The sequence below is a fragment of the Mustela erminea genome, chromosome 8 (genome assembly GCF_009829155.1).
Source record: "Mustela erminea isolate mMusErm1 chromosome 8, mMusErm1.Pri, whole genome shotgun sequence".
Lineage (NCBI taxonomy): Eukaryota > Metazoa > Chordata > Mammalia > Carnivora > Mustelidae > Mustela > Mustela erminea.
Window position 1 is genome coordinate 85,093,330 of NC_045621.1, and position 144,179 is coordinate 85,237,508.

Consider the following 144,179-nt stretch of genomic DNA (forward strand, 5'->3'; position numbering starts at 1 on the left):
AGGGGATTGAGCTACAGAGCATTACAGAACTTCCTCCCCACTAAGCCACTATTTTCAAAAGCAGGAGATGTAGCTGACCTACCTAATACACAGAAACAAACACAGAGTTAGACAAAATGAGGAGAAAGAGCAACATGTCTCAGATGGAAGAATAGAACAAAATCACTGTAGAGAAGCTAAATGAATTGGAGATAAGCATATACATGATAAAGGATTCAAAGTAATGGTCATAGGGATGCCTATTGGATTTGAGAAAAGAGTGATCTCAGTGAGAACTTCAGCAAAGAGATAGAAAATAGAAGAAAGAACCAATCAGATGTATAATTCAGTAACTGAAATTAAAAAAAAAATGCACTAAAGGGAATCAGCAGATTAGAAGATGCAGAGAGCACATCAGCAATCTGGAAGGCAGCAGAATGGAAAGCAACCAAGCTGAAAAGCAAAAAATGAGAATAGGTTAAGACAAGTGTGATAACATTCACATTATTGGGATACCAGAAGGAGAAGAGAGAGAAGGGGGCAGAAAATCTATTTGAAAAATTAACAGGAATTTCCTTAATCTGGGGAAGGAAACAGAAATCCAGATCTAGGAGTCCCAGGGAGCCCCCAGTAAGATGAACACAAAGAGGTCCACATTAAGACACACAATAATTAAAAGGACAAAAATTAATGATAGAGAATTTTTAAAATATCAAGAGAAAAAGAATATTTATGACAAGAGAAACCCTATAAGGCTATCAGCTGATTTTCAGCAGAAACTTTGCAGGCCAGAAGAGAGTGGGATGGTATATTCAAAGTTTTTTTTTTTTTTTTTAAAGATTTTATTTTATTTGACAGACAGAGATCACAAGTAGGCAGAGAGGCAGGCAGAGAGAGAGGAAGAAGCAGGCTCTCCGCTGAGCAGAGAGTCCGATGCGGGGCTCGATCCCAGCACCCTGGGATCATGACCTGAGCCGATGGCAGAGGCTTTAACCCACTGAGCCACCCAGGCACCCCAAGGTATATTCAAAGTTTTATGAGGAAAAAAAACTTAAAAGAATATCCACCAAGGTTATTATACAGAACTGAAGGAAAGATAAAGAATTTCCCTGACAAACAAATGTTAGAGGAGTTTATCATCACTAAACCAATCTTACAAGAAATGTTACAGGGAATTCTTTAAGTGAAAAGAAAAGGCCATAACTAGAAGAAAATTATGAAAGAAAACGATTATTATAAAAGCAAGCATATAAAGGTAATCACTTATAAAACCAGTATGCAAGTTTAAACAAAAAGGGAGACCCCCCAAAAAAATCAATTATATCTACAAAAATTAGCCAATGGACATACAAAATAAAAAGGTGTAAAATATGACATCATATACATAGATCTATACTCCCAACACTGGAACTCTTAAATATATAAATCAATTTATTAATAGAAATAAAGGGAGAAATTGACAGCAATAGAATGATAGAAGGGGCTTTAATATCCCTCTTACATCAATGGATCAATTATCCAGACAGAAAATATCAACAAGGAAATAGTGGCTTTGAATGAGGCATTGGACCACATGGACCTAACAGAGAACATTCTATCCAAAAAGAGTAAACTACACATTATTTTCAACTGTACATGAAACAGTCTCCAGGATAGATCACATGGTAGGCAACAAAACAGTCTCAATGAATTTAAGAAGATTAAAATCCTTTCAAGTATCTTTTCTGACCACGTGTTATGAAACTAGAAATTACAAGAAAAAAATCTGTAAAGAACACAAACACATGGAAGCTTAACAACCTGCTACTAAATAATGAGTGGGTTAACCCCAAAAAATCAAATATATTAAAAAACACATGAAGATGAAAGAAAATAAAATCACAATAGTACAATAACTTTACAATGCAGCAAAAGTAGTTATAAGAGGGAAGTTTATTTATAATGATACAGGCTTACCTCAAGAAACAAAAATTTCAAATGAATAACTTAACCTTACACCAAAGGGAGCTAGAAAAAAGAACCACCAAAACTAGTAGAAGCAAGGAAATAATAAAGATCAGAGCAGAAATAAATGAAATAGGGAAAAAAAAAGAGAAGATCTAGAGCTATTTCTTTGAAAATATAAACAAAATAAATAAACAAAATTGATAACCCTTTAGCCAAACTTGTCAGGAAAAAAAAAAAAAAAAAGCCCTCAAATACTCAAATTAAGGCAGGAAGAGAAATAACAACTGATATCACAGACATATATAAAGGATTATAGGGGCGCCTGGGTAGCTCAGTGGGGTAAGCCGCTGCCTTCAGCTCAGGTCATGATCTCGGGGTCCAGGATCGAGTCCTGAATCGAGTTCTCTGCTCAGTGGGGAGCCTGCTTCCCTCTCTCTCTCTCTGCCTGCCTCTCTGCCTACTTGTGATCTCTACATGTCAAATAAATAAATAAATAAAATCTTTTAAAAAACAAAGGATTATAAAAGAATATTATGAAAAATTATATGCCAACAAATGGGACAACCTAGAGGAAATGGATAAATTCCTAGAAACACAAAATCTCCCAAAACTGAATCAGGAGGAAATAGAAAATTTGAACAGATTGCTTGTAATGAAATTGAATCACAATTAATTATTTCCCAACAAACAAAAGTCCAGATCCAGATGTCTTCACAGTTGAATTCCACCGAACATTTAAAAAGTTAATACCTGTTCTCAAACTATTCTAAAAATAGAAGAGGAAGAAAAACTTCCAACTCTGTATGAGGCCATCATTACTCTAATACCTAAATCAGACAAAGACAGAATAAAAGAGAGAAAAAGAAAAACAAAACAGACCAATATTTCTGATGAACACAAATGCAAAAAAGATGCAAAAAATATTGTCAAAATGAATTCAACAATATTTAAAAAAAATATTCACCACAATGTTTATACTAAAAAAACAGTCATTGTCCTTCCACCAAATGGGATTGATTTCAGGGAGGCAATGGTTGTTCAATATTTGCAAATCAATAGGAAACATCATATTAACAATAAGAAATTATAAAACCATATGATCATTTCTATAGATGCAGAAAAAGCTTTTGATAAACTACAACATCTTTTTCATGGCAAAACTAAAAAGTGCTTAGAAGGAACATGCCTCAACACAATAAAGATCATATGAAAAACCTGCAGCTAGCGTCATATTCAAATGGTGAAAAGCTAAAAGATTTTCCTCTAAGATTTTGCCCACCCTAACCACTGTTGCCAACATAATACTAGAAGTTCTAGATGAAGCAATCAGATAAGAAAGAAAAGGCATCCAAATTATTAATGAAGAAGTACAGGGCACCTGGGTGGCTCCATTGTTAAGTGTCTGCCTTTGGATCAGGTCATGATCCCAGTGTCCTGGGATGGAGCCCCACATCTGGCTCCCTTCTCCTCAGAAAGCCTGCTTCTCCCTCTCCCACTTCCCCTGTGTTCCCTCTCTCACTTTCTCTCTCTGTCAAATAAATAAATAAAATCTTAAAAAAAAAAATGAAGAAGTACAACTATCATTATTTGCAGATGACATGATACTACACATAGAAAATCCTAAAGATTTAACCAAAAAACTATTATAATAAGTTTAGTAAAGTGGTAGGATAAAAAATTAATATATAGAAATCAGTTGTATTTCTATACACTAATAAATAGTTGAAAAAGAAATTAAGAAACCCATCTCATTTATAATCACACCAAAATTCCTTACTCCATACACAAATATAAACTCAAAAGGAATTAAAAACCTAAATGTGAAATCTGGAAATATAAAACTTTTAGAAGAAAACAGATAGTATTCTCTTTGACATTGGCATATTATGGCTAGGTCTTCTCAAGCAAGGAAAACAAAAGCAAAAATAAGCTAATGAGATTATACTAAAAACTTTTACATAGGAAAAAAAAATCATCAAAATGAAAAAGCTATCTAGTGAAATGGAGAAGATATTTGCAAATGATATATCTGATAAATGATAAATATTTAAATATATATAAGAAATTTCTAAAACTCAAGACAAAAAATTATCTGATTAAAAAATTATCAGAGGTTCTGAATAGACCCAAAGAGGACATACAGATGGCCAACAAATACATGAAAAGATGCTCAACATCATTAATCACCAAGAAAAATGCAAATCAAAACCACAATGAGATATCACCTCACACCAGTCAAAATGGCTAGTATCAAAAAGACAAGAAATAACAATTCTTAGGGAAAATATGGAGAAGAAGAAACACTCAGGCATTGTTGATAGGAATATAAGTTGGTGTGACTGCTCTGGACACAGTACAGAAGTTCTTGGAAAAAAAAAATAGAAATACCATATGAGGGGTGCCTGGGTGGCTCAGTGGGTTATGCCTCTGCCTTCGGCTCAGGTCATGATCTCAGGTTCCTGGGATGGAGCCCCATATCAGGCTCTCTGCTCAACGGGGAGTCTGTTTCCCCCTCTCTCTCTGCCTGCCTCTCTGCCTACTTGTGATCTCTCTGTCAAATAAATAAATAAAATCTTAAAAAAAAAAATAAAAGAAAGAAAGAAATATCATATGATCCAATAATTCCTCTATGGGATATTTACACAAAGAAAATGAGAAGATGGCGGAGAAGTAGCAGGCTGAGACTACTTCAGCTAGCCGGAGATCAGCTAGATAGCTTATCTAAAGATTGCAAACACCTGAAAATCCACCGGCAGATCGAAGAGAAGAAGAACAGCAATTCTGGAAACAGAAAAACAACCACTTTCTGAAAGGTAGGACCGGTGGAGAAGTGAATCCAAAGCGACGGGAAGATAGACCCCGGGAGAAGGGGCCGGCTCCCAGCAAGCGGCAGAGCAACGGCGCACAAAATCAGGACTTTTAAAAGTCTGTTCCGCTGAGGGACATCACTCCAGAGGCGAAACTGGAGCGAAGCCCACGCGGGGTCAGCGTGGCCTCAGGTCCCTCAGGGTCACAGAAGGATCGGGGGTGTCTGAGTGTCACAGAGCTTGCGGGTTTGGAACGGGAAAGCCGGCTACAGAGACAGAGCCGACAGTAAGCTCACAGTTCGGTGTAACCTTGAACCGGTCGCAGGCTCGGTGAGCTCGGAGCACGGCCGGAGGTCAGGCAGACGGGAGTAACTGGGCGCTGTTCTCTGAGGGTGCACTGAGGAGTGGGACCCCGGGCTCTCGGCTCCTCCAGGCCAGAGACCGGGAGGCCGCCATTTGTATTCCCATCGTCCAGAACTCTACGGAAAGCGCTCAGGGAACAAAAGCTCCTGAAAGCAAACCCAAGTGGATTAATCACCCAGGCCCCTGCTAAGGGCGGTGCAATTCTACCTGGGGCAAAGACACTTGAGAATCACTACAACAGGCCCCTCCCCCAGAAGATCAACAAGAAATCCAGCCGATACCAAGTTCACCTACCAAGGAATGCGGTTTCAATACCAAGGAGAGCAGCAGATTTCCAGAGGAGGATAAAGCAAAGCACGGAACTCATGGCTTTTTCCCTGTGATTTTTTTTAGTCTTGCAGTTAATTTAATTTTCTTTTTCATTTTTTGTTTTTTTTCTCGCCTTCTGGTAAAATTTTTTTTTAACTTTTACCTTTTTCTTTTTTAACGTTTTTTAACCAGTTTATCTAATATATATATTTTTTCTTTTTTATATTTTTCTTATTTGTTTTCCTTTTTTTAAATTCTTTTCTTTTTTTTTCTAATTTTTTTTCTTTTTTTTTCTTTCTTCCTTTTTGAACCTCTTTTTATCCCCTTTCTCCCCCCTCACGATTTGGGATCTTCTAATTTGGTTAAAGCATATTTTCCTGGGGTTGTTGCCACCCTTTTAGTATTTTACTTGCTCCTTCATATACTCTTATTTGGACAAAATGACAAGACGGAAAAATTCAACACAAAAAAAAGAACAAGAGGCAGTACCGAAGGCTAGGGACCTAATCAATACAGACATTGGTAATATGTCAGATCTAGAGTTCAGGATGACATTTCTCAAGGTTCTAGCCGGGCTCGAAAAAGGCATGGAAGATATTAGAGAAACCCTCTCGAGAGATATAAAAGCCCTTTCTGGAGAAATAAAAGAACTAAAATCTAACCAAGTTGAAATCAAAAAAGCTATTAATGAGGTGCAATCAAAAATGGAGGCTCTCACTGCTAGGATAATTGAGGCAGAAGAAAGAATTAGTGATATAGAAGACAAAATGACAGAGAATAAAGAAGCTGAGCAAAAGAGGGACAAACAGCTACTGGACCACGAGGGGAGAATTCGAGAGATAAGTGACACCATAAGACGAAACAACATTAGAATAATTGGGATTCCAGAAGAAGAAGAAAGAGAGAGGGGAGCAGAAGGTATACTGGAGAGAATTATTGGGGAGAATTTCCCCAGTATGGCAAAGGGAACGAGCATCAAAATTCAGGAGGTTCAGAGAACGCCCCTCAAAATCAATAAGAATAGGCCCACACCCCGTCACCTAATAGTAAAATTTACAAGTCTCAGTGACAAAGAGAAAATCCTGAAAGCAGCCCGGGAAAAGAAGTCTGTAACATACAATGGTAAAAATATTAGATTGGCAGCTGACTTATCCACAGAGACCTGGCAGGCCAGAAAGAGCTGGCATGATATTTTCAGAGCACTAAACGAGAAAAACATGCAGCCAAGAATACTATATCCAGCTAGGCTATCACTGAAAATAGAAGGAGAGATTAAAAGCCTCCAGGACAAACAAAAACTGAAAGAATTTGCAAACACCAAACCAGCTCTACAGGAAATATTGAAAGGGGTCCTCTAAGCAAAGAGAGAGCCTACAAGTGGTAGATCAGAAAGGAACAGAGACCATATACAGTAACAGTCACCTTACAGGTAATACAATGGCACTAAATTCATCTCTCTCAATAGTTACCTTGAATGTTAATGGGCTAAATGCCCCTGTCAAAAGACACAGGGTATCAGAATGGATAAAAAAACAAAACCCATCTATATGTTGCCTCCAAGAAACTCATTTTAAGCCCGAAGACACCTCCAGATTAAAGTGAGGGGGTGGAAAAGAATTTACCATGCTAATGGACATCAGAAGAAAGCAGGAGTGGCAATCCTTATATCAGATCAATTAGACTTTAAGCCAAAGACTATAATAAGAGATGAGGAAGGACACTATATCATACTCAAAGGGTCTGTCCAACAAGAAGATCTAACAATTTTAAATATCTATGCCCCCAACGTGGGAGCAGCCAACTATATAAACCAATTAATAACAAAATCAAAGAAACACATCAACAATAATACAATAATAGTAGGGGACTTTAACACTCCCCTCACTGAAATGGACAGATCATCCAAGCAAAAGATGAGCAAGGAAATAAAGGCCTTAAATGACACACTGGACCAGATGGACATCACAGATATATTCAGAACATTTCATCCCAAAGCAAGAGAATACACATTCTTCTCTAGTGCACATGGAACATTCTCCAGAATAGATCACATCCTCGGCCCTAATTCAGGACTCAACCAGTATCAAAAGATTGGGATCATTCCCTGCATATTTTCAGACCACAATGCTCTAAAGCTAGAACTCAACCACAAAAGGAAGTTTGAAAAGAACCCAAATACATGGAGACTAAACAGCATCTTTCTAAAGAATGAATGGGTCAACCGGGAAATTAAAGAAGAATTGAAAAAAATCATGGAAACAAATGATAATGAAAATACAATGGTTCAAAATCTGTGGGACACAACAAAGGCAGTCCTGAGAGGAAAATATATAGCGGTTCAAACCTTTCTCAAGAAACAAGAAAGGTCTCAGGTACACAACCTAACCCTACACCTAAAGGAGCTGGAGAAAGAACAAGAAAGAAACCCTAAGCCCAGCAGGAGAAATCATAAAGATCAGAGCAGAAATCAATGAAATAGAAACCAAAAAAACAATAGAACAAATCAACGAAACTAGGAGCTGGTTCTTTGAAAGAATTAATAAAATTGATAAACCCCTGGCCCGACTTATCAAAAAGAAAAGAGAAAGGACCCAAATAAATAAAATCATGAATGAAAGAGGAGAGATCACAACTAACACCAAAGATATACAAACTATTATAAGAACATACTATGAGCAACTCTATGCCAATAAATTTGACAATCTGGAAGAAATGGATGCATTCCTAGAAACATATAAACTACCACAACTGAACCAGGAAGAAATAGAAAGCCTGAACAGACCCATAACCAGTAAGGAGATTGAAACAGTCATTAAAAATCTCCAAACAAACAAAAGCCCAGGGCCAGACGGCTTCCCGGGGGAATTCTACCAAACATTTAAAGAAGAACTAATTCCTATTCTCCTGAAACTGTTCCAAAAAATAGCAATGGAAGGAAAACTTCCAAACTCATTTTATGAGGCCAGCATCACCTTGATCCCAAAACCAGACAAGGATCCCATCAAAAAAGAGAGCTATAGACCAATATCTTTGATGAATACAGATGCGAAAATACTCAACAAAATACTAGCCAATAGGATTCAATAGTACATTAAAAGGATTATTCACCACGACCAAGTGGGATTTATTCCAGGGCTGCAAGGTTGGTTCAACATCTGCAAATCAGTCAATGTAATACAACACATCAATGAAAGAAAGAACAAGAACCATATGATATTCTCAATAGATGCTGAAAAAGCATTTGACAAAGTACAGCATCCCTTCCTGATCAAAACTCTTCAAAGTGTAGGGATAGAGGGCACATACCTCAATATCATCAAAGCCATCTATGAAAAACCCACCGCAAATATCATTCTCAATGGAGAAAAACTGAAAGCTTTTCCGCTAAGGTCAGGAACATGGCAGGGATGTCCATTATCACCACTGCTATTCAACATAGTACTAGAGGTCCTAGCCTCAGCAATCAGACAACAAAAGGAAATTAAAGGCATCCAAATCAGCAAAGAAGAAGTCAAATTATCACTCTTCGCAGATGATATGATACTATATGTGGTAAACCCAAAAGACTCCACTCCCAAACTGCTAGAACTTATACAGGAATTCAGTAAAGTGTCAGGATATAAAATCAATGCACAGAAATCAGTTGCATTTCTCTACACCAACAGCAAGACAGAAGAAAGAGAAATTAAGGAGTCAATCTCATTTACAATTGCACCCAAAACCATAAGATACCTAGGAATAAACCTAACCAAAGAGGTACAGAATCTATACTCAGAAAACCATAAAGTACTCATGAAAGAAATTGAGGAAGACACAAAGAAATGGAAAAATGTTCCATGCTCCTGGATTGGAAGAATAAATATTGTGAAAATGTCTATGCTACCTAAAGCAATCTACACATTTAATGCAATTCCTATCAAAGTACTATCCATCTTTTTCAAAGAAATGGAACAAATAATTCTAAAATTTATATGGAACCAGAAAAGACCTCGAATAGCCAAAGGGATATTGAAAAAGAAAGCCAACGTTGGTGGCATCACAATTCCGGACTTCAAGCTCTATTACAAAGCTGTCATCATCAAGACAGCATGGTACTGGCACAAAAACAGACACATAGATCAATGGAACAGAATAGAGAGCCCAGAAATAGACCCTCAACTCTACAGTCAACTAATCTTCGACAAAGCAGGAAAGAATGTCCAATGGAAAAAAGACAGCCTCTTCAATAAATGGTGCTGGGAAAATTGGACAGCCACATGCAGAAAAATGAAATTGGACCATTTCCTTACACCACACACAAAAATAGACTCAAAATGGATGAAGGACCTCAATGTGCGAAAGGAATCCATCAAAATCCTTGAGGAGAACACAGGCAGCAACCTCTTCTACCTCAGCCGCAGCAACATCTTCCTAGGAACAACGCCAAAGGCAAGGGAAGCAAGGGCAAAAATGAACTATTGGGATTTCATCAAGATCAAAAGCTTTTGCACAGCAAAGGAAACAGTTAACAAAATCAAAAGACAACTGACAGAATGGGAGAAGATATTTGCAAACGACATATCAGATAAAGGACTAGTGTCCAGAATCTATAAAGAACTTAGCAAACTCAACACCCAAAGAACAAATAATCCAATCAAGAAATGGGCAGAGGACATGAACAGACATTTCTGCAAAGAAGACATCCAGATGGCCAACAGACACATGAAAAAGTGCTCCATATCACTCGGCATCAGGGAAATACAAATCAAAACCACAATGAGATATCACCTCACACCAGTCAGAATGGCTAAAATAAACAAGTCAGGAAATGACAGATGCTGGCGAGGATGCGGAGAAAGGGGAACCCTCCTACACTGTTGGTGGAATGCAAGCTGGTGCAGCCACTCTGGAAAACAGCATGGAGGTTCCTCAAAATGTTGAAAATAGAACTGCCCTATGACCCAGCAATTGCACTATTGGGTATTTACCCTAAGGATACAAACGTAGTGATCCAAAGGGGCACGTGCGCCCGAATGTTTATAGCAGCAATGTCCACAATAGCCAAACTATGGAAAGAACCTAGATGTCCATCAACAGATGAATGGATCAAGAAGATGTGGTATATATACACAATGGAATACTATGCAGCCATCAAAAGAAATGAAATCTTGCCATTTGCGACAACATGGATGGAACTAGAGCGTATCATGCTTAGCGAAATAAGTCAAGCAGAGAAAGACAACTATCATATGATCTCCCTGATATGAGGAAGTGGTGATGCAACTTGGGGGCTTAAGTGGGTAGGAGAAGAATAAATGAAACAAGATGGGATTGGGAGGGAGACAAACCATAAGTGACTCTTAATCTCACAAAACAAACTAAGGGTTGCTGGGGGGAGGGGGTTTGGGAGAAGGGGGTGGGATTATGGACATTGGGGAGGGTATGTGCTTTGGTGAGTGCTGTGAAGTGTGTAAACCTGGAGATTCACAGACCTGTACCCCTGGGGATAAAAATATATGTTTATAAAAAATAAAAAATTAAAAAAAAAAAGGAAATGAAAACATTTTTTTTTTAAAGATTTTATTTATTTATTTGACAGAGAGAGATCACAAGTAGATGGAGAGGCAGGTAGAGCGAGAGAGAGAGAGGGAAGCAGGCTCCTTGCTGAGCAGAGAGCCCGATGCGGGACTCGATCCCAGGACCCTGAGATCATGACCTGAGCCGAAGGCAGCGGCTTAACCCACTGAGCCACCCAGGCGCCCCATGAAAACATTTTTTTAAAAAGACATATTCTATCTTTATGGGAGGTGGTTTTTTTTTTTTTTTTAAACAATATCTAAGATATGGAAGCAACCCAAGTGTTCATGAATAGATGAATGGATAAAGAAAATGTGAGTTTGCCTCAGCTCAATTTATTGATTTGGTACAGTTAAAGAACTTTCCTACCTTGGGGAGTTTAGAACCCAGTGGAGAAGAGGGTCAAACAGGACAGTCCGATGCAGAGGGCTCCCTCTTACTTTTGCAGTCAAAATGTTGGCCTTCTCCTTAGCAAAACTGGAAAAAAAAAAAAAGGTTTCCAGAGTGCTGTCTTTCACAAGGCTCATTTACAGGCAGGTGTTCTAGATGTTACTTATACACCTTAGTTCTTTACCACCAAAAGAAGATGCCTCTCATCTCACCTGTCCACCTAATCTCACCTAGTTCTTTGTGTTTAGAACACCTTTTCTGTACATAACTGATGAAGATTAAGGTTTAGTACATATTAAGAGACCTAAGCTCAAATTTCATATTTAGCTTCAATTACATTAGCTATCACCTTTAACCACCTAGAAAAGTACAGAGAAAAAATCCATGTATCATAACGTGGTACCAACCCATCTTTTTAACCCTTGGCCATGCATTTCACAGATGTTTCTTGAATCCTCCTAGGTGGTAGGCACTGTCACCTGTGTGAACCCTTTAACCATAGGTGGTCCCTCAGTTCTCCCATGCTCACCCTTCAAACTTCTCTACTCTGAAATTTTGTTCTTGTTTCCCCCTTACCTGGAATGTCCTTTGCTCTGCTTCTGAAATACCACATTCCTGCACACTCTTCACAGCCCAGTTTAGGTTTCAGACTTTGAAAGCATCCTCTCACTATTTCAAGCCATCTTACTTTCTAATCTTTTATAGAAATAGTTTCCTCTAGGACTAACTTGATACTTTGCATGTCATGTTCAGTATTTCCAGTAATCTTTCATTACTATGGCTTTTCTCAAACTGGAATTCTGAAAATCGGGGGCTTTGTTTTATATTTGGTATCCTTGCATTTTCTGTCTCAAACACTACTGCTGGTATGCATTTAATAAAGCTCAGTGAGCCTTTTGCTTGACTGTCACTTTCTCATTCCCCATGTTCTCTTCTGGTAGTGCTCCATTTTGTATGGTGAAAGCCACTAGGACCTCCCAGAATTCTGTATTCAGGTACAGAGGGGCTGAATAAAGCTGATTGTCCTAGGTACACATTTCTGCCTCCATAGGTAGCCCCAATTGTGGTAGATTGAGAAAAATCGAACTGCAGGAATCACCATCGTGCCCTGGCATACAGCATTGGTAATTGCATCTCAGGAGATGACAGACTAACAAAATGAGAGAGGAAAACTTGAATGGAACATTTAGACCAGAAAAATAAAACCTATCTCAAGATTTTTCACATTTTGGGTTTCGTATTTCCCAAACACATGTGCCAAGTTCTGCCTACATTCCCACTGGCACTCCATTTCTTAAAAGTAGTTTTGTTAAAACACTTAGTGGGCTTCAATGAGAAATATAAGCATATAAAAATGCAGGGGTGTGAAAAGGTAGGCTGACTGTAGAAGAGGGGAACAGGGGCATAAAAACAGCCCTAACACAGTTGAGCTTCCACACCGCGTGTCACAATGAGAGACTCCCTTTCCCACTCTTTAGGGGTATGTAGCCATTTGAGAACACCCAAGACCGAATCATGACTATCAAAGACCCATGCTGCATCATCATATTGCTGGTGGCCAGGAGCCAGCGCTGTCATCACTTGGTTTTGTGCTGCTTAGGGCAGAAAATCTGATTGTTCAGCAACATGTAATCAGCTTAAAACAAATCTGGAAGATGTTACTCAAAGACGAGATGATATCCAGGCCCTGGAATTTTGTGCAGACAAAGAAAATGAAGGATTTGCCTTAAGATAAAAACTGTATCTGAAGCAAGAAATTTGAGGCCTTGGGACAAGATTCAAGTCAATAAGTTTAATAGTAAGGCTTTAAGAAACTGGGATCACAACCCAAACAAGCCGGGCAAGTCCTGCAGAGCAGTGAGAGAAGCCAGGCTCCAATTTCTAGAACTAAAATCCTCTCTGTCTTCTATGACTAGATACTACTTATATTCTTCAGAGAAGGTACACTCCCAAGAGAAGTGGAATTACATTTAAACACCAAGATGATAGAAGTCTTAAGAACTGAACTGAGTCATGGTTTAACTACTTATGTAGCCTATAAATTTGAATATATCATTCTGTCTCTACTAACCTTCCCCCCACCTTTTTATTGGAAAAAATAGGAATAGCAGTACTAGCTTTAGTAGTATTTGGGTACAAATCTCCTTTTCTTCCTTCCACATTCACTCCCCCACCACTCCTGGTGTGCTAATGTAGCAGAAGTGGGACTTAAACTATTATGTGTGGTTCAGAAGGAAACAGACTCTTAACACAAAAAGCTGCAGCAAATACATTATTAAAAGGTTACTCTGCAGAAATGTAAAGGCCTGCTCCAAGAAGGTTCACCCTAAGCCCTTTGTAGTCAATGCCCTGATCCTTTTTTCTCTACCTTCAGAGGCTATTGTATGGCATCCAGCCTTAATGACTACCAGGGGCAGAAGAATGGGAGTAATAGCAGGGTGAGCATGAGGGAGTCTTGAAAGGTGAGTGGAAACAGCTAATGCTTATTGAGTGCTTACTATTCACTACATACCATTTTAAGTACTACATATATTTTATTATTTTTTAATATTTTATTTATTTATTTGACAGAGATCATAAGTAGGCAGAGAGGCAGGCAGAGAGAGAGAGAGAAGAGGAAGCAAGCTCCCTGTGGAGCAGATAGCCCTATGTGCGGCTCGATCCCAGGACCCTGGGATCATGACCTGAGCTGAAGGCAGAGGCTTTAACCCACTGAGCCACCCAGGTGCCCCAAGTACTGCATATATTTTATTTAATCCTCATAACAAACCCTTGATAAAGGCACTCTTAATACCCATTTTTCAGATGAAGAAATTCAGGTAGGGGAGGTTAAGTAATTTGTCTATCACTTCACCTGGAGTAAGTGTCAAAACTGAAACTCCAAGGTCTGAACTGAGATCATTCTCTTTTCCACTAAAATCTACTGTGTAAGAGTGGAATTGTCCAGACAGAGAGAGAGGAAGGTTGTTTGGGATAGGAGTCACATGAGTAAAGGTGCAAACACATGAAATAAGATTGGTGCTGAGAGCTCTAGAAATTTTAGAAAGCATATAAGAGAGACTGTGGAGAAGTCAGTTATAGCCAAGTCCAGAAATGTTAGTATTTGCTGATTTACCGATAGATGGAGAAGCTTGTAATATTAACGGATGTGTTTCCCCCGGTATGGTTATCTCCTGGAATCAGTGACCTTTCCCTTGTCTGCTGGGCTATGAGGCATCAGTTGTGTTAAGAGAGGGTTGGTAAAGCAGAAGAGAAAATATCAGCTTTGTAAAGGTCTTTGGAATACCAGAGAATATCAGATTATTGTGTTTGTGAACAGTAAAGTATTATGTAATAATATTTTGACCAGAAAAGACTTGGACTGACTTCTAATATGTAAAAGAAGTTCTCCTCTGATTTAAAAAAAAAAAAAAAATTCTCCAGGGTGAGGAAGGGCAGAGAGGAAGGTAGGGATAATATAATTTGCACTAGGGTTAGAATGTCAGAGAAAGGTAAATATGCCTCAAAATTGAAACAGTCCAGGGAGCCAGCAAGATCCAGAATTCCCCATTACCCAGTATTGTAAAGGGGGCATTAGCGTAGAAATGGCTTCATGAAACATCTAGATAGAAAGACCTTGGCTGCAGCAAATTTACAGGAATGCCATAGAGGAAGCAGGTAAAGGTTGTCTATAAGCCAGAGAAAAGTTCAATATCTCTTGCTAGAGAGCTTGCCTGGAGAGGTCTCTGTTTGCAAACGAGGGGAAAAGAGCAACATACAGGTGCTGAGGAGCAGAGGTCACATTAGTGATCTAGGTCTCAAATGATGTCACTGTGGTTGTAGACAACCTGGACCAGCTTCCTTTTGCCCCATATGTCTCTTCACCATATCGTCTTAACACTAGGTATTCCTTTCTCAAGAACCAAGTTTAGAGGGGCCCCTGGGTGGCTTAGTTGGTCAAGCATGTGACTTGATTTCAGCTCAGGTCATGATCTCAGGGTCCTGGGACAGAGCCTGGTGTGGAGGTCCACACCAAGGATGGAGTCTTGAGATCCTCTCTCCCTCTGTTCTCTCCTCCCCTGCCCCCAAACACATGTGTACACACACTCTCACTCACTTGCTAATAAAATAAATAAAACCCTAAAAAGAAAAAAAAAATTAGTTTGGAGATGGGCAACTTTATTCCGTAAGAATTTAATTTGCAAGAAGACATCCAGATGGCCAACAGACACATGAGAAAGTGCTCCATATTACTCGGCATCAGGGAAATACAAATCAAAACCACAATGAGATATCACCTCACACCAGTCAGAATGGCTAAAATTAACAAGTCAGGAAATGACAGATGCTGGTGAGGATGCGGACAAAGGGGAACCCTCCTACACTGTTGGTGGGAATGCAAGCTGGTGCAACCACTCTGGAAAACAGCATGGAGGTTCCTCAAAATGTTGAAAATAGAACTACCCTAAGACCCAGCAATGTACTACTGGGTATTTACCCTAAAGATACAAACGTAGTGATCCGAAGGGGCACGTGCACCCGAATGTTTATAGCAGCAATGTCCATAATAGCCAAACTATGGAAAGAACCTAGATGTCCATCAACAGATGAATGGATAAAGAAGATGTGGTATATATACACAATGGAATACTATGCAGCCATCAAAAGAAATGAAATCTTGCCATTTGTGACGACGTGGATGGAACTAGAGGGTATCATGCTCAGCAAAATAAGTCGATCGGAGAAAGACAACTATCATATGATCTCCCTGATATGAGGAAGTGGAGATGCAACGTGGGGGGTTAAGGGGGTAGGAGAATAAATGAAACAAGGTGGGATTGGGAGGGAGACAAACCATAAGTGACTCTTAATCTCACAAAACAAATTGAGGGTTGATGGGGGGAGGGGGATTGGGAGAAGGGGGGTGGGGTTATGGACATTGGGGAGGGTATGTGCTATGGTGAGTGTTGTGAAGTGTGTAAACCTGGCGATTCACAGACCTGTACCCTGGAGATAAAATATATTATATGTTTATAAAAAATAAAAAAATTTTAAAAATATGAAAAAGGAAAAAAAAAGAATTTAATTTGCAAAATTAAATTCCTTATACACCTTAATTTGTGACTTGGCATTTGTGCCTATTATACACCGAAGTTTTACTTTTCATAGTTATAGATACATACATAATCTGTAATGTATAAACAAATGGAAGGAAGTAGAGACAGAGATGGATTTCAAAGAAAGAAATCAACTGGGGAAGGACAGATGAATTGAGAATTGAAGGAAGCAGTGAGCCAGATTGGAGTGGGGAGTGGGACCAACTCCAACTTAATGAAGAGGCATTTTTCATAGATGGACTAGGATGTCAATTTACATTTATTTAAATAATTTTAAACAAATGTGCTTATTTCTTTGTCACCGTCTCTGGGTAGGACATCTAAAGGACACTCTTTTCTTTCCATTTGTAGATGCCTCATCCCATGTATGAATTTGCTCCAATTATTCTACCTTTTTCTTGAACTGGTCCTGTCCATCCTACCCTTAGGATGACTTAAATATTTATATCCTCATTCCTCAACTGACCCCTAACAATTCAGGATGGGGCATTTTATTTTTATTTTTTCAAGATTTATTTATTTGAGACAGAGAGAAAGAGAGGAAGAGAGACCATGCATGTGTGAGAACTTGGACAGGAAGAGGGGGAAGGGGAAGAACAGGGGGAGAGGAAAAGAAGGTCAAGCAGACTCTGCACTGAGCATGGAGTCTGACCATGGCTTGATCTCATGACTGAGATCATGACCTTAGCTGAAATCAAGAGTCGGTCACTCAACTGACTGAGCAACCAGGTGCCCGGAGGATGAGCATTTTATTTTTGCACTTCTTCTAAATTCTTTGCAAAACTACCTCACCAAGTAATGTAAAAATTTGCTGCCATAATTCCATTTTATAACACTTCTCTGAAGTTTTCAATTGTATTGACTTCATTTAAGTTTTTCCAAACTTAAAAATATGAAGCCTGTATTTGGATTTTCTTCTAAATTGTAATAATGGTACCAAGGAATCCAGTTTAATTTGAAACATTTTAAACAACCATAACTTTGCGCAGCTCTAAACTTTATCTTACTTTTTCACGTTAATGCATACCAACATATCATAGCATTTTCCAATGATTTTTTTTTTTTAAGATTTTATCTATAGAGAGAGAGCATGAGCAAGGGAAGGGGGAGAGAGAGAATCTCAAGCAGACTCTGCTGAGCAGAGCCAGATCCTGAGCTCAATCTCAAAATTCTGACCTCAATCTCAAAATCCTCAGATCACAGCCCGAGCTAAAATCAAGAGTCAGACACTTAAGTGACTGAGCCACCCAGGCACACCACTTTCCCATGATCTTAAACACTTTTATATAGTCCTTAATTTCTCACCTCAAACATCATTTTTATTATATCCAAATATCTTTTAGGAGTATTTGAATAATTATTTCTTTTTTCTGTAGTATGTGCCCTGTTCTGACCTTGTTATGAAGGGCCTTTAAGCTACTTTCTAAACTCAATTTTCTCATCTCCAAATACAAATATTAAGAAAAATTATTTAGCTAATACTTGCATGGCACTTCCAGTGTGCTGGTTCTGTTCTAAGCACTTTGCAAATATTTGTTTGGTCCATCTTCATAAGATCTCGAGTAGATGGCTATTTCTCATATCCCTACTGTATGAAGAAACTATGGCACAAAGAGGTTAATTTGTCTGAGGACCCACAGCTACTAAATTGTGAACCAGGAGTTGAGTCTCTGACACTTGACCATTACACAATGCTGCCTCTCCATTTTAAAAAGTTTAGACTCTATCTGCATTTATACATTAAACAGAGTTTCTACTCTTAAGGCACTGACAATGTCAGTACTACTGTACTAACAGTTAAAGTGCTGACAATTTAGTACAGATGCTTACAATGAAATGATCAATAATTTTCACCTGCTTCAACTGACCATTGAGGATCTGTCTTCAAAGCATTGACCATATATGTGGCAGAGCTTGAGCCTTATTAAATGTGGATTATAATTATACACTAAAGACACTAATAGGTTTGCTAACCATGTTTGTCCACTGGAAACTTATCACTGGTCATATCAGCTCACAGGCACACATGTCTCAAAGGAGTCTGGCACTGAAGAAAACTAAGATATGAATTTGTCTTTGCCAACTGTTCCATCTTTCAATATCTCTCCCTTGCATCTACCCTTCGGACACCTCAGACAAGCACAAAGAATCACCTTAAACTTGTGCTTTAAGTGAAATTTGCCACTTAAAATAATAATTTACATTTGCATTGCACTCAACTACTCTCCAGTCCAGGCTTTCTGACACCTAAGGTGAATTTTTCTGGTTAAAACCAGCAGTTAGGAGGGTATGTGCTTTGGTGAGTGCTGTGAAGTGTGTAAACCTGGTGATTCACAGACCTGTACCCCTGGGGATAAAAATATATGTTTATAAAAAATTAAAAATTAAAAAAAATAATAATAAAATAAAATAAAATTAAAAAAAAAAAAAAACCAGCAGTTAGAGAGCAGAAGGTAAGAGCCTGGGATTACCTTAAGGAGTTTTGCATCTCTGTAGAGAGTGGCTTGGACTTTCCCAGTTAAGATTTTTCCACCCAAGTACTAAACTAGGCCTGACCCACTTAAGAAATGGGCAGAAGACATGAATAGACACTTTTCCAAAAAAGAGATCCAGATGGCTAATGGATCATAAAAAGATGCTCAACATCACTATCAGGGAAATACAAATCAAAACCTTGATGAGATACCATCTCACACCTGTCAGGATGGCTAAAACTAACAACGCAAGAAACAACAGGTGTTGGTGAGGATGCACAGAAGGGGAACCCGCTTGCACTTATTTGTGGGAATGCAAACTGGTGCAGCCACTCTGGCTAACAGTATGGAGGTTCCTCAAAATGTTAAAAATAGAACAACCCTGCAATCCAGCAATTACACTACTAGATTTTTACCCAAAGGATACAAAAGTACATATTCAAAGGGATATATGCACCCCAGTGTTGACAGTAGTCTTGTCAATAATAGCCAAACTATGGAGAAAATCCTAATCTCCACTGAGTGATGAATGGATTAAAAAATAGTACACAAAAAATAAGAAATTTTTTAAAAAGTACACACACACACACACACACACACACATTGGAATATTACTCAGCCATCAGCAAGAATGAAATCTTGCTATTTGCAACAAATGGATGAAGCCGGAGTGTATCATTATGCCATGTGAAATAAGTCAGAGAAAGACACCATACGATCTCACTCATATGTGGAATTTAAGAAAGAAAACAGATGAACGCAGGGGATGGGGAAAAGATAAAAAAGGAGAGAGGGAAACAAGCCTTAAGAAACTCTTAATGACAAAGAACAAACTGAGGGTTGTGGAAGGGAGGTGGACAAGGGAGGGGCTAGAGGGGTAATGGGTACTAAGGAGAACACTTGTGATGAGCACTGGGTGTTGTAAGTGATGAATCACTGAATTCTACTCCAGAAACCAAAACCGCACTGTACGTTAATGACCTAAAATTTTAAGTTAAATAAAAAAAAAGTTAAAATAAATAACATAACATCAGTTGTCAAAACAACAACAAAAAAAGACTCTTCCTATGCATTTTGTTTCTTTGTAAAGCCCTGGATAATAAATAATTACAATGGCTTACAAATTTAGGGGGCTGATATGTATTAGGCACAGTTTTGTAAACGTCACATTTTCTTTCTTAAAACAATCCTTGGAAGCAGGTGATACCAGTACTCTATTTTTGAGTTGTGAAATTGAGGCTGGGAAGTTAAATAATTTTCTCAAAATCCATATAACTGCTCAGGACTGAATGTGTATGCTTTCATGAAGCAAGTTTGGTTTTCTATTGCTTCACAGCAAATTTCCACACAACTTAGAGACTTAAAATAATCATTTTATTTTACTCACAAATCGATGGGTCTGGAACATGGGAAGGGCTTGGCAGGGCTCTTCCCTGATCCATGTGGCGTCATACGGAACAGCCCAGGCTAATGAGTCTGCTTTCAGGGTGGCGTCTTCCTTCATATATCCGTTGCCTCAGTGCTCCTTGCTGTTTCTCCTCCTCCAGAGCTTCCCAATGGAACTTGGGCTTCTCACCACACAGTGGGTTAAAGAGTCTCATTTCTTACGTTGAAGCTGACTTTTAAAAGCAAGTTTTCCCAGAGAAAAGGAGCAGAAACTAGCATTCCTCTTTAATGTAGGCTGGAAATTTTACCTTATCTTAATGGTCAAAGCAGTCCAAGGCTGCCTATATTTATAGAGGGGAAATGGGCCCCACCTTTCAATGGGAGGAGTGTCAAAGCATTTGCAGCTGTAGTCAATCAATAGTGCCTGCAGCCTCTTCAATCAATCAAGCATTTGCATTCAGGTGGTGGCTTAGGCTGGAGGCCTTTGAAGGCTCTTTTGCATGGGACAGCCCAGTTGGCTTCCCTGTGTGACTGCAAACTGATGTTGGCAACTGGCCGGGAGCGCGGATAAGGCTGTTGACTAGGGTGCCTACGCTATACACAATCTCACTGTGTAGATTCTCAAGCATGGTGGCTGGATTCTTAGAGTCCTAAGAGTTATCATTCCTGGAGGCAGAGCAGAAGTTGCAAAATTCTGCCTCAGTCTATTGGTCAGGAGATCATCAAGAGGCTCTGATTCCCAAGTAGAGTAGACTCCACCTCTTGGTATGAGGAACCAACTTCTATCAGTTGCAAGGTCTTTTCATAAGGTGCTTGCCTTCTATCAGAGTGCACACTTTTGTTTTTTATTTACCAGTTACATATTTCATGCAGTGAAAGTTATGGTTTAATGTATTCATGAAGGAATGCCACTGAGTAAGGGACCCTCAGCCCAGATAGACTGAACCATAGGAAATGTCTAACACTCAACCAGCTTTGACCAACAAAAATTGCAATTTTATGATTCAACTTAAAATTTTAGGTGTCTGTCAGCATTGAGATGTGTAGTAAAATAAAAACACTTTATATGAATATTTAGCAGAATCAGAAAGAAAGATTTGCTATCTTAACTTTTAGAGAAAAAAAAAAAAAAGGTCATTTTATGCTAGCTCAGAATTGCCAGACCAACATTTCTATCTTCTGCTTACTTATATCCCTTAGTCCAGATCCTTGAAGCCCTTCCTGGCATTGACTCTCTAAGTTTATGAGGCCAATGCTTATATTTGGTGAATACTTGTAAAGGCCTGCTCTCCAACCTTATCCCCATGGGAGTGAATAAGGTCAATTCACTGTGTCAATAGAAATGAAAGTGTTCTCCTTCATACCACATCTTCTACTTTTCTTTGTGACCTTCCCAGTGTTGCTCCCCACATGAAGGACCTGTCTTACAATTTACTTCTAACAGAAAACCTTTTCAATAATAGATTCCCCTGTGAAGCTCCCCACAGCTCTTAAAATGAGGGAAGGGAGCCAAACCTCCAAGCTCAAAGTCGACAACTTGCTGGTATATTTTAGGAAGGAATTATTATGTGTCAATAACTCTCTTATACTATGGTTTATATGGTATGAAACACTCAACAAATGTAAATTACTAACAGCGATATGATTATGACTATAATACTGTCTCCTTTGCCTTGCCACTACTTAGACAGTATAAATTGAAGCAACTATGTTTTCTATCTCTCACACCTCCAAAATTTTAAATATTTAATGATATATGGTTGAGACACCATAGTGTCTTCGGTCTCTAAGAGAGCAATTCTCCTATCTTCTCAGTGAGGTTCTAAATCTTAACGTTGGGAGTTTAGGGATTTTACTTGCTCTTTGAAACACAACAATCTGATAATAACACTCCTGACTCCAGAAGACCAGGGTAGACAAAACTTGAAGTGGGAATTGGAGCAAAAGATATTGTCTCTTTCAGTGTATCCTACAGCGTATTACAGGAGGGTGTGAACTCATGAAATGTAAGTAGAAAAGAATGGATGCTAACAACGGTTCTATCTCTAAGGAAGTCTGGGCTCTGCTTGGTGTTTGGGCTGAGATACAAAACAATTTCTCTATTTTCCCAAATAGTTCACCCCTCCTTAATTATAGCTCTCAGACGAATGTTTTGTTACCATCAGAAAGCAGGCAAAGCAGGAAGGAAATAATCAGGCATTTTCACTTAAAACATTGAATTTTAATACCGTTTTTCCTCTTGCTAACAGACCTTTCAATTTTACTTCTTACATGTTTTAAGTATGATCAATTTTACCTTTCAAGATATTATTCCTCATCCATAAAATTACACAAAAATTGCCATAAACAAGCTGACTGAAAAGGAACAATCGTTGTACATTAAAAAAAAATAACCTTCATGTTTATAGAAATAATAAAGCCCATGCAGTACTTCTTTTAAAGATCTTGCTCTAAACAAACTGAATTATTCATGCATAGAATTGTACAGCATTAGAACACCTGTTTTCAATCATGCATAATGTAAAATCACTCATTACCTCACAAGAGCCTCTACATCTCCAGCAATCAAATGGCATTGAAACAGCAAAACAGGTGCCTGGCAGGTGGATCCAAGCAGATGTTTTTGGCTTGCGTGCCTTTTCTTGTACAGGTGTGATGATCTTGTTTTCAACTGCATAATTGCTATTTAAATAGGTAATATTTGATTCTTATGTACTTTAATATTTATTTTTGCTTCTTCAATTCCTCCCTCTTTGCCATTGCCTGGGCTTGAGGTGGATTTGAAAGCTTTGGGGATCCTGTGAGGTGGAGAGATGCCAGCTGAAGTTGCCGCTCCACATGGTCTTTCACGGACTTACACGGCGATGGGACCTCCTGTTAGAAGTACGGTTTCTGGGTGAGCCCATGGAGTTTCAGCAGCCTGGCTAACTACTGAGCAGGAAAGAAAAAGTTACTTTCCCTTGTTAGGTATCATCCCAAAGTCATATTTAACCATTTCCACTATGCATTCCATGAATTTTAAAAGAAGTCAATGCAAATCTATGCGTGCAAATCAGAACGAGAACATCTCTCTTCAGCTGCCGATACACAATTTATTGAACTTCTACAAAGATAGCTCTGTGTGTATCTTCCTTGTGAGGCATCAAATGCATTTGCTTAAGCATGTTTTAGTAAAACATCTTTAAATCTCAGCTGGAAATGGGGTTTTCACTTTGTACTAGATTTATCCAATATAAATTCACTCAAGCAGAATAAGTAATGCAGCTTTCAACAGGGGAAGTTGCAGGCACCTTACTTCCCTGTTTGTTTAGTTCTTCCCTTAAAAACAAAAAAGATCAACAGATTTATCAGTGAAAGGTGCCGTATTGAAAGATGCAAAGACGGGCAACTTTATTTCTGAGGACAGGTGCAGCATGAATTTGTGTGGTGTTCAATCCACGCTGTCATTCTCTGAAAATTTTGTCCCTGTTTTTCATGTGTTTGCAAAGAGTTAGGTTGCCAGAGTGGAATTACAAGTCCCCTCTGCTCACATAGGTGGAGGTTTGAGCACACATCTATCTCAGAAACTAAAGTTACCGTCACGCCAGGCAAGTGAACACATGGACCATACCAAGGGCAAAATATATCTCTGACACATTACATTACACCACTGGTATTTTGGATAAGCTATGAAAAATATCCAAATATTTCTATGTAAAGAGAGCAACGTTTGCAGTTGTCCAAATATTGAATCAATCCCATTACAATTTCTAAGTATCTGGATACATGCGATCATTCATGAAGACCAAAAAGCCAGAGATGGTTACCTTTCCTTTTCCTTTTCCCCAGATAGTTTGGCTCTGTGTAGATGTGGCTATGATATTAGTTATCTATGTAATGCCCTTTCAAATAAAAATACGCTAAGATGGATGAAGAGATAAATAAGATTGTGGCTATTTTACCACCTGAAGTGTTAGAATTATTTCTACTAATTTAATGGATTTTTCAAAGTCATATCAGAAATTTAAACCACAGGCCTTACATTTTCACCTAAGAATTGGTATCTTGCTATATGAATGATCAATCATAACTTTCTTTTAAGCTTGATCTCCAGCATCAATAAAATGAAAATAAAATGTCTGTTGCAGCATATTATAAGCCTGTAGATCCAAGCCTTTCTTATCTATTACATTTATTCTACTTATATACAAGTCATTGATATGTTATTACTATAAATTATTTTAACACTTCCTCATGATTAAAATCTGATTCCAAGAACTAATCATCATCATAATCATTCACAATAACTATTAACACACCATTACCACCATTTATTGGAAGCCTACAGTGGGCCAAACATGATGATAAAAACTTTACGTGCATTATTTAAGTACTATGCTGTATTATACATACTATGTACACTATGTTATCTTTACAATTTTTATTATTTGAGTGTATTAAAAAATCCAACCTGCCAAAGTCAGAGAATATGAAATCCATTGTTAAATTTTGGTTTCAAGTTCTTTCTCAGTATAACTAATTTGGGCTTGTCAGGTAGAGTTCTGAATTTTAATAATACCGGAAGAGCTGGTTATAAATTTGATACAACACTCCATCATATCCAGTATGTGGCACTGACAGAATGAAGACAAACTAGTTCTAAAGAAGATATTTTCAAAACATTTCCAAAAGGTTTCTCAAATATAAATGTTATCCTAGATATGGACCTACTCTATTTTGAAGAGAGAGAGAGAGAGAGAGAGAGAGAGTGTGTGTGTGTGTGTGTGTATCTCACATACTTGCTGTTAGTAATCCATTTTTGTTTTTAAAAATACAATACATAATTAGGAATTGACTCTCTCTATGCAAGCGTGTGCTTTTCCTTGGACTAACTTGTACTTTTTAATACAAATACAAACAACATTCTATATCATCTATAATTAGGTAGCAATAGCAACTGAGAGAACACTAAATGAAGGCATTAATTACAATATAACTGAACAAAATATCTACAATGAAGACGTAGAAGGTAAGGATATTTTTAACTTGAAAAATACCAAAATTTATTTAGAGGTAAATTAGAATAGGTAGGAAAATAGAATAGATAAAACATGTCAAGGAAGCTCTCAGGAATGTGGAGCTTCAGTAAAATCGAAATTTGGGACAACAGGTCATCAAAAACCAAATAGCGGGGAGCTATTTTTTTTTTTTTTCAGAGGACTATTTATTAAAAAGGATGCAAGGTCAAGATACAGGAACAAGTGTGGAAAAGAAGACCAGAGGTACAGATGCCAAAATGTTAACAGTGATTATATCTCAGAAACTGGATTACGGGTAATGTTTATGTCCTTCTTTGGGTTTTTACTATTCAACAGAGTGTATACAGAAGGCTATAAAAGGGAAAAATGAAACAGAAAAAAATCAGTCCGACTTCTCTCCCTGGTGTCTTCAATGCCCCACCAACGAGGCAGAGCTGCCCATATGGACACACTGGCCCTTCAAAGGCGCCTTTGCCCTCTGACTTATCATGGGCTCCTCCCTGCCCACCTTCTGATGAGTCAAATGTGCCTAAGGGCTCTGGAGGGTTAAAGCCTCTGCTTTCGGCTCATTTCATAACCCCAGGCTCCTGGGATCGAGCCCCACATGGGGCTCTCTGCTCTGCGGAGAGCCTGCTTCCTCCTCTCTCTCCCTGCCTGCCTCTCTTGCCTCCTTTAACCTCTGTCTGTCAAATAAATAAATAAAATCTTAAAAAAACAAAAACAAACAACAACAACAAAAAAACACAAATAGTTACATGGTGACTTTAACAATAACTCATTACTGGTATTTTTTTTGAAACTTTTGAAGTGTCTCTTAAGTGCATTCCCTGAATTCGTCCTGACTTTTTCCACTAGACACAATTTTATCATGCTATCATTTACATTCTTCTACATGTGTAGAAGATGTGTAGAAGTGTCAGGGCCAGCTGACACTGAAATGAATTGGTGCAAGCATATGAGGTTGGATGCCTCACAGGAGGGGTGACCAAGTTATTACAGAATTCTGCCAAGTAGAAGGAAATGAAACCACACTGAAAAGCAAAGTAAAAAATTAAGAGTTCAGGGATGAAATATTTTACATTAGACATTAAATTGTATTTCCTGGAAACAGATAAACAAATTAAACGAATAAAACATTTAAAGAAATACTAATGAATTGTTTCCTTTCCAAAGAAATTTGGGCTCTGGAGTCTATTTGGAGATAGTAAGGATTGTGGTCAGTAGCTCCCACAAAATACCTAGTCTTTGAGGTAATTTCCATGCTCCACTAATCACTCTTTTCACCAGAGATTACAAAAATAACTTGTAGAATAACTGCCTGCTTGCTATGTTCCTTTCCTCCTAGCCTGCTTTAAAGAGTCTCAAGGACACCCTTTTTCCACTGAGGTAGAGACTAGCAGGAGAAAGAAATAACCAAGTACATACTAAGAAGGTGTCAAAAATGGACATCAACCTCATTTACTTAGAAGGAAACCAATGTCCAAAAGCAAGTCATAGCTAAGAAAACTAGATGAATTTATTTTTCTAGAAAATACTACACACAGAACATTGAGGAGAATAAGATAAAGAGACAAGGAGGGGCGCCTGGGTGGCTCAGTGGGTTAAAGCCTCTGCCTTCGGCTCAGGTCATGATCTTAGGGTCCTGGGATCGAGCCCCACGTCGGGCTCTCTGCTCAGCAGGGAGCTTGCTCCCTCCTCTCTCTGCCTGCCTCTCTGCCTACTTGTGATCTCTCTCTGTCAAATAAATAAATAAAATATTTAAAAAAAAAAGAAAAGAAAAGATAAAGAGACAAGGAAATATTCAAAGAAAACAATCTCAGTCAACTCAATCTCAATCTCAATCTCTTCAACTCACACACTACAAAGCTAAAATATTCCAGGATTTTGCATCAAAACAGTTTTGAGGATCCATCCACCAAGAGCCCCAGATCCAAAGAAGACCTTTATTAACAGTACAATCTTAATTTTAATAGAAGTGCTACCAAGCAAAATGTCCTTACCAATCTATTATAAAAGGCACAAAAAATTTAAAGAATAAAACTATTAAAGATAGGCGCGCCTGGGTGGCTCAGTGGGTTAAAGCCTCTGCCTTTGGCTCAGGTCATGATCTCAGGGTCCTGGGATCGAGCCCCGCATGGGGCTCTCTGCTCGACAGGGAAGACTGCTTCCTCCTATCTCTCTCTGCCTGCCTCTGCCTACTTGTGACCTCTGTCTGTCAAATAAATAAATCAAATCTTAAAAAAAAAACTATTAAAGATAGTTGTTTTTAGATATTAAAAATATTTTAAATTTTAAAAATATTAAAATATTTTATGGTTGAGTACATTTTGAAGAAGTTGAAGTTGCTGGTAGCCACTGGATCGATACATATATGACCTGGTTACCCAAGTGTCACAGGCCTCTGTCTGTCATAGAGAATCTCTTTATTTTGTGATAACTGCAGAACTGGGTCAGTTTTCTGGTTCTTCCCCTTGTAACTCTGTGTAGATGTCCTGAGCTTTCCAAAGTTGGGACACTTCTCCATGTATAAGGCTTTGAAGATAAGTGTCCACAGGGTCTCCTGTTTCATTCATTCTTTCATGCCACAGTTTGCATTTCCCATTATCTATTCTATGACTCAGTTTCCCCAAACCAGTGCAGTGTTCAGTGTTTCTCTCTCTTGGTCAATAATGAGTATTCATGAAGTTGTACTACTAGAACTGAGTAATTTTCCGTATGTGTGTAGTGCTATAGTTTTTTTTACTATATCCTACAGATATAAGGTCATGTGCTTCTCTACATTACCCATTTAAAAATGCTTTTTGGGTGCCTGGGTGGCTCAGTGGGTTAAGCTGCTGCCTTCGGCTCAGGTCATGATCTCGGGGTCCCGGGATCGGGTCCCACATCGGGCTCTCTGCTCAGCGGGGAGCCTGCTTCCTCCTCTCTCTCTCTGCCTGCCTCTCTGCCTACTTGTGATCTCTCTCTGTCAAATAAATAAATAAAATCTTAAAAAAAAATGCCTTTTGAACCACTGAAGAAGATCAACATTTTTCTTTACTTATTTTCATAAGAATTGTTTCTCAACATCTATTCTCTTGAAACCAGCCTTTAGAATCTTTATGTCCTGAGTAAATGAGTTTTCCAACTTTTGGAAGATGTTTGCTTTCTTCAAAGCTAGGGGACTTGCAAAAACCTGTTCATAAACTGAATTGAACTCCAGGTCACAGATTTTCAGCATCACCTAGAAAGCCAATGATTTGGAACAGCATATCATGTCAACTCAAATTATGGAGTAAAATGCACACTACAGTATTGAGCTATCTGGGTCCATTTCTTCAAGATTCCAATAACTGTCCAGTTTACCAGCTGTGTTGCTCTCCTCCCCTAGTCCCCATTTTTATCACACCTGGATATGAGGTCCCAATCAATTGTTTGAAAGAAACTTGATCATTCATAGTGGACCATTTGAGTGGCAGCAGGAATAGATTTTTACCAATCCATGAACAAGTGGTAAATGTTTGATAAGTTCAGTGTAATATGATCATATCTTCTATCATGCTCTTATTAGTAGACATTCTGTCTAAAACACTTTTATTTATTCTGAAGTAATGGCTAACTTTCAAATGAAAGAAAGAAAATTGACTAAGGTAATAAAAATAGTGTAATGAGATGATTCAAATGGTCTTGTAGGATTTTAAAGTTTCTCAGTTATCATTTTGAATATCAAGTCTTACTCTATTACATATGGGCAGACAGGAGGTTAAAGTAGCTTTATACTTGGTAGAATGCCATAGTTATATTTTTTGCTTTTAACATTTTGGAAAATGATTAAATTAATATATTGTGTTTTCTGTCTAAGGATTCTTTGTTGAAAGAAATTGTTCATGTTCTTACATAAAACATGTTTCTGTGTGCAATTCTCAGTCATTTTTACTATTGGCACATGTAAATTTTCGTTCATTTTGGACTGTGTAAGGAAGCATTCAATAAAATTAGTCAGCTGAATTAAATTTACAGGAAAAAGCTAAGATTTTCACTTAAAATCTTATTTCATGTTGTACTGAGTTAATTTTTCTTAATTCAAACCAAAATAAAATTTAAAAGCTTTATGAAGGCAATGAAGGAAATGTTATTTTGAAAAAAACTTTCTTTTTCCCTAAGTACTTTATAAAGTTTATTTAAAATCAATCATACATTATTTAGCCATTATTTATCATTTTAAAAATTGTTAATATATCTATAATATCTAATATCTTTAATACTACTCAAAAATATAAATAATTTGTGTTAATGTTATTCTTTATGAATAGTTATATAAGACAATAAGATGATTTTATTTCTTACAATAAAAGACATCAAAGTAACTGTATATGCAACTCAAACTATACAAGCATTAATTATTTATTAATTAATTATTAAATATTCCCATACTTAAGAATTTAAAGTTGTTCCATTGTGTTTTGGAGTAAAGCAAGAGAAAGATGAGTTTCTTCTTGGTAAAGTGAGAGTAGTAAAGGGTAAAAGGTAAAGGGTAGTGTTTAATACTAGTATAATCAATTTACTTAGTTAACTGCATAACTATGTACATTTTCCTGTGCGTGTAATGAACCAAAAGAAAATTCAGACTCAGAATAGCAGCTCTAGTGAGGTACTAGAGGTCAGATATTAAAATACTTTGTTTAGTAAGAGGTAATATAGTATCATATTCAACAGTCAAGGAAAACCTACTGAGTGCAATTGCTTTTGCCTCAATACTTCAGGAACTTGCGATATATCACTGGACAAAACGATTATCTCTGCCTTCCTGAGACTTAGAGTCTAGCAAGAAGAGACAGAAAATAAAAACCCAAACATAAGTAAGCAGATTACATGGCCTGTTAGAAGGTAGCCTGTGGTACAAAAGAGAAAAGCAGAGCAAGGTAGGGAGGAATGAAGCTACAAAGTGTGGGATGTACAGTACAATATCAAATGGGGTCCTCAGTGCAGGTCACCCCATTCAGCAGGAGATGTCTGAAAGAGGTCAAAGAAATTGACAAAGGATAAATCTAGAATGATTTTCCAGGAAGAAGAAACAGTTAGCGCCAAAGCCACTGGGGAGAAGCAGGAATGCCAGCACGCTAAAGCACAGTGAGTAGAGAAGAGGACGGCATGCGGTTACAGAGGTAACAGGAGTCAGATTTTTTTTAGGTCGGTGTCAGCAAATTTTACTGCACAGAGCCCAATAGTAAGTATTTTAGGCTTTGCAACCCACGTGGTCTTTGTTGCAACTGCTCAATCCTACCTTTAGAGTGCTAAATCAGTCACCAGCAAAGCATAAATGAATGTGAGCGGCTATAACCCAATTAACTTTATTTATAGAAACTGAAAGTTAAATTTCACATAATTTTCACATATTATATAGTATAAAAAATATTTTAATTGTTTAAAAATATAATACTAGGAGCACCTGGGTGACTCTGTTGGTTGGACAGCAGACTCTTGGTTCCAGCTCAGGTCATGATCATAGGGTCCTGGGATTGAGCTCTGCATCAGTCTCCATGATCAGTGGGAAGTCCACTTTAGGATTCTCTCTCTTCCTCTGCCCCTCCCCCACCTCTAAAATAATACATAAGTGTGTGTGTGTGTGTGTGTGTGTGTATCTGTGTGTGTGTCTGTGAGTGAGTGTGTGGGTGTGTGTGTGTAATTCTTACCTTGTAGGCTACTACCTATTACCCTGTGGGCAATTAAATTGTGGTGGGCAGGTCTGGCATACAGACCAGAGTCGCAAACACATAATGTAACATCTTTGGTCATTGTAAGGGCATTGGTTCTTACTGAGTAAAATGGGTGAAATCAAGCTTTAGTGTGGAATTTTCAGCAGAACAACAGCATGATAGGACTTAGAGCTTTCAAAGATTACTTGGGTGGCTGTGTTAAGACAAAGTAAGGGGCAAGGATAGAACTAGGGAGACTTGTCAGGAGGCCAATAGAAAATCCCAATCAAGAGATGATGGAGGCTGACACCAAGGCAGTAGTAGTGGAGGAAGGTGGAGACAGGTGGTCAGATTCTAGACCCATTTTGAAGGAAGAATCAGTAGCCATCCTAACTATTTATGTATAAGGAGTATAAACTAAAAAAGAGGCATGGAGGTTTCCTCCTGAGCAACTTGCAGAAAATATAAAGACATTAGGGTCACATTAAACTTGACCTAAACCCCCACTGCACCATTAATGTGATATCAGGAAAATTACTTAACTGTCTCATGAATTAGTTTTCTAAGATAAAAATGAGGACAATAGTACCTAACTTACAGAGCAAGTCAAAGTGTAAATACCATGTAATGGTAATACTGAACTATGTAGGCATGTGCTTCAACACTTGTCACAACGAATTCTCCTACCACCCAAAAAGGCAGGTCATTTCATGTTTATTGTGGACTACATAAGCACACACTGTGGTGCCAACTGTTTGTTACAGGGCTGTTTGAAATTCATTCCACCCAACTCCAAAAGACATGCTTTTAACCCTTTATGCTATTCTGCCTCCCTGGAAAAAAAAAATATATGTATATCATAATAATAGGCAAATAACTTATTTAACAGGCAGAAGCTATCTTAAAACCAGATATAGTAAGTAAGAAGCTAGGAAAGGGGAGCAAAAATAATAACTAAGCACAACACGGTATTTACATGGAATAAAAGGATTATAATAAGGGGTAAAGGAAAGAAATTAGGAAAGAGAAATTTTAGAGAAAATAGAAGTTCAAACTGGATCTTGTCTCACATAGAGACAAATTCTCCTCCACAGTAAAACCAGAAAATACAAACACATTAATTCACCCAATACATATTTTGCGATGTCCAGGATGATGGCTAAGGGAAGCCTTGGTGGCTCAGTCAGCTGAGCGTCTGCCTTCAGCTCGGGTCATGATCCCAATGTCCTAGGATTGAATCCCACATTGGGCTCCTTGCTTGGCGGGGAGCCTGCCTCTCCCTGTGCCTGCTATTCCTTCTGCTTGTGCTCTCTCTCTCTGACAAATAAATAAATAAAATTATAAAAAAAATACATAAAAGAATGATGGCTAAAACTTAGGCATGTAAGCAAACAAGCTAGATGTGGCATTTGCCCTCTTGTAGAACCCATCATTAGGGATTAACCAGGACTAATTTCAGTGGGGTGAAGACAACCTCAGTACACTTCTCCCAAAAATTCAGAATCATAGCCATGTAATTCAAGACTAACAGAGAAAGAGCACAGTTGATTAAAGTTGCAGCAGAAATTCTGTTTTCTACTTTCTTAAAAAAGTGTTCAAGAAAGGAAAGAAGGAAACACTAAATATTAAATTGATTGCATTCTTATTAGTCACTTATCAAACTGAAATGGCTCTCTGTAAAAGGTGCTTCTTTCTCCCAAATTGTTACAGCCATGGACATTAACCAACACTGAGGGGGTAAGGAGGCAGAGGAGAAAATAAACTAGCAAGCGCAGTTATGGTAAAGAAACCATTCTCTCAGAATACATGTATTGATGGAAACTGAATTTGCTTAAAAATCAAAAATATGAAGGGGTACTTGGGTGGCACAGTCGGTTAAGCCACCTCTCTGTTTTCGGCTCAGGTCATGATCTCAGGGTCCTGATCTCCATGTTCTGAGATCCAGCTGCATGAGGGGCTCCATGCTGAGTGCCTGGAGTCCACTTAAGACTCTCTTTCCATCTCCCTCTGTCCCTCCCCTCTCCGCATGTGCATGCTCTCGCTCTCTCTCTCTTAAAAAAAAAACAAAAAACAAAAAAAAAAACTTTAAAAAATAGTAAGAGAAAATATGAATATCAATTAGTATATGGCAAAAAAAGAAACCCTTGAAAACGATATGAAGGATGAAGAAATACACTTGTGAAAATTCTATATTTTGATTTATTTATAGTCAAAATATATTGATCTGTACGGGAACATTGACAAGAAAAAAGAAAATATCTTGAAGGAAAGAATACCCCATCAGACCCAGCTCTATAGTAGAAATATACCCAGTTTCGGCTAAATTCTTTGTTTTACCCTTGCAATTTCACATCCTGAGCCAGGCGTGTCTCCGGCTTTCAGTGGTGCTGTCATCCCTGTGCACCTAGGATTGCCTGCTGCCTAGTGACAGTACCTCCTTGATGAGCAGGCCGGGGCCAGTCCCAGGCAGCTCCCCTTTCAGCCTGACAGCTGCATATCCCAGGTGGTCTGACATTTGAGATGGAGGCTGTGGATAAGATTGAAGGTGTTTTAGGGGAGAAGTAGGCTGTGAATAACACCAAGACTTCATCCAGATGGAATCACTCATGAGACAACCTGAGATACTCTATTACTGTCCATATGTCTTCTAGGTCTCCAAAGGCCAGCCTCCATTGATTTATTAGAAACCCACTATTTATGTTTTTGGCTCATCTCACAACAGACTATGGTGAAGGATTTATCAGAGATGCTGCTGTTTCTAGTGGTTATTGGGATTTTATAAGTTCTTTTAAATAAAACAGCCTCCATAAATATCCTAGTAAACATCAGACAGTAAAGTAAATATTTGGGGGTGGGATTCAGTCGATTTCCTCTTAATATACAGCACCTTTTTACAAGTTTCCTTCTGAGTGCAGCCCCACGGTAAAACCTTTTACAGAGCATACCTATTTTAGGTAAATAAATAAATATGAGACTCCAAAGAAATCAGAATTACTAGACACTGCTAACAGTACTGCTTAACCACTACTTTCCCTTGCAGATAAACCTTGGAAGAATTATTTCATTGTTTTACCAGCACAAACAGCTGTTATTAGTGTATCTTATTTATAGATGGTTCTTTGAGGGACTATAGTAATACAGCAAAATATCAGTTATTTCATCACACTGGTGAATTTAATGAACCTGAAGGTGTGTGTTATTTTAGCACTTGCTATAGCTCCTGTGAAAACCCAGTGGTGCTAAAATCTGTAAACCTGTCATTGCTTAAGTAATAACCTTGTTAAAAGCATCTTCATTTAACTTACTTTAGCTCCTGCAGGATGTAGGCTTTATTTTATCAGTGCAGAGAGTAGGTGTTTCAAACCCAAACCACTTATTGTAAATATAATTAATTGTAGTTCATTAATTTATTCTCAGTGTTATTGCTTTTATTTTAATACTTAGGTTAAATTAAATATTGTCTGGAATCTCAGTACCCATTTTCAGTTTTTTGCAAACTCTTAGTTTATATCGAATTTCTGTAGATACAGAAGTAAATTTTAGTCTGCACTAACGAAAATGTTCATTTTAATCTCTAATACTTCTTTATGCAAGGCACAACACTCTCGTTCCCCTCCTATATCCACTGTAGATTTTTTAAAAGCGTGTTTTTGTTAATCTGCTTGGAATGGATTTGAGTTTATTCTTGCCTTTTAAAAATATGAAGAAAATTGGATATTGATGGTAGGTGTTCAGAATTATCAATCGATTTCTACATGAGCACATCTACAATTATTGAAATGCTGGCAATAAAAATGGGAACTCCCTCCTATTTAGAACTACTCACGGAAAGAGAGAGAGCAGGGAAAAGGGAGAGGGAGAATCAGAGACAGAGGCAGAGACAGAGAGAAGATGAAAGAGGATAAAAACTGTAATTTGTATGATTATAGCCTTAAGGCCAAAACAAACTTTCTATAATTACCTAGGACAGGCCAACAGCGAGGTGTATGATAAAAGCTATATGTTAGCAACCACTTTGAAATTCTTGGCTAATTGCAATAATGCAGTCAGTAAATACTGACACACATTACATAACCACATAGAGAAGAACATTATAAAAGGTATTGGTGGCCAACCACCGTTTTATTGTTGAGTGAAATTAGTTCAACAGCTACTAGCCTGATAGGTAGATGAAGATTCGTATCAAATTGTCTGGCCCCAAAAGGTATCAATAGAATTATAGGATAGAAATGGTATAGTAAGTTCGTGTGGCAATAAGTTGAACCTGTCAAAGTAGTTTTATTTATGAGTCTATTATTTTTTTTTTTTTTTTTTTTTTTTTTTTTTTTTTTTTTTTTTTTATTTTTTTTTATTTATTTTTTTTTTATTTCCAGCATAACAGTATTCATTATTTTTGCACCACACCCCGTGCTCCATGCAATCCGTGCCCTCTATAATACCCACCACCTGGTACCCCAACCTCCCACCCCCCGTCCCTTCAAAACCCTCAGATTGTTTTTCAGAGTCCATAGTCTCTCATGGTTCACCTCCCCTTCCAATTTCCCCCAACTCCCTTCTCCACTCTAAGTCCCCATGTCCTCCATGCTATTTGTTATGCTCCACAAATAAGTGAAACCATATGATAATTGACTCTCTCTGCTTGACTTATTTCACTCAGCATAATCTCTTCCAGTCCCGTCCATGTTGCTACAAAAGTTGGGTATTCATCCTTTCTGATGGAGGCATAATACTCTATCCCCAGGGGTACAGGTCTGTGAATCACCAGGTTTACACACTTCATAGCACTCACCAAAGCACATACCCTCCCCAATGTCCATAATCCCACCCCCTTCTCCCAAACCCCCTCCCCCCAGCAACCCTCAGTTTGTTTTGTGAGATTAAAAGTCACTTATGGTTTGTCTCCCTCCCAATCCCATCTTGTTTCCTTTATTCTTCTCCTACCCACTTAAGCCCCCATGTTGCATCACCACTTCCTCATATCAAGGAGATCATATGATAGTTGTCTTTCTCTGCTTGACTTATTTCGCTAAGCATGATACGCTCTAGTTCCATCCATGTTGTCGCAAATGGCAAGATTTCATTTCTTTTGATGGCTGCATAGTATTCCATTGTGTATATATACCACATCTTCTTGATCCATTCATCTGTTGATGGACATCTAGGTTCTTTCCATAGTTTGGCTATTGTGGACATTGCTGCTATAAACATTCGGGTGCACGTGCCCCTTTGGATCACTACGTTTGTATCCTTAGGGTAAATACCCAATAGTGCAATTGCTGGGTCATAGGGCAGTTCTATTTTCAACATTTTGAGGAACCTCCATGCTGTTTTCCAGAGTGGCTGCACCAGCTTGCATTCCCACCAACAGTGTAGGAGGGTTCCCCTTTCTCCGCATCCTCGCCAGCATCTGTCATTTCCTGACTTGTTTATTTTAGCCATTCTGACTGGTGTGAGGTGATATCTCATTGTGGTTTTGATTTGTATTTCCCTGATGCCGAGTGATATGGAGCACTTTTTCATGTGTCTGTTGGCCATCTGGATGTCTTCTTTGCAGAAATGTCTGTTCATGTCCTCTGCCCATTTCTTGATTGGATTATTTGTTCTTTGGGTGTTGAGTTTGCTAAGTTCTTTATAGATTCTGGACACTAGTCCTTTATCTGATATGTCATTTGCAAATATCTTCTCCCATTCTGTCAGTTGTCTTTTGATTTTGTTAACCGTTTCCTTTGCTGTGCAAAAGCTTTTGATCTTGATGAAATCCCAGTAGTTCATTTTTGCCCTTGCTTCCCTTGCCTTTTGCGTTGTTCCTAGGAAGATGTTGCTGCGGTTGAGGTCAAAGAGGTTGCTGCCTGTGTTCTCCTCAAGGATTTTGATGGATTCCTTTCGCACATTGAGGTCCTTCATCCATTTTGAGTCTATTTTTGTGTGTGGTGTAAGGAAATGGTCCAATTTCATTTTTCTGCATGTGGCTGTCCAATTTTCCCAGCACCATTTATTGAAGAGGCTGTCTTTTTGCCATTGGACATTCTTTCCTGCTTTGTCGAAGATTAGTTGACCATAGAGTTGAGGGTCTATTTCTGGGCTCTCTATTCTGTTCCATTGATCTATGTGTCTGTTTTTGTGCCAGTACCATGCTGTCTTGATGACGACAGCTTTGTAATAGAGCTTGAAGTCCGGAATTGTGATGCCACCAACGTTGGCTTTCTTTTTCAATATCCCTTTGGCTATTCGAGGTCTTTTCTGGTTCCATATAAATTTTAGCATTATTTGTTCCATTTCTTTGAAAAAGATGGATGGTACTTTGATAGGAATTGCATTAAATGTGTAGATTGCTTTAGGTAGCATAGACATTTTCACAATATTTATTCTTCCAATCCAGGAGCATGGAACATTTTTCCATTTCTTTGTGTCTTCCTCAATTTCTTTCATGAGTACTTTATAGTTTTCTGAGTATAGATTCTGTGTCTCTTTGGTTAGGTTTATTCCTAGGTCTCTTATGGTTTTGGGTGCAATTGTAAATGGGATTGACTCCTTAATTTCTCTTTCTTCTGTCTTGCTGTTGGTGTAGAGAAATGCAACTGATTTCTGTGCATTGATTTTATATCCTGACACTTTACTGAATTCCTGTATAAGTTCTAGCAGTTTTGGAGTGGAGTCTTTTGGGTTTTCCACATATAGTATCATATCATCTGCGAAGAGTGATAATTTGACTTCTTCTTTGCCGATTTGGATGCCTTTAATTTCCTTTTGTTGTCTGATTGCTGAGGCTAGGACCTCTAGTACTATGTTGAATAGCAGTGGTGATAATGGACATCCCTGCCGTGTTCCTGACCTTAGCGGAAAAGCTTTCAGTTTTTCTCCATTGAGAATGATATTTGCGGTGGGTTTTTCATAGATGGCTTTGATGATATTGAGGTATGTGCCCTCTATCCCTACACTTTGAAGAGTTTTGATCAGGAAGGGATGCTGTACTTTGTCAAATGCTTTTTCAGCATCTATTGAGAGTATCATATGGTTCTTGTTCTTTCTTTTATTGATGTGTTGTATCACATTGACTGATTTGCGGATGTTGAACCAACCTTGCAGCCCTGGAATAAATCCCACTTGGTCGTGGTGAATAATCTTTTTAATGTACTGTTGAATCCTATTGGCTAGTATTTTGTTGAGTATTTTCGCATCTGTGTTCATCAAGGATATCGGTCTATAGCTCTCTTTTTTGGTGGGATCCTTGTCTGGTTTTGGGATCAAGGTGATGCTGGCCTCATAAAATGAGTTTGGAAGTTTTCCTTCCATTTCTATTTTTTGGAACAGTTTCAGGAGAATAGGAATTAGTTCTTCTTTAAATGTTTGGTAGAATTCCCCCGGGAAGCCGTCTGGCCCTGGGCTTTTGTTTGTTTGGAGATTTTTAATGACTGTTTCAATCTCCTTACTGGTTATGGGTCTGTTCAGGCTTTCTATTTCTTCCTGGTTCAGTTGTGGTAGTTTATATGTTTCTAGGAATGCATCCATTTCTTCCAGATTGTCAAATTTTTTGGCGTAGAGTTGCTCATAGTATGTTCTTATAATAGTTTGTATTTCTTTGGTGTTAGTTGTGATCTCTCCTCTTTCATTCATGATTTTATTTATTTGGGTCCTTTCTCTTTTCTTTTTGATAAGTCGGGCCAGGGGTTTATCAATTTTATTAATTCTTTCAAAGAACCAGCTCCTAGTTTCGTTGATTTGTTCTATTGTTTTTTTGGTTTCTATTTCATTGATTTCTGCTCTGATCTTTATGATTTCTCTTCTCCTGCTGGGCTTAGGGTTTCTTTCTTGTTCTTTCTCTAGCTCCTTTAAGTGTAGGGTTAGGTTGTGTACCTGAGATCTTTCTTGTTTCTTGAGAAAGGCTTGTACCGCTATATATTTTCCTCTCAGGACTGCCTTTGTTGTGTCCCACAGATTTTGAACCGTTGTATTTTCATTATCATTTGTTTCCATGATTTTTTTCAATTCTTCTTTAATTTCCCGGTTGACCCATTCATTCTTTAGAAGGATGCTGTTTAGTCTCCATGTATTTGGGTTCTTTCCAAACTTCCTTTTGTGGTTGAGTTCTAGCTTTAGAGCATTGTGGTCTGAAAATATGCAGGGAATGATCCCAATCTTTTGATACCGGTTGAGTCCTGATTTAGGACCGAGGATGTGATCTATTCTGGAGAATGTTCCATGTGCACTAGAGAAGAATGTGTATTCTGTTGCTTTGGGATGAAATATTCTGAATATATCTGTGATGTCCATCTGGTCCAGTGTGTCGTTTAAGGCCTTTATTTCCTTGCTGATCTTTTGCTTGGATGATCTGTCCATTTCAGTGAGGGGAGTGTTAAAGTCCCCTACTATTATTGTATTATTGTTGATGTGTTTCTTTGATTTTGTTATTAATTGGTTTATATAGTTGGCTGCTCCCACGTTGGGGGCATAGATATTTAAAATTGTTAGATCTTCTTGTTGGACAGACCCTTTGAGTATGATATAGTGTCCATCCTCATCTCTTATTATAGTCTTTGGCTTAAAATCTAATTGATCTGATATAAGGATTGCCACTCCTGCTTTCTTCTGATGTCCATTAGCATGGTAAATTCTTTTCCACCCCCTCACTTTAAATCTGGAGGTGTCTTCGGGCTTAAAATGAGTTTCTTGGAGGCAACATATAGATGGGTTTTGTTTTTTTATCCATTCTGATACCCTGTGTCTTTTGACAGGGGCATTTAGCCCATTAACATTCAGGGTAACTATTGAGAGATATGAATTTAGTGCCATTGTATTGCCTGTAAGGTGACTGTTACTGTATATGGTCTCTGTTCCTTTCTGATCTACCACTTGTAGGCTCTCTCTTTGCTTAGAGGACCCCTTTCAATATTTCCTGTAGAGCTGGTTTGGTATTTGCAAATTCTTTCAGTTTTTGTTTGTCCTGGAAGCTTTTAATCTCTCCTTCCATTTTCAATGATAGCCTAGCTGGATATAGTATTCTTGGCTGCATGTTTTTCTCGTTTAGTGCTCTGAAAATATCATGCCAGCTCTTTCTGGCCTGCCAGGTCTCTGTGGATAAGTCAGCTGCCAATCTAATATTTTTACCATTGTATGTTACAGACTTCTTTTCCCGGGCTGCTTTCAGGATTTTCTCTTTGTCACTGAGACTTGTAAATTTTACTATTAGGTGACGGGGTGTGGGCCTATTCCTATTGATTTTGAGGGGCGTTCTCTGAACCTCCTGAATTTTGATGTTCGTTCCCTTTGCCATATTGGGGAAATTCTCCCCAATAATTCTCTCCAGTATACCTTCTGCTCCCCTCTCTCTTTCTTCTTCTTCTGGAATCCCAATTATTCTAATGTTGTTTCGTCTTATGGTGTCACTTATCTCTCGAATTCTCCCCTCGTGGTCCAGTAGCTGTTTGTCCCTCTTTTGCTCAGCTTCTTTATTCTCTGTCATTTGGTCTTCTATATCACTAATTCTTTCTTCTGCCTCATTTATCCTAGCAGTGAGAGCCTCCATTTTTGATTGCACTTCATTAATAGCTTTTTTTATTTCAACTTGGTTAGATTTTAGTTCTTTTATTTCTCCAGAAAGGGCTTTTATATCTCTCGAGAGGGTTTCTCTAATATCTTCCATGCCTTTTTCGAGCCCGGCTAGAACCTTGAGAATTGTCATTCTGAACTCTAGATCTGACATATTACCAATGTCTGTATTGATTAGGTCCCTAGCCTTCGGTACTGCCTCTTGTTCTTTTTTTTGTGTTGAATTTTTCCGTCTTGTCATTTTGTCCAGATAAGAGTATATGAAGGGGCAAGTAAAATACTAAAAGGGTGGCAACAACCCCAGGAAAAAATGCTTTAACCAAATTAGAAGAGATCCAAAATCGTGAGGGGGGAGAAAGGGGATAAAAAGAGGTTCAAAAAGGAAGAAAGAAAAAAAAAAAAAAAAAAGAAAGAAAAAAGAATAGAAAAGAATTAAAAAATAAAAAAAAAAAGGAAAACACCTAAGAAAAATGTAAAAAAGAAAAAATATATATATTAGATAAACTAGTAAAAAATCGTTAAAAAAGAAAAAGGTAACAGTTAAAAAAAAAAAAATTTTACCCGAAGGCGAGAAAAAAAAAAAAAAATGAAAAAGAAAAAAAATTAAATTAACTGCAAGACTAAAAAAAAATCACAGGGAAAAAGCCATGAGTTCCGTGCTTGGCTTTCTCTTCCTCCGAATTCTGCTGCTCTCCTTGGTATTGAAACCGCACTCCTTGGTAGGTGAACTTGGTCTCGGCTGGATTTCTTGTTGATCTTCTGGGGGAGGGGCCTGTTGTAGTGATTCTCAAGTGTCTTTGCCCCAGGCGGAATTACACCGCCCTTACCCGGGGCCGGGGTGAGTAATCCGCTCGGGTTTGCTTTCAGGAGCTTTTGTTCCCTGAGCGCTTTCCGTAGAGTTCCGGAGGACGGGAATACAAATGGCGGCCTCCTGGTCTCCGGCCCGGAGGAGCCGAGAGCCCAGGGCCGCACTCCTCAGTGCGCCCTCCGAGAACAGCGCCCAGTTACTCCCGTCTGCCTGACCTCCGGCCGCGTTCCGAGCTCTCCGAGCCTGCGACCAGTTCAAGGTAACACCGAGCTGTGAGCTTACTGTCGGCTCTGTCTCTGTAGCCGGCTTTCCCGTTCCAATACCCGCAAGCTCTGCGACACTCAGACACCCCTGCTCCTTTTGTGACCCTGCGGGACCTGAGGCCACGCTGAACCCGCGTGGGCTTCGCCCCGGTTTAGCCTCTGGAGCGATGTCCCTCAGCGGAACAGACTTTTAAAAGTCCTGATTTTGTGCACCGTTGCTCCGCCGCTTGCCGGGAGCCGGCCCCTCCCCCCGGGGTCTATCTTCCCGTCGCTTTGGATTCACTTCTCCGCCGGTCCTACCTTTCAGAAAGTGGTTGTTTTTCTGTTTCCAGAATTGCTGTTCTTCTTCTCTTCGATCTGCCGATGGATTTTCAGGTGTTTGCAATCTTTAGATAAGCTAACTAGCTGATCTCCGGCTAGCTGAAGCAGTCTCAGCCTGCTACTTCTCCGCCATCTTGACTCCTCCTTCCGAGTCTATTATTTTTAATACAGTTTTTATAAGGTCATGTAATTCTTTTTTTGATTTATGTTAAAGTCTTAGAAAATTGATAGTTGATGTTCACCTCTACAAAAAAAAATCCCCAACTGAACTTGAATTATAGTGCTTTAAAATATAATATCAAACTGATTATTATAATCATCAAAATATTTTTGTAAAATCCAAAAAAAATTGTATCCTGTTATTGAGCATTCTTTTCCACTCCTTTAATTATAAATGTTACTTTTAAATTTGGGGCTAAAAGAGTGAAGAGCAGAAATACATCGAGAACTACAACAATTTCTTGGGTTGTTTCTAGTGTTAAAAATAATACTAAATTTAAACCCTGTTTTCTATTTAATGATGTTTGTCTTTTATTTATTTATTTTTAAATGATGTTTGTCTTTTAAATGAAGATTTTTAGAGTTATCGATGTTCAGATTTTTTGAAGTATGCATCATTCAAATGATATTTAAATATGTAGTAAGAAAACTAGCTTTAAACTTGCATACATACCATTGCTGATATTCTGTCTCTTTTTGTAATGTATCTATTTCTAAGAACTTTTTAAGCAATTCAGTTAATGTTTATATGCCTTGTATATGTGACATTTTAAATCAGAATATTAAACAAATATGTTAATTTTTGTTTGGTCTGACAGTTAGTATAGTTTCTAAATAATAACCAGACAAGAGATTATACAATTGTGTCTTTCAATAAGATACACTTTAAATGTACATTAAAGTTAGAAAAATTAAATGAAATTCACACTTATATCAAGGATTTTTTTAATTAAATCTATTGGTTGTTGGTATCTGTGAACTCTTAAGAATAAACACCTGCAGTGTTTTATTATGTAAAAAGGTGGTTTAATTGCATCATATTTATCACAGACAAATCAAGCCCTATTCAGAAGATAATAATGACACAGTAATTGGATCAGTAATTGGTTCAGGATGATTCAATATTGTACTAATAATCATAAATACTGCTGTCTTCTGCTTTGATACAGGGCTGACGTGCTAATATAGATTGGATTTAGAGCAATAAATATTAGTGAACTGGATGTAGTAATAATGTCTAGACCTTTAGTTTGGCTATGCTGGCCAGAAACAGGTAAAAAACAGAGGCAAAACTTGGAAATATATGAATCTTAAATTGTGATATGAATTCAATCAATGTACTTTATTTGCTTTTCTTATCCATTCATCTCTGAAACTAGTATCTTTAATACAGAAATGGAGGGGAGTAGAAATGAAGACATTTCTTTATTTTTCTTGAAAAAGTGATCATTTTGTGGGAGCAGTGTAGTTTTTACATTTGATCAAGCCTGGTTACCATGGATGATGTGACATGATGACCTGGTGGGCGAAATTATTCACGTGCCAGTCATGTAATGATGGATAAGAAAATCATTCCCATTACCACACTGTGTTCAGCAGACACTTGGCGGTTAAACAGGACTATTTCTTAGCCAGTGTGGTGGCAGCCTTTCACTGAGAGCCAAAGGAGAGGGAGGCTCATTATGTAGGAAACAATGATCCTTATTCACTCAACATGGAAACTTGCCTTACAAGAGCACATTGGACAGCTCTGGGCTGGAACAAAAATGCCATATCCCCTTTTATCAATGGAACAGAAACCCAGGATCAACATGCCTGGCTTGGAATGCTGCCTACTGGTGATAGAAATGGATATATTCAGGCATTTGTTTATTTATGATAATTTCCATGGATGGTGTGGTGTGAGGGGGTGGGGGTTGCTTACTATCTACCCCTGCTGGAACAGGTCTGTTTTGTGGGAGGAGGAGGGGACAGCTCACAGGTGCCAATAAAGAACGTAACTATGCAGTGTTAACTCTGAAGTTAATATGAAGTCATATGTCCACTGGAGACAACTAATTAGATACATAATGTTGATAATGGGAGAATGTTTTTTCTATTATTTTTAACCTAAACATAGGATAATAGCATGCAGAATATCTATGCCCAGGACCAAAAGAATGTCATGAGCTACGTATGGAAGCAATGTGTCCTGGTAAAAAGCTCGAACATTATGAAGCATTTCCTAAGAATAATAGAGGATGACGGGACCAATGAATCTATAGAAGATTTTGACTATCCTGTTACTCATCTCTTGCCTCTGGATTTTGTTATTTACACAATGGGAATCTGAAACGGAATTTACTCTCCAATACTCATTATGAGAAAAATGAATATAAAGCTTATCAAGTCTATTATTTGTACGAATGCTCCAGGATGAGTATTGAGATTCTTGCACATATTTTATCTCTCTTCTAATTATTTAGAGAATCTTTGAAGGCAGGCACAGAGTGGAGTGATTATTTCCTCATTGCCAAAGTCAGGCAGGAAACACAAGTGGATGAACAGCATGTTGGAAGAAAAAAAGAGCCAGAAAATACCATATCCGTGTCCTCGAAGAGATTTTATATAACTCAATAATTCTCATTCAAGGGAACTGGCTTCAAGTTATACTGGTGTTCCCAGTCCTCCCTCTTCATGCAAGGTACGGATGACACGATTTTCTCAGCATATACTCAGTTGAGTATTTCTAATGGCATCCATGTTGGCGCTATTTTCCACGTAGGCATGGAGGGATGTCTTCATCATTTGCAGGAGTCTGGGGTTACTGCCAAAGGCAATGATCCAGCTCCACAGGCAAGGGAAATAGATAATTCTGGTTCCCGAAGCAGCATTGTGTCCAGTAACACCTGAGCAGTGAAAATCCTGTGGTGTCTTCATTTAAGAGCCAGGAAATTCCATGTGTTTATGGAATCAAGTTCTCTCCTACGTGGAGTGACTGTTTATTGTTAAGTACCCATGAAAGGAAATCTGTAGTCAACCAGCAGCCAGACAGTCACACGTTCACCATGCATCTATGCCCCAGTGGCTCCAGTTCCGAACCAACTGCTCAGGAGTTATAGGATAACTAATTCACTCGGTCCTATGTCTTCCGGAAACTATGTGTGTAGTTGTGGTTCACTGGTTTAGTGACGTGAATGAGGGGAATGCACTGCACTTCAAATCTCTCATTACACCTTAATTAGGACCCCAGCTAGAAATATCAATGTTTTAACAACTTAGCAGACAAGGTTTCTTTTTTTTCTTTAATCACTTTTTGCAAAGCAGATTGACGTTGTTATTGTTGTTGTTGTTGCTGTTTCTTTTTCCTCCAGATTGAGGATCCATAGCTAAGTACCTTAACAGGAGAACTAAGGCTGTGGTCTTTCAGTTTGCATCTTCAGATTAGTCAGAGAAAATGTGATGCATGTAACACTAAACATAGAACATATATTATTAAGGAGTAACAAATTTATAATTATGAAGTTTTTGTTGTTCTTCAATATTGTTTTCAGTGTTTGTGGATTTTTTTTTTTTTAAAGCAGGAATTTTGCCCGGAAGCAAGTCATACTTTTTTGTTTTGATTTGTTTTGTTTTGTTTGTTTGTTACTTAGCAAATTCTCAAGCAATTTAAAAAATTTCACATTAGTTTTTACCTTAGAAACTTGCCTTGGGACCACCAGTTACCAGTGTTCTTAACTTACCTGAGTAACTTCCTCTGTTAGGTACAAATTTGTTGCAGAAAACTCATCTGAGTGTTTGTAACATCTGTATCATAAATAATAAAAAACTAGTTTTTAGGTGCCAGTATAGTAAAAGTCTTTACAGCAAAATAGGAATAACATCTTGTTTTACTTATTTATAATTATTTAAATATTTACCTTTCACCAAAACAAGGTTATAATAAATTTCCAATTAACAGCAAAATACAATTAAATCATTACTTCAAAAATCCACCTTTAAATCAAAGAAAGAAGACAAACATACTAAAATTTAATCTCTCCTTTGGGGCAAGAGACAGCTTACAGGTTCTAGTCAGCCAGCTAAATGACAGTCAGAAAAGATCATGTGACTGGGGTCTAAAAACTAATTAATCTCCATAAAGCTGTAAGTGAGGTAGGTAAGATGACTTGAAATCTGATTACATTATTGCATTTAAGGGGAGAAAATGCAGCATGTATTTTTCATGTTGATTTTAACCACCTGAGCCCTTAATGACGTTTTGTACCTTGGAAGAAACCTCATATTTCATCCATATTTAAAAAGAACTATAAAGATGCTACCATCATTAGTATATGATTTACACATTTGGTGTAAATAATATGAAAATAAATCATGTAGGATGCCTTTGTAAAGTTTTCAAAGAATAAGTAATTCTTTGAAAAGTAGATTCATTGTAAAAAGAGCAGCCATAAATCCTAAGAGTAAAAGAAATTGACAAAGATATGTAAAGGAAATAATAATTTTACTATTCCTACCCCTATTTCCATAAAAAGCAAATGATTAGGTAGTATATTTTAGCTATTGGACATTTATGTGCTACATTTTTATTAGTTCTAAAGTTAAAATCCTATTCAAAATTATTCTGAAAATTGATTAAAATATGGTATTCTCTACTGCTTCCATTATTCTAGTCACACACAACATATATAAATACTTTGAATGTTAGAAGGATTCATTCAGAAGCCCATGGAACCTTCTTGTCTATTTCACAGCTAATTTTTTTTTTTTTTTTTTTTTTTTACTGTTTTAACATTTGAGTAAAAGAAACTTCCAAGCAATGGTTCTTTAAACACACCCTCCTTTTATCTGCAAAAGAACAAGGATTATAGAATAATAATTTGGAACATTGTCTGGAATGCCCTGAAAATAATCCTTATTAGATTGGAATGAGCCCTGGAAAGTGGGCCTGCAGGGGCAGGGTGTGAGTATATGTGTGTAAGAGAGAGCAAGAAAGAGACAGTGATTTGTCGTTTTATTAATTAGCATTATCAATCATAGATTATACAAATCATAAACAGTCTGCAAAAATTTTATTTAAAAAATTGTAAGTGCTGCATTTGGCTAAAAATATAAGCCAGGGAATTTATTACTCTGAGGTAATCTATTGCATACTGAACACAGAGAGAGTTGACAGGCAGAATATGTCCTATACTTTGTTTTATTAAAATTATAATTATTTTTAAAATAATATTAATGAATGTATAAAGAGACTGAATCATGAAAATTGAGTACCTCTCATTGAGAATCTGAAAACACTTTATAGATGAAAGACTCCTTCTGTCCTATATTTTACATGAACAAGTTTTTGTGAGTTAAGGTATATTCACTATTTGAGGACAAAACTATCATTTTTCATCTTGTCAAAAAGACTAAGAGCTACTCAAGTTCTTCCCAGTATGCAAACTTCAGAGGAGCCATAAAGAGTGGGTATAATTTAAGATTCAGAAGATAAGAAATATCTTTTGCTCCTTCAGTTGTCTTGTCTCTAATCTCTTTAAGGTGAATGTGCTTGTATACAGACTGCAGCACAGGCAGAGATGCACTTGTGCACCCGGTGAGAGGAGGAGCCCTGAGGAAACTCTAGAGGTGTCTGGAGAGACAGAGTGACGGCCAATCACAGGATCCCATGCCTGGAAGGAGAGCCACTCCATCTTTTCCAGCCTCTGCCTTCATACCCTTCTAATCTGCTCTGTGTCCTTTCCTATTATTCTCTATCTTTCCACTTTGCCTTTAGATACAGAACATGGAAAACCTTTTCCCTGACCTGAATAAGCATTTATGAGCAGTTACTTCCCGAGTTCGATGAATATTTTTAGACCTTAGAAAGCACTGTGGTTGTAACTTTCTATGAATGATGATGTCAGTTAAAATCTTATTACAAATATTTAAAATGATCACTGCTTAAACATCCCAGGTCTGGATTTCAGGATTCCTGAAGATTTGCAGCATTAAGGGAACTCTTGCTAATGGGTTAACTAGTCATTAAAGCTGAAAGGAGGCCAAGATGAAAACTGGAAAACTCTGGGGGTGCCTGGGGGGCTCAGTGGGTTAAAGCCTCTGTCTTCAGCTCAGGTCATGATCCCGGGGTCCTGGGATGGAGTCCTGCGTCGAGCTCTCTGCTCAGCGAGGAGCCTGCTTCCCTTCCTCTCTCTCTGCCTGCCTCTCTGCCTACTTGTGATCTCTGTCTGTCAAATAAATAAATAAAATCTTAAAGAAAGAAAGAAAGAAAGAAAGAAAGAAAGAAAGAAAGAAAGAAAGAAAGAAAGAAAGGAAGGAAGGAAGGAAGGAAGAAAGAAAGAAAGAAAGAAAGGAAGGAAGAAAAAGAAAACTGGAAAATTCTGAAAGTTTATGTCAAGAATTTCTAAAATGTTTTAAATGCAAAATAATTCACAAAAATATTATTTTAAATTGTTTTGAAGAATGTTTAATGGGATCTAAGGGCATAAGCTATGGTACTGTCTGAGAAACTCTAAATTCTAATCAGAATTTTGTTCGATCTGGTGATGATGCAAGATTGCCTGGCCATTCTCACCAACTGCACCACAGAAAAAGCGCATGAGCCTATGCACAGTCAGTTCTGCCCTTACATAATCGAATACACAAAGCTTGACACCCAGGGTTAAGAAAAAAGGGATGGCAAGGAATGAAAAAGTTGAAAAGGACAATTCAAAGAAAAAGTGGATGTGATCCTCTATCCTGATATTCTTCCCCTCAACTATTTTTTATGCTCAACATTCCAGAATGGTTCAGCAATTCAAAAAAATCCTGAGAACAAAAAATGTGTCAACAGTACAACACATTGAATGTTTTTGCTGCTTCAAAGTGTACCCTCAAAGTCTTGCGTTTTTAAGCATTAATTTGTATAAATGGCGTAAATTGTCAACTCCTCTGCAATGGTGACCTGAGTTTTGTTTGGGTTCTGCACTGAGGTTTCTTCTTCCACTTCCTTTCTGTCTGTCAAGGTATTTCCTAACACATTCTGAAATTTGGGCTTAAATTGAGACCTAGTTTGACAATTGAGGTCCAGATTTATGAAGACCAAGACTCCTCCTGCTTAGTTTGATTTGAGAGAGAGAATGTGTGTGTCTGTGACTGATTCTGTACTTACTTATTTTTTTCATCTTATCTACTTATTTACAGACAAAACATTAGACAAAAATCTATTTTGAAAACACTTTAATAGAAAGATAGTAGACAAATTCTCATTTTATATAAAAGCTACTTCAACTATTAATCATGATTACAGAAAATTCCCATTGGGACAGGATATCATTTAACTTCCAAAAACTAGAGGCAGTGACAGCATTTTTTTTTAAAAGCTCTCCAATGTAATAATTTTGTGTAAAGAAAGATTGTACAACCTAATCTTTGAAAGAGCTAAAATTACCAATCAAATATACATAACCTATTTCATTTGTGAAGGTCTTGATTTTATGTATTATTTTGGCTTCGTTTTAACAAATATACTTGGCCATAATGAAAATAAACGTGCTGAAGTCTCGGAGGTCTGAGACAAGCTATAACACATTTCTGCACCACAGGGTGGGCTCGTGGGATACCTACTGAGAAAATGCATGCCCACTGAGCATGCCCAGACTATTAAAATGAATTGACATGTTAATGCTGACAGGAAAAGAGCACAAGAGAGCTTGCTAAATTACTGCTCAGTCAGGCACTAGGAATTCCTGAGTGGCTAACTCCTGAGCAAAACCCACTGCAAGCACAACAACAACAACAAAACTTTATTGTCAAATGCACCCAAACAAACAAACACGAACAGGGTTGTCATGTTAGTCATCCACCTACCCATAAATCATATGGATTTTAATCATACCTGCCACCTTCGCTGCTTATCCCCAGAGAAATTGTTTTCTTTTTGCTCCCTCCTTCATTCACTTTCAATTATCTGGAAGCTGTTTCGCGTGTTTATTTATTTATCTAAAGTTCACATACAGTATGCATGCACAAATTTTCTCCAGGGGTCTGGACCAGGCAGATCATACAAGGACGCAGTGGAGCGTAGCAGCTAACAGCTCAGATGAATGTACTCAGTCTCAAAAACCTGCTTTGGACCATGATGACAAGGAAAGGGGAGGACAGAAAGTAATTAGTGTGTGTACAATGATTGATTATGGCTTAATATTCAGGCATTTCACCTTTAGACCACTCTAGGTAGATGTAGAGAATGATGAAACAGGAAATCCTTGTGGTTTTTGATAAGTGCGGGGAAAAAAGTTAAAAAAAAAATTAAAAACCCTGCCTTTCCACATTTAAGTCATTAGCTGTCTCTTCGGTGGAGGTGGAATAAAGTTTATTCACTTTTAAACAAATGTGTTTGATCAGTCCAGTTCACTGCATTTAAGAATTGTTCAAAATCTCACATATTAAGACGAGCGTAAATAAGTGACTTGTAGCCTTGGGCAGGCAGAGAGGAGACGAAAGGAAGCTGCACATTTCAGAGGAAATTACCCCGTCTCGCCGCCATGTTGTCTTACTCTCATGAACAACTTCAGAAAATGATACCAATTTGGCTACTCAAGGAATAAGTAGTGAACTCTTTCTGACCTTTTCTCAGCTCTAGGAGGTGAAAGAGTAGCACAGACCCATTGTGGAGCCTGTACTCTTGAGACACAAAAAATCATTTTCATGAGACAAAATTGGGCATAAGGTAGATATGCTAGTTCTGGGAAACTCAAAAGAAAGAAAACTTTCACTTTATTATAGCTGTCAAATTCAAGGGTTTTTTGATGCTGTGGAGTAAGTCATGATGGCTTTTTATGCACATTCTGATCTATACTGGCCAAGCTGTGTATCAGCTCCATCTCTAGCTAGAATCTGTTTAGAACACCCATAGAAATTAAAAGGATCACATGGAGTTTGACATTTTGCAAAATGAAAGAATAATGGATGTATTATGTTGTGAGAGTTTTTTTCTTTTAATAAAAATGTCTAACTGACCCTTGGGAAGCTTGGCTGGAAGTTGAGAAGTCTGAATCATTTTTCTTTCTCTTTATGCTCAAAAAATATAAGAATGTAATTTTTTTCAGCTCATATTTCTTTTGATATTTCAGTAAATTTAAGTTAACTTTCTTGTACATAAAGCATAAATTAAATAGTCTAAGTTTACCCTAAAATAATTTGGTGTCTTATATTAACTTAGCAGTTTATATCCAAATGCCCAATAATCAAATATTCCTGCTCTATTTCCTTTTATGTTTTACCTCTTATCACTGTGGCCAAGAACATGCCACAAAACACAAGAAGAGTTGGATCTTTAATCTCAAGTCTAAATAGAATAATAATCCATATCATATTGCATATAAAATCTTGGTCTTCCTAAAGTGCTAGAATATTTATGCAAAGTAGGCCCTTAAGAAAATATTTGGGGATGGAAAACATCATTGAGTCACACTTCACAGATATTTTGCTATCATACATACATATTTTAAAGTTTGTGATCATGATTTCATGTTTTCTATAATCTCCCTTAAAAAATTCTAATCACTAATTTATTCAAGATATTTATTTAGTACCTAATGTATGTTGGGTAGGTATCAATCACAGTGTCTTGACTGAAGTAGTCCTTAATTGTTGCATAGATATAGATACAGATATATAAATTGATATATAGATATTCCAGACTCTTCCTGTCTAGCCACCTCATTTCAAAAATATCAACTGCAAAGTTCAAGATTAGATTAAACTGAACATGAGTTAGCTGCCCTGAAATAACCAAAATATGTCAGTTATTTTTAATGTAGAAAAGAAAAAGGTCAACAGTCTGTATTGCTCTATGTGCATTACAGAAGTGAGAAGACAAGGGAGCCCAGAGCAGAACATAGAGCATCACAGAATTGCAGAAATCCCCAGAAAGACTGAGAAGGAAGAGTCAAAGAGATTGAGGGAGCTAAGGAGAATGTGAAATGGGAAGAGAATATTTCAAGACAGAGAAGTTAATATTGCCCAAAGGTCAAACAACATGGGGACTGAAAAGGATCTTTTGATTTAGTAAGACGACATTGTTGCTGATCTTGCCAGAGTGGTGGAGTAAAAGCCAAATGGCAGTGGTTTTAGAAATAAATAGAAGAAAATGAAGATATGACTAGAACTGAAAAAGTATCTTTAAGAGTTTTTCACTGAGAGGGGAAAGCGAAAGATAAGACCATAGCTAGAGCAGGGATCTGAGTTGGAAGGAAGATATTGGGGACACCATACCACAATCACCTACGCTGTAGTCTGTGTCTGGCTCCTGGAATGGTGCAGCACAGACCGAGCAGCCCTATCCAGTGTCACTGTTACTGTTTCTGTGTTTGGTCAGTCATTTTTTAAATAGGAGAGTCTTTAGCAAGTTGAAGTGTTCATGCAAAGTGGCCAATAGTGAAGAATAGTTTAGAGATACTAAGGAAAGAGAGAGATGTTCAAAACAAGTGTGATTAAGGATTGGCTACAGGGGTACAGTGGGGCATCTCTTCTTCTCTAAACAAGTATGAATTCAGGTCAGCTTATATCCTATCACTCGCAGTTCTTCCATAGATGTACACATGGCCAACCTACATAAAAAAGCCCATTTGTGCCCTGGCCAAACCATTTATAAATTTTATCTTTTATATCAGGAACATGTGACATTATTTATGTGAAGTAGAAGAAATTTTAGCTGTTTTTTCATTGTCCTATCCCTAACTTCTAGAGCACAGCCAATGAGAGGCGCTTAATTAATATTTGTAGCTATTTTAGTAATTTGTAAAATCGTATTATTTCCTTGAAGAAGATACTGTTTGTCCAGACAACAGAGAATTCACATTTTTCTCATGTTGGCAGATTTTGATTTTGTTCTCACATATCCTCCATCTCTTCCCCAGCAACTCAAGAGAATTGGAATTAATTGGTCTTAGCAAGTTGCAGTTAACCTATCAGTCTGTTTACCAAGGAATTGTTTTATGGTAGGCATGTATGTGTTCCAGGACTGGCCAAAGAAATACTTGGAGCCATTACCTTAAGGGATTCTGGAAAATGTTTCCTTGCTAATAAAAAGAAACTTAGAGAAGAAATACATTGTATCTTCCACTCTATATCAATTTGTCTCCATTTCACACCTGGAAATAGGACACCCATTTTATAAGCATGTAAAGAACAAACTTGCTGAGATTACTAGGGAAGAAAAACTTCTGCCGTTGAACAAGTTAACTCTGACTTTGTTTACTCACTCAACTCTATTCCACTGACACCCTACCAAGTGCCAGGGGATAGTAGAAACAATAGCCATAATCCCTAATTTGAAAAGTTTATAATCTCCTTGTTTTGAAGACAATGTGTCTACAAATAGGTTAGAAGACACAAAAGAAGCTTTACAAATACGAGTTTCCTATCTGAAGGCTTGCCTGGGGACAGGCAAATTGACTTGGGCTATTACAAATTGACTTGGGCTATTGACATATTTAGCAAGATAGTTCTAATATAATGTAATATAGTCTTAGGAGTGACATTCCATCACCTTCTGCATATTCTATTGGTCAGAAGCAAATTACAGATCCCACCCAAATTCACGGGGAGGGCATTATACCCACCCTTGAATGTGGGAGTTTTCAGTCATCTTAGCTTATCTACCACAGTCCACCATTTGGCTATCAATAATAAACATCCTTCCAACATGTAAAATAAATTCACCCCCTCCACAGTTTCCAAGAGTCTTATGCCAGTGTAGCATCAGCTCAAAATTTAAAAGCTTATCATTTAAATTAAGTCCAGGTAACAATGAGGTTTCTGGACATAATTGTTAAGAACAGATAGCTTTGAGACATTTCTCTCCTGTAACGCTAAGAACACGATTATTTGCCTCTAACAAACTCAATATAAAGTGGTGGGACAGACAGAAATAACATTTATAGACATCCCAGTTCAAAAGGGGGGAAACATGGAAGATAAAAACAAGTCAACATTCCATGTCAGTTCTGAAACCAGCCAAGCAAATGTTTGGCTTTTTTTTTAATTAGATTTCAATGACTGGGAATAATTCTCTGCAGTTTTAGGCTTCACTGTATGGCTCTCAGTTTTGTTTTTTGAGTCACTCTTCCTTCTTCATGAAAGGTGCACCAGTTGACTATGTCTATCAGTAAGTACCTCCTGCCAGTAGAATTGTGGAGGTCTGACATCTTCATTTCATATGGTACTCTGTTTTTTGTTGGTTTTGTTGGCCTTGTTTTTTGTTTGTTTGTTGTCGAAGCTGATAGTGACTTTTTAAAAAACTTTTATTTAAATTCCAGTTACTTAACATACCATGTAATATTAGTTTCAGGTATATAACATAGTGATTCAACACTTCCATCTACAATAGCCAAATTATGGAAACAGTCTATGTACTAATTGACTGATGAATGGATAAAGAAGATGTGATACACACACACACACACAGGACTATTACTCACTCTTAGAAAAAGATGAAGTCTTGATATTTACAATGACGTGGATGGAGTTAGAGTGTATCATGTTAAGCAAAATAAATCAAAGACAAAAACCATATGATTTCACTCATACATGGAATTTAAGAAATAAAACAAATGAACAAAGCGGGGGAGGGGGAGGAGAGAGACAATCAAGAAACAGACCTTTAACTATAGTGACAGTGACTTCTGTATCAAAACAATTATCTCAAGTATTTTCTAGATCTCCTATGGATTTTTTTTTTAAAGATTTTATTTATTTATTTGACAGAGAGAGATCACAAGTAGGCAGAGAGAGAGGAGGAAGCAGGCTCCCCGCTGAGCAGAGAGCCCGATGCGGGACTCGATCCCAGGCGCCTGAGATCATGACCTGAGCCGAAGGCAGCAGCTCAACCCACTGAGCCACCCAGGCGCCCTCTCCTATGGATTTTAATGAGGTTCACATCATTAAACAAAACCCCGCTCCATGATCTTTTTGAGACAATCTCTCTACCCTGGTGTCCTGCTAAAATGGCTAAGGGATACTATGCTTAATTTAGTAGAATATTTATGATTTGGTTGGGAAAATCTGTGAGGTATATTATTAATCTCCTGATAGGTCCCTTTTTGTGACTTAATAGCCTAAATTTTTCATCTTTCTGAAGCTTTAGTAAAAGGTTAAACAGTCACACCCTCAACTTTTTTTTTCCTGAGCAAGCATTCCTGACAGTGAATCTCTTAATGTTGATTCCAACACCCCTCTCCCAGTTTGGAGAGACTGAGAATTTTCAAAATCATCAAATCTTGGTTCTTTTTCAGTAGTTCTTCTCTTATTTTTTGCCTTCTCACATTTTACTACAGTCAGGAAACATAAATAGGACAATACCTTCACCACTCTGCTCAGAAATCAGCTATATAATGAAATTTATCACCTACATTTCTGCTTTTCGTATAACTGCAGGAGACAATTTTGCTGAGCTTTCTGCTACTGTATAACAAGAATCCCTCCAGTTTTCAACAGCACACTCTTCATTGTGGGCCCTCAGTGATAGCATCCTTAGTGTCTAGATATCTGCCCTAACTAGGCATTTTCTATCCTGCTTATCAAAATTCCTCCTGCCTCTGCCCATAGTGTGGTTCAAAGCCACTCATGGATTTTTAGTTATTAGTTTTCTATACCATGTAACAAATTACCACAACCTTAGTGCCTTAAAACAACATGTATTTATTACTTCACTGTTTCTGTGTGTCAGGAGTTCAGGTGTGTCTTGGCTGAGTCCTCTGTAAGGACACACAATCAAAGTGTGAGTAAAGGCTGCAAATGTCATTTGAAGGCTTAAATTCACTTCCAGGTTCATTCAGGTTGATGGCAGAATTCATATTTATTTTGACTAAAAAAATGAGAGAGCTAACTTCTTGCTGGCTATTGGTGGGAGGCTTTCCTTAGCTCCTTGCCATTTGGGCCTCCTAAGATGATGGCCTCTTACTATTTCAAAGCCAAAAAGAGAGGGAAGTCTCTAAAGCAAGTCTGCTAGCAAAGACAGGTGGGTTATTATAAAATGTTACATATACATGGGAGTGACTCCTATCACCTCTGCCACATTCCATCGGTTAGAATCAAGTCAAAGTTCTCACCTATTCTCAAAGAGAAGATTATAACAAAAGTGTGAGCACGGGTGTGTGTTATGGATTGAACTGTGTTTCTCCAAAACTCATTCATTAAAGTCTGACCCCAAGTACCTTAGAATGTGACTTAATTTGGATACAGAGCCTTTAAAGTTATAAGTTAAAATGATGGTATTAGTTGTGCTTTAACCTGATGTGACTGTTGTCTCTAGAAGAAGAGATTAAGAGAAAGGTACAGAGGAAAGACCATATGAAGACACAAAGAGAAGATGGCTATCTCAAGCCCAAGAGAGAGGTTTCAGAAGAAACCAACCCCAATGACGCCTTGATCTTTAGACTTTAATTCTAGAGTTGTAAAAAATAAATTTATGTTGTTAAAACCACCCAGGCTACTGTATTTTGTTACAAGGAAGCCTTAGCAAACTAATTTAGTGTGCTCGCTCACTGGGGATAACCATTGTGTCTGTCCTCCACAATTCCAGAAATTTGTGATGGTTCCAAGACATGGTCTTAAGGAACTCTTGGTGTTCTTCTGAGGTGCCTTCCTCAGAAAGTGGGGGTGAATAGGGCAAACATAAAGGAGTCTAGGGCTCTAACTCCTTTTCAGTGAGAGACTTATGCTTTAATCTGTTCTAAATATGTGAATTCTACCTTATGAGAGATCCTTCCAAATTCAAAGAATTTCTGTAGTCTTATTTGATATGTCCTATCCCAGAAAAACATCCTTCCTATAGAAATTGTACTGATCATCAAAATAGCAGTGGGCTAGTTAAATTTAAGAGATTTATTAAACTCTAATAGCCACTCTGATACATGCCAGTTTGGCAATTTTGAACAAGTCCCCTAAGCATTGTGGCCTTTTAGTTTCTTCACCCATAAAAATAGGAGTTTGGACAAAATGTTTCTAGATTCCTTTCTATCTCTCAGTAATGTAAATCATAGCTGTCTACACATTTTGTTGTTTATCACTTTGCTTCTGTTTCTGTACTTATAGGGGAGAGATAATAAGATAATGCTCTATTATACAAAGTTTATTTCGCCTAATCAGTGACGAAGATTTCTCATCATTAAAAGCTAAACATAGATTTGTACAGAAAAGGAACTTGACAGTATTTCCCCGGCATTAGAAGGATGCATAAGAGCTGTATGTTGAACACTGACAGCAGGTTTTTTTTTTTTTTTATTTCTGTTACTTGTCTGTGAGAAAGAAAATGAGATTAGACATAATAGATTGGAACTTATTTTTATAAGTTCTGTCAGTGCAGAAGAGTCTTCCCCAGTCAATCTGAAGAGACAACATTTTTGTATAAATCATAAATCACAGTTTTTAACCTTTCTGTTTTCAGACTTTATAGAGCTGAGATGTCCCTTTGGTGTCTGTGTAAAACCAGCGACAAATTAGAAAGTGAAAATCAACTTCTTTTGTTCCCATGCCAGGGACCTCATTTGTTTTTGTATTGCTTTGAGCTTCTTTACTCACTGATATGGGAGTCTCAGTCCATGAGGAATTCTTTATTCTCACACCTGTAGTCTGAACTTGCTGCCATAGTTAAAACTTTATAATTTTGCTGGGTGCTGTCAGAACTCAGCCCGGAGACTACAGACAAATTTACCTTCATTCACCAAATATTCATTTCCTTTAGGCAGCGGTTCCAAATGTGCGGTCAGCCTGACTTTAAAAAAGAAAAAAAAAATAAAGAAAGAAAAAAATAAAAACTTTCAATGTTCCTTTAATTCTTGGTTGTCACCTATCCTGTCCTCAGAATTCCAACCCCTTCTGTCTCCAGTTTCCACAATGAAGGTCCCTGAACAAAACTCTTTGAATACTTAAAAGGCCAAGTTTCTAGAACTATGTCAAGATAGCATGAGCTCTCTGATGTATGGGTGACAGGCAAGGACTAAATTGGGCCACGTTAGCTGAATTATCCAAACCTATAGGGGGCAGGATTCCACCTGGTTGGGATCTTCTACTGGAGTAAACTCAGGAACCAGCGTTTATGAAATGAAATGGGCTGTAAGGGAACAGCCAAAGTGACGGCAGATTTTGTGTTCAATGACCGTATGGTTTTCATTATCTTGTGCTCAACGAAGAATTCATCCAAAGAACAACCAAATGAAAGCAATGTGTAAACCATGTCAACCCATCCTTGGATGAATGTGTCACATTGGCTCTGTTGTCTAATGGTGATTGTGCAAAGGTGGGGAAAGGAGAGGGGAAGAATTAGGAAAAGTAAAGGTAGTGTGAAAAGAAGGTACAGTAGGAGCAAGAAAAAAGAAATGTGTCAGCCATTCAGCTGTCTCATTATGTAGCTTCCCACACTCACCAAAGATGTAATTCATCCTGCAGGTGCAAACATTGTTGGCTTTCTCATAGACTCTTGACGGATGGACCGGATGTATGTTTCCTTACCCCAGATGCTCCTTAAGAATACCGACAATGAGATAGGGGATTGTGTGCACCTGAATCAGCACATTCACTGAGTCTTATTTGTCTCATTTCTTGTTTAAAGAATCGGTGGTGCTGTGCACAGAGCAACAAAACTAGGCAGAGGGCTTTTTTTTTTTTCTTTCAATACAGAAAGATGGCCAATCTAAACACCATTTTGAATCACTTCTTATAACTGCCTCTGAGATAAATATGACACTACTGCCTTGATTACTTATCACCAAGAGACACATTAGTGGACAATGATCAGAACACATGACAATATTGCATCCTGAAATAAAATTCATCCTTATGTTTTCTACAAGGTTTTCAAGAATTTAAGATGGGTTTTTCCACTATCAGTTAAGGGGGAAAAGAGATTTTTTCCAAGTCACTTGAAAAGATAATACAGTAGAAATAGGAATGTCCATTCTATCTGAATCAGTGACCCCCTCCCTGCTCATTAGCTCCCACCAACTTTGAGGATCCAAAATCCCAAACAAAACTAACTCTTTTCTGGTTGAAGTTCCATTGACTCTTGGCAAAAAGCAACTTCCTGGTTCAAAGAAAAAAGGCTTATAAAAAAGCTCACAAGGCTTCTTAGACATCAAATGAGTCTTACGAAACCACATTTTGATGAGCTAAGTGTAAATGAATCAGAAACACATGGATTAAATTTCCCTTGAAATACACATGGGTTTGAAAATCAAGGAAAAAGTGTTTAGCCAAATGTGTTTTGGGTTTTCTTGAACTGAAAACATTTGAAAAAAGTTGAGGCATTTGCTAAACCCTAATACACTGTTGTGTTTGCTCAACCCTCCTCTAAATCAATTAAATTTCCACGAGGCTTCCTCTGTTCCCTTGTGGTTTGTCTTGTCCCCTCTGTCTTGACACTTTATAGACCAAACCAAGTTCCCATTGAAAAAATAGAGTGTTGTTCTAGATCCACTCAAATATGAGGGAGCTATTAAAAAACACAGTGAATCAGACACATTAAGGAATGGAAAAGCACCCATTAGGTCATGTATTCTATCCCGAGGGTTGGAGCACATGCACTCACCACTCTCTAGTGCTTTATCCAGTATAGTTTTAAATGTCTCAAGTGACAGGATTTCCACCACCTCCCTTGGGAGAATATTGTGCATTCTAATAGATTTTGCCATTAGGAACCTTGTCTAAATGTGTAACAGGGCAAAATGGGATGTCTGAGGGGGGAGAAAAAGGTAGTATGGATAATTAACTCTTTCGCTACTCTGTATCAGTCACCTGTGGCTTGTTCAGTTAACTTTGACATTTCAATACTATGGAATGTGCTATCTGTACACCTTACTACATTAGTTTTCACACACACAAAAAAACAACATTTTGTTAAGCGTATAAAATAATGCTTATTTTAATGTAAGACAAAGCTCCACAATGAACAGATCCATCAAAATAAAACTATGGAAAGTCATAAATATATTTTCTTACCTGATAATATTGTTTTAATATTCCTTAAATATATAGGACTTTGAATGGCAAGACTTTTACTGCCCAGAAATGACGTGTAAGTGGCCCCAACCAGAACCTAACCACGGATACTACCTATATATGTATCATATTACCTACCTACTCTCCAGACTGACTTCCTTCTGCTGCTAATACCTTTTCTTTAAGTCTCTTCACAGCAAATTGAACTTATTTCCCATTTCTTCTACTCCTCGGCAGGCAATGTGTCCGTCAGGCGTTGTCTTTCTGTTTTTCTAGATAGAAAGGAAAACCTGGCTTTCAATATTACTAACATGTTTTCAGAGGTCTTATGGCAGGGTTTACATTAATTTGCTCTAGTTCTCATTCTACTTACAAATGAGTTATAAGTCACATAATGACTTACGTGGCCTGTCACAGTGCTACTGTGCTGACCTTTTCAAGATTCTGCATTGTGAACAGCTGACAGGCAAACCTCTTCCATGCCAGCAATTGCAACCTATAAAACTTAACCAGTGAAGTGGCAAGAAGAATCAGGTAAGAGGAATGGAAAGCCCCATTGATATTCCTGACTTCTCTTTCTAATTTCCCTCAGATATGAAGGGGCTTTTCACGTTTCACACAATCTTTTCTTTTCCTTTGAAAATGAGCAGTTTCCTTTCCCTCAACCCTGTTCTCCATATTATCTTGCCTCTCTGTGCGCATTTCTGGGTCAGTCTTATAGAATGAGTCCCTTCTTGGGGTATAGAGTTGAGACATTTGTATCTAAGTTGCTCTTTTGCTGCTGTTTGAATATTTGGTGAGAGATTTGGTAGGGATCGAGATAAATAGTTTTCAAAATTCTAGATTCATTTGATTATTACCACCCTTTTTCACTTTAAATTGTGTTTCTCAAAAATATTTTAAATAATACTTCAAGCCAAGTACTTGATTTTCACCTACCACACTCTGCACTTAGTAATACTTAACCTTAGCAAAAAGAACCGGGCCATCTTGCTCCCTGTGTTACTATGTTACAACAACTGTTTATATTACTGCTACAGCTTTCCTTATCTGCTATTTTCCCACAACAGATCCAGTTCTCCTTTTTACATTTTTTCTTTAATCTTCTAAGTCAACCCTCATAGCCCTTTAATAAGAGTGTTACTTTTCTCTGAATTTCTTCTAATGGTTCCCCTTTCTCTCTTGCTTAAGAGGATTGCTGTTAATATTTAACAATTTCAAATTTCTGTTTTCAGAAGAGGATATTGGATTTTGGGTATCTAGGCTGCTTTAAGTTTTAGTCAAATTTTCATAACAAAGACTGAAAAACACATATGCAGTTTTCATTTGGTAGCAAACAGGACCAAAAATAGGGAGGAATGCTGTTTTTCTTTCTTCTTTAAAAATTTTTTTTTTATATTCAAATGATTACAAACAGAATAAGAACAATATTCTGAATCAGGTTACTTAAATTTATATTCTAATCCAAATTAGGTGAGTTTCTGAGTAAAGGAGTATTTATTTTGCCATTTAGAAAATGCTTTAAAACATGTCTCATATTCAAAAAAACTGAGGAATAAAGGGTTTAATTCTTCTTACAGAATTAAACTGTGAGATTATGTTAAGCATATGCTTCATGCTGCCATGTTATGACCACTAGCTTGTTTTTTTCATTAATGGCAAAAGTGAAACCAGATTCTGTTACATACACAATGTGATGTCTTCAGCTTACACAAAGTTGGTACAGTCAAAAACTCTATCAGGAGGAGCTGAGGGTGAGGCTGTGTTCAACTAAGTTCAAATATACATATTTTACCTTCCACTTGTTTTACAATGGACACCTTTAAATAAATGTCACTGTCAGTTCATGTTAATAAGCACGTCAGAAAGGGAATTCAAGTTCAATATTTGTTTCTTTAAAATGCTTTTATTCTGTCTTACAAATACATGCTATTTCAAAAGAAGATATTAGTAAGTTCTTGAAAGCCAATATTTTCTATGCTACAATCATTTCATAGACATTGAGAAAGAGAGAAAATATTTATAAAGCACTTAGTGATGAGTCATTCACAAGGAAATAATTATAAATACAAGACAAACAAATTGGCAATTGTTTGCATTTCAAATTAGAAATCACGTAAAATGAAGCATTGCTCTGATTTGCTTCATGAGCATTTTTAGGGAATGCTATTTCTACCTACACTTGTGAGGCTCACATGGAGGTCTAGCTGATAGAACATTAGCCCGAGAGTCTGGATTTCATAAAGTTTCTCCTGGCTCTATCAGACCTCACTGTGTGGCCTGGTGGAATCTGCTCTGGATTTTCTGTATTTCAGTTTCCTCATCAGTGCAACTGGTGATAAGAAGATAAAAAGAAACTTTTAAAAATATGTTAAAGGTATTAATGGTCAAGCATGCTCATAATTTATTAGGACCGAAGCATGTTTTTCACAACAAACATGTTTTCTCTAAAGTCACTGATACTCCTAATAGACTGGACTCCACCTAGACTTTTTAAATAATCATGAATGTCTCTTTAAGTGATGAAGAAGAATGCATAGCTATTTAAGAGATGAGGAAATTCCACTGAGGAGATAACAAGACTGACCCACGGCCACTACGAGTATCAGAAAAATTAGCTAATGCCTTTTTTCTAGAACAAATATCACTTAATATGATCTTATAACATTAAAGCTAAATTAGCCACAAACAGACTTTCTCTGGTTATTAACTCTTTAATTGATGATATCAGCACAATCTCCTTGTTCTTATCCAATATGAGTACCAAACAGCAAAAAAAGTACAGGTCTTTTCCTGTCTCTTTTCAACAAGCATCCTTACAAAGCACAAAACACTCCAACTTATTTGCATCCTCAGCCAATGGCATGGATAAGAGTGAGAGACCAGGGAGGAAGATCGGTTAGCATATGCAGACAAAGTCACGCCAGCCCTTGAGTGATTCAGAATGTGATGTTTCTCACCACACAGACAATCCAATATTAAAATACAAGGTATGTGAAAATACACACATGACTAATTACATCTGTGATCCTGCTTTTGTTTGAGCCATGTATGACTCGGGATCCCTGCAGGGACGATGCTAACATTGACTCATGGGAGGGAGATCATGTTCCCAGGTTTATTTGGAGAGTTCAAACCCACATTTGTTGTCCTTGCTTCCTGTTAGCATCATCCTAGATTTTCTCACCCATTATTAGTAGTAGTTGTGTTCAAATAAGTTAGGATGATTTGGTAGAACTCCACCTTTCAGCCATTTAGCCACTGAATATATATATTTCCTTTAAAGTCTTCTGGCCTTATTATTATTATTATTATTGGCCTTTTGCAATAAATATAAATATAAATAAACTGAATAGGAAGTTAATTCCTGAATTTCTTCTTGCCAAGAAAGAGGATGAACTTTTAACTTGCACAAAATGCATCTTCACAGTTATTATCCACTATAGGAAGTGTAATAATATCAGTAAACACATGAAAAACTGAGTTACAACTCTTTCCAAGAAGCATTAGCATTTACTTCAAAAGTTAGTAGCTATTTATAGATGACTATGCCAAAGATGATTACTTAACAAATGTAGCTAAAGAAGGTAGGTTTTCATATTTTTTTTAAAAGCAAGGCTTTTCCTTTAGAACGAATTAATGTTCATTAATCATTAATTTTGCTCATGCTAAAGTCAAAATTTTTTTGTGCACATTAAAAAAAAAAAGAAAAGAATAGCTGCTAATGTATTAACTTTATTGGCAGAAGTTTGCATATGGTTAAGTGATATTAATTTTAGACTCTTATTATTAAATGTTTTCAAAACACAATTCTAACAGTAGTGTAATTTTTCTTTTACATTTACAAAATCAAAAGAATAGAGTAGTTCATTTTGCTGAAGTAAAATATCTGGAATTTTAAATTTATTTATTTGTTTTTGTACTGATAAAATAAATATAAATATTGGTGAAGAAAAGTGTCAGTGTCATGTTAAAAAAAAAAAAAACCTTACTAATTAAGGAAGCCTATGGAACAGAGCCTATGGTGTACACATAGTTTATGTTTTTGCTTTCAAACAATTGTGAAAATCTCCAATTAAAGTAGAAGCAGCTGTTGGCAGACTTTAGGTTGGTTCTTTCTTCTGCACAGTAGGACTGACTAAAATGCAGAAATGTTTGTGCTGTGTTATGATGAATTAAACAACATGGTCGTACAGGCATCCCCTCTTCATTGTCCATCAACAAACAGATTCAGATGTTAGAAATGTTTTATTTTTTATCCTATGAAGAGCTGCTTCCTAAGTAAACCTAAGTATTCTAACATGGTATTATAACTCTCTTATAATTCATATATCACTGTTAAAAATGAGAAACGTAACAGGAAATCTTAAAATTTGTATACAACCATAAACGACCTCAAATAGCCAAAGTAATCTCTTTTAAAAAATTATTTATTTATTCGAGAGAGAGAGATGGGGGATAGGAGCAGAGGGAAATAGACAAGCAGACTCCACACTGAGCGTGGAGTCCAACACAGGGCTCCTTCCCACGACCCCTACATGACCTGAGCCGAAATCAGAAGCTCAGATGCCTAGTCAACTGAACTACCCAGGCACCCCAGATAAACAAAGTAATCTTAAGAAAGAAGAACAAAGCCGGAGGCACCACACTTTGTAAGTTCAAAGTATATTACAAAGCTATGGTGATCAAAACAGGGTGGTATTGGCATAAAAACGGACACAAAGACTGATGGAACAGAACAAAGAGCCCAGAAATGAACCCACACATATATGGTCAATTAATTCACAACAAAGGGGCCAAGACATACAATATGAAAAGAATGTACAATGTTCTTTCTACACATTGAAAAGTGTGTGAAAACTGTGTCCATGAGCATCTGTGCTTGATCTCAACAGCTTCTCTCGGACTTTTCTAATACCCTTAGACACATCTTGTTAAAGGTGTACAAAATAAGTTATTTTTAGTCTAGAAATGTTTAGAAATGTTTCCATATGAATTAATGGTATTTTCTTCTTTGCTTTATGTCATTTCCGCTTATTAAAGGTTTCACAGAAACACTCTACTTTCAGATAGTGGGGGAAACCTGTATAGGCAGATCTGACTTAAACATTTCTAATTTGAAATCACACCGTAAATAAATAAATAAATAAATGAACGGATAAGTAAATAAATAAATAAATAAAATTGCACTGTTTATCATAACTTCAATATTCCAAATCATTATAAGGTTATGAAATCTCATAAAGCTAAGACAATACCTAAATAAGAAGCAGTGTTAAATGTTTATACAGTTCTTTTTGGTTATGAATATACTACTTTGCCTTCCTGTACTAAGTCAATAGGAAATAGAGTAGAATGTATCCCTCCTAGTACAGGCTCAAGGAATAGTGGATAGAAAGCATTTTCAGCATCCATCTTTATGTCTTCCAATTACATCAGCATAAATCCTCCCTTCCACCCAGTCTACCCAATATGGTCCCCAAGGACAGCTTGGTCAGGTCTATCCTCCATATTTTCCAAAAAGGCACATAGCTCTATTTTGCACTATCTTGGTTTAGTTATGGTAGGAATGTCCAATCATTATTCCTATACTCACCCTTCTGTTCAAATTCTACTCCCTTTCAAAGATCTAGTTATAGTCCTACCTCCTCAGTGGAGCTATTTCAGTGCACCTAGTTCAATAACACATATTGTCTGTCTTATACGAGAGAGCACTCAATTTACATGTATATATATTGACACCCAGATATGTACATCTATATATATATTCTTTTTAACATCATGTTATTCTTTTCTCCCTAGTAAATTATGAACTTTCATGGGAAGAATTGATTCTTAGATGTGTCTACCTCTCCATTTACATGTATAATCTGGTTGATAGGCACTTGTATTCACTTGATTAAAGGTTTTATTTCCTTTTGTTTTAAGGCATTCATTTATAACAAAGGGTCTTAGCATTATACCCTTTACCCCTATCTATTTGCAATATAGAATACAGAATAGGTTCTTCTTATATTGAAGTAGCTCTGTAAGTCCTGTAAAAGAGCTATTGCATGAGTCCTACCTTCCACCAGGCCTAACGTCTATCCACATCTCCTGCAGTTAGTTACATTGGAAATTAGCTGCTAACATGCCTGGTCCTTGAAGATGTAGTGATCAGTGTCTAATGTGTTGATTTGAAAGGCAACAACCTGGATTAGATTTCTGCATGAAGTGTCAAAATACAAGACACAGTGTAACATCTATTCCATATCTAACCTGATTTAATAGCCATTCAGCACTTCTTAAATTTCCTTTAAGTCAAGATCATATTTGCTGCACTTTGAAGGGTTGAGTGAACACATAGCCCAATCAGGAGAGAGAAAAGGATATAAAACAGCAACAGAACATTGACAAATGCATGAGGAGTACTAAGATACAGAACTGTGGGTTTCATTTTCTTCTATCTTTCTTTTTCCTCTTCTCTTTCTCCTTTTTCAGAATCAAGTTTAGGAAAAGCTCTCATCAATATGTATCATTTTTCTATTGTCTGTTTATTAACAAATGTTAATTAACAAAAAAGGAATATATAAATTCTATTTTAACCATGGGACTGAGTAAATAAAAACAGTAGCAATATACTACTTTGAATGAAGTCAAGATATATCAGATTAAAATATCTTAGAATCATAACCACAGTCTTACTTTATTATAAAGTAATGACATATAATGATCAAATATCGGCATCAGACATGTAGAAGAAAGGAAATAAAATTCCCCTTTCTTCTCAGGACCTAATTTCTCGTACTGAAACTTGCATATCATGAAGATGTGACCTTTTGAAGGTCTCCATTAATACCTTGTAAAGAATTTATTTTTTTAGATCTATTAACCATTTTTAACATGAATATAGGTTTAAAGATCCATGATTTCATTAAAAGCCAAAAGTCAGAATTAAAATATATTGCAGGTTATTTTATTACAAGTTTTTCAATTTCCCTAATTTCTTTTATTTTTTTTTTCAGATTTTATTTATTTATTTGATAGAGAGTTGGGGGGAACACAAACAGAGTAAGTGGGAGAGGGAGAAGCAGGCTTCCCAGTGGAGCAGGGAGTCCAACGTGGAGTTTGATGCCAGGACCCTGGGATCATGACCTGAGCCAAAGGAAGTCACTTATTGACTGAGCTACCCAGGCACCCTCCGATTTCCCTAATTTCTATAGCTTATTGTATAAGTACATATACATATGTATCATGCTGCATAATTGTATCTGTATATCCTTACCATATTCATCATTTTACATAAATGAAACCTTGACCCAGTGAACTGATACTTTGTTATTCAAGTGGTGCAAATCTTTGAATTATCTTGTTTGAATTAGGTCTCTGCTCTTCTGCTTTCACCAGTAAATGTTTTGTTTTATGTTATACTCATTGCCCCACAGGAATTTTTTTATATATATATATTTTATTTTATTTTTACTTTTTCCATTTTATTTTTTTTTCGATGTTCCAACATTCATTGTTTATTCACCACACCCAGTGCTCCATGCAATACATGCCCTCCATAATACTCACCAACAGTCTCGCCCAAACCTCCACCTCCCTCCCCTCCAAAACCCTCAGTTTGTTTCTCAGAGTCCACAGTCTCTCATGGTTTGTCTCCCCCTCCAATTTCCCCCAACTCACTTCTCTCCGACTCCCAATGTCCTCCATGTTATTCCTTATGCTCCACAAGTAAGTGAAACCATATGATATTGACTCTCTCTGCTTGACTTATTTCACTCCGCATAATCTCTTCCAGTTCAGTCCATGTTAACAGAAAAGTTGTGTATTCATCCTTTCTGATGGAGGCATAATAGTCCATTGTATATATGGACCATATCTTCTTTATTCATTCATCTGTTGAAGGGCATCTTGGTTCTTTCCACAGTTTGGTGACTGTGGTCATTGCTGCTATGAACATCGGGGTACAGATGGCCCTTCTTTTCACTACATCAGTATCTTTGTGGTAAATACCCACTAGTGCAATTGCAGGATCAAAGGGTAGCTCCATTTTTGATTTCTTAAGGAACCTCCATACTTTCCAAAGTGGCTGCATAGATTTGCATTCCCACCAACAGTGTAAGAGAGCTCCCCTTTCTCCACATCCTCTCCAATACTTGTTGTTTATTGTCTTGTTGATTTTCGCCATTCTAACTGGTTTAAGTTGTTATCTCAATGTGGTTTTGATTTGAATCTCCCTGATGGCTAATGATGATGAACATTTTTTCTTGTGTCTGTTAGCCATTTCTATGTCTTCTTTGGAGAAGTGTCTGTTCTTTAAGAGATAAAAGATGGACAAAGAGGAGAGAAGCTCCTTCTTGCAAAGTTTATGAAACTGATGCGCTGCCTACTACACTAAGGAGGCACCTCCTTCTTGCAAAGTTTAGATAGTGATGCTATTACCTCTGTGACAATGTTAAATCAAATGTGTTATTTTATTGGGAAGACCAATTTTATTTGCATATAAATACTATGGTGTGGAGGTTTGCTTCCTTTGCATCAGGCGGTATAATGAAGGGAAGTCAGCTTTCTTTGAATATTTATTCCTTGAGAAAAAACACACCAGTGATATCTTCACAAATGGCTCTATGATAAACTTTGCAGTGTTTTTTTTTTGTATAGTCATTCTTTACATTTTATTCCTAATCCGAGCACCATTTGGGTTCTTTCAGAATGAGTATTTGGAACTAGCAATACACTCACAGCCTTCTCTGGACATTGTATAGACTGCACACAATAGATTCAATTTGGTCCTCATGAGTAGCATTCAGTAATGAGGAACATGTAGCCATATGAGAAGGACATGAAAGAGCTTACTTTTAGTTATTCCATGTGCCATCAAAGATTTACGTATTTGGGCAATGTTTAGAACCATGATCATGTGGAAAGTTTGCCAGGGATTAGATTATAGAAGAAATCCATTGCCAAACTAATGAGTTAAATGAATTAGCAACTTTTTAGTAGAAAAGTAGAAGTCGTAACTATAATGCTAAACAGATTCATTACATAAGTATAAAGTGGAAATGGAAATGGAGGGGGGGAATGGTAGAGTCTTTACAGTGCCATATCCTGAGGGATACCAAGTGAGTGACATTTAATTGCTTTCTACTAGGATAGACCCAGAAAAATAGCTCACCAGCATAAAGCATGTCACCAAGATGGAAAGTTAGCAAAAGGCAGGAAGAACACCTGAAGTTTAGATAAAGTCAAGAAACAGAGATAGGAGTCAGTGCTCATGGTTATGAAAGTGTCCATTGCTGTAGTGTGACCCCTCTCCCACCATGTTTAAGGTTTCCTTCAGGGACAAAGCATGAAAATTTACTGGCCAGTTTTGCACAGCTAAATTCAAGGTGGTCCCTGAACACTAATCTTTGGACTCTCTCAGCCTGACTTCAAAAGAGCTATTCTAGGGGGCAGGGAGGGAAGGACTATTTAAAAACCTAGGTTTCTGGTACTTGATCCCACAGCTTTGGTCTCTGTCAGTATATCTGGGATGGGACATTAAAATATGTTTCATTTTTGTTTTGTTTGTTTTGTTGTTGGGGGCAGTGTTGCAAGGTATGCCAGAATTAAAAGATGTTACCAGGCCAGGCCTTCCTAAGATTGGTAGTTTTCTTAAACTTTAGTGTATTTGAATCAGCAGGAGAGACTTACTAACTCCCAGATTACCTGAGAATTTACATTTTTAATGAGTACCCACTTGATTCTGAGTTTTCTAGTCTAGGAACCATATGTCAAAAAACACTTGTGTAGAGAAGTTACATATACAAATGCCTGTAAAACCTAAATAAAAAAAAAAGGGTGCCTGGGTGGCTCAGTTGGTCAAGTGTCTGCCTTTGGCTCAGGCATGATCTCAGGGTCCTGGGATTGAGTCCAACAACCTGCTGGGGCGCCTGGGTGGCTCAGTTGTTAAGCATCTGCCTTTGGCTCAGGTCATGGTCCCAGGGTCCTGGGATCGAGCCCCACCTCGAGCTCTCTGCCCAGCGGGGAGCCTGCATCTCCCTCTTTCACTCCCCATGCTAGTGTTCCCTCTCTCACTGTGTCTCTCTCTGTCAAAAAAATAAAATCTTTAAATACATAGATATAGATATAGATATAGATATAGATATAGATATATATTTGCCTGAATCAGACAGAGGATCAATAAAAAGTACGAGGGATCTGTGTGGGTTAGAAGAGAGCATGCCCAGTCTAAATGTATTTATAATGTAGTTTCTTCTAAAATATTCTACAGGCCAGCTGAAAATCCTCTGAGGTAAAATTCCACTCTATGCCCCTACATATGTGATTTCTAGCTCTATGAACTTAAATTAAGCATGGCTTTCTACGAAGGGTGGAAATGTCTTTCATTCATTCATTCATTACTTATCGAGTAACTTTTATATGCTAGGTACTGTTCTTGGTGGATGGGATATATCAGTAAACAAAATAGAAAAGTGTCCTTACAAAGAAATTTATAAGGCACCTATCCACTTTTTTATATTTTGTTCATTTAAAATTAAAATATATATAATGCTAAGGCCTGTCTTACTTATTAGTTAGAATTCCCAAGAATGCAACCATTTCATATCAAGCCGTCTAGTTTCATAAACTTTTAATTAAATACTTACATTTTTTAGTTCATCTAACTGCTAAAAGAAATAGCTTGTCTGAAAATTCTAAGGTGCAAATATAAAGACTGTGATTTGGGGGAATACCAAACCTTAGCACCCCTTATCAAATATATGCAGAAGAGGTGGTCTATGAGACTTTGAGAGAGATGAAAGATTTAAAGAATACAAACTCGAGGGGTGCCTGGGTAGCTCAGTCGTTAAGCATCTGAAGCATCTGCCTTCAGCTCAGGTCATGATCCCAGGGTCCCGGGATAGAGCCCCGCATTGGGCTCACTGCTCTGCGGGGAACCTGCTTCTCCCTCTCCCACTCCCTGTGCTGTGTTCCCTCTCTCGCTGTGTCTCTCTCTGTCAAATAAATAAATAAAATCTTAAAAAAAAAAAAAAAGAATACAAACACGATCATTTAAAACTTTTTCAATCTTACCTTCACGTAATTGTCTAAGGAGCTTTTGAAAAATATCAATGCCTGGCCCTACCTATAGAGTTTCTGTTTTTCCTTGTTCTGCAGTAAGCTCAGGCATGCCCTTTTAAAGGGCTTCCTGAATGATTCTAATGTGCAACTATGATTGAAAACCACTGATATGCACAGTGTTATTTATTTGTTCATTTCTTAGCAAACATTTAGTGTACACTACTATGAGCACGTGTTAGGCTATATTCATGAATGAACGAAATATGGCATATATCCCCATGACTATATAGTTCTTTAGTATTTCAAGGAACTATTTAAAACAAAACAAACAAACAAACAACCAAACAAAAAAACCAGAGGCTTTTATTAGGGATTTGAGTGACTGCTGAATGACCTTGCCTTCCACAGGCAGACGCTGGGTTATGTTTGAGTAACACCTTTTGGTGGGCAATTTTCTTGAAGTAACACTGAAATTGAAACAAGTTGAGAGTTTTTTAACATCACAAATAGCTTTAGAAATGCAATTTAAAAGGATATACTTGAAACATACTTTGTCCCAGATACATTTCAGATTCTTCTTAATTATAAAGAAAGGAAGTAGATACAGAAGGTGCAAGTGCTATTACAAGTCAACTGACTTAAGCCTACATGAAAGAAAACAATGTATACAATGTTCTCAGCAGGACTTCCAAGCAGCCCTCCTCAGAGTACTAAAAAGAGGCAAGATTTTAATTGGGTGAGAAGGGTTGATTTTGAACTATGGAATAAATTACCTATTCAAATAATTTAGAAAGGGTGTTCTATAATGCTCTTGATAATTTTAACCCATCTCAGCACTGTTCCCTAGGAAATACTTTTACTATTTTCTGAATTCCTTTTAAGAAGTTTCTGATATTTAAAGGGAAAGATGTTCTTTCTAAATATTTATAAGACACCAGAGACCAAAAAATGCCTAGATCTCTTCATAGATTGACTGTTCTTCTAGATTTATTTTTAATGTATTTTTTCTATATACACAGCTATATTATAAGATCTTTTTAACAACTCCCAGGATCCTAAGAAACCCTACAGGTTCTTTGATTAATCCCCCATCCACTCTCAACTCTATCTTTCCTTCCTTATCACCTCCCCTAATAAGCATAATTTTATTTACTTCTTCCCAATTTTGTCCATTATCCTGTAGGTATCTCTGATTGTTCTTGTTGCAGCAGATTTTATGCATATGTGGCAACAGGCACCGTGGTTGCTATTTTGAATGCCTTGTTTCTAATCCTCAATATCCAATCTTATAAGGAGCTATTTTCCTCAAACCATGGATATGGGAAATAGAAGTGAAGAAGAGAAGAATAAACTTGTTCATCTTTATGAGTAGCCTGATGAGCCAGGAAGCCATGCCAGGTTTGTCTGAACTGAAATTGCCTAAATTATTGTTCTAGCTCATCTCTCCAAGGCTAGTTCTATCAAGGGGTTCTCTTCTTCTTGATCATGAAGAATAACTTAAGCCTTTTTCACAAGTCTACTATTCCTGGCACATGTACTTTTTTGTAGACCTTTCTAAAGGTAAACTTCATTTCCTGTGACTATTCCTCAGGTGTTGGTAATTCTTAACTGCCTTTGCTTGCCCTTGTTTACAGTTCCTTGCAAACAGATGTGTGTGGGTCCCGCAGGGTTGACTGAACTCTCTGGGTGTTGTGTGTGCAGCTTCAAGTTGAGTTGCACCCTATCTGCCTTATTCTAGAGCAATGCTTCTATAATACTGCCTGAGGGCCCATCAGTCTTTTTGGCAGCCACATTACTGTTGACTCCTACTGAGCTCATTGTCAACTAAATGCCTCAGTCTCTTTCACCAACTGCTGTCGTTAAGTTCTATCACCCTCAGTCCTACCTTTGTGTATTTTGTTTCTGAATTCAAGTTTCAGGCCTTAACAATTATCCGTAATGAATGTAATAATATTAGAGTCACCCATTGTTCCAGACTTCTGTCATTTTTCAGTATCTCTTAACCTCTGTATGTGGGGGGGGGGGGGAGCGGGGGTGGGGGGGGCTTTGCAGAGCATAGTGCAGAGAGATTCTGAATCCACATTTGTTATAGTCAACTCTCCCTCATGACTTAAAGCTTTGTCTTTCCAAAACAGTCACATAATTTTAACTTACGTTTAATTTATTGATACATTTCTTAACTGAGTAGGACTTGGGGCTAACCACCAAAAACTTCTGTTCAGGATAAAGACAATGCCCCTGAGGGAGATAGAGCTTTTTGGCTATAATGTGAGCTGTGCCTCTCAATGTCCTGTATCCGGTATGCCCTCAACTACTATGCGGATCCTGTTGGCTTCATGTATGGGTTGTGAATAATTGTAGAGATTTAAGAGCTGGAACTCAGGTAAGCTCAGGTAAGCAAAAAGTCAGGAGGAGCAGCTTGAAGTAGTCAAATTGTTACTAGGTCAGTCACTCAAATTAAATTGTCCAGACAGGGGTGCCTGGGTGGCTCAGGTCATTAAGTGTCTGCCTTTGGCTCAGGTCATGATCCCGGGGTTCTGGATTGAGCCCCACATCGGGCTCCCTGCTCAGGGAGCCAGCTTAGCCAGAAGCCTGCTTTCCTTCTCCCACTCCCCCTGCTTGTGTTCCCTCTCTCGCGGTGTCCTCTCTTTGTCAAATAAATAAATAAAATATTTTTTAAAAAATGTCCAGACATACTAAATTATGAGGAAAATAAAAGCTACCAAACCCTGGGAGCATAAGAGGGGATTAACACTGTATAATAATTTTGTCACCAAAAGAATCACTACCTGTTTAAAACGATGTAAATATTATGACTGAATGCACTGCAAAGTTTTTATGTGAGATCAGAGATGAAAAATATATTTGAAGAGAAACAAAATTTTCTGTCTTTCCTATCCCTTGGTCTTATTCTCTTTTGTCTCTTTTCTCAATTCTTAGACAAAAACTAAGTGATCTAAAAAGGCAAAAAATAAAAAAATAAAAAGGCAAGAATGTTTCCATGCCAGATAGTTTTTTAATCTTCTTCCTCTAACAGTTTCCAAGAAACTAAAAAGGGAAAAGTGGAGAGAGGAGAAAGATAATCAGGGTTGATTGTGAATCTGGGAAAAGTCTCAACTATGTATTGAGATTCACAAAAATGAAATATGAAAGATCACAAGAGAGGAAATGAATAACCATTTTGCCCATTGCCAGTGTTCTGCTCCCCATTCTTCCAGCTGTGGCCGAGGCTTCAGCTTCACCCTTCAGACTGGAGTTGGAGGCTCATGCACACGTCCCAGCTGCTGTGTTCTCTGGTACTGTAGTTTGCCTTTCTTTAGAATGCCCTAAAGATAGCATTCTTAGTAAACATACTGTCAGCCAGAGAGAATTGCATCAGGGGGATGCAACCATCCTCTCTCATAGGAAAGGCTTTTACACCTGCAGGGTGTAAACTATGGGAAATATACAGCTTTTTTTTTTTTTTTAATTGTAACATCAGCAACCAAAAAAAAGTTCCTGATTCAGCTCTCCAAATACTCTTCTCACCTCTGCAGAGGATTCAATGTCATGGACCTATGACAGTCATCTTCACAATACATCCTCTGTGCATGGCACAGTGAATGGCACACACTAGGCATTCAACCAATATTTGCTGACTGAACACATGCACTTTAGCTGAGCCACCTGGGATGAGCTGCGACTTTTGGCATAAGTAAGAGTGAGCAGATACTTGATGCTCAAACACGTGTGTGGTAGTGAGCAGTGGGCGTGGCCAGGAAAGGAATTCTGTCAGGTTTCGCAGTTGCATTGCTGGTGGTGATCTCGCCATGTTTTCCAGACATTGAATTGAATTCTTCAAGATGATATAACAGAACATTTCATATTGGAGTATACAGAAATCCAACCTTCCCTTGAGCCCTGAGAGTTTCTCATTCCCTTGACTTGATAAGGGACCCAAAAGCTTGCGTTTTTATTAAGTTCCCAGGCTGTGTTAATGCTGTTGGTTGAAAACCACTGAACTCATCCAACCCCAAAAGGACAATGAGGAAACCCAGGGGAGAGTGTGGATAAGAAACACACAGTACACATACTCAAGCAGCACCCACAACCTCCTTCCAGCTGAGGCATTTTTGTTTTCTTACATGGCAGCATGAAGTAAAGAAAAGCAGAAGGAAGAACAAGTGTTGGGGAGACCTTAGTGAAGTAAAAGCAGCACCAGGAAACGAGGATAGCTCTTATGTGAAATTTGTGGATTAAATAGAAATTTTTTACTTGTTCTGACGTTCTCTGGCGGGAGGGAGAGGTTCTATGATCTTGCTGCTAGCTTCTTCCACATCTAAAAACAGTCAGAATATTCCTGCTGCAAACTTAAGCCCATTTCCATTGCTAATGAAGCATTCTATTATTATACCACTCAGGAGTTGATGTTGGAAAATATATGTGTCTATGAAGTAACTACATTTAAAAAATAAATTGAAATAAAAATAATTAAATGCAGCCAGCAGCTTTAGGCAACCATTTCATCACATGGTAAAAAAAGTATTAAAAAAACCATCCAAAATCCGTTCCTCCTCCGTTACTTCTTGCCTTACTGCTTCACTACAATGAGCCGTATAAATTACTGAAACCACGGGTCTCCATGCATTTCTTATTCTATGGCCAGTTCTGTGTCCTTTTAATGAACTGAGCCATCTTCATTTATTCCTTTGTTCTCATCTCACTTTGCTTTATTTACAAACGAAAAAGAGCAAACAAAGCCTATACTTAGTCACCAAAAAGGTAAATTTCTTTACTCATTAGTCTCATTGAAGACAGTATTGGAAAGGGAATTAAGTGGGTCATGTACAGGTTTCTTAGTTAGGATGTGAAGAATTATACTGATCCCAAAGAATTAAATACATCATCTTCCTCAACCTTTGAAATCATTTTATATGACCCAAACTTCTCACAGATGCACTTAATTTGTTCTTGAAAGATGAGGTGAACTGGCATAAAATAAACCCATATATACACATTGTCTACAATAAACACATATATACATCAATATATAATAAAACCATTTATGTTATGAGAAGAAAGCTTGGTTGTACTTATCCAAACAACCAGGACAATCTTGTGTTGCTATAATAGGAAATAAGTCTATGAGAGGGATGCACAGATTTATGAATGAGGAAGACTCATGATTTATTTTGGTTAATGCCCTGATTTTGTTGGTTTGCTTTTAGTTTATCTTCCTTTCACCTATATTTGAGTAGATGATTCTAATAGATGAATAGTTGTCCTTACCGACTAGTATGGAAGTATGCAAACTTGAAATGCTAAATAACAAAACAATGTCTTAACTCCCAAACACTAATCTTCTTACATAGTACGCAAGGAATATGTCCAGTTGTACAGAATAGTATTTCCTGCAACTTTCAGCATGTAAGGAAAACTCAGGCTGGGATATATAATAGAATAAGGGGTTTAGTAAAATGTACACACACACACATGTTTATAGCTAAAAAAAATTGGGACACCTGGGTGGCTCAGTGGCGTATACCTCTGCCTTCAGCTCAGGTCATGATCTCAGAGTCCTGGGATCAAGCCCCCGCATCGGTCCCTCTGCTCAACACGGAGTCTGCTTCTCTCTCTCTATCTCTCTCTCTCTGCCTGCCTCTCTGTCTACTTATGCTCTCTCTCTCTCTCTCTCAAATAAATAAATAAAATCTTAAAAAAATGCTAATAATAAGTATTTTTCCCCTGTCATATCACTATACATTATTGATAATTGTCATTCTTGGTGCATTTTTCTGAAGTTACCAGAGAATTGAACTTTGTTGTGTGTTAATATTATTACTCCATATATACCTAATTATATGTGCTCACTATATTCTTTTTTTTTTAATTTTAAATTTTTTATTTTTTATAAACATATATTTTATCCCCCAGGGGTACAGGTCTGTGAATCACCAGGTTACACACTTCCAGCACTCACCAAAGCACATACTCTCCCCAATGTCCATAATCCCACCCCCCCTTCTCCCAAACCCCCTCCCCCAGCAACCCTCAGTTTGTTTTGTGAGATAAAGAGTCACTTATGGTTTGTCTCCCTCCCAATCCCATCTTGTTTCATTGATTCTTCTTCTACCACCTTAAGCCGCCATGTTGCATCACCACTTCCCTCATATCAGGGAGATCATTATGATAGTTGTCTTTCTCTGCTTGACTTATTCCACTAAGCATGATCCGCTCTAGTTCTATCCATGTTGTCGCAAATGGCAAGATTTCATTTCTTTGATGGCTGCATAGTATTCCATTGTGTATATATACCACATCTGTCTTGATCCATTCATCTGTTGATGGACATCTAGGTTCTTTCCCATAGTTTGGCTATTGTGGACATTGCTTGCTATTAAACATTCGGGTGGCATGTGCTCACTAGTATATCTTAAGAAGGTACATTGGAATAATAAAAATTTTGGAAGTAGAAATCTAATTTAGACTATCTATCCTGTACCAGTGTTTTTCAAACTGTCCTTCAACAGGAAAAAAACACAAAACAAACCAGTTTATTAGCACACGCACACTCACAAACACACATAACTAACACGAAATGTCACATGACAGTTTATGCTAAATGAGATGCATTCTGACATTTTCTATTCTATCTTGTTTTATTTTTTAAATTATTTAAATTAAATAATTTAATACTATTTAAAATTATTTAAATTAAATATTAAAGATTATTGGTCATGCCTTACTAAATTAATTTCAGTGTACACTAAATTTCACAAAAATCTCATCACTTGCAAAACACTGCCGTTTTTAGGAAATTCTAGAATGATGATCAAATAATCCTTTAGTATAGGGATTATCTTCTGATTTGTCCTTGGACCAATTCAAGGTTTTGCTATAATGGGTCTTCAAAATATATGCTCACTTCTCTCTGACTAGTGCGTATCTGAAGTTAACTACAAAATATATGTTGTACAAATGAAGACACTACAGTATTTGATAATGTTATGGTTGCTTAAGTTGCCATCTTTAATGAACACTTTGCAGTTCACCAAACCGGAGAGCAGTGTGTGCAGCCTACTGTCTCCAAGCCTAGTACCTTTGTGCTTCCATTCCCTTGGGCTTCTCTATACTTGACTTTCTATACATTAGATCATTCCTAAGAGAAGTCTAAAAAAGCATCTCTAGCAATCTTTAATTCATATGATTAAAAATTCAAAAGAAGCCCTTGTACCAGCTGTTAAACTATGTTCGTAAGCTGTAATTCAGAGTTCAGGCCCCAGCAAATTGAAGGTTAGGTTAACAGGATTATTCAGTGGAAGTGCATTAAACTGTAGCAACTGGAACAGTAGGTGGACTGTTTTATACATGCTCATTTGCAGAAGATAAACTAAGGATAAGCAAACTTACCTCGTTGGAAATCTTGCCATCCAATTCTTCTGCCTCTTTTCTGCAGTGTGGCTTAAAAAGGGAAGCAAATGAAATTAACCATCATGTTTATTTACTACATATGCAGATAAAAAGAAGAAAAGCCACATCCATTGTTACATGGAATCTTATTGAAAATGACCAAATGAGTTTCTCTTCTCAGACTTTAACTTTCTCACGTAAGTCTGAAGTTTCAGAAGAAAATTTTTTTTGCTGCCCCAAACTGAAATGTGTTCACATGAAAATTTGGGAAACACCAAAAATTAAAATGAGCCTTTAGTTAGAATATTGATGCCCTTATGCTTCTGTGACAGAATAGTAAGTTTTCTTTATAGCATCAATCCCCTACTTGCAGAAACTAAGCAAGCTACGTCAGAAGATAGAATGTTTGAGAATTCAAAATTCGTAGTCCCGAAGCTGGTTCTGGCGTGGGCACTCTTTAGCAGCATGCCCTTAGGGAGCCACTTAAACTCTCTGGGCCTCACTTTTCTCACTTCTAAAATGAGAGAAATGGACAATATGACTTTCTTCTGTGGACAAAGGATCCTTTCTTTTGTAAGTTTCTTGCTTCTAAGTTTATGCCTAAAGTGATTGTGGGCTAGATCTCCTCTTGTTGGCTGATAAATGATGGGGAACAAAAGAGACAAGAAACACAAATCTCTTTGATCTTAATGAACTTGAATTTCTTTTTTTTTTTTCTTTTTTTTTTTTCCCCCTCCTCAAGAGTTACTTACTGCATTGGAAAAGGGAAAGAAGAGTTCTCCAGATGAGAGTGAAGAAAATGACACAAATTAGTAATCTGGGTTAGAAAATGTAAAATAAAATCGGTGGAGAGGAATTAAACAGATGCTTCTGCCTCACTATGTAGTAAACATAAATTAGGGAAAAGAGTGAAGGAAACTTTTAAAATCATGAACATTAACCTTCACAGAATGAGAAAGGTATCACACACATCCCACAAAAACCCCAATATTTTGCTTAAAAACAGGATACAAGATGTAAAAAAAAAAAAAGTCCTTGTGAAAACTCAGACCAAAATTTTGAAAAAAATTCAAGAAAGTATCAAAAACTAAAATATTTGAAAGATCACTTTTAGTCAGTAAACATCATGAGATGCTACTTTAAATAGGTTTTTGAAAAAGTGGTATAGCTGTACACTACAGTTATAACAGTTCAAACCTCCTTAGTATAATTAGTAAGTATAACTTACTAGTTGGCTTTTTTTTTCTAAAGATTTTATGTATTTATTTGACAGAGAGAAATCACAAGTAGATGGAGAGGCAGGCAGAGAGAGGGAAGCAGGCTCCCTGCTAAGCAGAGAGCCCGATGCGGGACTTGATCCCAGGACCCTGAGATCATGACCTGAGCCGAAGGCAGCAGCTTAACCCACTGAGCCACCCAGGCCCCCCACTAGTTGGCTTTTTCTATAGGGATGCTTAATCTCAGCATCTTTTTTATATGGAATGAAGTTTCCTCTGTATCTATGGAGCTGCTCAATACACAGTGGCCTGAAAGCAAGATAAATACTAAAATATGATAGGGATGCCTGAGTGGCTCAGTCGTTTAAGCATTTCCCTTCAGCTCGGGTCGTGATCCCAAGGTCCTGGTATTGAGTCCCACATCAGGCTCCTTGCTCCGTGGGGATCCCGCCTCTCTTTCTGCCTGCTGCTCCCCCTGCTTGTGTATACTCTCTCTCTCCCTAATGAATAAAAAAAATCTTAAAAAAAAAAAAACGATAAAGTTCCTTGGATAAAAACATGCATTCATTAAAAAGCATTTATCCTTCACTTATTGGATTCAGAGACATTTGTGCATGTTTAAATTTTTCTCATATCTACACAATAGAGATTCATGTATCAAATCAAGGTGGCCAACCAAAATAAGAGCTAAGGAGTAGGAAAACGCCGGCGTTGCAACTCCAGATTACCACCCCAATTACGTTGTGAATCTTGGCAAACAACTACAATGTTCCTGATCTCTAGTTTTCAAATCATTGAAGAAAATGGTCATTCATATTGTGAATTTAAATGAATTAATACATACAATGCTCACCATATTGGAATTACTCAATATGTTATTAGTGTTTTTTCTAAGATGGATCTAGCAGTAATAATTTTTGCAGAAGAAATCTCCCACAGTATATCATAAAATAACAGCTCTTTACTTCATATCATATTCTAGTTTCCAATGGAGAGAAACTTTAAAGTACAGACATTATATTCAAGACCTTTTAAATGATTAAGAATATTGTGAACTGTGGATGAAAGGGACTGTTTCTGTTAATGGAGGGAAAGCGCACTTCAGGAGAAGGAAGACAGAGCATCACTTCTGTTGTTCTCAAACAGATTCCTGTGTGGAGCACTCTTTCAGCAAACATCTGAACAGAATGCACAATGGCAGCAGCCCTCATGGTGCTGTATCTTACTAGCAGGGAAGAGGTAAATATTAAATGAAAGTACTAAATGACACACTGAGTTATAAGGCAACAACAGGTATGGAAATATAAGTAGAACAAACTCATTCTGAAAAAAATGTGAGCATATGTGAAGGGGCACAGATTACAGCATTAAACAGGATGGTCAGTATGAACCTCAGAGTGAAAGGTGAATTTTACACAAAAGCTTAAAGAAGGTAAGGGCACTGTCCAGGAGATTGACTGGGGGTATGATGCTGATGGAGGACATAGGCAAACCAAAGTCCCAAGATGAGAATGTGAAGCCTTATCTGCTGAACAAGAAACCCAGTATGACTGGAATGGCATATCAAGAGGGAAATAAAGAAATGAAAGCAAAGGAAGAGATGTAAGGTCATTGGGGGGCTTCTGGAACATGTAGGGACTTGGGCTGTTAGTCTGAATGAAATGAGGGCCAGGGGGCTTTCAGAGGCCTGAAGAGGAGGAACAAGCTATACTTCAGTCAAACAGGATTAAACTTGCTGTTATTTATTCTCAGCAGGAAGCAGTGAAACATGTTTGGAGAAACTATCTCAATAATCTAGGAGGAACACCAGCATGGTATTAGTAGAGAAGGTAGAAGAAGTCATGTTCCGGATATATTTTAAATCTGAGACAACAGATTTGATAATGAAGTAGGTGCATGCTTTGAGAGAGAAAATAATGAAAGAGGATACCATGGCTGGGTCTGAATGACAGTGGGATGCAATTTAAATTACCTGAACTATGAAGTTTATGGGGAAAATAAGTAACTTCTAGGAGGAAACATAAAGAATTGGGTTTGTGCATATTAATTGTGAGAAGCCCATTAGATATCCCAGTGTCTGTGTAGAAATGCACAAGGAGGTTTGGGGAAGAGGGCTTATCTGAAAAACCTATATTTAGCATTCTTCAACTTAAACTTAGAGTTTACCAGTGAACTGATAGTATCAAAGCCATGAAGAATAGATAAGATCACCTAAAGGAATGAGGGTAGATAGAAAGGGGAGTCCAAGGACTGAAGCATGGGACCATCCAGCATTTAGAGATGACTACCTGAGCTCTGTGTCTCAGGCCCTTAGTACTCAAACATTCCAGACACACCAGGTCCACTTAAAACACTATGCTTTGACTTATACTCACTCCTTCCATCTGACGCATAATCATCTATCAGAAATCCTTCTGTCCTCCCGGAACCACCTACATATCTCAGAAGATATTTGTCTAATTGTGCTCATTCTCTGTGACTGCAGAACACTTGCATTTTGCCCTGCACTATGTGTATACACCTGCCCCCTTTAGCCGATTGGGAGGGCTCAGATGGCAGCAACCCTAGCATTCCCATTACCACCACTTATGAAAATGACATCAGTGAGTGTTTAATATGTGCCAGGCATGCTCTTAAGCTCATTGAAAACATTATCTCCCTAAATTCCTTAACTCACCTACTCTTATTTTACAGAAGAAGAAATTGAGACTCGAGAACTAAGACAAATTATTTGAAGACTCCTAGCTAGAAAGCAGCAGAACTAAATTTCAGTACCAAGTCTCAACTATTCCAAAGACCTTGACCACTGCCTGGCACCTTCATGTTATTCATTTTATAATTTTCTGGACTTGGTAAATATTTTATAAAAGTTGCTGAATAAATAAGTGAATGAGTTCTTGAATTAATAGCTCTGCTTTCCTTTTGGAAACCGTAATAAAACCTCGACTAACAGAAATTAATTTTGCACATCTTTCAATTAATTAGGATTTTTAATTTTCTTGTTATAGTCTATTTTTAATAAAACATGGCCAATCACAGAACATTTCGCTTTAGTTTTTCAATCAGAATAAATTCCTGAAACATTCCTTTGAGGTGAGGGCAAAATTATCTGTGTTCCCCATACATTGGACTTCGCCTTGGGTAATATTCTTTCTTGAGACATTATGATTAGGACCACAGGATCATGTAATCTCAAACTTTTAAGGAAAGATATATATCATATTCCCCATACAATTCACCTGGAAACACTTTTAAAAATATTTTAGAGTCATTTTTGGCAACATGAATCAAGTGTACATTTTTTTTTTTTTAAGATTTTTTTTTTTTTTTTTTTTTTTTTTTGACAGAGAGAAATCACAAGTAGATGGAGAGGCAGGCAGAGAGAGAGAGAGAGGGAAGCAGGCTCTCCGCTGAGCAGAGAGCCCGATGCGGGACTCGATCCCAGGACTCCGAGATCATGACCTGAGCCGAAGGCAGCGGTTTAACCCACTGAGCCACCCAGGCACCCTCAAGTGTACATTTTTAATTAAATCTTTAGCTTACTAGAAATCCCAATCATAGAATGTCTTCTTCGCCAAATGTAACAAGACGCTCACAGTATCCCATCTTCATCCTGCAGATTTTGTGGTATGATCTGGCTGAATTCCCCCTGCACCCATTTGCCTCTGTGTGTTTGAGGGGCTTATTCCACGCACTTGCAACCACCCAGAAATACTAGGAGTTAACATACTGCCACCACTGCCTCCACTCCACCCCTTCAGCCCCACCTCTACCCAATAAATCTTGCATTCAGTGCCTCTAAGGAGATGGTATATAAATACCTCGGTTCCCTCACCTCTAAAATAGGATTATTCTGAGGTCTGTTTCCCACTATACTCTAGGATCCTCTGCAGTGTCCGGTGCCAGCCACACCCCGGGATAGCTGGCTAATAAAGCCCTCCTTGGTGCATGACTTCACTTCTCTCAGTCTCGATCCTGCCACCTTCAATTAGTGTTTCCTGCACCTTCCAAGTAAACTGCTTGCCCTCACATCCTTATCTCAGGGTTGGCTACTGAGGCAACCCAAAATAAGACATGAGAAATCTAATTATCTGAGTTTTTACTACAGCAATAGAGCTTCCTAGACCGAGAGAGGGAAAGCAACAGCATACTTTTTTTTCTCCCCCAATTTTGATGTTCTTGTTTTCTGCCAAAAATGTGCCGTATTTAACTGCTCTCGTACATGATTTTCATAGAGAAATTGAGGGGGTTGATCAATATTTCAGGCAAGTTCTATACTTTGGGATGCTGATGTAACACGTGACTATTTAATGGGTTGACTATGCTAGCCATTGATCCATCTGGACAATAAGCCATTTGAGTACATGGGGCTGAATTTCACAGAAAAAGCACTGCGTCCACACCTGTGAAGAACAAGACAGCAATGAGGACATTTCAGACTCCAGGGAGTGATAAGAGTATGACACTATATAAGCTATCCAAATCTGTAAAGCCATGAGTTAATGTCCACTGTCTAAACAAAACTATTAGACGAATACGGGATAGTGTTATTAATCAATGTTGACTGACATATACATATCATCATATGAAATAAAGAAAATCTAATTCTTTCCAAAGTTCTAAGAAACTGTTTCCTCATTATACACTAATTTCTGGATCACCAAGTGTTTTCCTGGCTGCTTGTATCTACAAAACTACACCAACATTTAATTTACCTCAAAGCTGACTGAAAAAGACTATCTTCTGCTTTATTTTCAACTAAATATTTATATTTTACTTAAAATGTCAGTGAAATGCCTAGTGAAAACTTTAGTGTGACTGATAAGTCTTTGATGTTACAGGTCTTAAAATAATTTTCCTCTTCGGGGTCCTTTCTAAAACCGAGATTAAATTCAAAGTGTTTTTTTTTTTCAATAACTGAGAATGTGAAATGTGTCCTTCACGTGTGTACTAGAAATATCCTTTGATTTTAAATAATTTATTAGAGAAAACTAGTACCTCTAAAATTTAGCACTTTCTGGAAAACCAAATCTTTTTTGTATGATGTAATTTTGTTTCAAAATTTATTTTAAGGACTAGAAATTCTCCATCATTAATTGGTGTATCCAACATAATGTATGTTTTTAGATACAGGGTAAATAATTTGCTTTAATATCAAGGAGACATCAGTTATTTATTAGAATTCTAAAAATGAATAATAAGCCCAGCCCCATGCTTGTTATAATAGCTAAAATAAACTTGCAGCTCAAACTATGGTGATTTAGCTAAGCTCCTCTTTCATTCCATCAGACTGCATGGGGCAACAGCTGGGGTTTTTTTCGACACCCTTGGTATGTTTACTGCAGCAGTGTAACTGTGTAACTTTGTCTCAGGGCTGGACTGTTGCTAGGGCTTGGACCACACCTTCCTCCTGCTTACCTAAAGCCCATTGGTCATGGTTTCATAAGCAGGCAGTTTGCACAGTGTCAAACATAGGGGCATTGGTAAAAATATACTCTGTGTTTCTACAGGTGTTACATTTTTTGCTCCCCTAGTGACTAGTAATCATTCAATTGGACTAAAATGATATATTTTAAAAAACAATGTGCTGGCATTGCTGAGAACATGCATATAAAGGCCATGAAGGTCTACATAGCAAGATTGCACAATAACCCATTAAAATAAACATTTGCAAGCACAGATAGCTGGACTGAAATCCTGCTCTGATACAAATAACATCTGGACAACTTTTGTTTGCATCTTCCAGCATAAAACACCCTTGAGAAAAAATAGAAGGCAAACTAAAAGACAAAGGACCACTAAAGGTTTTATTATGCTATGGGTGTGGTACCATAAATTTGAGGGGTTTCGGGCCAGAGTTGCCAAACCTGAATTTAAACAGCATGTTGTTTTTAAAAGTTGTAACACTGGTGAGGAACAATTCAGTTTTCTTACATAATTAATCCAGTGTGAAATAGAGTGACTGGAAAACATCCAGTGGTTTAAAAATAACTCAATTATTTATAAGTTTCACAGTGCTATAGGATTCCACACCAAGGGAAGGAAAGGCAGCTTGGTACCAAGTGTGTCTTTCTTATTCAGCAAGAGCTTTAGGAGGTCGACATAAACAATTTAACTGTTAAGACAACCCCGAGAGGCAAAGAAACTGAGGTTTCCTTGGATTGTAGATCAGGGTGACAAGCCCGAAAAAGTTCCTTTCTCTGACATGTCTATATGGCTAATATATTAGTATGACTTACTAATACCAAAAGTACCGAGCCCTCTGAATGAGGTAGGGGTAGACAGTCTCAGGGAACAGAGAAAGAGGAGGGGGTTATGGATAAAGAAAGAAAAATGAGCATCTTTTATAAGATCCTCACCATAGGCTATGACTCATACACAACAGTGAATGGACTTTAATTTCTAACGTTGTTCTTTGATGTGAAGCAAAAATAATTACAAGCTGAAAGATACTACCAAGTATGATATTCAATATAAAGATAAAGAAATTAGCCATAAATAAACCCTTATATAAAATCTCACTCTGAGGGCGGGCTACCAGCTAGCAGCTATATATTTGTGTCAGCTACAGCTGGCCGCTAAACAAAGGGAATGAAAGTTCACTCTAGTAATATTAAAATCTTGCAAAATATTTCACAGTTGTCTCATGCATTTTTTTTTCTCTTTTCTCTACATAAAGGGGGCATGTGAGAGATGGTAATAGTCTCAAAGGGCCAGGCCCAGAGTTAGAAAGATTAAACTTGAAGATCTGTCTTTAACATATCAGGTGAACTTTACTAAATAAATTCGATTTAGCTTAATTTCATTGTTTCTTCAAGTTAGAGAACAGAGATAAGAAAAAAAAGAATGAAAGCAGGCCTTTATTCATTTAGATACTTTGTAAGCTTTCACTACAGATCTTGTACACTTCAAATGTACTGTATTTATTCGTTCTTTTAGCCTTAGAAACAAACAAAATATAAAACCTAATTAAATCATTTATTTACTAGGCTGAACAAACAAAATTTTGATATACTAATACTCATGACAAGGAAAGTAGCTGTCATTTTTTTAAATAAAGCATTGAGAATAGAAATGACTTAAAAAAATCATTTGTTGTTTATTCATGGATATTACCTGATGGATGAATTTCAGTAATTCTACTATAAGAGTATTTTTTTTTTCTTGAGAAGCTGTAAGTGATAGTGGAAATACTGAAGGAAAGTAGTAAAGGGATTACAAGTCCAGGTAGTTGTAGTTATGTCTAACTGCTGTTAAGTGTTGTTTTTTCGTTTTTTTTTCTTTCTTTTTTTACTTGTAATCATTGCACTAATAACTAGGAGATTACTACTAGAACAATTATACAAAGTTTTTGATTAAGGGTCAAGACAATAAATAAGACCATGACTACCCAGCTCCCTGACATGAAGTTTCCATTGCTTTGACACTTTTTTTTTTTTTCCTTTTTTCTGTTTATAGTATGGAGTCAGCGGTTAACTGAACATTAGCAATCTTGGCTTCTGTGGTTTTTTTTTTTTTTTCTTCACTCCCTCTAGCCAACCTGTAAAGACACAGTGCATCAACACTTCTAGGCGGGTATTGACTATCCAATGCAACAAAAATCCTTCTGAAATGAATTAGAACATTCCCTATTGATGAGCTCAGTGCATTCTTTGTGAAAAGAGAATGGTGAATGCTCAGCTCTGAGTGGTATCTCGATGTGTGAAAGAACTATTCATTAGCTTCATTATTTCATTTACCCATTTACTTAAGGCCTACCTGCAGCAGTTATGTTAGCTATGACGACAGAGATACATTATGTTTTTCCTGGAGGTGATAGTCAATGACATGCATTAAATTATATTAAAAAGTGTACAAATAGGGGAAGATTTGGCTCCTCCTAAGAGAGCTAAGAATGGCTTCAAAGAAGGTGTGCCTGGGTGGCTCAGTCAGTTAAGTGTCAGAGTCTTGATCTCAGTTCAGGTCTTGACCTAAGGTTCATGAGTTCAAGCCCCATGTTGGGCACCCAAGTGGGGAGCCTACTGGGGGCGGGGGAAAGAATGGTTTAAAGAAAGATAAGACATTTGATTCAGTGTGGATCATGAAGGAAGAACAGGAGTACAGTTGGCAAGTAAGAGATAAAAATGTCTGGGTAGAAAAAAGATCGTAAGAGGGAAGAAGCATTAAACTGCATATTTCAGGAAGGGTCACTGTTTGGTGTAACTGAAGAAGAAGATGCAAGGAGGGATGGGCCCTGGGAGGTAAACTGGAATAAGATTATGAAAGGGGCCATGGTATGCCAAGGAGTTTATTCTTTGGGAAATATAAAGGAATGGAAGGTTTATATAGAGTATGACATAATTGGCTAAAATAGCTAAGTAAAACTTGCTCATTAGTCTTGAAGAGAATAGGCTATTTAAATTGTTAGCAGGATTTGTTACATGCTGTTATAAAGTGAGTTGTACAGTCTATCTTGACACATGACAAAAAGACAGTGGTTCATAGAGGCTACTCTATCTTATCCTGCTTATCATTCTCAGCCACTTATATAGTGATATGTATCATCCTGATGTGTAAACAGTATCTCTCTCTCCTGTGTACAATTTACCAACAGAGTGTGCCTTCTCCACCAAAGGAGAAAGGACTTTAATACCTTTTCCTTCCCCCACAAACACAAAAATGGGAAAAAATGACATACACTAAAGTTTCAACCTGTGGAGATGAGAGTTATATACACAGGAAGAAAGTAAAATGGAGAATTGGGCACTGATCCAGGTGACCTCCCCCATTTTACCCATCATTACCCCCAAAATTCTCTTGCCTAATTTATGTCTATACATTATAGAAAATAATGCTTCTTCAACAGATCCTTTTCAGTTTTCATTTTGTGTTATACAGCTACATACTTAATAAGCTTATATAAACAAACTCTAGCACTTACAGGAGAAACACGGTTAAAAAAAAGAAAAAAGAAAAAAACAGTGTTGGAAAGAACAAAATTATTCCAAGATGAAAACCTAGCATTATGACCCACACAGACCACCTGGAATTCTTTAAACCATAATACTGAGTAACAATTCCTCTCATGCAATGTAGCTTGTACTTCCTAATTTCTCAAGAGATATTTACTTGGACACTAGCTCTTTGTTTTCAACAGTTTTCCTGCCTTTGCAAATTAATCCCCACCTGTAGTCAAATGCTTCCACTTATGAAATCACAACAGTTGTTTAAGTCATGGGATTAAGAATAATGGAAAACATTATGTAATTTTGGAATGTGGGAAGAGGAAGAAAATATTTTAAATGAGTAGGACAATTTTCTTATTTAGCTGTATCTTCAAAGATAAAATAATAGAGAAAAGTAAGTAGATGTTTCTGGAACAAGGAGAGTAAAGCTGTGGCTATGTTGCTTTTAAGAAAAATCAAATGGTGAACTGACTGGTATAGATCTTCAGTGGCCTTTATACTCCTCTAACCCACTAATTTGTTCTATAGATGGTACACCTTAGTATACCTAAGTATAAGGCTAAAATCACTGAGATAATTACTGGATTTGGTTCTGCTAAGCCATTATGGAGTGTTTGGAAGCACACCAGCTTATCCAGTAACAAAAAGAGCAAAGTCACTTGAAAAACTGTCACTGAATTCAAATCAGAATTACTTTAGCCAAACTGAATTATTCTGAACCCTAAATAATTTTTATTACAAATTAGAGATTTTATCTACAGTTAGCCAGTCAACTTAATAATTCTCAGTTCTCCCAGGTCTTCATGTTGTGAAAATCCAGATGAACCATCAACTGTTCATTTCTATGCTCTGTTTGAGATACAAATGAGAAAGCCATGGAACAAAAAATAATGACTCAGGGGTCAACATAAGCCTTCTACCTCTTGTTGAGGAGAAGCAACAGGGACCAGCTTTACTGTAATTGAAACAAACGAAAAATAAAGGAATATAGAATAAATTATTTTCAAAACACTGAACATCAAATAATGGACAGTGATCCCTGAAAGATGGGGGGTGGGAATGAAGTAAGTCCTAGAGTTGCCCTAGCTTACTGGCTTGAAAGTGTTTCCAAGACATGTCCCAGGGAAGAGGAAGACAGGCTAATCCAGCAAACTCCTTGAATTGAGAGATGAGAGTAAGCATCTGGAGAGAAGAAGGTGGCTAAAATCTGTAAAATAGAGTCAAAGAGGAGCAAGGTGCAGAAAGAGAACTCCAGATACCCATAAAGGATTATCCTCTAATATTCAGCTGCATATTGGTCATTTAAGACACTACCTATGGCTGGGGAGAGAAGGACCTAAAGGCATTTGAGGTAATAGTTTCTGATAGTCACTCAGAGCTGGGAATAATGCCTATCCCTTCCAACCAACATGGAAAACTTCATAATAAATAAAGCCTTGAATGGAATACTCAGAAGCATCTTGTCTGAGTGGTAGGGAATACTTAGTCCTAGATTACGTACTGTTCCAGTCTCGACTGATGAATTTTAAAAGAAAGATCTGAAAGAATCAAACTATTTTCATATAACTTAACTGTGTTCCAGAATGAAGCTCTAGCATATTTATAGAACACAAACATATTGGACACTCAAATAGAATTCATCATGTCTGGCATCCAATCAGCTATGTCTAGGCATGCAAAGAAGCAGAAAAATGTGGCCTAGGATTAGGAGAAAAATCATACAAAACAACCCAGAACTTCCACAGATGTTAGAATTAGATATTAAGATGATAGTTTTTAAACTGTTATATAGGAAAAGAGATGAAAAAATATATGAAAAATAAAAAACAAAATCATACTCCTAAAGATGAAAACTGTAACATCAGAGATGAAACTGCATTATATAGGATTAACAGTAGGTAGGACATAGCAGAAGAAAAAAAATTAGTGAATTTGTACTAGACACAGAAATAACAAAAATCCAAAATGAAATATATGGAGAAAAATATTATTTAAGAAGTGAATAGAAAATTAGCTGGGGGGATAATTCAAATGTCCCAATATGTGTATAATTGGAGTCTATGAAGCTATTGAGAAAGAGGGTGAACAGAAAAATACTTTGGAGAAATGGTGGCTGAAAAATTTCCAAAATTGATGAGAACTCTAACCTACAGATCCAAAAGGCTCAACAAACTCTAAGCATAAGAAACAAAGAAAAACATACCAAGTCACATTACAACCAAATTGTTCAAAACCAGGGATAAAGAGAAAATCTTGTGGCGCCTGGGTGGCTCAGTGGGTTAAAGCCTCAGCCTTCAACTCAGGTCATGATCCCAGGCTCCTGGGATCGAGCCCCGCATCGGGTTCTCTGCTCAGCAGGGAGCCTACTTTCCCCTCTCTCTCTCTGCCTGCCTCTCTGCCTACTTGTGATCTCTCTGTCAAATAAATAAATAAATAAATCTTTAAAAAAAAAAGAGAGAAAATCTTAAAATCACCCAAAAAGAAAAAAAGGCGCTATATGCAGAGAAACAAGATAAGGATGTGGCAGATTTCTTACCAAAAAAACAGTGATACCAGGAAGACAGCATGATGAAATCTTTAAAGTACCTAATGAATAAATCTATCAAATAAAGTACTAAATGAATAAATCTGTTAAATTACTGGATATTCAGTATGAAAATATCTTTCAAAAACAAAATTTAACTAAAAATTTTTGCATGTATACAAAAGCTGAAGCACTGCATTATTTTATTTATTTTTTTAGTTAAATTCAATTAACATATAGTATATTATTAATTTCAGACAGAGTTCAGTGATTCATCAGTCTTATTTAATACCCAGTGTTCATTACATCACATGCTCTCCTTAATGTCCATCACCCAGTTACCCCATCTCCAGACCTCTCTTACCTCCAACACCCCTCAGTTTCCTATGATTAAGAGTCTCTTATGGTTTGTCTTCCTCTCTGATTTCATTTTGTTTTATTATTTCCTTCCTTGCCCTATGATCCTCTGTTTTGTTCCTTAAATTCCACATATGAGTGAGATCATAAAATAGTTGTCTTTCTCTGATTAACTTATTTCATTTAGCATTCATTATTGACATATCTGACTTATAAGAAATGTTAAAAATAATTCATTCAGGTTTAATAATGATAGATGAAATCCTGTATCTATACAAAGAAATGAAAAATACCGGGAAAGATAACTACATGGATAAATAGAATTTTTTATTAGTATTTCCCTTTAAATGAGAATGTACTTGTTGAAAACTATACCTAATTGAATTAAAAAAAAAAAAATAGAATACACTTTGGCATACCTGGGTGGATCAGTTGGTTAAGGGTCTGCCTTTAGCTCAAGTCATAATCCTAGGAATGTGGGATCCAGACCCACTTTGGGCTCCCTGCTCAGCGGGGAGCCTGTTTCTCCCTCTGTCCCTTCCCATGTTTGTGTTCTCTCTTTCTTTCTCTTGCTCTTGTGCTCTCTCTTAAATAAATAAAAATAAAAATAAAAATAGAATGTAATTTTCAAACAAAAATAATTAAAAATGTGGGCTTTATTACACACACACACACACACACACACATACACATATGAAACTTAAAACAACAGACTATGTATAGGAGAAGAGTAATAGAAGTATACTATGGTAAGGTTCTTAAAGTTAAAGACATAAGGCAATTACCTAAATCATAAGGCAATTATTAAAATAATGAAGCAAAGGGTCATAGCTAATAACCTAAAAAAAGGACAAAAACGGAGGATAAAATATAGTCAGTCAAATAGAAGACAGAAAAAAAAAAAAACAGAAAAAAGGGAACAGCATACAGAATATAGAGAAAACAGAGCAGATGATGAACTAAAATTTAATAAGGGTAATAATTACATTAAACAAAAATAGTCTAAAAATTCCAATTAAAAGGTAGAGAAAAAGCACAATTGACAAAAAGGTAAGATTTAACTTTAAACTGCTTACAAGAAATACACATTAAATATGAAGACAAAGATAGGTTAAAATTAAAAGAATGAAAGACTTATACTAACACTAATCAAAGGAATATAGAATCCTTAATATTTATTTTATACTTATATAAAATATTTATATTTCAGAGTAAATATAACTAAATATTGAATACTTATATTTCAGAGTAAGTTGGTTTCTGAGAAAAGAACATAACCAAGGAAACTAAAATCATTTCATAATCACTTCAATTCAACAAAAGGACATGACAATATTAAACTTTGATGTTTCTAATATAAAAGCTTCAAAAATAAATGAAAGCCATGACTGGTAGAATTACAGGGAAAAATAAATAAATCTACCATTATTGTCAGATATTTAAGTACTTCTCCCTCAATAACTGATAGAACAAATAGAATACAGTAACAATACAGAACTGAAAAAATACTATTAACCAACTGAATGCGTTATGATTTGTAGAACATTCCACTTAACAACAGTATAATATACATTTTTCTCAAGTACACAGGGAACATTCAGTAAGATCACCTACATGTTGGTCCAGAAAGCAAGTCTCAATATATTTAAAAGTCAAAGTAAGCATATTCTCTGGCTATAATAAAATCAAGTTAGAAAACAACTACAAAATGATCCCTAGAAATACTATATAAATATTTGGAAGTTATGTAACACATTCCTCAGAAATCCACAACCAAATATATATATATATATATATATATATATATATATATATATATATGAAACAAGAAAATAGTTTGAACTGAATTAAAATGGAAACACAACATATCAAAGTGTGCAGAATGCTGCTAAAGCAGTACAAAGCAGTATAACCAGGGAAAATTATAGCACTAAAAATCAGAAATAATAAAAAAGATCTCAAATTGATGACTTGCTCTTCAAAAACTAGTAAGAAGGCATAAATTTAATCTAAGGTAATCAGAAAAAGGAAACAATAAATAACAGATCAATCATTTTGCAATAAAAAGCAGAAAAATAATAGAAAATATTCAGTGAAACTAAAACCTCATTTTTAGAGAAGAGTCAATAAAATTGGTGAACATTCAGCAATACTTCTCAGGAAAGAAGAGAAAAGACATGTATCGTCAATATCAGAAATGAAAAAAGCAGCTCACTACTGAGTCTATAAATATTTAAAGGATAAGAAGAGGATATTATGAGAAATTTTGCACCAATAAACTTGACAAGTTGGTGAAACAGGGAAGTTCCTTAAAAAAACTCAAACCACCAAAGCTTACTCAAACAGAGAGTATATGAATAGCCCTATATCTTTTAAGTAATTTGACTTTGCTTAAAACCTTCAAAATATTTTCCATCCAAAATAGCTTCACTAATTATTCTATTAAATATTTAAGAAAAATAGTACCATTTCTATACAAATACATTCAGAAATTCCAAGAAGAGAGAATACTGCCCCAACCCCTTCTATGAGGCAAGCATCAAACTTTATCAAATGAGACAAAGTCATGACAAGAAATCTATACATGCATATCCCTCATAGCATGCCTGCAAAAATTCTCAGTGAAATATAAACAAGTCAACAGCAACAATATAGAAGCAAGATCATAATATATCACTACAAAGTGTAATTCATCTAAGTAAGGTATGGCTTATTCAACTTTCAAAAACCAACTTGTGTAATTCACCATTATATATTAAACTGTAAAAGGAAAACCTTATGATCATTTTGATAGACATGTGCAAGCATACACATACACACATACAAACACACAAATACACAGATCTGGCAAAATTAAACATTTATCCCTGATAAAAATTTCAGCAAACTAGGAATAGAAGGCAATTCCCATAGACTGATGAAAGGCACCTAAGGAAAACCTATGGTTAACCTCATGCACAGGATGAAAGACTGAGTGTTTTTTCCTTTTATCAGTAATAAGACTATTTGCTCTCATCACATCTAGTCTACAAAGTACTGGAGGTTTAGGTGAAATAACTTTGAAAAAAAAATCATTCAAATTAGAAACAAAGAACTAAAACTATCTTTGCTCTTAGCTAATAAGATCATCTCTGTAGAAAATTCCTAATCTACAACAAAATCCCTAAACTTAATGAGTTAATTGAGCAAGACTACAACATATAGTTGCAATATAGAAAAGATCATGTCCTATCAAAAATCTGAAATTGAAATTTAGAAAATATTTTCAATAGCATAAAAATAGAAAATACTTAAAAATAAGTCTGACAAAAAAAGATGTCTGACACCTGTGCACTGAAAAGTATAAAATAAAGCAGATGTAAATGGATTGAACAAATATACCATGCTTGTTGATTAGAATACAAAACATTGAGTTGGAATAACAACAAATATTGGTAAGATGTCAAACATCCTCAAATTTATCTATAGATTTAATATAATCTCAGGTAAAATTCCAGTAGGATTCCTGAAGACATTAACAAATTTATATAAAAAAAATCATATGGAAATGTAAAAAACCTAGAATAGCCAAAATCAACATAGTAAGAGAAGAACAAACTTGAAGACCAATAATACCAGTTTCAAGGGTAGTACAATGTTGCAGCAATCAAGACAAAGGGAAATGGCATAAAGATAAACAGATCAGTGGAACAAAATAAGTCCGCAATAGATCCACAATATATGGACAACTCATTTTTATATATGTGCAAATATAATTCAGTGGAAAATGGCTAGTTTATTCAACAAATGGTGCTGGAAAATGGGGTATTAATATGCACAAAAAATTGAACCTCAATCCTTAACTTGTAAAGTATATGAAAATTAAATTCAAATGGATCATAGACCTAAATATAAAATATAAAATTATAAAATTTCTAGAAGAAAATTTTTTCAACATTTGATTAGGCAAATACTCTTTAGATATAAAAGCAATAACCTGATTCCAAAATAAAAACCAAAGCTGATCAACTGACTATCATCAAAAGAAAAATCTTCTGCTCTTTAAGAGACATGTTAGGATAATAAAATGGCAAACTTCAGACTCAGAGAAAATATGCCAAATATATATCTGCTAGAGGACTTTTATTCCAATTACACAAATAATTCTTTAAACTCAGCAATCAGAAAAGAAACAACTCAGTTAAAAATGGCAAATGATTTGAACGGACACCTGACCAAAGGAGATAAACAGATGGAAAACATGCACATGAGAAGATGCTCAACATAATTAGTCATTAACAAAATGCAAATTAAACAACAGTAGATTTCACTACACACTTATAAGAATGGGTAAAATTAAAAAGACTGATTTTACCAAGTAATACTAAGGATTTGGAGGAACTGGAACTCTCATACACTGCTGGTAGGAATGTAAAATGGCACACCACTTTGGAAAATAGCGTGACAGTTTCTTAAAAAGTTAAACATACACATACCACATCATCTAGCCATTCCATTCCTATTTATTTCCTCAAGGCAAGGGAAAGATGTCCATAAGATTGGTACCTGAATATTCATAGCAGCTCAACCTGTAATAGCCACAAACTGGAAAACAATCTGAATGCCCACCATGAGAGAATTACATAAATTATATCCACACAGGGAATACCACTCAGAGATTAAGAGGAATCAACTACTGAAATCCACACCAACAGAGTTTAATCGGAAAATATTTCTGCTGACTGAAAAAAAGCCAGACATAGAAGAATACATATTTTTGGATTATTCAAAATTCTAGAGAACTAAAACAAATTTCTAACAACAGAAAACAGATTAGTAGTTACCTGGAGGGAGATGCGGAAAATGTTTAGAGATGTGAGGAAACTTTTTGGTGTGATGGATGTGTTATGTCTTGACTATAATGCTGGTTTCACACCTGTGTCAAAATACCTGTGTCAAAACTTACCAAATTGCATATTTTAAATATACGCTTTTTCAGATGTCAATTATATTTCAATAAAACTATTACAAAGCAAAAAATGGGGAACATGACTCTTTTTAAAATGCTTAATACTTAAACATGAACTGTCAATTTCTATAGACTTCCTTTCTAAGATTTATTGTGGATACCTAAATATATATTGTGGATACCTAAAATGAATATAGAAATTATGCAAAAAGTTTAGTTCTTCTGCTAAGGAAACTATACTTAAATGAATTTGGAGCAGAGGGATCATTACACTTCTTGAGTTTAGCCCCACTTACTCATGCATGCAATGTTTATACTGTGATGCTAACATACTGTGTTCATTTTGATCTATGTTCCTTGAAGACAGAAGAGATCCCTCTGCTCAGAACAGAGATAACCCAAATTTGATTGGGAGCCAAATGGTATTGTGTGACCTAATTAAATGGTGGGTATTTCATGAGCTTAGTCTTTCACATCTGGCTGTTATTAGATAGGCCTACTTGGCTACTCCACAAAGCAGCATTTGATCTAAGGGCCAACTCTGCCCCACAATTTGCTAATGTCTCTAACACTGACTAAATCCACAGGGAGAGGTCAGGCCTGAAGAAACCACGAAGCAAAGTAGGCAATATCTCTGCAGAAGGATATCTTCTATTTCTATTTGTTTGGTTTTTAAGTGCATTTTGCCTTGACTAACTTCAAATATTGATTGTTAGAAAGTGGACTGGAAATGTGATGATTGACTGATCGCAATGTATTACATACAATGAATTTTGAATACCACAGAACTAATTGAATAAATGAACGGAAATATTAATATTGAATTAATAGGAATGATCAGAGTGAATTAAGCACAGCAGGCCAAATTCTGCCCTTGGATATGCATGCACAATTTCCATTGACTTCAATGGGGGTTTTCTTGTGTGTATCCAAGGGCAGAATCCAGCTTAATGAATTTTTTAATTGTTTTTAAATGGTGAATGAATTGGTTAAAGTGCAAAGCACCAGAGATGATTCTGAACATATTGCATATATTCCCGTGGTTTTTTTGTATGCCCAAAATACATGTATACAATCTTATATCTATGATTCACCACAAAAGTCAAATTTTAAAGTTGGAAAAATAATATAAGAAATAAAATCATTGCTGTTATATGTACTTTCTAATGGCTCGTGCGTTCACGTTGCTGAAGACTTCTCTCATTATATTTAAGTGACAACACTTTGATTTATTAATGAGCCACTAAAAGATATTTGCAACTTTGGTGACCAGCAACTCATCTATATCCTTTCAAGCATGAACACCAGTAGATCAAGGTGCTTTCTCCACTACAGCATGTCATCTTATGTTAGAAAATATTTTGCCAATGATTATCAATGCCTATGGTTATTATTTGATCTTGAGCAACTGTCACATCAGTTTGGTTTTTAACACGTTAGAAAGAAATTTTACTACCAAAGCCCTTCTAGATTGAGTCCATGATAGAATTTAAAATATGTAGCTCCCCTAATAAATTCAGTCATTTAGATAGACCAATTCTACTTTATATCACACCTAATGGCCTGAGACAAAGAGAATCAATGCCTTAGACCTGAAATTTATAACAATTCTATAAGACATTGTACCTTAAAATAGCATCTCCCTGGTAATGGAAAATAACCTTTGTGTTGGAAAAGCACTAAATAGGTATAGGGAAAGTTTGCGTTTGTGTGTTTTTGGGATGAGGGTTAAAAGAACTCCCCTATACAAGAAAAATAAGACAAAACAAAACCCAGACTATTAGACACTCCTTGAATTGATGTATAATGTAAAATTAAATCAGTCATCTTCTGTTTGGTTTGTTTTCTTTTCTAATTAATAGGTTTTATGTTTTAGAGCAGTTTTAAAAACACAGCAAAATTGAGTGGGAAGTACAGAGAAATTCTACGTACTTCTCCCCACACACACATATACCCAACTCTAAACATCCCTCATTAGTGCAGTACATTTGTTATAATTGAAAAGCCAACACGGGCATATCGTTATCAACCAACGTCCATAGTATACCTCACTACTTGTGTTATACATTCTATGTGTATCGACAAATATATACTGACATGTATCCACCATTGAAGTATATACGGTGTATAGTTATCATGCCCTATAAATTCTCTGTACTTCCACTATTCATCCTTTCTTCCCACAAATCTCTGACAACCACTGACCTTTCTACTGTCTCCATAATTTTGCCTTTTTCAGAATGTCATACAATTGAAATCATGCAGTATGCAACCTTTCAGACTAGCTTCTCTCACTTAGGAAGATGTATTTAAGGTTCCTCCATCTCTTTCCATCACTTAATCCTTCATTTATTTTTAGCACTGAATAATGTTTTGTGGTTTGGATGTCCAAGTTACCCATTTACCTACTAAAAAACTTCTTGGTTACTTCCAAATTATGGTAATTATGAAGAAAGCTGTTACAAAAGTCCTTGTATATGTTTTTGTGCAGACATAACTTTTCAACTCATTTGGGTAAATACCAAGGAGTGTAATTAATTGATCACATGGTATCAGTATGTTTAGTTTTGTAAGAGACTGTCAAACTGTCTTCCAAAGTAGCCGTACCATTTTGCCACCACACCAAGAATGAGTAAGAGTTCCTGTTGCTCCACATTCTTACCAGCATTCCATGTTATCAGTATTTTGAATTTTAGCCTTTCTAATAGATGTGTAGTGGTATCTAATTGCTCTTCTAATTTATAATTTTCTAAAGATGGATGATTTTAAGAATTTTTTTATATGTTTATTTATTTTTTTTTTTACATTTTTTAAAGTTTTTATTTAAATTCCAGTTAAAATACAGTGTAATATTAGTTATGGTGTACAATTTAGTGATTCAACATTTACATCCAACAACCGGTACTCATCACAAGTGTCCTCCTTACAGTCCATCACCTATTTAACCCTTCCCCCCACCCACCCCCCTGCTAGTGACCATCAGTTTGTTCTCTATAGTCTGTTCCTTGGTTTTCCTCTCTTTTTCTCCCCTTTGATCATTTGTTTTGTTTCTTAAATTCCACATATGAGTGAAATCATATGGTATTTGTCTTCCTCTGACTGACTTATTTTGCTTAGTATTGTACTCCCTGGCTCCACCCACACTGTTGCAGATGACAAGATTTATTATTTTCTATGGCTGGGTAGCATTCCATTAAAGATACAGATATGGATATTACCACATCTTCTCTATACATTTATAAATGGACATTTGGGTCCTTTCCATAATTCGGATATTGTTGGAAATGCTGCTGTAAATATCAGGTTTCATGTACCCCTTTGAGTAAGTATTTTTGTATCCTTTGGGCAAATACCTAGTAGTAGTAGTTGCTGGGTAGTAGGACAGTTCTATTTTTAACTTTCTGAGTAAACTCCATACTGTTTTCCAGAGTGGCTGTACCAGTTCTCATTCCCACCAATAGTGTAAGAAGGTTTTCCTTTCTCTGCATCCTCTCCAACACCCTTCGTTTCTTGTGCTGTTAATTTTAGGCAATCTGCCTAGTGTAAGGTTATATCTCATCATGGTTTTGATTTGTATTTCCCTGATGATGGATGATGCTAAGCATCTTTTTATGTGTCTGTTAGTCATCTGGATGTCTTCTTTGGAAAAATGCCTATTCATGTCTTCTGCCTATTTTTTAAAAAAATATTTTATTTATTTATTTGACAGATAGAGATCACAAGTAGGCAGAGAGGCAGGAAGAGGGAGAGGAAGAAGCAGACCCCCTGCGCAGCAGAGAGCCCAATGTGGGGCTCCATCCTAGGACCCTGGGATCATGACCTAGCTGAAGGCAGAGGCTTTAATCCACTGAGCCACCCAGGAACCCATGCCTTTTTTTTTTTAATGGAGTGTCTTGGGGGTGTTGAGTTTTAGAAGTTCTTTAAAGATTTTGAATATTAATCTTTTAATAGATATGTCATTTTCAAATATCTTCTCCTGTTGCACAGATTGCTTTTTTTTTTTTTCCCAGCATAACAGTATTCATTATTTTTGCACCACACCCCGTGCTCCATGCAATCCGTGCCCTCTATAATACCCACCACCTGGCACCCCAACCTCCCACCCCCCGTCCCTTCAAAACCCTCAGATTGTTTTTCAGAGTCCATAGTCTCTCATGGTTCACCTCCCCTTCCAATTTCCCCCAACTCCCTTCTCCACTCTAAGTCCCCATGCCCTCCATGCTATTTGTTATGCTTCACAAATAAGTGAAACCATATGATAATTGACTCTCTCTGCTTGACTTATTTCACTCAGCATACTCTCTTCCAGTCCCGTCCATGTTGCTACAAAAGTTGGGTATTCATCCTTTCTGATGGAGGCATAATACTCTATCCCCAGGGGTACAGGTCTGTGAATCACCAGGCTTACACACTTCACAGCACTCACCAAAGCACATACCCTCCCCAATGTCCATAATCCCACCCCCTTCTCCCAAACCCCCTCCCCCTATATGTTTATTTTTCATCTATATATCATCATCAGTGAAGTGTCTTTTCAGATCCTTTGCTCATTTCTTTAATGGAGTTGTCCATTTTCTTATTATTGAATTTTCAGACTTTCTGGTCTATTGAATAACAATACTTTATGAGGTATGTCTATTGTAAATATTTTCTTCTCATGTGTGACTTGTCTTCTTGTTCTCTTGATAATGTATTTCACAAAACAGAAGTTTTTAATTTTAATGAAGTCCAACTTATCAACCCTTTGTTTTATGATTATACCTTTGATAGTTAACTAAAATGTCAATGTCAAACATAAGGTTTTAATCTCCATTTTCTTCTGTATTATACTGCAGGATTTTTTACAGTTTGGCATTTTACATTTAGGTATGTGATCCATTTTGAGTTAATTTTAGTGACGTTTAAGGTGAATGTCTAGACACCGATGATAATGATGATTATGCTTTATTTCTTTTTGCATATGGATGTCCAGTTGTTCAGCACCATTTGTTGAAAAGACTATCCTTTCTCCATTGAATTTGCCTCGGCTCTTTGGTTAATGTCAATTGACAGTACCGATTGTTTACTGTTTTCTTTATCTTCTTCCATTGATCTATTTATCTATTCTTTTGACAGTACCACATTTTTCTCATTATTGTAGCTTTATTGTACATCTTGAAGTGAGGTACTGTGAATCCTCCAACTTTGTTCTTATCTTTCAATATTGCATTGGCTATTTTGGGTCTTTGGCCTCTCCACATAAACTTTAGACTCACTCTGTCCAATCACTTTCTTTTCAAAGGACTTTGTTTTTATTCTGTCCTTTTTATATTGGCTAAGAAATAAATTTACATACACAAATTCTAGAATTATCCTTTGTAGAAAAACCTGGTAACTAAGATAACTACATAGAAAGACAGAATGACTATGACTTGATTTATGAGCAAGGGGAATTCTTAAGAATTTTCCATAATAAAACTTTTATTTTGAATATTAATTTTATACTAGTGATTATAATTTGTATAATTTAAATTTGGGGGAATAAAATTCTTGGACTCTGTTTTACAAAAAGTTATAGTCAAAAGAAGAGATTTGTAATAAACAGCGAAGCAGCTAAAATTATTATTTTAAATAAGCAATTTCTGAGATATTGGGATTTTTTCAATTAGTTAAATGAAATACTCTACTTCTCTCAGCACATTTCTTCAAATGCATCATATTTACTAGGGATTAAGCGTACACTTACCTGATGAGCACTGAGTAATATACAGAATATAATGATTCAATAATCATTATATTACAACCAGAAGCTAATATAACACTGTATGTTAATTATACCTGACTCATAATAGAAAAAAGACCTGCTTCTTGAACAAAGGTGTTCCGAGGATCTCAAAAATGAGAGATAATAATGTAACAAAATAATAATGTAATGAAATCTTGTAATACATAGAGGAGGAAATCCTTTCAAAATTTGGTATCTACGGGATTCATGAAAAGAGTCTCACTAAAATTATACTGGTGATATCTTACTGAATTATAGAACTTTAATTTGGAGGTGTTCACTTTTTTTTGCTTTGTATTTATTTTACATTTTTAATTTTGCTTTATAAAAAAACATTAAACAGTTGCACTAAAATTTAAATTTCCACAGGCAGGACATAGTTTTGAATGCTACCTGCGGAGCAACAAAACTATTGTTAGTGGGCAATTTGATAGCAACTATGGAAGCAAACTATAGACTACAGAGAAATATTACATTGCACCAACCTAGCATTATGATCCTGTTTCATTCTGAAAATATATCATTAACTCACAAATGGTTACATCTGCAATTATCCATTCCAACAAAATATTATACTTGATTAGAAAGTACAAATGGTGATGGGAGTCAATTTCATACATAGTAGTTTAGAATTCCTTAAATAAAAAGCAATGTAACAACAACAAAAAAGACTGCAAGTCTGTAAATAACTTATAACAAAAGATACATCAATAATCCTGAAAATTTAAGAATAAAGGCACCCTGTGACTTCACCTCTCTACTTCACCCTTGCTACTTAAAGTGTGGTCTATGGACTGAGAGCATTATCATCCTAACATGTTAGGCCCATTCCATGTTGCCTGCTTCAAAGTTTTCATTCAAAACATAAACAAAAGCAAGAACAAAAATCAGGTGATAGCTATAAACATTTAGCTCTGAAAAAGCCTTGTCTTTAAAAAAAAGAAAAAGAAAAAGAAAAGCCCTGTCTATGGTCTAATACTATACTTAAAAGCAAGTGCAGTGTGGAGTTACAGCTGCTCTGCCATCAATTGCCTGTGTGACCTTGGATAAATTATTCAATCTGATTATTCTCAGTCTCCTCGTCGGTCATGTGGGATGATATCTACCTCCCTTCTTTGTTTTGAGGGTAGAATAAATATCATGGTGAAATGCATCCATTTATGCAATTGTTCCTGAACTACTTCAGGTAATACATTTTATAGGACACTACCAAATAATATGTTTCTCACTTCCTCTGCCTAGAGGACAATAGCTCTTGTCACAAAGGTTTCACAAAAGAAAGCATAACACAGAAAATGCTCATTAGTATTAAATGGATACACTGCACTTTTACCCTGGGAATTTCTGGGTGTCCTCAATATGCAAAATCTCTCTCAACCCCAGTGTCTCAACTGTCCATGACTAATCTGGGGTATATTTTTGGCTGGGTTGAGCCTTTGCATTGCCCAGGAGGTATCACGTCTCAAGAGTGGTCAGAGTTATTTCTCAGTTGTCTCTGTTCTCTTCCAGTGTTCATCCCTGCATGCAACATTTTCCTTCTCGCCTGCAAGGATGATAGGAGCTTCCCACAATAGTAATCATCCAGCCATTGTTGAACCTCCTCATTGTCCATGTAGAATGGATGTTATGATAGCCTACGAGTATTTGATCCATTTGTCTTCTGGTTCTTCATGTATCCCAAGAGATTAAGTTCTCATTAAAATGATCCTCCATGAGGTCCTCTGTCATTCTGTGGTAACATATCTGTATTTATAGTCCTGCTGCATAACACTAATACCTGTCTTAATGCCTGACCTATCCCTGTCTGTCCATATGTGCTATTTTCCTTTTTCAATCTAGGCTGCTATTGGAGGTATCTAGTGGTAGTGAATAATACTACCACTATAAATATAACTTAGATATCTTATTATTACTTGTCTATCACAATCTTGTTACTGAGACCAAATTGGTATATTTAAATTTATAAATTCTAATTACTAGCACATGATCACTGAAGCTATTGGACTGAAACATCTCCGTTTATTTGCCTTTGGGGCTTTCTTGTGCAATTCACATAGAAGACCCTTTAACGCTTGGCTTTTATGCATTTATTCTTATTAGGGGTACAGGGATATTCACTGCACATAATTCAAATAGCGTTCCTGCCTAAAATAGTAAATTTGACCCTCAAGTCTTATGAATCTATTCCCATTCAACTTGTCTTAACAAATTGGTTATTGATATAAATATAAGGACAAATAAGGACTTCTGAGAGTGTAAGGAGATGCGTTAATAATCACCTGAAGATAACAAGTATGAAACAGAACTGTCTTGGCAATCCTGGGTGTGTGATGACCCTGGGTGTTGGTAATTCCATCACTGGAATACCTACGTGTCATCCTTTGGTGCAGTTACTTCAATGATGGACGTGCCCTTCATCCAGGCAAAAGTATACTGCAGCACTGGATACAATCTAAAGTCTTTGGACACATATAACTAAAAGCCTGAATATGAGACCGTAGAAGGGAGACCTCAATCTAAAAGGAGAATCAAGACACAATGCCAAGAGGATGAAGGCCAGGAAGACTAGGATAGAAAGATTGAGAAGAATGGAGACAGTTATTCTCAAGAGCAATCGATGAAAGTTACTGTGGTACTTAGAAGGTATGAGTGTCTTTGGAGAGAACCAGAAAAAGAGACTTTAAGGGTGTCCATTTACACAGACAGATACCATCTTTGTATCAAGCCTACATTTATTTTTCATTTATTTTTGATGAACAAGGAAAGCTATCTGTTTTTCATATGGCTAATTAATAACTTATAGATTATGAGTAGATTTCTGACCTTACAAAGACCTTTCAGAAGAAACTTCAGAATATGAGAAAATCTGCGTATGTATTTAATAGTTATAGTGTATGTAATGAGTGGCTATATATTCTCTGACAACAATGTTTAAAAGTGAATTTTAAAGGGATAGATTATGATATTCAATAGTAAAGAAAAATAGGGTCTGATTGGTGATATTATTGAATCCTTTCTTTCGGAAGTAAATATAATGTGTTAAAAAGTCATGACATAAACTACTGTTTTAAAGTGATGTTACATATTTTATAGATGCCCCTGGTAGGATTCTTTATGTGCCTGTGCTTTAGAATGAACAGGAGCTGAGCAGATAGATAAACAGGATGGTTGAGCTGGGAACACCTTTCTCGGCAGTGCTGCATTTTTTTTCGGCCAGCAAAGCCCCTAAGGAAAGTACTTAAAGTTAGGTAAGAAACATTTGTAAGTTTAAAGTTTAGTAAGGAGGAAAGAGAGAATTTATTCTGACTGTTCAAAAGTGCAAATTCTAGTGTTTTGGGGCATCAAGGGTGTAGAAAAGCAAATGTAATTGCTTTGTGAATTAGCCCTTGGGCTTTTCTTTCAAACCTAAGCGTTGCAACCAGATCAGAAATTTCAACAATGTGGCATCTCTATGACTTTCTTTGTGAAATCTAATGCTCTGTTTCATAGACATAATATAAAACACTCTGTAAATCTGCATTATGTAACCTCCAACCATATAATTCCATACTTGGTTCAAAATCTAAACGTTTCCCTGGAAAAAAGATAAAGAAATAATAATAGTATTAAATTTTAAATCACTCATATTTAAATATATGAGAACCTTACCTTAAAAGCTGAATTTTGGGGCACCTGGGTGGCTCAGTTGGTTAAGAAACTGCTTTCGGCTCAGGTCATGATCCTGGAGTCCTTAGATTGAGTCCCACATCGGGGGTCCCTGCTCGGTGGGGAGTCTGCTTCTCCCTCTGACCCCTTCCCTCTTATGATTTCTTTCTCTCTCTCAAATAAATAAATAAAATTTTTAAAAAAAAAAAGCCGAGTATTTGTGACTATCTGCTTTAAATAATAACTAATCTGGACCAGCTTAATATAGTTTTTGATAATGTTTCACTTGATATTCAATTTTGAAAGTTTCTGATTTTATAGAGTTTTTGAATTTTGTTCTCTTGATATTAAATAAAATTTTAGAGAAATGAATTTTCCCAACTTAGCAAGGCAAATATTGATTTTGTTATAAAATCGATGCCATTTGTCAGCTTCCTCATTAAATATGCTAGAGTACACATGATTTTATTAACCCACCACCAAAATCATACTTTATATAATCAAACCCTCTCTGACTTGTGAATTCTTTCAAGGATTTAGAATAATGTTTGATATAAAGAATTAACGAAAACATCTCTAATGTTGAAATTTAACTTCCTCTTAGAATAGAATATTGATTTTCTGATTATCTGTATGTATACCTACCTTACTAGATCTCTAAAAACAAAAATTTCTTGGGACACTATTCCCATTTCACTGAGAGAATAAGACTTTTTCTGAAAGTTTATGAACTATAAAAACCTTGGCTCCATTTTGATTTTGTATGAAATAAATTTCAGTAAGATATTAATAAAGATTATTTTATTGAAACTGGTTGTCTCTTAGGAGTTGTATGCTCAGTCAGATGTTGTTAGAAACAATTATGAAATTATTTTGTGCATCAGTAATGTTAATCTCATATAGCAGAAATAACATACTGGGTCAGAGGTGTGAAGAGATTTTCAGAGGTCTTAGCTAGCCCAGTCTATGCTCGTATTTCTTATGAAAACGTTCACTATTTTTAGAGGGATGAAACCTAAGTTCTAGTACACAAACAAACAAATAAGAACAGCACCACCAACGAACTCTACTGTTCTCGTCCAAGTAACTTTTTTTTAAGACCTTTCAAATTATCTCATCGTCTCTTTCTCCTCTGTCCTCGATTCACTTTTAAAATTCCTACACAATTTTATATTATGTAATTAATCTACATCAACATTTACATTCGAAAGTTAATAGGTATTTCACTAAAGAGAAATTTAATCCTTATTGTCCAAGAAAGTAAATAAAACATTTTGGTAATGGGTACTTTGGTCAGGAAGTACTTTAACATTTTCAGGTATAAAATGTCTTTATTAGTACTTCAAAGGTAAACACACTCTACTAGAGGCATGTTAATTCACTGGTTTAATTGAAGTATACAGACTTTGGAGTTATGTGAACTTAGGTTAGAATCTCGGCTGCATCATGTATGATCTCTACACCATAAAATATGTCCTCAGTCTAATGGCAGAGACAGGGATAAATGCTAAGAAGATACAGATCTGGGAGACTTAAATAAGTAAGAAAGTTTGACAAGGATGGTGATAGGTGTTGTCAAGAGTAAGGATGAGAGTAAAGTTACTACTATGTTACTTACAAGTTGTGAGTATTAAGGAAAGTTACTTATTCTCTCTGAATCTTGTTGCTCATCCACAAAATGGGAACAATAATACAAATTTACAGAGTATGTAAAGTTTTAAGCTCAGTACTTAGAACAGAGAACTTCCCCCCACAACATAGAAGCTTCTTTTCTGCTCTTCTTCATCTCTCTTCCTCCTCCTTCTTCTTCGTCATAAGTATTTAGATTTCATATTTTACTTTTATTTTATTTTTCTTAAGATATTTATTTATTTATTTATTTATTTATTTGAGAGAGGATGAGAGAAATCACAGAGGGGGAGGGAGAAGCAGACTCACTGCTGAGCAGGAAGCCCAATGTGAGCTCAATCCCTGGACCCTAAGATCATGACTTGATCCAAAGGCAAATGCTTAACCAACTGAGCCACCCAGGTGCCCCAAATTTCATATTTTACTTTTAGATATATAATTTATAATATCAAACCTAAAAATTATTTCGTTGTTCCAATTTTCAGTATTTTAAAATTGCATATTGTTTCTACATTGCATATAATCAATAGAGTATTTTTAAATTATTTATAGCATTTTAAAATATTAATTCCTTGTCTTGATGCAAACATTTCTATAGGGTCTTCAGACACCACCATAGTAAGGAATAAGTTTGTTAGGCCTAATGTGTAGAACCTGGTACCAACAGTCAAAGTCATGGATTTTCCCATTGTCCTACAGGTAGGCAACAATTCTTTTTAAGATGGCACACCTCATCCTTTGGTGAACCCCATGTGTGAAATTAAGCAAGAAAGTGTATTACAGTGTATACAGTCATCACCATCTCTGATTCAGGATGATCAATCAGTAGTAAAAAAATAACCTGAGTAAATGATGGGGAGAGGATGTAAATAAGCATTCTACCAGAGAAGATAAACAAATGGTCAACAGACACATGAAAAGATATTCAACATCACTCATAATCAGGGAAATACAAATCAAAACCACAGTGAGATATCCCCTTGCCTCTGTCAGAATGACTAGTATCAAAAAAACAAGAAATAACAAGTGTTGGTGAGGATGTGGAGAAAAAGGAACCCTTGTGCACTATTGATGGGAATGTAAATTGGTACAACCATTGCATAAACAGTATGGAGTTTCCTGTAAAAGTTAAAAATAAAAATACCACACAATCCAGTAGTGTCACTACTAGGTATTTATCCACTCCCCCAAAACCCCCCAAAGAAAACACTTATTGGAAAAGATAGATGCAGCCCTATGTTCATTGAAATATATTTACAGTAGCCAAGATAATAGCAACTTAGGTGTCCATCAGTAGATGGATACTCAAGATACAGTGTGTGTGTGTGTGTGTGTGTGTGTGTGTGTGTGTGTGTGTACATGGATATTACTAAGCCATAAAAAAGAATAAGATCTTGCCATTTGTGACAATATGGATGGGCCTAAAGTGTATGCCAAGTTAAAAAAGTCAGAGAAAGACAAATACTACATGAGTTCACTTTTATGTGGGGTCTATAAACAAAAAAGTGGAAAAAAACTAAAAAAGCAGAAACAGAACTATAAATACAGAGAACTGGGGGTTGCTGGAGGGGAATGGGTGAAAAGATGGACAGAAAGAAGCAAAAGGTAGTGGGATATAGGCTTCCAGTTAGGAAATGAATAAATCACAGAGATAAAAGGTACAGCATAGGGACTATAGTTAATGGTATTGCAATAGCATTGCATGGTGACAAGTGGTAGCTACACTTCCTGTGAGCATCACATAACAGAAAGGGTTGCCAAATCACTGTGTTGTGCACCTGAAATGAATATAGTATTGTGTATCCTATAATTCAGTAAAAAATAAACAAAAAACTGATTAAGAAGCATCCTCTTAAGGATCCATATGTACCTTAAAGACAAAAAATGTTTCCTCCGTTTATCTTGTATATACGTTTTTTTAATATAAAAACTTGTTTTGAGAGGATAATTTTAGATTTACAGAAAAGTTATAAATATTGTACAGAGAATTCCCATGTGCCCCACACCTGTATTGTTAACATCTTCCATTACTTTAGTACATTTGTCAGAATTATTGAGCCAACATTGCTACATTACTATTAACTAAATTGCATGCCTTATTTGGATTTCACTAGTTTTTCCATGCCATTATTCTATTTCAAGATACCATGCAGAACACTACATTACATTTAGTTGTCATGTCTCCATCATCTCCTTTGGTCTGTACCACAAATTTTTCTTGTTTCTGATGACCTTGACAAAGTTTAAGGAGTACTGATCAGATAATTAGTAGAATGCCTCATGATTTTGGTTTTTTTCTAATATTTTTTTTTCTCATGGTTGTCTGGAGTTATCAGTTTGGGGAGGTCTTCTGTTTGCTTTTATGTTCTGATTGTATTTTGTCTGGCTGAGAGTTCAAAAAAAAAAAAAAAAGCTTTTCCATATGAGGCAATGTTTGGAATCATCCTGCTTTATTTAGCTCTCCTTGCTCAATTTTACTTAGTGATTGAGATGAAAGCCATTCAGATAACTACCAAAGGAGATGAGATGATGCTAGCAAATAACCATGAAAAACAGAAGAAAAATTTTTAGCCTATTTCTCTGAATATGTAAAATCCCTCCCCAAGTATATTTTCTTGAATCTTCTATCACCCAAAGACAACTGCTTACCACATATCAGTCTTCAGTATGTTTATTTCATTTTGTATATGAAAAGGTCAACCTGAAAATATACATCAAACCTGAACGAAAACATCCTCTTTTCCTATGCAACATACCAGTGCTTGAAGTTTGCTCTTCGAGCATTATTTGTTTAATAGAAATATTTTCCATACCACCTGGTTCTGGCAGAAAGTCAAAATTTGCATTTATATGAGGTAGTTTATCAAATATAACATACAGAAGTCTGTTAAGTACACATTGCATTTTGTTTGTGAGAAAATCTGTTTGTATTTAATGTAGTTTTTAAATTAACCTTAATGAAAGCTTCTGAAAATTGTTGTTCTAAGCATTTGAAATATGCAACAAGAACTGGTGGAAGACATAAACATGTTTTCCATTATATGTTATCAGATAGCCCAAAATTACTACAAAGAAGAATGTGGGACTATGTTAAATTAGAAAGATAAGCAAGCATTTAGTTAAAAGCAAAGGTCTTTAGAAGAGCAAAGCATCTAACACAGTTAACCCCAAACATCTTCTAACAATCTTCAGTCAGAGGTATTTTTACATTTTTAAGTTAGAATGTTACTTACTATATGCAGAAATGAAAATTATTTCCTCCAAACCTTAACATTTCATTTCTCTTAATCTAAGATTTGCCAAGTTCAGGCTCACCCAAGGTTTTCTCGTGTGCTGCAAAAGGTAATTGGAACAAGACCCTATCTGGCTGTGTCCCTCCAAACAATAGTTCAGTCTCTTCTCCTTTTTCCACTGTCTTTGCATTCCTCACAATATTGCTTGTAATACCTTTTTGAATTCAACCTCAGTAAATTTCACATGGAGGGCTCCCCAGGAGTGGATACTAGAATCACATTTATTTCTAATAGAACATGTTTTGATCAGTTGAGGCAAACTCAAGTGTCTTTAGGTCTTAGAAAAATTATTTAAAGAAGGAAAGCCTGCTACCTAGGTGCTAAGGTGTACAGGAAAGCACAGAACATGACTTCAAAGGAGGAAATTTCCACTTGGCCCCATACCACCTTTGCTATGTCAAAGGAAATACTCAGCATTTTCAGATAACAGATTTTTTTTAAATTAAAGCTGGATGTCCAACCATTTGTATAAAATCACATGATATTTAAATGCTAGAAACTAACTTGAAATATTTTAAAATATTGTGTAAGCCAAACAAAATATGGCTGATGCCAGTTTGTAAACTGTTATAAAGTATAATAAATAAAAAATGTTAATGATCTAATTCAGGCAGAAGCTGGAAAAATGACTATTTCCTTTAGCATATATTTTATTCCTTTAGGTGGAAAGCCATGGGGTGTTTGGAAATAAATCAGATATTCAGAAATATTGCTCTTCGATATATATAGCATTTGACAAAGTCTAGGTTATGGTCCTTAATCACAGATTTGCTACACCTTTGATCATGAATTTCTTTGAAGCCATTGCAGTGTTGTTCTGATACTTTTACAAAAAAATACCTTGCAACAAAGATTTTTATGCAATAAACTCCATGTTTGATTATGTTATTTAATAGTTCTAATTTCCTAGGTCTCTCAACTCCTAACCTTAATTTATTTATTCATAATTTTTTCATATGGAAGCCTGATCTAAAACACTTAATTTACTAAAACTATACATAGAGGGTTTGATTTTTCATATATTTCTCCTTTGATCTGCCATTTGTACAAGGCACATTTTGCTCTAAACCATCATATGTAGCAATGACCTCACGGGTTAACATCCAGGTGGCTTTGGTTGAGATAAAGAAAGGTATGGGAAGCTGTAAATTTCTATGCTAAGATCTATCAGAAAAAGTAGTGCACACCTTATTCAGCCCTTATAGTCACAATGGTGGGAAAACTTTCTATGAATTTTACTTCCCCCTTCTATCTTAATCAGGCCCCTCAGACAGGTTAGAATGAAATTGACAAAACTAGATGTTTTATGCCTCTTCATATGCCTCTTCTCTCTTACATCCCAGCCTAACACAATCCTATGAGGGTGAGCTTTGAGCTCCCTGCCATCTTTACCATGTCCCCAAATCCTACTACGTAGCAAAGTCAACACTTTTAATGTAAGAATGATTTCAGATGCTGATTATTTTTTCTAGAATGCATTTGAAATGTGATTTTTTTAACATGTTTCAGGAAGATGTTAAAGGATAAAAGGGGCTATTTAGTGGAGATTTAGAAGTTAATTTTTTTTTAAAGATTTTATTTATTTATTTGACAGAGAGAGACCACAAGTAGATGGAGAGAGAGGCAGGCAGAGAGAGAGAGAGGGAAGCAGGCTCCCCACCGAGCAGAGAGCCCGATGCGGGACTTGATCCCAGGACCCTGAGATCGTGACCTGAGCCGAAGGCAGCGGCTTAACCCACTGAGCCACCCAGGCGCCCTAGAAGTTAATTTTTAAAGTAAATAATTTGTAAGTCTTTTTACCCTAAATTATATTCACCAAGAACCAATCTCAAAATATAATGCAGAACTCCACTAACAGCACAACTGGTCTAGGAAAAATTAGACCTTTGCACACATGCAAATGTGTGGTTTGGTCTATTTGTAAGATGGCACATGGAACACATGTTCATGTATTATTATAGAACTTCAAGTATTGCAAAATTCATGCAAATAATTTCAGAAACTCCAGCACAGCTTTTAGAATAATTTCAGGTAGAAAATGCTTATTCTGTGTATATAGTTACGATTTTTATGAAAATAGCCATGTTTGGCAATAAAATGGATAAACTTAAATTGGGCCATTCACTGGATTACAACATAAAAGATTAAAATCCAATTTCTCCATTTAGGGAACAACCATTAAGCATCTAAAACATGCAAAGGAGATAATACAAAATGGTTAACCATAAAAGGTGCCTAGGTCCACCATTATAAAGAAGACAATACTAATTTAAGGTATATGTTTTGACTGACCTGAGCTAAAATAATTAATTAGTTGTGTTGTTTTTAGTCACTATAATACATAAGATGTTACTAATATTAAAATTATTGGGGCGCCTGGGTGGCTCAGTGGGTTAAGCCACTGCCTTCAGCTCAGGTCATGATCTCAGGGTCCTGGGATCGAGCCCCGCATCGGGCTCTCTGCTCAGCAGGGAGCCTGCTTCCCTCTCTCTCTCTGCCTGCCTCTCCATCTACTTGTGATTTCTCTCTGTCAAATAAATAAATAAAAAATCTTAAAAAAATAAAAAATAAAAAATAAAATAAAATAAAATAAAATTATTAAGCTGACATATTAATTCATATGGCTATTTTCTAGATATATTGCAGAACCTAGGCTAATAAAGAATTCAAAATATCTCTTAAAGTCAGAAAAAGTTTATTATCAGATAAAATTTGAGTTTGTTACTAATCTTATCAATGTTTAAGGTTTGTGGTCTATGAACCGTCTGCCTTAGAATCACCTATGAGTACTTGTTGAAAACGAAAATTTGGACACCATGATAGATTCACATTTTTGTCATCACCACCTAGTTTTTGCACAGAAAGAATTGATAACTATTGGTTTATCTCTCAAGAAATTATTATGATGAGTTCATAATGGGATCATAAATCCTTCATAGCAAAGTAAAACCTTATCATTAGCTTGTTTGATGTACTGAGATGTTCCATTGTTAACATTTATATGATAGCTACTAGATTTTCTCTAAAAAATCTCATTTAATGCACTTCTACTCTCTGTGAAGCAACCTATTTACATCACTTGGTGAACTATGGTGGCTTTGCTGTTTTCTCTGTTGCTGTTGTTGTTTTAATGTATGTTTAACATATCTCTTCCATACCCCTATGTTTCCAAAAAAGAACATTGGGTGATTTGATATGGCATAAATGATTACAACATTAAATTCTTAGTTTTGGCAATTCATTCCTTCTCTCTGAATGCTAAAGAAAAAAACACAATATTGTGCTTTTGCTTTTGCTTTTGCCTGCCTGGATTTGATCCAGTTTTTGATCTAACTTGATCAAAATGAAGAATTTGAAGGGACACTGAAGAATGTCCCTTACCTGCACCTCACTCTGATTATAACAAAGTTAAAACCAATACATTTCTATATTTGTGTAAAAACATTTCACAAAATGAACGAGTTAATATTTCCATACTTGACCTTTTCTCATTATAAAGAGAAATGCAAATAATTTTAAAACATTATTTGCTTATACCCCTTAATGTTCAAATAACTAGTTATTATATAGGAACAGCTAGGTCTATTCTGCTTCAGAAGAAACATACTCTGTTAGTGTACAATAGCTAATATCAGATCACTAATAGATTTAACCTTGTAAGTTCATAGATATTTAAAAGTGTTATGGTTTGAAGGTCAACTTGTCTGTCTTACTGTAAAAGAAAGGCAAAGAAATGAATAAAAATTAGAAAGAATTAATTCTTCAAAAAGTTTTTACAAATCAAAACCCTGCAGTTTCACACTGAGAACAAAAGAAGCATATTAAACACCAAAGTTTATCAAGACAAATTAGGTCCCAGTTTCAAATTTTCTTTAATCTTTTGCATCTGAACAGTTTTTTTGCCTCATGCTGTTTTCCCTAGTTAAATGTTAAAATGAATTCTAGCCAATACCATTGACTTCCTCCCTTAAAAATATTGAGACACATAATAAAAAATTAATTACTTCCCCTAATTTCCGTGTGATTCTCTAAAAAGATGTAAAATTCATTTAAAGTAAGTGGTGACTTTGTCTTTGAAGATCACGACAATTAACATGGATCAAAGCTTAGGTTCTGTAACGATGATAGCTTATTAGCATAATGAAATTAACTTAGAGACAAGAATCTTTAATAGGTACAACAAAAACGCTTTAATAATACTTGAAGAAAATTATGTATTTGCTAGAAGTACAACAGTTTCAGATTTTCTATCCAATTAATAAGTTGTTAATTAACTCCTTTCCCAAACAATGCGCACTTTAAGTTAACATCTGTCCATGGAATATTCTGTCTATTGTGCTTCATTTTTTGGACAGATATGGCAGTTTTGCTAATGATACTTTGTATTTTTTTATTAAGAAAATTCAAGTTTACTTTTCCATATTACAGATCCAATATTTTCATCATTAAAATAAAAGAAGGCTTAATCTCATATCTTGGGAAGGGAATGAAGATGTCAGTAGATGATTGCATTATGTTTGGCAGCTCACACTTCCAGGGTTCACATTTCAAGGGCAAATTGTTTTTGGACAATTTTAGGCTGTCTATAAAATTTGACCCACTGTTTCAACACAAGAATAAAAAACTTATTCATTAAAAATAATAATAATTTTGGTCTAAGTGTATATGTTGGAAACCACTTAGATTTGAGGATAAGTAAAAGAGTGCTTTATTTCCTCTATGAAGTCTTTAAAATTATGTTTTATGCAAGTGCCAGTAAAAATGTATCTTGTCATTTATTTTGCCCTTCATTTATTAAGCCAATATTTATTGGATGCTAATATTCATTGAGTATGCCACACACTGAATTTCTTCTGAACATTAAAAAGAAGAGAGGTTATGTTGCCATAACTGGTGTTTTCCTCGATGTTGATGTTTTGGTTTCAGGTGACTGGTTGACTTTCTCTTTGTCCATAGAGCAAATATGGTCACTCTGTCCAGGTCCTTGTCTCTGTTACATGTGACTGTGACACTATCTTTCTGACTGACACAAACATAATCTGAAAACAAAATAAAAAATGAAAAACTAAAATATAATAAGGAACATCTCTCTATTGTACTCCCTTTATCCGACCTCCAAAATTCCCTTTCTTTTCCATATCCATATAGGAAATCTGTTTGTGTTTTCTAGTTTATAGACGTTAGGGATATTCTTCTCAAGCATTTTCTTCTCTGGATCCAGAAACTAGAGACTAGCTTTTGATCCCAAATTATTCTCTTTCTCCCAATCCACATCATCATTTCTTGATTTGCCTGGTAAATACCAAGTATTTACCTGTCTCTCTTGCTACCTGATCACCTACCTGACTGTCCCTGCCCACACAGTTGCACTATAAGTTCCTTTTCTATCAGAGAAGGGCCAAAACAGGAAACACAGAAATAAGGTTCATAGCAGACATACAGAGAGAAATACAAGGAGACCAAGAATATTATGAAGGTCAGTGATGCAATGGGAACATAATTCTGTGATGTTTTCAACTTTTGCCCCACAATAAATTATGGTTTGAGTGAATTCAAACATGTCAGCATATGAAACCTATTTCTTTTTCTTTTCTTTTCTCTTTTTTTGTAATCAGCTGGTAGTTCTCACTCCCTACATGAGCTGTAAGAATATTTTGTACTTTTAATTTAAAGCTTACAATATTTATCTTGTATATATGGCTGTTATCTGAAGGTGTCTTATCACACTATTCAATTACCCTTGAAGTCCTATCAAAAATTTTTGAAAAAATTTTAAAAGCATGCTAGATCCTAAACAATAGTAAAATTAAATGGTATTTAATGGCATTGGAGAAATAACCTAACTTCCCCCCTCTTCCTGTTGATCTCCCATGAGTAACTACGATCAGTCAAACGTTATTAAAAGATCAGTGGACAAGGGAGCCTGAGAAGTACAGTGTGCAGGGATCAGCCACTCTGATTATAGGACAGAGTAAGAGACAGCACAAAATGGATATAAGAATGACAGGCACTATTTAGCAAATAATAGCTTCTTATTAACGACAGATACTACACACTAGAGAATATTACTGAAATCAAATCCACATGAATTTTCTTGTTACATCTTCAGTACGCTCAAGAATACCACCACTCAGTTTGAGCATGGGGCTATCCTCCTGAAACGCAGATCGGATTATATCACACCTCTCATTTGAACACCCTTCAATTCCTTCTCATGCTTTGTAACGTAAAACTTGGTTTATACGGTTTATCACACAGACCTTTGTGCTTCGTGCCCCTTTCACCTCTAGCACCTCCTTGTGGTCAACAAAATGTACCTCCTGGCCCAAGCGAAACTGATCACATGGAATTAAAAATGTTTCCTGCTTTTGCAGACATGATTTTACAGTGCTTGAGATGCTTAACCTCTCCCAACCCACCACCAGCATAGCCATCACTATGGCTTTCCCCCTACCTCATTACAATAACTTCTATAGTCCTTCAAAACTTCCCTTAATCTTTATGTCCCTGGTATGACTTAGGGGCCTTTGTGTGTTCCTCTTGAACTCCAGGTGTACCTCCATCAGTACGTTCACTGTTACAGGGAATCCCTGCAGGATTTTCAGTACATGAAAGTTGAGGACTGTACCTTCTTAATTTTGCACCACTAATGCTCATCACATAGCAGGAAAACAAAAAGAGATTGCTGAATTACTAAACAAATGAACGAGTAATCTCTTCTTTGACCACATTAGGTAACAATATATTCACTTTATACATCCTATAGCTATAAAGACACTCAACAAATGAACCAAATTTCCATTCTGTTTTCCTTAAAGTAAATGGAAGCTGTTCCTTAAAGATATTTTAAACAGTAATTAAAATATCTTACAACGGTCTCCTCTAAATAAAAATAGATTCAGTCCATTTCCTTTTCATTGAGGATTCTCTTTTAATGTAATCCTTTCCTTCTTTCCTTGAGTGTTGCTGCTCTTCACTGTCTAAGGTTTTACACAGCTGTGTCCTGGATTTGAATTTCCCTTGATGACCCTGTTCCTTTAATGTTGCTGTTCTTGTTTGTTTTCAGAATAATTTATGTTTCACACTTAATTTGCATGTTTTTTTTTTTCCTAACTTCATAAGTTTGAACAAGAGTGTGGTCTTCTGGTCTCATATGACAACTCAGCAGGATAACATACTGTACAAAATATGTTCTGTTTTATTTTGTTTCTTCCCTGATCAAGTGCAAAGATATTTGCCCTGGGTAACTAACACTTTATTATTATTATTATGTATTACACCTCTGATAACAAGGGAATCCCTAGGTAAGAAGGTGGAAAAGAAAGGAAGGAAGAAAGGTGAAGAGGAAGGAAGGAAAGGGGACACAGGGGAGGACCAAAACAAATCATGTCTCTTCCCATTTGTGTTTTCTTACCATTTTTGACCATAAAAACCTTCACAGCCATTCCTTTAACAACGTTACTGCAAAGCTTCAGAACTTAGTTGAAATCAGGATCCCTGAGAGGATAGATGTATAATAGATTTGTCTAAGGGCTGATACAGTGAGAAAAGTCAGGGTATATTAAAGTTTTACCCTCTAGATGACCAATAATACTGTAAAAGGCTATCAGAAAAGGTAGAAGGGCATCCAGTTCTTGTGACTGACACAATTTGAGGCAGATCCAGGGATAGATCACTTCGGCTGTTTAAAAATACTCTAAGAAAAGCTGACAATCATTTCTTATATCTGTCTTTGCTTTGGCATGACATAAATAGTATATTATGTATGTATTCTTTTCCTGTTTCAATTTTTTATTTAAATTCTAGTTAGTTAACATATGATATAATATTAGTTCAGGAGTAGAATTGAGTGATGGAGGGCACTTGTTGTAATGGGCATTGGGTGTTAAATGTATATATTATTTTTAATGGGAGATTTTCAAACACATGCAAAAGTATAAAGGATGATATGATGATCATTTGTATATCTATCCTCCAAACTCAACAACTACCAGCTATTGATTAATAGTCTTAATACGTCCTCACTTGCCCATGTTCACTGTTGTCATTGGTAGTGCTACATATCTGGAATGTTCATTTATTTTTTATTTTATTTCATATTTTTGAGGAAAAACTGAATGGGAAGTCTTCAGAGAAGGAGAAAAACCATGAGAGACTCTTAATTATAGGAAACAAATCAAGGGTTGCGGGAGGGGAGGTGGGTGTGGGGGAAGGGATAATTGGGTGATGGGCATTAAGGAGGGCATGTGATGTGATGAGCACTGGGTGTTATACACAACTCTTATATTATTGAACAGTACATCTTAAACTAATGATGTACTATATGTTGCCTAATTAAATTTAAATTAAAAAAATAGTAAATAAATAAATAACAGTATCTGGCGTGTTTTAAAGCAAATTCCAGACATCATATTATTTTACCCCTAAGTTCAATATAAAGATCTAGAAGATAGAGTCCATTTTAAACAACCACAATGTCACCACGCACCTAAATAATTAAGCAATTACTTCTTAATGTTATCATTATCTAGTCCACACATAATTTTCCCTGCAGTCTTTCTTAGATTGTGTGTTCAAATCAGAATACAGTCAAATAAATTGAGTTGTTTTTCATGTTGAATTTCTGATTCTTGAGGTGTGTGATTATTTCCTTATATTGTCACTTAACTTCTTCCTTATCTCTAGGTTTCCTACAAACAGGTAGGTAGAGAATTTTAAATAGGGTCATATTAATATTTTCAGAGGTATTTGTGAGGTAACAATATCTCATGGTTGGTGCTATGTGTTCCCTATTGTACCATGGTGGATCCACTTAATATGCGGTGGTATCCATTTGTACAATATCTGCTCATGCCATTTTTTTTGTTTGTTTGTTTAGTGATGAATTGATATTCAGTGAAGTCTTATCAATGGAATCCAGTGCTATCAGCCCAATACATACATTATAAAATTCCCCACCAAATATTCAGGCAAGTTTTGGTATAAGTGTTACATACATAATTACTTTATTGGAAGTTTCAAAAAATAGTTTTGAAAACTCTTTTTTTCCCTCTGAATTTTTTTCCTCTTACGATAAAAATCTTGGATTCTTTGAAACACATTTTGGGGTGAACTGGTCCATATCCATATCAGGTTTAGTAATAACATTTAGTTATATTTTTCTTTATGTTATATACACATGATAAGAATAAATTCAAAATATTGGGGGATATATTAAATATTGAATTTTTAAAACATTTGGGTAAAATCTTGTTTTTATGAGAAAGTCAAACTTGTTCTTATAACTTTAATTAAACTTTTTTTTTTTTGAGTGGAAGAAAACTGTAGATATACATAAAACTCTAAGCAATACTAAGAGGTTTTATGTTCCCTTAATGTTTCCCCCAATGGTATCATCTTGCAATACTATATAGTACCAAATCATAACCAGGATATTGACACTGATACAGCCAAGATACAGGATGTTTCTATTACTGTAAGAATTACTAATGCTTCTTTTTATAGTTTTGCTCCCCTCATTCTTATATTATGGAAACCACCAATACATCCTCTAGTTACATAATTTTGTCATTTCAAGAAAGTTACAGCAAGGGACTAACTCAGTATGTAACACTTTGGAAACATTTTTCATTCAGTTAAATTTTCTGAGATTCATTCAAGTTGTCTTTTTGTCAAAAGTTCATTTATTTTTCTTTTTAATTTTATTTATTTATTTGACAGAGAGAGATCACAAGTAGGCAGAGAGGCAGGCAGAGAGAGAGGAAGGGAAGCAGGCTCCCCACTGAGCAGAGAGCCCCATTTGGGGCTCGATCCCAGGACCCTGAGATCATGACCTGAGCTGAAGGCAGAGGCTTAACCCACTGAGCCACCCAGGCGCCCCAAAAGTTCATTTATTTTTAACTCCTGAGTAGTATTCCATGTACATCAGACTGTTTTAAACTATTCATCCACAGAAAGATAACTTGGTTGTTTCTAGTATGTAGCTACAATGAATAAAGATTCTGTGAACATTTGTATGGAGATGTTTATGTGAATATAAGTTTTTATTTCACTGGGATAAATGCCCGTAAGTGCAATTATTGGGTTGTACAGTGCCTGCATGTTAAATTTCCTTAAGAAACTGCCAAGCCCTTTTTATGAGTGGTCAAAAATGTATGAGTGATCTAATTTATCCTCATCTTCATAAGAATTTAATTTTGTCACTTTTTTTTTATTTTAGTCATTCTGCTAGGAGTATAGTGATTGTATTTTTAATTTTATTTCTTCTAATGGTTAATTATGTTGAATATTATTGGACACATTTATTTGCTGCCTTCATATCCTTTTCAGTGAAAATTTTGATCTTTTGCCTATTTTCTAATTGGATTGCTTATTTTTTCAGTATTGAATTTTCAGAGTTCTTTACTGTTATAGATCTTATTCTTTTGTAAGACATGTGGTTTGCAAGTATTTTTTCCAAGTCTATACCTGTTTCTTTTGTCATTTCCAAAGTATCTTTTGCAAAGCAAAAGTTTTTATTTTGATCAAATGTAATTAATTCACTTTCTTTTCTATAAATCATGCTCTTAGAGCTATTTTCTCCTGTGTTTTTTCTAAAAGTTTTGTAATTTTATGTTCCACATTTAAGTCAATGAAGCATTTTGAGATCATTTTTATCTAAGTTGTGAGGCTTAGGTAAAGGTTATATTTTTGTTGATTGATGTCTAATTAGTCTAGCATCTTTAGTTTAAAAAGCTGTCCTTCCTCCATTGAATTGTTTTTGCATCTTTGCAAAAAGTCAGTTGAACATATTTATGTGATCTACTTATGGGCTCTTAATTGTATCCCATTGACCTATATATATCTCTACCTGTGCTGCACAGTCTTCAGTATTTTAGCTATACAAGTTTTGAAATCTGTTAGGCCAGTTTCTCCCTTTTTTCCCCCTTCTTTTTTAACTATGGGGCACCTGGGTGGCTCAGTGGGTTAAGCCGCTGCCTTCGGCTCAGGTCATGATCTCGGGGTCCTGGGATTGAGCCCCGCGCCGGGCTCTCTGCTCGGCAGGGAGCCTGCTTCCTCCTCTCTCTCTGCCTGCCTCTATGCCTACTTGTGATCTCTCTCTGTCAAATAAATAAAATCTTTAACAAAAAAAAAATTATGTTAACTGGAGTGCCTGGGTGGCTCAGTTGGTTAAGTGTCTACCTTTGGCTCAGGCCATAATCTCAGGTCCTTGGATTGAGCCCCACATCAGGCTCCCCACTCATAGAGAGCCTGCTCCCTCTACTCCCTGCTTGTGCTCTCTTTCTTGCTCATTCTCTCTCAAATAAGTGAATAAAATCTTTAAAGAAGACTTATGCTAACTACTATAGTTCCTTTGCCCTTTCATATGACTTTTACAATAATCTTTCCTATGTCTACAAAACAATTTTGTTGCTATTTTAACTAAAAATGCATTTAGAACACCTGGGTGGATCAGTCTGTTAAGCAGCTGCCTTCAGTTCAGGTCATGATCTCAGGGTCTTGGGATCGAGTCCTGCATCGGCCTCCTTGCTCAGGCGTGGCCAGCTTCTCCCTCTCCCCTTCCACCCTGCTTGTGTTTTCTCTCTCTCTCTCAATCTCAAATAAATAAGTAAATCTTAAAAAAAAAAAAAAAAGAAAGATAAGAAAAGAAAAAGAAGGGGCGCCTGGGTGGCTCAGTGGGTTAAGCCGCTGCCTTCAGCTCAGGTCATGATCTCAGAGTCCTGGGATCGAGCCCCACATCGGGCTCTCTGCTCAGCAGGGAGTCTGCTTCCTCCTCTCTCTCTGCCTGCTTGTGATCTCTGTCTGTCAAATAAATAAATAAAATCTTTAAAAAAATAAATAAAATAAATAAATAAATAAATAAATAAGAAAAGAAAAAGAAATACATTTAACCTAGGTGTCAATTTAAGGACAACTGAAATCTTCACTATGTTGAGTCTCCAAACCTTACACAGAATATCTCTATTTATTATTTAGATTTTCTTTGATTATTTCATCAGTTTATTGTATTTTTCAGCATGTAAGTCCTACACATATTGTTTTAGGTTTACACCTAATTGTTTATCTTAAACAATTTTAAGTGGGATTGAATTTTAATCTTTTTTTCTATGCGTTCATCAACATATAAAAAGGTCATTATTTTTGGATGTTTATCTTCTATCCTACAATCTTGCTAACTGACTTATTTTCTAGGAGTTTTTAGTAGAATCCTTGGGATTTTTGTGTATACAATCAGATCATCTGCAAAAAGGAAGCACTGCATTGCTTCCTTTCTAATCTGTATGATATTTATTTCCTTTGCTAATCTGATTACATTAGCTAGGACTTCCAGAACCACGTTGAATATATTAGAGCAGATACCTTTGCCTTCTTCCTAATCATAGAGGAAAAGCATTCAAATTCTTTACCATTAAGTATTGGTTGTAGATTTTTTTTTATAGCTGCTCTTTGTCAAGCTGAGGAAATTTCCCTCTTCTCCAAATTTTTCTGAGAATTTTCATTATAACTGGTGTTGAAATTTGGTCAAATGCATTTTCCAGACCAATTGATATCATATGGTTTTTCTTCTTTAGCCTGTTAATATGGTGGATCATATAATAGCTTTTGAGTACTGAACCAATCTTACATCTCTGTAATAAACCCCACTTGGCCATGGCATATAGTTCTTCATATATATTATCTAATTCTATTTGCTAATATGTTACAGATTTTTGTGACTAATTTCATGAGGGATATCAGACTGTAGTTTTCTTTTTCTTTACTGTCTTTATATAGTTTTAGTATCAGTGTAATACTAGCTCCATAAAATGAATTGAAATGTATTCCCTTGTCTTCTTTCTGGAAGAGACTACACATAATTTGTTTTAGTTCTTTCTTAGAAGTTCAGTGGAATTTCCCAGGAAAATGATTTGCACCTAGTGATTTCCTTTTCATGAGTTTTTAAATTATGAATTCAGTTTTCTTAATAGTTGTAGGACTATAGGCCTCTTTCCCTCTCTGGCCACAGCAAAGAGAGGAGCTGCCATCAAGTTGGCCCACCTATAATGGATGGTTGTGCAGAACTGCTCCAGCTTCCTGATCAAGAGAAACAAGGAGACAAAAAGTACAGTGCCCAGTAGCATGAAGGCTTGCAACTCATTCTGCCACAACAGACTGAAGAATAGCAAGTCATTCTGCTATAACAGACTGTGCTACAACAGGCACAGTCACAACAAGACTGTGGATGTGGCACCAGTGGCCCATGGCAGAGCTGTAGCAGTGGTCATGAATGGAGATGGGACCCACAAAAACCCATTGCCTCCTACATAGGCACCAGCATCATTATGAACGCATCAGCTATCCTCACCAGCATCAGGCACATACTCTTCAAGAACAAGTACTGCCCAAATCTGTGCATGGCTGTCATTCACATAGCCACCACCATCCTGTGCAGCCAGAAACCTGTGATGGTGAAGAAGCAGCAGCCCACCCCACCAAGAGCATCTGAGCACCTGCCCCCCACTTCCAAAGCAATAAAGATGTCTTCCATGGGTGGGGGGAGATAGATGAAGAACTATTTAAATTATCTATTTCATATTTAGTTATTTGTGATAGTGTTTTTCAAGGAATTGATCCATTTCATCTAAGTTCTCAAGTTTGTCTGAGTAATTTACAGTGTTCGACTATTTTCCTTTTTATGTCTGTGGGATCTATAGTGATATCCCCAGTTTACTATTAATATTGATAATTTGGGTCTTCCCTTTTTTATCAATTGCTAAATTTTATTGATCTTTGTAAAAAAGTTTTTCTTTTATTGCTTTTCTCCTTTCCATTTTATTTATTTCTGTCCTTATATCCTTCTGTCTGCTTGCTTTATATTTATTTTTGGTCTTCTTTTCCTACATTGTTAAGGTAGGAGTTGAAGTTAATCTTTTGAGATTTTCTCTCTTTTCTCACATATTTAATGCTATAAATTTCCTTCTTGGTTCTGATCTAGCTGTGTGACCTAAATTTTGATATGTTCTATTTTCATTTTCATTCAATTCAATCCAATATATATTTTTTAAATTTTCCTTCAGACTGTTTCTTTGACCCATAATTTATTTAGAAGTCTATTTTTAAGTTGAATATTTGATGATTTTCCTATTATTTTTCTGTTCTTGACTTTGGTTCGATTTCATTTTGATCAGAGAACCTACTTTGATGACTTCGTTTCTTTTAACTTTGCTGAGGTTTGTTTTATGGCCCAGAACATAGTATACCTTTCAGCCTTGAGCTGTGTTCCCTGTCTTCTAGGACTCTGATGACAAAAATGTTAGATCTCCAGGTATAATCCCAGAGATCTATTGATTTTTTTCACCCAGTCTATTTTCTCTCCATTATTCAGATTGATTTTTTTGTGTCTTTATTCAACTTTACTGATTATTTCCTCCAACCCCTTCATTCTGCTTTTGAGCCCATTCACTAAGTTTTTAATTTAATATTAGATTTCACTTCTAAACTTCCATTTTGTTTTTCTTTTATGTTCTATTTATATGCTGAAACTTTCTATTTATTTGTTGAGACTTTTTATTGGTTTCAGCTATGTTTGTCATTGGTCATTGAAGCATTTTTATGATAGCTGCTTTAAAACCTTTGTCAAATAATATTTTTGTCTTCTCAGTATTGTCATTAATTGCTTTTTTTCATTCCAGCTGAGATTTGCCTGCTCATTGGTAGGACTAGTTATTTTTTATTGAACCTGGACTTTTTGGACAACAACTTATAAAATTCTGGATCTTATATGAGTATTTAATTTTTGCTGGCCTCCTCTGATGCCACTCCAGCAGGGAAACGTGGGTCACCACTGCATCATGGACAGTTTGAGACATTAGTCCAGATTTCCCCACTCAGTCTCTGTTCACACAGGAGGCAGAGAGGGGAGATTGAAATGACATGGTGCCCAGGTGCTATCAGTAGACTACAGTGGGTAGCCAGAACTCCCATCTGTGCCCAGGAATACTAAGGAGCACTTTTTATTTATTTCTATCCAATTAAAATGATACAAGCACATTCCAAATCATTAACAGTCTCCATTAATGAAAAAAGTCACAAACAGGTAAAACAATTTTTAAATCAACCTTTCAAAAACTTAAAAGTTAAAAATTATAGATAACAAATCCAAAAGTTCTTTCATGCATTGATAAATATAATACTGAAATTTCCAACAGAATATTTTCTCACTAAGATCCAATTTGTGAACATACATATTATTAGAGCAGCTACCATGTAACTAATATGGACATCATTAAAAGAATACAAATGTAGCTTGAAGTCAGGTAATGTGATGTCCCCAGCCTTGTTTTTCATCATTTCCCTGGCAATTGGGGATATTTTCTGGTTCCATACAAATTTTAGGATTTTTTTTGTCCCAGCTCTTTGAAAAATGCCAATGATATCGTAAAAGGGATGGGACTGAAAGTGTAAATTTATCTGGGCATAATAGATACTTTAACAATGTTCATTCTTCCAGGCCATGAGCATGGAATATTTTTCCATCTTTTTGGTGTCTTCCTCAATTCCCTTAATAAGTATTTTATAGTTTCTAGAGATAGATCCTTTACCTCTTTAGTTAGGTTCATTCCTAAGATCATATGGTTTTTATTGCTATTGTGAATGGAATTGCTTCCTTAAGTTCTGTTTCTACAGTTACATTGTTAATGTATAGAAAAGCAACTGACTTCTGTGCATTGATTTTGTATCCTGCCACATTGCTGAATTGCTGTATGATTTCTAGTAATTTGGCGATGGAGTCTTTTGGGTTTTCTATATAAAGTATCATGTCATCTGTGAAGAGGGACAGTTTGACTTCTTCTTTGCCAATTTTGATAGCTTTAATATCTTTTTGTTGTTTGATTGTTGAAGCTAGGACTGCTTCTACTGTGTTGAACAACAATGGTGAGAGTGGACCTTGCTGCCATCTTCCTGAGCTTAGAGGAACAGCTCTCAGTTTGTTCCATCGAGAATGATATTCACCATGGGCTTTTCATAGATGGTTTTCATGATAAGGAATGTTCCCTCTATTCCTGTTCTCTGATGAGTTTTAATCAGGAATAGATGCTGTATTTTGTCAAATGCTTTTTCTGCATCAGTTGAAAGGGTCATATGGTTCTTGTCTTTTCTCTTATTTTGGTGTGTTCTACCATGTTGATTGGTTTGCAAGTGTTGAACCACTCTTACATCCCAGGCATAAAACCCACTTGGTCATGGTGAATAATCCTTTTAATGTACTGTTCGACCTATTAGCTAGGTACAAAGCTGTGATCACCAAGACAGCAGGGTATTGGCACACATAGACCAATGAAACAGAATGAAACCCAGAAATGGACCCTCAAATCTATGGTCAACTAATCTTTGACAAATCAGGAAAAGATACCCAGTGGGGGGTGGGGAACAACAGTCTCTTCAATAACTGGTGCTGGGAAAATTGGACAGCTACATATAGAATGAAACTGGACCATTTCCTTACACCCTACACAAAGATAAACTCAAAATGAATAAAAGACCTCAACTGAGACAGGAATCTATCAAAATCCTAGAGGAGAAAATAGACAGTAACCTCTTCAACATAGGCCAAAGTAACTTCTTTCAAGACACGTCTCCAAAGGCAAGTGAAACAAAAGCAAAAATGAACTTTTGGGAGTTTATCAAGATAAAAGGCTGCTGCACAGCTAAGGTAACAGTTAACAAACTAAGAGGAAACCCACAGAATGGGAGAAGATATTTGCAAATGACATTACAGACAAAGGGCTGATATCCAAGATCTATAAAGAACTTCTCAAACTCAACACTCAAAAACCCAACACTCAAATAACCCAGTTAAAAAGTGGGCAGAAGATATGAACAGACTCTTCTCCAAAGAAGATATACAAATACCTAATAGACACATAAAAAAAATGCTCAACATCACTAGCCATCAGGGAAATTAAAATCAAAACCACAATGAGATACCACCTTATACCAGTTAGAATAGCAAAAATTAACAAAACAAAAAACAACAAATGTTGGTGAGGATGTGGGAAAAGGGAAACCCTCTTACACTGTTGGTCGGAATGCAAGCTGGTACAGCTACTCTGGAAAACAATATGGAGGTTCTTCAAGATGTTAAGAATAGAACTACCTTATAACCCAGCAAATGTATTACTAGGTATTTACCCCAAAGATACAGATGTAGTGAAAAGGAGCATATGCATCCCAATATTCATAGCAGCAATGTCCACAATAGCCAAACTGTGGAAGGAGATGAGAATGCCCTTCAACAGATGAATGGATAAAGAAAATGTAGTCCATATATACAATGGAATATTATCCAGTCATCAGAAAGGATGAATAGCCACCATTTGCATCAGCATGGATGGAACTGGATGGGATTACGCTAAGTGAAGTAAGTCAAGCAGAGAAAGACGATTATCATATGGTTTCACTTATATGTGGAACATAAGAAATAACATGGAAGACATTAAGAGAAGGAAGAGAAAAATGAAGGGGGTGGAATCAGAGTGGGAGATGAACCATGAGAAACTATGGACTACTGGAAACAAACTGAGGGTTTCAGAGAGGGGAAGGGTTTAGCCTGGTGATGGGTATCAAGGAGGGCATGTATTGTATGGAGCACTGGGTGTTATATGCAAACAATGAATCATAGAACATTACATCAAAAACTAATGATGTACTATATGGTGACTAACATAACATTTAAAAAAGAATACAAATGATAGATGAATACAGTATATGTCAAGAAATGTATGTATATGTAAAGAAATATATGTAAAGAGCCTCTGGCCTCAGCTCTGTCTCTTAAGAATCTCCACCTTGCTACCATTCAACCCACTGAGTTCCCATCTCAGGCACAACTCAGACTACAAGGCTTTCTTTTTGAAAAACTGAAAAAGGACGCCTCCTTGATTCAAAATGGACACCATAAATTCTACAGCTGGCCACTGAAGTACTTATCTAAACCTTCACTCCTAAGTTCAGGGTACAATAGCCAAGTAGCAAATGCTGGACATTACTCATCCTGCTCGCCCTCTGTAGGCTTTGACTATTAGACCAATTTGACACGGCTGCTTAAGACCAAAGATATAATAGCTGGGGGACAACAGGCCAGGAAGTCTAGCTTTTCTGTCCTTGACCATAAAGAGCCCCCCAAAACTGTGCTGCACTGTGCACATGGACTTCCCCATATTACTTAACTTCATGTGCCAAAGTCCATACACTATCTGAAAAAGGCCATCTCTTCTTTTGACATGATAGAACACACATCTGATGTAACAGGCTATGAGAAAATATGTATAAGAAAGTCGAATTTTTAAAAATAAATCTTGTTTTCCTACTGAAAAAATTATGGTAATACATGAGGCATGTTCCTCACAGTGATGAAATTCTTACAAGTCTGTCAAGATCTGATGAGAAAAAAGACAAGGCTATTGACCAGATCCATGCACATTAGCCAGCCAATATTAAGGCAAATGTGGAGATTTCTATTATCCTTATTCATGGAACAGATCACCCATTTCCAAGTGCTCTGAAGTATTGTTTACCTCATTACAAAATCACCACTTCAGCATGCCCATCATGTGTGCCTCTCCTCAAGTGAGTACACAATTGACCCTTTCCTCCTCAAACACAGGGTCTTGATATTTTTAGGTTGTCAACAAATTTTTTCAGGGGTGCATCTTAAAAAAACACTAAAGACATTGTGTTATGTATTTCATAGGCTAATTTCCTTAAATTTTAACATACTTTTTCTGCTCTCTTATTTTCTGAAAGTTCACGCTGTTGACAAATGAGAGAATTACAATAGGAGAGATTACATATTCAATGTTTTTTTCATTAAAATGAAAAATGCTAACTTTCTATCTGTTCTTATTTTTGTTTAGTTTTACTAGTCTATAAAGTACAAGTCAGAAAGCCCCTTTACAAAAGGAGCATTTAGTCTCCTATAAACTTCAGAAATATATTACAAAATTAATTTTCCTAACTCAAGATTAAAAAGAATGGGCTAAAAAATGCAACAGTGAAAATAATGGATATCAAATAATAGGATGTGCAAGTTGTTTTAATATTAAAGATTAGCAAAGCTGTTATGTAAAACTATGTCTGCAACAAAAAATAAAATAAAGGCATCATGAGGCTCAACCTGTTAGATGGCCTGAAATTGTATTATACGCTGAACAGCTGATGTTTGCTGGCCATGCACAACCTGATGCAATTCCTGTTAGCACAATATGGCAACTGGCATTATACTGGCATTGCCTCAGAGGAGCCCCCATTGACAGCTATGGGAACAAATTAATTCTCACTTTGTTTTTCATTTTAGTTGTCACTAACAATGCCTCTGCCTTCTGGCTCAGCATCTCAATATTAACTTACAAGCATGAAGCAAGAACTTAATCAAGGAATGTTTGGGGATTTACTTTTTCAACAGCTGAGATACTGAAGGTGAGGTAAGAGCAAACATTTGTTGGTGGGGGACAGTAATTAGGTTCCGACAGAAGGTACAGAACTGCAGTGTTAGCTAAATCTGTTCATAGCTGGTGTCTCATCTCAATTAATGAAAAAATATATATCTATTTCCCCACAAGAGTATATAGGGTTGAGGTTCTTGCAAAAAAGTCTAGACCGAGGCCCTCTTGTTAGCAATATTGATACCTTCAAAGATGCCAAGTGCTCGTTCCAGAAAATGCTATTTCTTTTGTGCTTTGCAACCTTTTTTCTTCTTCTTCTTCATTACTATTACTATTACATCTGATTCTTCTTTTAAACTATTACCTGCCTCTGCCACAAAGCAATATCTGAGAGGCATGTTTGGCCCAAGTAATAGAGAGTACCCATTCTAAACACCATGAACAGGCAATGAAGGAGTTATTGTTCACTTATAAAAACCATACCATACAAATGAAAGATAATAGGGCTTTGATTAAGAGACAAGACTAGTCATAACTTATTTTATGATTTTATTTTTTCCAGTGTTTCAAAATTCATTGTTTATACACCATGTAACTTTCTTACTATCCAGCTGGATAACTTTATTTATTTATTTATTTATTTATTTATTTTATTTATTTGAGAGAGAGAGAGAGAGCACACACAGGGAGGGGCAGAGAGAGAGAGACAATCTTAAGTAGGCTCCATGTTCAGCATGAAGCCCCATCCTGGGCATGATCTCACAACCCTGAAATCATGACCTGAGCAGAGATCAAGAGTTGGACACTTGACTAAGACATCCAAGCTCCCCAGCTGGATAACTTTAGACATGTAAACATACAATGCTTCTATTCCCACATCTGGATGATGGTGTCAATGTTCATTATATACTCTTACATGATGCTTACAAGAGGTAAACTTTTATTAATATTTTAAAGTATGGAACTCCTAACTGAAATCTTTGTACCCTTATAAATTGAAATTATTGTTTCTTGGTTTTTAGGGCTGTAATAGATAGGCCTAACTAGATCCCTACATTATAAAGATGAGAAAAATCAAGGTGTAGGCCAGTGATTTTTTTTTAAGGATCATCCTACCAGCCTCCCTGGGAGTACAAATTCATGGCTGCACCGCAGACCTGCTGAATCAGAATCTCTTGGAGGTAGGGTACACGGAGAATTCTCTATTTTTAGCAAGTTCTACCATTGATTCCAACAATTGCTCAAGTCTAGGAAGCATGGGTCTAGACTGCCTATTAGCAGAGAACAGAGTATAGAGGCAATTCCAGGCCTCTAAATCCCACAGCCCCTGAGTTCTAACTCAGGCCATTCTGGTAATCTTTAATTTTAACCTAATTATTCAGAATAAGTACTATTGTTTTCTATGCATGTTTTGCTAGTTTAAAAAATATGATAGAATATTACATGGAATGTATATACCACATCTTCTTTATCTATTCATCTATTGATGGACACTTAGGTTGTTTCCATATCTTCCAGATATTGCTTCCATTATCTTCCAAATAACATTGCAATAAACATAGGGATGCATCTACCTTTTTAAACTGTATTTTCATTTTCTTTGGGAAATATCTAGTAGTGTGGGATTACTGGATTATATGGCAATTCTATTTTCAATTTTTTGAGGAAACTCCATATTGTTTTCCACAGTGACTGTACCAGTTTGCATTCCCACCTACAGTGCAAGAGGATTCCTTTTTCTCCACAACCTCAAACCTTTTTTATTTTAGCAATTCTAATAGGTGTGAGGTAACATCTCATTGTGTTTGGATTTGCATTTTCCTGATGATTAGTAATGTTGAACATCTTTTCATGTGTCTATTGGTCATCTGTATGTCTTCTTTGATAAAATGCGTATTCAGGTCCTCTGTTCATTTTTAATTAAATTATTTGTGGGGGGTTTTTGGTGTCGAGTTGTGTAAGTTCTTTATATATTTTGGATATTAACCCTTTATTAGATATTTCCCTTGCAAATATCTTCCCTGATTCCATAGGCTGCATTTTTGTTTTGTTGATACGTTCCTTCACCATACAAAGCTGTTTGTGTGTGTGTGTGTGTGTGTGTGTGTGTCCAATATTTTAATTTTACTTTACCTCCCTTACCAGAGGAGACAGAGCTAGAAAATTATTCCTATGACTGATATCAAAGAAATTACTGCCTATATTTTCTTCTAAGAATTTTCTGGTTTCAGGCCTTACATAGGTCTTTAATCCATTTTGAGTTTATTTTTGGAACCACAAAAGACCTCAAATAGCCAAAGCAATCTTCAGGAAGAAGAGCAAAGCCAGAGATATCACAATCCCAGATTTTAAGATATGCCACAAAGCTGCAGTAATCAAGACAGTATGGTACTGGCATAAAAACAGACACATAGCTCAATGGAAAAGAATAGAGAGCCCAAAAATAAACCTATGCTGTTATGGTCAATTAATCTATGACATAGGAAGCAAGAACATACAATAGAAAGAAGAGTGTCTCTTCAAATGGTGTTGGAAAACCTGAACAGCTACATTCAAAATAATGAGAGTGGACCATTTTCCTATAACATGCAGCAATCTTGGAATAAGTACTATTATTTTCTATGCATATTTTACTCTCTAAAAAAAAAATCAAGAAACACTGCCATCAGAAACAAAAAGATACTGCTTTTTTCTTCACTGTTTCACAAGAGTGGAGTTCCTCCGCTTTTTTTTTTTCCCAAAAACAAGCAGTGAGAAATAGAAAAACCAATAGTATTTCCCTACCTTAAGATGTTGGCAACCTAAATTCTAATTTAGTAACTTACTTAACTTTCTTATCACATCGTCTTCTGTTAGTGTGAAACACACTCTATCAGAAACAAAACAGAAAAATAACTGCTTAAGGATTCGCTGTGTGCTACAAATTGTGTCTAATCAAATTGAATTACATTTCTTTCCAAATAAAAATAATGTATATCAAGGACTTGATGAAAGTATTTAAAGAATTTGAGTTACAAATAAAAAATCAAAATGGAAATAAAATGGCTATATGGATACTATACCACTCTAAGTATTCATAACTTGGCTTTCTCTCTTTCTAGAGTATTAAAATTTAACACAAATATAATATATAACTCAATAATAAATAACTCAATACAAAAATAAATAAATGAAGAAGAGCTGAATATAGTAAGACAATAACAGGTAAGTACTTTTTAAAAGATATATTTATTGATCTGAAAGAGAGAAAGAGAGATTGCTCATAAGCAGGGGAAGAGACAGTGGGAGAGAGAGAGGATCCTCAAACAGACTTCATTCTGAGCATGGAGCTTGAGGTGGGGCTCCATCCCAGGATCCCAAGATCATGACCTGAGCCAAAATCAAGAGTTGGACGCTTGAGCGCCTGGGTGGCTCAGTGGGTTAAGCCACTGCCTTCGTCTCAGGTCATGATCTCAGGGTCCTGGGATTGAGGCCCTCATCGGGCTCTCTGCTCAGCAGGGAGCCTGCTTCCCTCTCTCTCTCTCTGCCTGCCTCTGTCTGCTTGTGATCTCTCTCTGTCAAATAAATAAATAAAATCTTAAAAAAAAAAAAAAAAAAGAGTTGGACAGACTGAGCCACCCAGGCACCCCAACAGATAAATACTTTCAATCAATTTACCAAAATTATTCCATTATCCATTCCATTGCTTCCATTATCTTCCAAATAACATTGCAATAAACATAGGGATGCATCTACCTTTTTAAACTGTATTTTCATTTTCTTTGGGAAATATCTAGTAGTGTGGGATTAAAAAGATAACGTGAAGTCTAGAATAACTGAAATCAATGTGATTGGCTTGGGAAGACTATTAAGGAAATTAAATAATTTAATAGAGGTTGAGAGGAAAAAAATTAAGATTCAATCAATGATTTAAAGAGAGAATCTAGTTAAGGTCAATAGTGTATGATATTCAAGGCCAGCTCTTATATAAAATCATGAGGCAACCAAATTTGTCATTGCTTTTCTGGTGCTTAATGAATATGGACTGTCCAGGATTTTCACACTCTTTTCTCACTGGACATCCATGTAGTAATAAGAACACTTCCATTTTATGTGACAGAAAACCAACTCAAATAAGCTGAAGTACCACAGTTATTCAGAGGCAAGGAGGCTAAAAGAATAAGTAATCTGGGGGTAGAATTAGTTTTAGGCATGACTGGTTTTAAGAACTTACATGAATTTTTACTCTTTTTGTCTCTGCCCCTAAGCTCTGCTTGACTCTGAGTTGACTTTATTTTTACATAGGCTCTTTCATCATGATGACAAAATAACTTCTAGAAGCTCCAGCTTTTGTTGTGACCACTCAACAACATTAGCCTAGAGACTCCTCATTTGTCCTAACTAGCTTGTTGTGAATCACACACTCAGTACTTGGCAAATTACTGTGGCCAGGCATGTAATGATTTTATTGAGCAAATCTATGGCAAGAATCCCCCTAGGACTGGGGGATATAAACCCTAACTGAATGAAGAGTGGGAGAAAGTTGGTTTTCCTGGAAAATCAGGGTGACCTTAGCCAAAATGAGAGGGGAAATAAATACTAGATCAAAACAAGTATCCACTAAAGCCTGTAGTTCTGGACAATGATCTAGGATTCAGATCCTTCCTTACCAGAAGAGAGTCTTACATTTAATTTTTCTTGGTGATCTTAAGTGAATTAAGATACAAACTGTACCATCATGGCTTCAATATGACAGCCTAAGGAAATTCACACAGGGAATACTTTGATCTTCCTTCCTACAATCTCTGCTTAAGAACTCCCAATAATTGTGGTCATTATTAATGTTGAGCACATGTAATTAAAATTTTCTTTCTTATATTGAGCTGGTTATCTACCCCTCCATGATTTATCCATTCATTTTTCCCTTTGGAGCCATACAAATTATGTCTATTATGTATTCTACATAGGAGATCTTCACATATCTAAAGGCAGGTCTATTCAACTGCTGTGCATATGACATGATTTCCAGAAATTTGACACCAACTATCTGTTTATTTATTCCCATTTTATCTCCAGTGTTATGCTATTCTTTTTTTCCTGGACTTCATTTTGATTGAATCTTAGATTGGAAGTTTTTTTAGTGCTTCTGTTGTTTTTATTTTGCTTGTTTGTTTTGTTTACATAGTCTCTGAAAGTCAAGGAAGTAAAAGTTCAACCAAGAGTAAGCAAAGGATTACTATCTCTTCGTATCATTTCTTACTGCTTATAGCATCCTATGTTGGAGAACAATAGAAAAATACCAATTTAAGCTGTGAAACAAAAAATATTCTGCATTCTTGGGTACTTTTTTCTCTTGTTTCATGTATCAGGTTGTTTTACTTCAAAACAAATAAACAAGCAATTGGAGTCTTATAGAGAGTGTATACTTTATAATCTTGGAGTATACGAAAAATTTATTTATTGCTGCAAATGGTTGGATTCCTGCTTGTGTGCCATGGGAACTGAATTTCTGCCCTAATGTTTTGGCACATCTTCAGTATACTTACCTCTGTAGGAATGGTGTGTATCCACAATTATATTATTTGAAAAGAATCTTTGTACTGGAAAATCCCATTGAGATGTAGCATCGCGTTTCCAAGGGTGTCTTGGGACAAGAAAGAATGGGGCAGTAATATACAACCACTTGGTTACATCATTCATACCAGAGAAATTATCATCCTACTGCTGATGGGGAACACTTGTACTTCTCTATTATCAAAGATTTTGCAGAATTGCTCAGCCCCCCTCTATTCATTTCATTCCAGCTGTTTCTAACACAAGGAACGAAACAGATTGTTTCATTCTCTAAGCGTACATTAAAAAGGACAATGCCATCATTTGGGGGGCTTTTGAAGGGGTTTTTGCTCAATTTGGACTGTGTGTGGAGCAAGCTCACTGCCTTACAACAAAAGCATAAAACTCAGTGGTGACAGGCAAGTCAAAGGCTGAAGAATTCGTTAAAAGGAAGAAGCCCTAAATGTTCAGCCATAAACAACAAGAGACATCAGAAAGGAAGCAGGGAAAAGGTAAAGGAGACCGTGAGAAGGAATGTGCACTGGCTCAGCACTGCATCCTTTTATAATCCTTTGGGAAAACTCACTCATAGGGCTCCAACGGCTCTTTCCTGAATTTGTCCTACATCAAAGAGCCACAAGCTTGCTCTAGCTTGAGCTTGTTTTTAGTACCTTTTAAGTGTACATAATTTTTTTTAATACTAAAATGTTAAAATTGTTTTAAGCCAAGAAACTGGTATTTTCCTGCCGTGAGACCTTGAAGCATAAACCTTGTCCTATCCTTGGGAATCTTTGATTTTTTTCATAAGATATCCCTGGTTCATCTTACTTTTTATATAAAACACAAACATCTACCAGTCTTTCTCATTCTCCCCCTTTCTTTTCACTTCCTACTCTTATTTTTTTGAATATTGAACACATGAACACATAATTTTGCCCCCAGTCCCCACACCAATGGCAGCCACTAAAAGTTAATCATGAAAATCTTATGGTATATGAATTATTTTCTAAGTATATAACATGAAGTCACCACCAAGAGAGCAGAGTTGAAAAATGAGATGAAACATGTTCATATCCTGGAATCAGGAATACATGTACTCATGAAACTAGAAGGTTCTCGAAATACCTCTGTAATGTGAAATTTTGTGAAGAACATATCTTTATACTTGGTCAATAATGACAGCAAAGTTGATCTCAATTCAAGATCATTGTAGAAGGAAATATTTTAGAAATATTTTATCTTCAGTTTGGCTCATTGTTCAATCCCCAAGTATATATGGATTTAGTACTTGAAGATTCCCATTGATTTATGAAAATTTTTCAGACAATATTTTAAGTGTTGTAAGCTATACAAAGGAATAAAGTCTCTTAACTTGTTTCCTCTTCCCCCTACCCACATTTCATTCTCAAGACCTGTACTAGTGTTAGCAGGAGGATTTGGCATCACCCGTGAAAGCCAGACACAGGTTGTCACTTCTGTTTGGACAGTTTGCTTTTGGGTGGCTGGTCTACCGGATCATATGCCATTTTATTCTTCCTTTCTACAATATTGATAAGTCTGGGGTCTTCTTTCTTCTAATTTGATAAAAGAAAAAGGAATCCTTGAAGCTCATACACGGACAATTTTTGTTCATGATGAATGGACTACGTAGGACATTGTTTCCTATCTGAAATTACTAATCAAGCATATTAATCTAGTATGTTCTCTTTCCTACATATATGGATGGCTATATTCATGGATTTAGCGATCCCAATCTTTGCCACATACAGGTGTACCTCAGAGATACTGTAGTTCAGTTCTAGACTACTGCAATAAAGTGAGTATCATAATAGAGCAAGTCAAAAAGAACTTTTTGGTTTCGTAGTGCATATAAAAGTTATGTTTATACTATAATATAACCTATTAAATGTGCAATAATATTATATCTTTAAAAATATGCAAAAATATTATATCTTAAAAATATTATATCTTAATATTATAACCTTCATTTAAAATGAATTTATTGCTGAAAAATACTATCATCTGAGCTTTCAGTGAGCTTTCCTTTTGCTGGTGGATGATCTTGCTGACTAATCAGGGTGGTGGTTGCTGAAGTTTGGGGAGGCTGTGGTAATTTCTTTTCTTTTTTTTTTTTTTGTGTGTGGGGGCTTTACTTGAAATAAGACAACAATGATATTTGCCTCCTAAGATGACCCTTCCTTTTATAAACAATTTCTCTGAAGCATGTGATGCTGTTTAATTTCACAACTTTCAAAACTAGAGTAAATCCTTTCAACCTTGCTGCTGCTTTATCACCCAATTTATATAATATACTATGTTTTTGTTGTCATTTTAACAGTTTTTACATATCTTCACCAGTAGCTTCCATCTTTCGATGCTCATCCATAAGAAGCTACTCCTAATCCATTCAAGTTTTGTCATGAGATTGTAGCAATTCAGTCACATCTTCAGGCTCCACTTCTAATTCTAGTTCTCTTGCTCTTTCCACCATATCTGCAATTACCTTTTCCACTGAAGTCTTGAACCCCTCAAAGTCATCCATGGGGGTTGGAATCAACTTCTTCAAAACTCTTATTCATATTGATATTTTGACATCTTCCCATGAATCACAAGTGATCTTAATGGAATCTAGAATGGTGAATCCTTCCCAGGTTCTCAAAGGACTTTTTTTTTCCTCGATCAATCAGAGGAATCACTATCTACAGCAGCTAAGCCTTATCAATTAAATTTATTTCTTAAATAATAAGACTTGAAAGTCTAAATTACCCTCTGATCAATGGAATACAGAATGGATGTTGTATTAGAAGTCATGTAAACAACATCAGTCTCATTGTATATCACCATCAGAGCTCTTGGGTAACCAGGTGTATTATCTGGGAGCAGAAATATTTTGAAAGGAATTTTTATTTCTGAGCAGTATGTCTCAACAGTAGGCTTAAAACCTTCAATAAAACGTGTTGAAAACAGATGGGCTGTCATCCAGGCTTTGTAATTCCATTTATAGAGCATAAACAGAGTATGTCTAACATAATTATTAAGAGCCCTGGAATTTAGAGAATGGTAAATGAGCACGGGCTTCAATCTGAAGTCAACCGCAGCATTAGCCCCTAACAAAGAAGTCAGTCTGTCCTTTGAAGCTTTGAAACCAGACATTGACTTCTCCTCTTCAGCTATGAAAGTTTTAGATGGATGCTTCTTTTAATAAAAGCTGTTTTATCTATATTAAAAATAGGCTGTTTATAGGAACACCTGGATAGCATAGTCAGTTAAACATCTGATTCAGTCTCAGCTCAGGTAATTATCTCAGAGTTGTGGTACTGAAACCCATGTTAGGCTCTGTGCTCAGGGTGGAGTCTTCTTGAAATTCTCTCTCCCTCTGTCCCTCCACTCTCTCTCTAAAATAAATAAATAAATCTTTAAAAAGCATATGCTATTTAATATAGTTACCTTCATTAATTACCTTAACTAGATCTTCTGGAATAACTGGCTAAATTTTCCACATCAACACCTCCTGCTCCAACTTGCAATTTTACCTTATAGAAATGGCTTCTCTTCTTAAACCTCATGAAGCAATCTCTGCTAACTTCAAACTTTTCTTCTGCAGCTGCCTTGCCTCTCTCAGTCTTCCTAGAATTGAAGAGATCTAGGGCCTTGCTCCAGATTAGGCTTTGGCTTAAAGAAATATTGAGGCTAGGTCTTTTATTCAGACTGTAAAACTTTCTCCATATCCTCAGTAAAGCTGTTTCACTGTCTTATCATTCATGTGCTCACTAGAGTAGTGTTTTACGTTTCCTTCAGGAACTTTGTCTTTACATTCACAACTTGGGTAACTGGTACAAGAGGCCTAGATTTGGACCTATTTTGGCTTTCCACATGCCTTCCTCCCTAAGTTAGCCATTTCTTGTTTTTTATTTCAAGTGAAAGATATACAATGCTTCCTTTCACCTGAACACTTAGACACCACTGTAGGATTACTAATTTACTAATTGTCCTAAAGTACTAATTTAGTAAGTTTAGTACTAAAGTACTAAATTACTAATTTTACTAATTGTCCTAATATCAGGGAGGACTGAGGAGAGGGAGGAAGAGAGAGACAGCTAGGGAATGGCTAGTCGGTAGAACAGTTAGAACACAGTGAACTGAACTCGCTCTCTTATAAGAGTTTGGTTCCTGGCGCCCCCAAACAATTCCAATAGTAACATCAAAGACCACTGATCACTGATCACCATAACAAATATAATAATAATGAAAAAGTTTGAAATTGTATGAGCATTACTGAACCCTGACATGGAGACATGAAGTGAGCAAATGCTGTTAGAAACATGGCAGAGACACACTTGCTCAATACAGTGTTCCCATAAACCTTCAATTTGCAAAACAACGATCTGTAAAGTGCAATAAGGCAAAGCACAATAAAACAAGGTATGCCTGTAGTCACAACAAATATGGCAATGCTTGTCTAATTATGGTGCCTACGTACAATGTGTATGTGGGAAGACATGGAAAAGAAGGATTGAATGTCTTGATTCTGACTACAAACCAAGTAAACTTAAGTGATTCCATTATTTGAAGAGGACATTCAGTCTGAAAAGTAGATACCTGGGGAAGGTCTTGACCTGCTGACTTGGGTTTCATGATTATAAATACAGTGAGCTACAACTTTCTCTGTGATAGGTTAAGTTCCCAGCCTACAGGATCTGCCTGGCATTTCTTTTTTTCTGGATGAAACTGACGAATATTTCTCCTATTGTTTTCCTTCCAACAAAACAACCTCCTCAACATCTGTAGCCAATGCTGAACATACACAGACACACACACACACACATACACACACACAAAATGGAAACCTCATTTAACAGAAACAAAAATTCACCCCAAAACCTATGCAAGTTTATTTTCCAAGTGAAGAGTCATTTCTGCCTCCAATTTTTAGTGTTCCTGGTATTCTTACTCATTATATTGCTATTGAAAGCTATACCTTTAAACCTGACTTGGGATCCTCACAATTCTTTCCCCTTAACCTCCACCTTCCCAAGTAACCCACAAACACATTGCTAACCTGGATTTGTCTACCAAACTGTGAGCTTGTGAGTCATGAAGCAAGAGATATTGTGTCAACCAAAGAAGTCTGGATGTTCCTCTTCTTAATGCCATGGTGACCACCCAGCCACTGAAAGTGGCTTCTAGTGTATCTAGAAAGTACCAGGATAGGGGAAGAACAGATCTTATATTGGTTTGTAGAGGATACAGCATATTCAAATATGTGATAATGATAAAAACTACAGTCATCCCACATCTACCTAGATCACTGCTGCCTGAGGACCAGTAAACAGATCCATCTTTCCTTTCCCACTGTAACCATTAATGCTTTACCTTAGTAACTTCACATTAAGGTGAACAAGGCAGACCTATAGTTGTGTAAAGAAAATGTTAGCAATTATTTTTGTTTGTCTTATTTTTTCCTTTAAATTCTATTGTCTGAGTTGTATATTTATAAAAGTCTAGGAAATAAACACCCAAATAAATAAAAATTTTGAAGGCATGACCCTAATATTTTTACGGCTTAGGAATTGTTAGAAGTCTCAATTCCTGAATTACTTTCTGAAGACATGCATTTGAGGAATGCGCTCAGCAGTGTGATAGCTTCTCCCTCACCTTATTAAAACCTCCCTAGCAATAATGCTACAGGTGGTGTAGAGGGTGGGGGAGGACTTCTGAGAGGTTTTGGGTCTGTTTTTTGTTGTTTGTTTGTTTGTCTGTTGTTTGTTTGTTTCTTTTCACCTGACCTACTTTGTATACAGTACCAACATTTCCACCATCCTTCCTTCAATTTATCTTGGTTCAAGGACCTGAGCAGAACAAAGAGAGATCCTGTGACAGAATAAATGGTGTTCCTTTTCCTTCTCCTACTCTCCTTGAGAGAAATTGGATGGTTTGAGGTGTGTTCCTGAGCTGTGATATTAACAGGAAAGACAAATCCTCTATTAAACATCTTGACATAGCCTGTCAAGACTATTCTTGGGCGTGTGAGGTAAGCCTCAAACGTTACATAACAGGGGAAATCCTTATATCCTGAATTCAATTACTTGCCATTTCTAACCCAAAGGAGCTGGATTTCAAACTTAATGTTTGTATTACTTGACAAAGTTTTCTGCCTTTTCCTATTTCTGTTAAAAGACTAGGGGATGTCAGGAAGCAGAATCATGAGATCTGCCTTATTCTTAAATTCAGTGTGCACTGTATTTTACATTTAATAACCATCCAATGAATATTCATGGATTTGAAAAAACTCACTCTAAGATAGCACTTTAAACTAAGGCTTTGGTTCATCAGCATTTGTGTGAGTTGGAATCACCTGGAGAACTTGTCAAATCATAGATTACCTAACCCCACTCCTAGAGTTTCTGATTCAGTAGATCAGGGGAAGAGCCCTAGAGCCGACATTTCTATCAAATTCTCAGGAGATGGAGATGGCTGTAAGTTGGGGATCCCATTTTAAGAACCACAGATCAAGAAGTGTGTTTTATGTATTTTCAGTAAGCACAGAAAAGAAGGCAAGCTCTAGGAATAGGGAAAAAAGATTCATTTTTCAATGTTTCATTTCCTTAGGATAATATGGCCATGTTATATTTTTAATTACTGATGAACTATTAAAACTAAAGGAAACAATGAATATATTTGGAATTATTCGATTTATATATGCTGTTGCTATATGACAAAAATATAGACAATTGAAGATTTGGCTCTATAATCACAATAATATAAGTTTTATTTGTACAATGTATATTTTAATTATTTTCAGAGATAATCTTATTTATTTTGAACAACCTTTCAAGCTTGGGGTAATCATCCACAATTTACAAGTGAAGAAAAAGTTCAGAAAGATTATTTTAAGTGTTCAGAGAGGCTGAGTACATTTGTCCTTAAACCAAACAGCAACTAAATCCTGAAGATCTCATTAGCACCCAGATTAACTGTTTTAATTCTATGCCCTGTCTCCCATAGCACATCTCCATCTATTGTCTGATGTTTCAGTTTTGTGACGTCCCCAGCCCCCCAGTAAGCAGGCCATAATCAAGGGAATAGAGCTTGAACTGGAATTAGAACACCTGGGTTCTAGACTCCTTTTTCTACTAATTACCACCCCAAATGCAAGGCCGCCATCAACAGCCAGACTGACCTGGCGCTCTATGTGTCCTATCTGTACATCCACAACGACATGGCCTTGAAGCGCTCCGCCTGGACTACCCGTAGCAACTCTGGTTGGAGAGGAAGGTGAGGGAGCTCACCAACAACCCCAAGTGTTTGGAGAACTAGCGCCAGCCGCATCGCCTCGCAGCATCAAGATGCGGGGCTGTGGGGACTGCAGGCATGGGAAAGGCTTGGCATGCGCCTTTTACCTAGAGAAGCGAAGGACACGCCTCCCTGATCTGCATCAGCTGGCCTCTGATGGGAGCTATGCCCACCTGTGCGAGTTCCTAGAGAGTCACTACCTCCACAAACAGGTCAAGTCCTGCAAAGACTTGGGTGGCTATCTCACCAACTTGCGCTGGATGGGAGCCCTGGAAGTCAGAGAGGCGGACTTGCCACCTCTGACAAGGCCCGTGTGGTCCATGGCAGTAAGAGCTCAGTTTGTCTGCCTTCCACGTGGCCCCTGGGTGACTTCTCCCGATCACCGTGCTGGGCATGAATATTACAATATTGCCCTTGTAAAACATTTACTTAATATTTTATTTCTTCCGATTTCACCATCCCTTTCAATAAAGGAATATGTTTCCCAAATTTAAAAACAAAAACAAAAACAAAAACAAAACAAAACAAAAAAAGGAAGTAAGAGTATTAATCTTTTTGTGCCTCAGACTCATTCATGAAAATGAAAAAATCTGCTTTATCTTCTTCATAAGATTGTGTGAAAATCAAATTTCATAATGTATTTGAAATTTAATCTAATTATTCATATTTACCTCAGTGCATAAAGAATCTAGAGACAGTTGGTAAATAAAAATAATTTAGAGATCTATAAAGTATATTAGCGATTTAAAGTCTAATTTAGGCAGTGTGATTATAACTTGTATTAGTTTAGCAGTCTCAGAATTGAATACAAAGATAGATTAGATTAATTGTTAATACTAAGATACTTAAAGCAAGTTATAAAGTAAAGAATATGGAATGACCTTTTTAGGGATATAATTCACTTTGGAACCAGTAAGAATGGGAAAAAAAATGCTACAAATGATTCCATATTCTGAAACGAGTACACAATTCTGGTATGAGGAAAGGAACATTAGTAGTGCAGCTGTTTCCCCAAAGGGTGGGGGGGACTTTGATTCAACCTTTCTCCTACCGACTTCCCTTCTTACTTCCCTTCAATTGCTTTCCAAAAAGTTTTGAAATATCTGTCTTCTGAATTTCATGTTTGTTCAATATTCTCATGTAATTTCTTTTGCATCTTACAAGCACGATATTCTAAATGGAAAATAAATTTAAAGCCATTCTCTCAGTGACCCTAATAACCCTTACTTGCTAGGGAGTACACGAATGTGTTATTTCTAGAAGCTCAGCCTTCATCT

At 36.4% G+C, this 144,179-nt stretch overlaps 1 long non-coding RNA gene across 4 annotated transcripts; it reads right to left on the bottom strand.

Annotated features, from left to right (window-relative positions):
• Positions 1–22,539: 22,539 nt before the first annotated feature.
• Positions 22,540–91,939, bottom strand: LOC116597891. 4 transcript variants are annotated; one of them, XR_004288834.1, is made up of 8 exons: positions 91,794–91,939; positions 78,332–78,382; positions 60,032–60,165; positions 57,479–57,671; positions 49,791–50,018; positions 45,658–45,721; positions 32,882–33,048; positions 22,540–23,235 (listed from the first exon to the last, which is right to left on the bottom strand). It is a non-coding gene; the product is annotated as an uncharacterized LOC116597891 (long non-coding RNA). The 4 variants fall into 4 exon arrangements; XR_004288833.1 differs by having other exon boundaries at positions 22,540–23,238; XR_004288836.1 differs by lacking the exon at positions 57,479–57,671 and having other exon boundaries at positions 22,540–23,238.
• Between the last annotated feature and the right edge of the window lie 52,240 nt (positions 91,940–144,179).